Consider the following 144179-nt stretch of genomic DNA (forward strand, 5'->3'; position numbering starts at 1 on the left):
TGGAATCAAGTGGATATATCTGCTCGAGAAGGTGCTGTGCTATGTGGAGTTCTTTCTTTATTTGAAGAATTCTGCAGTGGACAGCAACATTTTCATGTTATAGATGGAGGTTTGTCGCGTACCTGTAGAAATAGACCTGTTGCACTTTCTGAAAGTGATCGATAGCGTGAAGGCAGTCCTAAAGGTACTAATAGCCACAGGGAACTCCCGTGAGGGCGGAAGCTGTTGCATAATGCAGGCTGCTCCAATGTGCTGGGCCACTAAGTGGATATGACTGACGACACCTATGACAGAGTGGCCACTGAAAGTGAATAGAAACGTCGCCGTACATATCAGGAACCAAAGGGAAGATTCAAAGGAAGTCTCTACTGAGCACTGGAACATCGACATCTGCAACTATAAATATCCAGGTGAAAACATCGTGGAAACCGAGGTCCAGTATGCAGGCCAGAGAGCCATAGACTCCGATTATCGAGTCGTTTGCTGCACAGAGCTGGGAAATTGGGCTAGACGATGTAAAAATGGTTGGTGAAGTACTGACTTCGTAGCCAGAGTCAACAAGGGAATGTTGGCCGTTGACGTGGTCGAGAACCAAAAATGAAAAGTCTGTTGTCATGATGATAGTGAGGGAGAGAGAGCCAATATCAACATTCTGGGTGTCTAGGTGGCTTAAATTTTCTACACAGTTTGGTACGTTTCATGTGCATTGAGTTTGGGAAGTCACATGGCAGGCGACGGTTGCGAGCAGAGTCACCAAATTGTGCATGTTACCAGCAGAAAAGGTTATGAGCAGGTGCAGGCATGGTGCAGTTGGCAGGTGGGTGGGGGTTTGTTGTGGCAGAGTGTAGGTGGTCACTCCAACCAGAACTGGTGTTGTCAGTGTTGGCAGACATTGGACAATATCAGCTTGGTTCATGGTAGCTGGAAGGTCAGCTATAATCCCACCGCAGTTGAAAGTAACGTCCAGTTTAATTTTTGTCAGTGTTATTAATATATTGTTGATCTTGAATGACGGAAAATATTCTGGCCATAAGTTTTTGATGTGCATCTAATTGCTCTTGCACATAGCCGACCATGGCCAGCCGAAATTTTGCAGCAGCTTGACGACCCATAATCTCTGTAGTGTAGGTGCAAATAATTTGAGGAGGTAATCGATGCTGTAGTTGTGACATCATCATAAGTCATGAATTTAGTGCTCTGCTATAGATGGAATGTAGAATTTTACATAACACCACCACAATCCAGAAAAGTAACTCATTATTCGGTACAATGTAGGTACATCTACACTGTCAGAAACCATTAACCAAACTGCCAGTCGGAGATGCTTGCATGTAGTCTCAGTCATCTACCAACAACATTCTTTCTTGTCACAGAGTTCCCAAATGCACATGTGTTCTTGAATGGCGCTTGGGTTGTTAGGTTGTGTCTTGTTTTTTTAAAAATAATTCGGCTAATCTGAACGAAGTGGCAATTTCTGCAGTGAAGTAGAACTAGAAATTTTAGACTGGAAATGAAGTTGTCTAACTCTGATATTTAATTTGTTGATTAAATCGGAAAGCAGCGTACCTGATTTCCAGGAGTCATTTGTATAAAACTCCTGACGGTCGGAAAACCATTACTTGACTGTATCGCAAGACCACTTCAGGCCTTGACATGTAAATACAAGAGGGGAAGACTGTTTCCGAAATTCGGTTTTCCTCTTCCGGAAGTTGTGTCTCATATAAATGTAGCCAGTAAATAGGTGGTGCCGACACTTTCTGTGTGGTCAAAACAGTCTGAACGAAGTCCCCTTCACACTTGCCATCAGATCACACCACAAATCATCATGTCGAAACATTCCACAATGCATTTCAAATGGCGACGTTCACACAGGCCGTCAACTGTCCGTTATGTCACGTCATGTCAAGGTTTCTCGTGAAGAAAGATTTGATGGTGTTGTCTGCTAACATCGGAAATTCACCCACTTTCGTCGCGTCAGTCAAGTTACAGTATTGGATTTTGTGCGGTTGTTTATTTGTAATCTATATTATGCTACATGGTTTGTTTTCGTTTGTGTTTGCAAATATGCCATGACAACTTGCATGTTTTTTACACTGATTGTTCCTTCACAAGCGAGGCCAGATATCTAATTTTTTAGATTTTCCCAAAATGGATCAGCGTTGATAAATAAGAGCATTAGTTGATTAAGTGATTTTCATCAAATAACATTTTAAGCTAAAAAGTCAGCTCTTATGTAGAAGGCAAATATAGTTATTTATGACGTTATTAGTTATGTAAGGAAAAACGTAATGAAAAAGTTAAACAACTTCTATTTAGTCACTTATAAATATTGTTCCATGTTTCAACATACATATTTTAAGTAGCAAATAAATGTCGATGTTTTGAAATGTTGTTTCACTTCGCAGCAATTTACCACACAAAATTGATCAAGAACGAACATTATGAAGCTTGCTTTGGCTATTCATAAACTCCATCGTGGTTAGGTACTCATTTCCAGTACTAAACTCCGGCATTTTTTTCGTGGATGGTAACTCATAACCTTACTTCCACTGTTCGGTATGAGGCTTAGTTAACTGACTTCATGTGAGGTAATGGACAGTGGTGCTGTGATGTAACGTGATGTGACAGTCGGTGTGAATTGACACTGAAGGAGAACAAGGTGGTAGACCATCTCTCTGTGAATAACTAGGAATTACAAGCATATTGGAGGCCCTGGAGCACGGTAATTAGCGTATAACAATCGAAGCAATGATGGATAAAGTTAAAAATCACTTACTTATCAGATTTCAATATCGTGCATGACATTTTGGACATGACCAAGGGTTCTGCCCTCTGGGATGCAGCACTACTCACCACTTTTGAAAAAGACCACTGAACTGATACAGGAGTGGAAATGTTAAAGTTTAGTCAGGCCAATCCAGATTATTTCTTTAGCAACTTAATCACCCTGGACGAATGATGCATGTATATTGTACGACCCCAATAAAATAGCAAAGCAAGTAGTGGAAAAATGTGGGTTCATCACTATCAAAAAACAAAAACCTAACCTTTATTGAGTAGGTGCTGTGAAGTATTCCTTGGGTTACTCATGGGGTAATGCTAACAGCTTATGATGTAAGGGGAAACTATCGCAACAGAATATTATTGACATAGCGTATCGATGTTACAGGAGGCTCTCAAGACAAAGTGTTGTGGGAAGCTGTCTAAGCAGGTGTTTTTACTCCACAATAACCCCTAGCTCATTCCGCACAGGACACAGTCACCCATGCTGCTTCTTAAGTTTACCAAATTTTAATTCTTCCTTACTTCTTCTGTCACTGAATGAAGGAACTTATATGATTTTTGAGGTTAGTGATTTCTTGAGTAGATGAAACATAGACTTCTACAACGACCCACAACTGGGCAAAGCTTATTGCACTGAAACATGAAAATGTAGACAAGGACTAACATCATCTTTACTTTATTTATTTATTCTCTCAGTTTCATCATAACAGCTTGATGTTTTTGAGGTGCTGATTAAAATGTTATGGATAACCCCCCCCCCCCCCCCCATATTGATACTAATCAAAAGACTCCTGTTTCCTTCTTTTTGTTATTATTTATCACAAACATGTAACCGTTAGTACCTCTAGTATTAGTGCTTGCCCCACAACTATAGTTTAAAGTTTTATGAGAGAAATTAGAGTAAGGGACTTCAGTATTGGTCAAGAATAGCTTTCCATTAACTTCCACAAATTTGTATGTACTGAATGTTAATTACAACGTACAGGGCATTGAAAACTGTAAGAACATTTTTTTTGTAATTGTATTCATGGCTAAGATAAGTCTCAGCTACTTCTTTCTCCCTATCTAATTAGCAGTTATTATATCCTACACTTTATTTCCATATATATATATATATCACTCCTTTGCTAGTAGTTAAAAGTTATTCAGAAAAGCATATTATTTCTACATGACACACAGATTATTTCAGCCAAATAAATAAAAAATCAGTTATACTTCAACCAATTACCATTTTTGTGTAATAGACTTACTTCAGCCTCCAGTTGCATTGTCTATGACTCAGATTTAAAATTTTCAGTTACATTTTTTCTTTTAGTAATGTTACATTGAATTATGAGTTTGCCTTAAAAAGGAACTGTCTTTGCACCAATGACAACAAGGATGTTCTCACAAATAGTACTTCCCCCCCCCCCCAAAGATTTGGCTCACTAGTATAAAAGTTATCACAAATTCTGCTAAGTAAAAACGTCCATGCACTCATCCATTTATTTGCATATTTTAGATGGCGTCTTGATTTTCCTATGTATGAAACAGCGTGCCAGCTAGACTCACTCAAAAATTCCAGGTCGAAATATTTTACTCTTCTTTGTATTGTAATAAAATTTGTATTTAAGGACATTTGTGAGTGCCATTGTAAATTTGTACAATATCTTCAATTCTTATGCAGTAAACTAAATTTATTACACTGATATCTTCATTCGAAAATAATCATTTTGTTATTTCATTGTGTTATGAAAAAGAGAAATTTATTAACATCAAATATAAATTTAAATCTTTTCTGAAATAGTTGCCTAGGTACAGCCTTGAAACAGAAATGAAATGTGGACAATTAACAGTACACAAAAGATGAGAACAGAAACTTTTGAAATATAGTGCCAAAGAAAATTGAATGAGTAGATAAGATAAAAGGCAATTCACATCAATGGAATGAAACATCAAGCAACGTCACCATGAGATGGACGATTGTTCACTATAGATAGAACATCATCACAATGTCAATTCACTTAGCCCAATACCAAACAGCGAAGATGAGGTTACAAGCTCCAGTGACACAAAGAGTATATATATAGTCTGAAGGAACAGCATTTCCATCTCTTAATAAAACGTTTTCTATGAAAACTGCTTCGTTATTTATGTTCTTATTTATGCACAGTTTAGAATTCAGCGCCATTCTGTTATTGTAAAGCATTAAACAGTTTTTGTTTTGGGTATAGTATCTAATAGAAAGAACACTCAATGGAAAAAATACCCAAGCCATAATGGAACACTTGCAGTTTGTCACGAAAACAAAGCAAAGTATTAAAATGAATACTTAGAAGGTGATGTTAGCAAGCAATGACGCTCTTCCCCCTGCCCCTCCCCCCTCGCACCACCAATGTCAATATAAGATCTTTCTTCCTGAGAAACCTTGATGGTGACATCCCAGTCCTTTCCATCCCATACTGTCCTGTTGATGGACTATATGAATACGGCCATTTAAAATGCTGTATGGAATGTTTTGACATGACGTTCCATTCCATTCTGTTCCACCGTGTGTAAATTGGCTTTAACTTAAGGAGACGCACAGACCTGAATTGCAGAAAAATACTTGTTTATGGTACAAATTGACTAAAAGAATGCTGAAACGTCAAGTAGTCATGAATTTGGTAGTGGAATGACTGATGAAAATTGTAGATGGAGACGAAGCCAGCTCAAGATGGCATTCAGTGACAATATGTCTTGTGCTAAGTACACAAAAAGATTAAAACTAAAGCCAGGTTTCAACAGGCATGATTTACTTACACCACCACTAACATAATTCAACTTACATGTTGGTAGCATCCTACTTACACACTGTCATGCCAACTTGTGTGCAAGTTACGAAAGTTGAAAGGTGCTTAACTTTCTTGCATGAAGTCGCTTCTCACACCATCATCTACGAGCTTAACCAACTTGTGCTTGGTGGATGTGCTCTCATTCTGCTTTCATTAAGGGTATACGGAACGCCCTATGCTTACAATGTTAAGTTGAGCTAAAAGTTAGGAACATTTTCTCATTTGTTATTCGGACGATACTCTTGATTTTTTCACAGAACGCAGAGATATGTTCTGCTTTTCTGCTGAATTATTAATTTTGAAAAAATAATGTATAGTTTTTCAGATATTTTATTTTTTGTAAATGTTAAAAAAAAGTTATACATTTTAACAAGTATTTTAAAATGACATCCATTAATACAAAATAATTCCACATATCTTTTAATTCAGATATATTAGATGGTCTTAAGGAACAACTACAGAAAATTTCATCTTTCTACTATAAATAGGCCCTGAGAAAATGTACCTTATACACAAAAAAATTAAAGTTACGGGAAATTAGCTTCAAAGCTTTTACTTCAGTACAAGCCTGCTCCATAGCTTGTATCATCAGAATCGTCCAACAGCCTCCTCTTGATGGCTCTGCTATGCTGTCTAGCCATCTTTGAATATACTTTTATGGCATTATCTGAAGACCTGAGCCGTTCCTTGTCCAAACAAAGCATAGCTGCGGCAGTTCGTAGTCCTACACAGAGTCCCAACTTCTGCAGAACTTTGCACTTTGTTATATTGCCCTGATTGAATGATGAAACAGCATCATAAACGCCAAAGTGAAGTGTGTTTATACCCAGAAACACAGTTTTAGGTAGTCTATTCCATATCACATGGTTCACACACTCATTTGGATTTTGAGTCCGGCCAAGAAGACATTTCTTTAATAGACTAATATCTGCGAGGTCTCGGAATATTGGTTTTATTTCATCCATTACTGCAGGTGGCAGGTGATGAGGGTGATTGTATTGCTTCTTAGTTACCTTGCCTCTGTTGTACTTTCACCAACTATCGTCTCCTTTTGGACATAGCCCATGTTGGGGATTCTCATTGTTTGAAGCTGTATGAAAAAACAGAGCCCAGACTGCTCTTCTCATTAATTCTGCATCTGCTGTATTCTGTCTTATTGCTAGACCATAGCACTTCTGAATATGATCTATTGTAGCATCTGTCAGTCCATTTTTCCCATCTAAAGTTTTTCGATCGCTCAATTTCTTGCCTTCCAAGCTAGCCTTGAGCCGTCGAAGTCTTGATCCCATCCTTTTCTGAACATGGCCAACACTCTCCAGTTTAGAAATTTTCACATCGTTACCATAGGCTCTCAGTTCCTCAATTTCTTTGAAAGCCTTTCAGTCACCATCTACAAGTTAATTTATGTATCTAACGTTGTACCATTTTACTGAGCGTTGATAAATACTTCTTACACCAGCAACTTCCATACCACCACTTGACCCATAGTAATTTGCCATGCACTTCTCTTCATGTTTATTTTTCATTTTCTCCTTGCATCTGCAATGCTTGGAAAGTATTGCCACATCAACTACCTTACCAGTGTCCACACTTGTAGCTATTACTAAACCATTCAGAGATGTGTGGCCTCTCTTCTGCCAGCTTCCATCAAAAGCTATGGACAAGTCCCTGCTATTATTATTTTCAACAACTGCTTCCTCAACAGCATTTTCATGTTTTCCTGTGCCACATTTTCTACAACAGAGCCTATTGCAATTATGTGTTTGTTAAATTTTGAAGGTGGAGGAGGGAGGTTCATCACACCACACAACATGGCACCTGCAGCCCTGCCCTTTCCTATACACCATAATCCATAAACCAGTCTAATGTTTATATCGTATGGTTTACCTGTATCTGCAGTAACATGTGAGGAATTGAAGAAAGTAACACTGTGTTTGCAATAACTGCACATCAACTCTAATTCACAAGCAAGTCCTACATGTAAGTTTGTTTTCAATGAAACACCACATTTTCCACATTGTTTGCAGCACACATTGTTCTCAAAAACGTCTGATAATAAAGAGACGTTAATTACCTAATATTTTGTAGTCCCAGCATTTAGTTTCTTGTATTCTTTTTCAATTCCAGCTAGTTTTCTTCTTGAAGCACTTTCTGGTGTAGTGGCAGCAGTATCACTTAGTGTATCACTACCAGTGTTGAGGTTAGTCGCTACTGGGACATCACATACTGATGAAGATGAATCAGACGAATTTTTAGTACACTTTACTTTCTTGCGCCAATGTACACGCTTTCTAAATACCTTCAGACTAGGTCTTGGCATGTTGAAGGAAAGAAAACTCAATGACTTCTCCATATACGACTTTCACAACAATGACATGGATGTACTCACAAAGGAAACAATACAAATGGTGCAGAATCTATTGTCAACTGTCTAGCAGTGTAGCCAACAGAAAAGATAACTCTCGCATGCTCAATTATATCTCTGGCAAGGCTGTCTATATCAGGTATATTTCGCGTCTCATATACAAGGTGCGGAACATCGTGTGTCGAAGTTATTTTAAAAAATTATTTAAAATAGTTCTATTCACGCCATCCAAATATTTTATACACGGCATTAAACGGGAGAGTCTAAATTTTTCGAAAATGCATTTACCCAAAAATCGATTTTTTCATCGAAAAACTCATTCCATATACCCTTAATTGGACAGTAGACATTTTGATTCGTTTGTTTATGTATGTGAATAGTTAGGGCCATGGAAAAATAATTCTCTTATTCTTCAACTAAATAAATATTTGTCAAGTGGCAAAATGTTCTTACACTGTGCTAACTCTAAAGGTAAAAACAAAGCAGAACTGTTGAGGGAAAAACCTTAAGACCAATTCACACTGGCCATCATGGCTCCGCCATGTTACAGCACTGTCGCGTCAAGGTGTATTCATTCTGTCTGTCACGTCACGGGACGTCAAGTCAGTTCAAGTCATGTGATCTCAGTTCACATGGCTGTCCTTCGTTTTCTTCTTCGCAGGGAATTGCCTCTTCGCAAGACGTTTTTTCAACTATTTTTTCGTGTGAAGTGCCCCTAGACAATGCCATAGATTACATGTATATGGATGCTGGAGTCCACTTTTGTGAGAAATTGACATTTATTGGACTCAAATTGTTTGCTGCTTGTAGGGTCACATGTATACTAGAGAAGAACAATACAAAAAAATAGCATGGATCCTACAAATGCTTTGAGTGGTACAGAATGGGAAACACTATACAAGGAGAACAAGTAAGAGGCATTTGTATTTTATATTTTAGAAAACTGAAGCATCAGTTTTTTTTAACTTGTTACTCCAAATTGCATCCAGACTTACTAAAAGGAACACAGTGCTACGAGCTGCCATCACGTCCTGTAGAAACTGGTTTGTTTAAAGTTAAATTTAGTTGCTAGTCCAGTGCTAATTTTGATGCAATTTTCATATTTCCATCATTACCTTTACCTTCAAGATTTATAAGTTTTCTTTCCATCTTGTATTTGGATTTTTAATAATACAAGTACCTTATTTGTACCGGGCTTAGCTATTGAAAACGCATAAATTTGTCCACCGAAGCTTACAAATGTGATTCACACACAATACAGAGAGCTACTTAACAATAAATAAGCCTGACATAAACACATCTTTAAACAACAACTCGCAGTGTCCCAAGGTTTAAGTCAAATTCTTTATGAAACATTACAAATGCATGACAACATACAAATAAATTCCACCAACTAATCAATCTGATTCTAGCCACAGAACTTTTTTGAGTTGAAGTTGCAGCAAAATTGCAGTCCAATTCATTGTAAAGATTAAATACAGTGCCAAACGTATAAAAATTCACTTTATAAATGTAGTAGAGGGTAAGTAATTTAGTACACTCATGTCATACAGTCCAGATTGCTGCCTCACTGCTTCAGTTAATCTTTCCTAATTTATTATAAATTTTAACAAAAGAAATAATGAAACGAAAAATTTATAACAAATTTATAAAAAAAATTATAACAAAAACTATAACTTCAAAACTATCTGTTCCCAATTTTTAGGGAGATCTTAATGTTGTCCATCTTATTTACATTCGTCTTAGACTTGATGCGTGACTTCATATTGTGCAGTTTTTCATAATTTGCCGGTCTGAAATTTCTTTTCCAAAACTAACCCTGTAATGGTGTTGTATCTCCTTAATACTGTCTGCCTTCTCCCTTCTTGCGGCCAAAGTCTGTGATTTGCTGATGATAGCCTGATAATCTTTAATAATATTCATGAGGCTAATTCGGTATCTTCCATTTAGGCACAAAAATAACGTGAGAAAAACTTTCGGTAACACAAGCACAGGCAAACGAAACAAACTAAGAACCAAAGTTCTCTTTGCTGAGATCTTACTCAGTAGGAGAGGTAGTGAGAAAGTACACCCGGGTCAGAGATTATACTTTGTAGTTTTTATTCATAGGAAACGGAGAACTTTCTCTGAGAGTGTGCTTTTGCACTGAGTATCTACTCTGGAGAACGTTCTCGTTTTTATTCATATGACCCAGTTGGCAGATGGGCTGTCTGGGGACAGAAAATCTTGGTGCCGATCGAGTGCGCTCGGCTGGCCCCTGATCTGCATATCGTAGCGCTTTCTGGTGGTAGTCAGCGAAAGTTTATGTAATCTGCTGTGTACTGTTCTTATGTTTTGGTTGTAATGCGTTCGTTTACGTTAATATAGCCCTCATTTGAAAAATGTAAAAATAGAGTTGCAATTTGTGCTCTGTAACATGTGGCAGTAATAAAAGCTTACATCGACAAATTGTCCATGCTACAGCCATGATAATCGAAATTTCCTTAAAAGTTAATCTTTCTACAACAAGGCAGTGTCGGATCCGACACCGCCTTGTTTTCGTTTGGAGAGGAAACGGCCCTAATGTGTGTTACATAGCGTATGTAAACCAAATGAATTTGATTTATAAGGGGAATAACAGTTTCTTTTAGCCAAGTGTTGTATATGACAAACTTTACTTTAGGAGAGTGAAACTCAGCTGAGGAGCTAAGGAATAGCTTCCTATTTAACCTGTAATCCTTACTGTAGATTAATTTAAACATCATTCCCCTTGACTTTTCATCTTGAACGCCTCAGATCTTGCTATCCCAGAACATTATGGAAAAAACGATGTTGCTGCAATGTTCTTCTACTCTCATACCAAATATTAGGCTTCTCATATGTGGAATTTTATACCAAATTTCATCAAAATCGGAACTGATGAAATAATAAATTTATTTTTTTGAACAAGCTGAAAGTTCGCACTTTTCTCGTAATTTCTTCATTCAAAACGTCTTTAGCAAGAAAATTTTCTGGGTCACTACTCCGAGTCTATGCACTATGCAGCAGTTTCACCAATTTTCAAAATATTTCTCACACAGACAAAAACTACATAAAGACTTTTATAGTATAGATCTTGCTCTAACAAATAACACATTAAACCAACTTGAGTATGTCACAATGCCTGTCAGCTGTTTCTGACTCTCCACTCAAGCGCAATACATTAATGAATACTTCTGTACCTCCATGATTGTGAAATATGATTACAACAGTCTTTGCGTTATAGGTAAATTCATTACATAAAAATACATAGCTACTCGTGAACTGCTTTAGTCAGGTACTAACTTCTCGAGAGAACTACATAAAGTTGCGTCACTTAAAGATAAAATTCAGGTTCAGGTTAATGAAGGAAACCAGTGTCAATGATATTTGATCAGCCATTGTTTATAAACACTGGATTCGAGCCAATCAATCTGCTCGTCTGTAACCAAAAATGGTTCAAATGGCTCTGAGTACTATGGGACTTAACTTCTGAGATCATCAGTCCCCTAGAACTTAGAACTACTTAAACTTAACTAACCTAAGGACATCACACACATCCATGGCCAAGGCAGGATTCTAACCTGCGACTGTAGTGCCTAGAACAGCTCGGCCTCTGTAACCAGAAATATATAGTATTAGTCGTTTAAGATAATAAGAACTGGTACATTTTATCGCGAAAAATTACTCTTAATTTGGGGAGAACTGACCCATGTTTTTAATTGTGGGATATATTTTCGAAGTTGTTTTTGTGAAGCCATTCATTTTCGTAAACTAGATCCTAAAACAATTTAAGCTATCTACGCGGTTAACATACAGTTTTGCATTTCGTAAGGAATGAATCGAGCAGCTCCTTGTCCTTTGCGAATGTATAAGCTCTCACAGGCTGTCACCTGGAGGCGCTGTGTGCTGCAGAACAGTCAGTCGAGCTCTACAGATCGATCACGTGCTCGGCACCAAGATTTGCTGTTCCTAGACACAAGTCCCTCTGGCTAGTGCAATATCTTTCACAGCTTGGTGACAGAAACTTTGGTGGTGTATGCTAGTAGCGGGAGCTGTACCCAAGGACCGAAAGAAGTGGATGTGTGTGTGATTATTTGTGTCTTTTGTGTGTGAGTACGGATTATCCACAATGACGGTGGATTTTCTCGAATATTCGGATATTTCTTCGGAAGTAAAAGGCGCTATGGTAAGCTGTTTTAATAGACTGCTGTTTGTAATTTTTTGTGTGCTGAATGAGGATATTTTTTAATTTGAAATATGTAATTTGTAGCTCTTTAGTCGCCGCATAGCTTAAATGAGAAAGCAGGATATCCTTTAAGCATTAAAAACTACATTTCAGATAAAGCACAGCTAACACATGCCTTGAAAGACGTTTTGGTAGACGACTCATCCTGCTATTTGGTTGTATATCTTAACTGGGACTGTTAGACCAGCCTAAGTAAAAACGTCTATTAGGTTTCAGTTTTGACACCGCATGGCCACTGCAGTGAAGAGTAGGTACTTTGTAAAAAAAAAAATTGTGAAAGTGCATAACTATGCTTGATTCTGACAGTGTACTAATTACGTAAATAATAGCAGTTCTAGTTTAATGTAATTTATTCAAATATTTGACAATCGCGCGACAAGTGGTCAAGAAAGTGAATATTACATTCAAATGTTCTATGTTTTTGGTTATGGTTTCTGACATGTTCCACACCCACGAGAATCATTTCATTTTTGGGACTGTGGAACGAAAACTTAATCTAATCTGATTGCGAGTGACAATTATGTGTTCATATGATAATGTTCAAATTGCAATTGGGTCACCATTTTTGCTCGTCTGGTCAGGTGGGAAGTTGTATGTCAACGAAAGTACATCCCCATTCCTGTGCTACATATGTGGACGTCTTAGGTCATCTTTGGTAACAAGTAACGTTAAACCATGGGAAGACTGACAGATGTGCACCATAGGCTATGATAGCCCATCCTTCCTCCTCTGTAGTTTTTCATAATATGCACCAAAACATTAGCAGATTTGTCAGAAACATTTAATATTTGATGAGATGTGTAAAGTAAGACATGCTGCTGTATTGGAAGGCATGTTTATAATTCGACTTTATGATCTCAACCCTATGGAAAGCGAATATTTTATAATTTAATTTTCCTTTGTAATTAATCACATTGTGGTACAGAATGCGCATAGGGGTTTACATAGATTTTTAGAAATAGTCGCTCCTAAAATGTTGGTTTTAGTGGTAGACTGATTGGGATTACAGAAGCGGCCGATTCCACCCGTCTGCTTTAACCCAAGACGTCACCAGTATGGCGGAAACGACCATTCTCAACGTCACCAATAAGGCGCCTATGACGTCATTACATAAATATGACAACAAAGACGAAAATAAATATAAAATCAGTTCTCAACGTCACCAATAAGGCGCCTATGACGTCATTACATAAATATGACAACAAAGACGAAAATAAATATAAAATCAGTAGACACATCTCCATCCAATAACATAATCAAACTAATGTGGCCAGCACGGGAAATTGGTGGGTTTTGGGTGGGGACAAACTAAATATAAAAAAACACACACACACACACACACACACACACACACACACACACACACACAATACCAAACCACACAACACCATAAAATCTCCAAATTCCGCTACACTTCCATTATCAACGAGAAGCGGTCACTTCCTGTCGCCTACTTAGCCGCAATTTTCGATACCGAAATATGAAAGCCTAGTACTTCAAAAATTATAATCAGACCGCAACTACCGATACCACAAAACCAACAACTAAAACAACAAAAATTGGAATCGGACACTTCCCTTGAGATCAACAACTGCTCATAATACCAAAACACATATAGCTACGATGACAAATTGGTATTGGTCACTGCCCATGACCTATATAGCTCAAATACAGCTGATGATAAAAAAAACCACAAGTGCCAATACCGAAATATGAACCACCAACACATGCAGTAAATAACACCGACCCAACAACACACAAAAACACCACTGAACATCACACATACACAAAACCAAAACAAGCCTCCAACTCGCATATTTTGCTTGCGTACGTCGCATTTCACTATCTTCGCCACAAGCCCAAAATGTTGCAGATACTTAATGACAGACATGTCGCCTCCATTTCAGCCCGCAGACGCGCACTATTAAACTTATATCCATAGCTAACAAAAGAAATCGCAAATTGAATTAAACGACTTACCGCGCGACAAACAGCAAACCAATAACATCAAATGACATAAACACAAAGGAAACTTAATTCTTAACTCATTAAAACTAATTTTCATTGTTCTATAACAGTCACGACTGATAAATGTACACCTCAAGCGCCGACACCCAAATGAACCCAATACACAACAACACGCAGAGGAAATACGGAAGCGTCCGATCCCACCCGTCTGCTTTGACCCATGACGTCACAAATATGGCGCAAATGACCATAAACCACGATTCCAATATGGCGCACATAAAGTCGGTACGTACACGTTATAAGGACGAAAATACATCGGAAAACAAACACACACACTTTCCACAAAAAGCCTAATGACACTAACGGGACAAGGGCGGATAATGGGGTGTTTTTGGGTGGGGGCAAACTAAATATAAACAAATTTAGGCACCCACCCCCATACAAAACCACACAAAACGACGAAAAAACCGACTTCACAAAACTCCCCAAATACCACTAAACACAATATCATCAGGAACCGGACACTTCCCTTGAGCTATATAGCTCAACAGCAGCTCCCGATCCCATAAATTAGGATCCAACACTTCCCTTGGCCTATATAGCTCAAAAACATCTCCTGATACCAGTATCAACATACACAGCCTCACACTGGTATCGAACACTTCACTTGACCTGCGCACTGTTAATTTTATCCGTCATATCCATTCCTGAACAAAAACAACAATCGATTAATTTTACTAAAATTACCACATAATGTACAGCAAACAACACTAAATTAACATTCAGACAAAATCGTTAACTCACTTAAACGAATTCCACTACAAACACAGCCGACACTCGAACAATTCTGGATAATGAGCAAAAGCAAACTGAGCCCATTACACCACACAAACGAAAATCCTGAACATACCACCAGAAACCACAACACGTCGTCATCTACAAACACGCCACACTCACAAACCAAACTCCGCGCCGTCATGATGTCACGGGTCAAAGCCGATGCGTGGGATTGGACGCTTCTGTCGACCCCACGCAGACCATACACATACCACCAGAGGACACCACCATCCACAACAAGACGACATCTAAAAACACAACACACTCATAAACTAAACTCCATGATGACACACACACACACACACACACACACACACACACACACACACACAAACAAAAAAACACCCTTATGTCACGGGTCAAAGTCGACGGGTGGGATCGGACGCCTCCGTTGTCCTGACTGATTTGCATTGTAGTGCGAGGTTAGGATGGTGTCAATTTGTGGAATGCAAAGTATAAGTGTGATGTCAAATTGATCTGTAGCATAACCTGATGTCTACGTTCATTCCATTTTTGACATGCTTTTTGAAAAGCAGTTTATTACACAATTGACAAATCTCTGGTTGTTTACATGTTGTTTATTACTTTTTAAAAATCAAAGAGGAGTGCCTTGTAAATGTCAACCAACAATGGAAAAGGAACAAGATGTAGAAAGAAACGACATTGATAGTTGAAATGTACTTACAAGCTCTAGTGAGTACATTTTTCTTGTTTGCTGTCATTTTTGTTTCAATTAACAAGAGGGTTTATTTGAAAAGTGTTCAACCAGTGTGTCTAGATTGCATTTGTCAGTCTCTCCGATGCAAAGCTTCCAAGGCACTTGCCTATCTCAATTTTTGGAGTCTGTGAGATGAAGCGAGGAAACACTTGATATGCATTCACCAATAGCCTTTATTTTACCTACTGGCTTTCTGTCGTATCTTTACCAAAATACCCATTATTAATTATGGGAGAGTTTTATGTTTGCAGTAACCATTGCTGTTGTTTTATTCCTTGACTGTCTTTAGGCCTTCTAGTAGATTTCTGGATTATCCTACATCAAAACCTACATAAATACTCTGCTAGCCCCTGTGCAATGCTTGGTAGAAAGTACATCGAACCAAAATTGTCAGGTTGTTGTTGTTTTTTTGTCGCATTTGCTTAAGTGAGGGAAAAGTAACTGTCTGTATGCCTCTTTCACACCCTAATCTCTCTTAAATTTCTCTCATGAATCTTAAACAAGATACATGTGGCAGCATGAAGTTCCCACAGTCTTCTTCAAATTTACCGCCCCAGATTTTGTGCGAACTGTCATATCTTTGCAAGAATTTCCATGTAAGTTCCTAAAATATTTGTTGCATTTTTGTATGGCTCGCTGATGTGTTACTGTCTGAGTTTGATGTGTCATGCCTACTTAGTAAGGGCTCCAAACATGAGAGCAGTATTCTGGAATTGGTCACATTGACATGATTTGCTTTACAGGTGCACCACACTTCCCCAGAAGCCTTTCAACAAATCTGTCTTCCGGTTGCTTATTCTAATAGTATATTTACATTACAGTCTTCTTTCATATTGCTTCTTAGTATTAATCCAAAATACATGATTTGATGAGCTCAACATGTTCACCATTAATCTTGTAATTAGATACTTTCAAGTTGCAGGCTTTGTCTTACAGGTCTCCACATTTAGACAGCTGCCGTTCAGTAGATGAAGTGGAAATTTGTCTATCTGCTACTCATTACAATCGTTGACTGATACTTTCGTGTACACAGCTGCATTGGCAGTGAACAGTTGCATAGTGCTGCTGATCCTATCTGATAAAATGTTCACGTATGTTGAAGACATTCACAGAAGGTACTAGTTAACTTCTTTTGGGCACACCTGATGTTTTCATATTCAGATCACAACTCAAAATAGATTAAGGCAGTCCACCTCCAAAAAGACCACCAGTATTAAAGCAATGCAGTATCCTAAAGAATGTTTAGCTTGATGACTGGCTTACTGTAACCATCATAAGTTGCTTTGTTGTTATGACATAACATGAATAGGTAAATTTTCGATTATTATTGACAGTTTATGTATAGAAAAAAATGTTAGATGCAATTTTTACTATTAATGAAAACAGATGTAGTAGGGATTCTAAAGTGTTTACTGCTTTCTGCATTAGTCTTCATTTCTCATTTCACTCCAAGCATTATCCTTTAAATATACTTTTCATGACAAATTCCATTCCTTTGTATCCAGATATCAGTAGTATCATCTTCTTTGTGTCTGAAGTTACAGGTTTTTCTAACAGTAGGTGTTCCTCTATTCCCATCTCATTTCCATATGCTGAAGTACAGTATTCAGTAATATTTTCTTTCATATTTATACAATATCTTGTTTCTTTATTCCTATTTATTTGTGGTCTTGATATCAGAGGTGCTTGTCTGATATACTAGCCAATTTCGTGTGCTTCAAGTTTCTTCCAACCCCACTGTTCTTTTGTGAACATTGCTTCCTAAGCACTAATTGACTCTAGTTGCTCTATGTATTTTAAACTTTGTATTGATTTTTGTGTTATTAGTCCAGTTCATTAAATGGAGAATTTGAATAAATATGTCTCATGTCTAACCAAAAGAATGCAGATAGTTGTACTTAGTAATTCAAGCAGTGTAGTCAGAGAGATTCTTCTGACTGGAGGAAGTCAGTTATGTATGTGGGTCCCTGAGTTGGAATCTTAGATCCTCTTTTGTTACTCATATATGTAAACAATTCCATGCAATATAAAACAAAATTAGTTCTTTTTAAAACTGACACTAGTATTATAATAAACTCAGGCATTTATGCACTAACACAAGAAATTCTAAACAATGTTCTTTGACTGGCTTTCTGTGAATGGTCTCGTGCCAATTTCAAAAAGTCACAATGTATTCAGTTCCACACATCTAAAGGCACTACACTAATAAGCATAACATAGTGTGGGGGAGTTTTAAATACAGGAGAAAATTCAAAATTTTGTTTGTTTTGATGAGAATGTAAACCAAAAAATGCACATTTTGGATCTCTTAAATCAAGTTAGTTCAGCCACATTTGCACTTGGAATCGGTGCAGAGAGTCAAATCAATAAATTCACAAATGTTTCATATTTCCATTCAATAATGTCGTGTGGAATAATGTTATGGGGCAACTCACCTTCAAAAAAGAAAGTTCTAATTGTTCAATAATGTGCGGTAAGAATATATGTTGTGATTAACCATTATCATCTTATAGACCTCTATTTAAGGAGCTAGGCATTTTGACTACTGCTTCGCATTATATTTATTCCCTCATGAAGTTTGTTGTAAGAAATCCAACACAGTTGAAAAATAACTATAATGTGAGTAAGTAAAAACCATATAAAAATGACGTTCAATATTCTACATTAAGGTCTTTTTAGCAGAAAATTTTTTATCAGTAATCGGTCTGAGCGAAGTAAAATTTGAAAACAACATGAAAAAATAACTCCTGTTCTGTAGAAGAATTTCTATCATTGTAATGTGTAAAAGATGGTGGGTAACAATTACTAACTCACATAAAAATAAATAAATAAAGTCAGCGTTTAGCAATATTTACAAATTCACTTGTGTTGTGAATGTATACAGACTTGTTCCGCATCATTACAATTTATCGTGCAAATGATCTATGCAACATGAAACTAACTGATGTAGCAAATTTTTTTCCATTGACCGTTTTGTATGATGACTCATTATGATGAGAAACAAGTCCAAGTCATTTTACTTCCACATTCCAAATTAATTTGTAAATATGCAGAGCATTTATAAGATTGGCATTTTTCTCAATGTGAGTTAGTAAATCCTATCTGCTGCCTTTTACATATCACTATCCACCACCTTTCACACATCACGATAATAGAAATTCATCTGTGGAATAGGAGGAGTTGTCAAGGATTAACGTATTTGGTGGGCATCTTTCTCTCTTTCAGTTCTCTATAACAATGAAAACAGTCATTTATTGACAAAATAATTAATTGGATGGATAAAAAATCTACTCACCAAGTGGTGGCAGAACACACGCTTAAAAGACGGTTGTAATTGGCAAGCTTCCGGAGCCAGTGCCGCCTCCTTCAGGCAGCAGGGTTGAAGGGGAAGGAAGAGAGGCGAAGGAAAAGGACTGGAGACGTCTAGGGAAAGGGATAAATTTTGGGAAAGTCACCCAGAACTGCGAGTCAGGGGAGACTAACCACATGGGGAGAGCTAAGCTCTCAGGTTTTCAAATCACGTCCGATGCAGTCCCCAACAATCAGTCTTTTCTTCTCATCCCATGCGGTAATTTACACCTGACCCATCTGCCTTGAGGAGGAGCTACGGGCTCTGAAAGCTTGCAGGTTACAACCGTCTTTTATGTGTGTGTTCTGCCACTGGTTGGTGAGTAGATTTTTATCAATCCAATTAAATAATTAAATTATCTTTCTTCTCTGATACAAAACTTCCAAAGTACTTATATTGCTTGCATTATTCAGTAGGAGTGTTTTCTAGTTCCAGATCGTCATTGTTTCCACCAAATTTAAAATATTCTGTGTATAACAAGAATCAATTTAGTATATATCACCATTAGTTTTTGCATAATGTAGTTTGGACCTTCTTCATCGGTGACAAGCACAACATGATTGTCCACAAACAATTGTTTTGGTACCTATATTCTTACAATCATAAGAGCATCAGCTTTGTCAGTGAGAATTCATTTCATTAAGATTCTTCTGGGTGAATGAATTTGTTTCAGTTTGAGATGATGAACTTACTAATGTTTTGATTGCTGTTGCAGGGAAATGGCTCACCGTATCTAATCTTACACAGTTTGTTCATCACTTGTTAACTTTCTGAATTAGCCCCAGTTCATATAAAAAAAGTTGTAGGTTTCTATATGAGTTATATTTGTTTACAGACTATAATCACTTAAGTGGCAATATTGAACCTAGGAAAACCACCTGTCTGCTTTGAAATGCACAGGTCTGACCACATGTTCACAATCACCAATTTGATACATGCAGAAATAAAGCCATTTGTATGATCCCATGATGGAGCAGTGTGCCCCTGAGTTTTCTGTAGCTTTTGAAACATAATGTCTTCATTATTTTCTTGAAGGAAGCAGAAGTAGGCCTTCTTGCGCTCTCTTAAATAGAATAATAATAAATAAAGATTCCAAAGGCAATTTTCATATAGGTGATTTGAGACATAAGTCAGCCCAACAACATAGAACTTCGAAAATATGAAACTTAGCTTTCTGTGTGTTGAGAAGTAAATGCATGATAAACCTGAAACTTTGCATGTGATAACTTACCAACACAGGGTCTTCGAATGTAAAACTTCATTCGTGTACATCTTTCCATTAGTTTATGAACTGAAAGCAAAGTTGACAATTTTTGTAAAAATATCAAAAATGGGTGATTTCAGACAGTTTAAAAAAAAGTGTTTTATCCATACTCTTGTAAACAGTTTTCATTAGAAGGAGCATGTTCTAAACCACCCAAAAGACTAGGTTTGGTTTCACAATGTGAGAACATAAGGCTCTAAAAAATAATGAGGAAGGAAAGGTGCAGTGTAGTGCACTCATATTTCACTTGTATTCAAATTAAATCTGGCATTTTTTAATATTTAACACTTTCTGGGAGAGTTAATATAAACAGTACTGATGAGTAGGAAGTGAACTCTAATCAGAACTTGAAGATGTACAAAAAAGGGGCATTTTTGTCGCAACCCATCTTGATATGCTGCAGCCAGTTTTTCTGTTGTAATAACTACAGAATGAAACTAGCTGTAATTGTCAAATTTAACTGTGCATTACCAAGGAACCAGAGATCACAGTAGCAGAACTGTTGCAGAACAGCTATAACACAGTCTATTCTATAAACTGCTTTCAGGTTTTACAGCATTGTTACAGGTGTAAATTTTGGCGGAGTTCGTAGCAGTCTGCCTCACAGTTTTTGGGAAAGGATTCATGTTAATTCAAATTTCCAATACATCTTTTTATTTTGCAATGCTGTTGATGTGCTAGTTTAATTCTGGTGTAATTTTGTTGCTTTGCTCCATGGTGGCTTAAAAGCTGCTGGCTTCTTTTAAACTGGAGGGAGGGGAGGGGGGAGAGAGGCCGGTGTCTCCATTGCTGCGGAGCCATACTCAAAGCAGTGCAACAGATGACAGGAGTGAACTTCTTGGTGGCCACAGGCTCCCAAGTCTGATAAGGGTTTGTTTCACAGGGTCTCAAGCCTGATGCTACATTTCTACGTGTCCCACGCCACAGGTAGAAGAGGTTTCTCGACCAGTCTTTTTTTCTATTAGGCTCACTTCCTATTCATTAACACTTGTGATTGTGCTTTCCACAGAGGCTATTGAACAATTCTGAAACATAATAAATGTCAGATTTAATTTCAATGCAAGAAGAATATGTACGATTTTTCACTGTTCCTTTGCCTTGTCATTATTTTTTATAGCCTTACACTCTTGCATTGCAAAACCTAATCTGTTTTTAGGTGGTTTAGAACATGGCCTTTCTAATGAAAATGGCGTAAAACAAATTTGCAGAAAATTATTGTTAAAGTCGGCTGAAAATACCCATTTTTTAAAATTTTACAAAAATCGCCAACCTCCCAATTTGTAGCTTTTAGAAAGCATTAGGAGAAAGAAGTTTTATGTTATAATACCTTGCGTTGATTAATGATCACATGCAAAGTTTCAGTTTTATCATGCACTTACTTCCGGATATATAAATAGCTAAACTTCATTTCTTTCATATGGTTATTTTTTCCCCTGGCTTTGCTTCAAATTATCTATATGAAAATTGCTTGTGATTTTTTTTTAATTGTTAGTCCATGTAAGAGAGTGCAAAAAGTTGTACAAGATGACTTTGTTTTGTTTCATTCGAGAAAATACTGTTGGAGATATGTGTTAAAAGTTGCCAAAAACTCAGAGGTGCACTGTTGAAAACTGTGCTATGTAGCCAAACAAATGACTGTATCTGTACAACTACTACACTGCTGAAATTAAAACTGAACAAATGTTCATTGGGAACATGTGCAAATGTTCAGACAAAATTACATCAAAATCTGTGATGGTCATGCAGGATCTTCTCCCAAAATTAAACCACTTGACATGCAGTGACCATGTACTGGCTTGGCATTTCAACCTAAATTTATCCATGTTATGCGGAATGTTTTGAGGACTGCAACTGTATTGTAAAATTACGTAATAATTTCTACTGCATCAGTCACTTTTTTATTAATATTTAATTAGCAAGGCACATTTTGGCAGCTTGTAATAAAATAAAAAGATCCCATAGGCAATTTTCTTATAGGCAATTTGAGGCAAAGTAAGTCAAAAAACCTAGATGCTTGGTAAACATGAAGTTTAGCTTTTTATATCTTCAGAAGTAAATGCTCATGTGCATGCTCGTGTGCATTTCAGTTACATGTAGATTACATTTATATGAAGTGTGGTTATATTCATCTGCTGTGTATGCCAGTAAGGTTACGTATCGGCATACAATCCTGTAAAGAAAGTTAAACGTATTTGCAGTGTGAACATTAAGTGTCTGCATGTTTAAATTATTTCATTAGTGCATTTATTTACATTGTTTGTTGGAAATTTGGTTGTCTTCTTAGATTTGCTGTCAATTTTTCACAGCTGAAGTCATTTTCAGCCAAGTGTATTGGTATATAAGTTCCCAAATTCTTTAGCAGCCATATTTCTCAAGCTTCATCAGTAAAATTCTTGTCTGTTGTTAATATGTTTACATTGACTGAAGAAACCACTGATATAGCTTTTAGGCTGGTAAGGTACAATACTGTTAAATTGTTTTTATGAACTTCATTTACTCCTATTGTAATAAACATTTGTTAACTTCATGCATTGTGTTTGTTGCAGTGTCTTGGTCGACTAAAGTTAACTGATCAACACATAATTTTCAAGAACAGTAAAACTGGAAAAGTTGAACAGATAAATGCCAGTGATTTGGAACTTGTAAACTGGCAGAGACTTGTTGGTTCTTGGGGCATACGACTTTTTCTGAAAAATGGCATACTTCATCGATTTGCAGGCTTTAAGGAAGCGGTAAGTTTTGTCTTGTGAGTTATGCTGTTCTTTGTACAGAGCATAATAATTCTGCCAATGATATAATTTTTCTTTTTTAATACACATCATTAGAAGTGTTCCTGATTTTGATATGCGTGCTATGATATTTGCCATTAGATGATATATTTTGTTGGATTTGCAGAGTTGACTGACACTTTATTCACTCTTATCAAATACCATTCAGGACCTTTTAGTACACCACTTTGTAGCACTTAACAGTTAGTCTCGTTTTGAACAATATCTATATGCAGCTGTCCTCATCACATAAAAAATGGCTCTGAGCACTATGGGACTTAACATCTGAGGTCATCAGTCCCCCTCATCACATAGCTCTGCTTCCCCGCCTCTGTGACTGAGGTCACTAAAGCACACTTGTGTGATGGCATTCAACCCAGGGGTAAGCTGGTTTGAATACTCGTGGTAGGAAAAATTTTCACTGCCAGTATTTGGCCAGCAAGGGGGAGGGGGGGGGGGTAGGGGGAGAGGTAGTGGTAGAGGTGTGATGTTCCTGATCATTGGTATTTACCTGGTGTAAATACCAAACATCTCCACAGTTGTATGAGGGTAAGTCCCAAGTGAGGGCATGTGGCACTGTTGATTGTGATCTGCCCATCTGGATGGGGTGTTGAAGATTGGCAGCCCCCTCGGTGCTACTCCTGAGGAGTAGGCTATGGGCTGGCACCGTATTTCACCCTCTCCCTTTTCTCTCATCCCCCCCCCCTCCCCTTCCCCCCGACACACACATGATCTTGTTGTTTTTGTTTATCGTATGACATTGTCAGTTCAGCCACGTAACTGTAAGTGTGAGAGTTGTGTTTTAAGTGTTCATGTTGAGTGTAGGTGACTGCAATGGATGTGTGTAGTATGGTTTTGTCGTATTGGTGTTGTATGAGGGTAAGAGGAGGGAGACAAGGCCAAGAAAAATTCTTGGATAAAATGTGAAATGGTGAATTAAATTGACAAAAGGAATAAATATAAAGATGCAGCAAATTAAGTGGCAAAAATGAATAACATTTTCAAAAAAGAAATGAAACAGAATGTGCAAAAATGTCAAAGATGGGATGGCTGGAGGAGAAATGTGAAGCTATAGAAACATTATGACTAAAAAGATAAATGTTGCCAACAGTAAAGTCAAAGACCTTTGGAGAAAAGAGAAGCCCTTCATGAATATATGAGCTCAAATAGCAAATGATTTATCCAAGAGGGTAGGTTGACGAAAGGCAAACCATGTTCGTAATCTTTATAGATGTAGAGAAAGCTGCTGCCTGGATTACAATATTTGAAATTTTGAAGGTAACAGAGATAAACTGCACAGAGTGAAAAGTTATTTACAGTTTGTACAGAAACCACATTGCTGTCAGAAGAGTTAACGTACATGAAAAGAAAGCCATAGTTGAGAAGAGAGAGTGATAAGGTGGTAGTAAATACAGGGAGACGAAATCAGAACTTCGAGATTTGCCTTGCCATTCACCGGCACCAGAGGACTTGGAAGAGCAGTGGAATGGAACAGATAGTGTCTTGAAAAGAGATTATAATGTGAACATCAACAAAAGTAAATCGAGGGTAATGGAATGCAGCCAAATAAAATCAGGCAATGCTGAGGGCCTGAGGTTAAGAAATGACACTGATAGTAGTAGATGTGTTTTGCTTTTTGGACAGCAGAATAATTGATGATGGCTGCAGTAGAGAGAAATTAAAAGCATACTGGCAACAGCATGAAAAGTGTTTCTGAAAAAGAATAATTCATTGTTAACACCTGATATAAATGTATGTGTTAGAATGTCTTTTTCATGAAGTATTTGAGTTGAGTGTGCCCTTGTATGGAACTGAAATGTGGACAAAAACATTCTAAACAAGACTAGGATATAAGCTTTCAAAATGTTGTGCAATAGAATAATGCAGAAGATTAGCTAGGTGGAATGAATCACATATGAAAAGACACCATCAGGTTGGTGAGAAAAGAAATTTATGACGCAACTTGACCAAAAGAAGAGATGGATTGATAGGACACATTCTGAGGCATTAAGGAATTATCATCTTGCCAATGGAAGTTAGTGTGGTGTAAAAATTGTAGGAGGAGAACATATTAAGTGGTTTCAAATGGATGTAGGTTATGTAAGTCATGCAGAGATGAAGAGGTTTTGCACCGGATAGACTAGCATAGAGTGCTTCATTAAATCAGTCTGAAGATGACGATGATGACACCGACAATAACAAATGTAGAAGTGGCAACATTTTAACAAAAATTTCATTGTAAGTTTTCATTTTTATCAGAAGAAACCTTGGAAATGCTGATTTGATGCACTGCAACAAAGGTTGTTAATGGGAGGGGAATATAATAGCTTTTAGCAGGACTTAACCATGACAAGCAGTATTGAATAGCACATTGGACAGTGTTGCTGCTGCCAATCTGTTGCAGTATTATGGGACATGTTTTATGCTCAAAAAGTATGAACTACTTGGAGAGTGAAAATTCTTCTGTATAAAACTCAGTGAGGATTCTGCAGATAAAGCTCTCCAGAACTTTGTAAGTCCCAAGGTGCCATAGACCTCCTTCACCATTATAATCAAATTTGGACTTTTCCCAGAAGATGGCGGGAAGCTATTGTCGTCCCTGTTCTGAAACCTGGAAAGGACAAACATCTCCCATCTAGTTATCGCCCCATTTCTCTCAAGAGTACTGTTTGTGAGGTTTTGGAGTATATGGTGAATTGCCGTTTAGCCTGGTGGCTGGAGTCCCGAAGCCTATTAACACCTGCCCAATGCAGTTTCCGAAAGCATGGTTCTGCAGTTGACCATCTTGTTGCTCTCTCCACTTATATCATGAACAATTTTCTTAGGAAACACCAAACAGTAGCAATATTTGTTGATCTGGAGAGAGCATACGATACCTGTTGGAGGACAGGCATCCTCCACACACTGTTCTCTTGGGGCTTTCAAGGTTGGCTGCCCCTTTTTATTCATGAATTTATGGCAGACCGCACATTTAAAGTGCGGGTGAACACTACTCCCTCCCAAGAAAACGGGATACCCCAGGGCTCCGTGCTAAGTGTTGTACTGTTCGGCATTGCCATAAATCCAGTTGAGGATTGTCTCCTTCACGATGTCTTGGGCTCCCTCTTTGTGGACGATTTTGCGATCTTCTACAGCTCTCAACGGACCAGCCTTCTTGAAAGACTTCTTGAAGGCTGTCTCGATCGCCTCCACTCTTGGAACGTCGAAACCGGCTTCCGCTTTTCTCCCAGTAAGACCGTTTATGTCAATTTTTGGCATTGTACGGAGTTTCTTCCGCCTTCCCTACATCTATGCCCTGTCAACCTTCCGTTCGTGGACGTCTCAAAATTCTTGGGTCTTATGTTTGACAGAAAACTGTGCTGGTCCTCCCACGTTTCCTATCTTTCGGCTCGCTGTCTGCGATCCCTCAACACCCTCCGTGTCCTGAACGATACCTCCTGGGGAGGGGACTGAGTAGTCCTTCTCCACCTCTCGAGCACCTTAGTGCACTTGAAATTGGACTATGGAAGCATAGTTTACTCGTCTGGTCGGCCGTCTATTCTTCGGCATCTCTACTCAGTCGACCACCACTGTGGATTGTGTTTAGTGTCTGGAAGTTTTTACACCAGCCCTGTGGAAAGCCTTTATGCCGAGACTGCTGAACCTGCACTGTCCAGTAGGCGAGCTGTTCTTCTGAGTCTCTATGCTAGCCATCTGTCTTCCATGTCTGCTAATCTGGCCCATGACCTTTTTTTTTGATGCCGCCTCGGATTTAGGGTATGCAGGCCGCCCTTCCTCTCTACTACCACCACCGGGAGTCCGCTTCCGTCAACTGCTGCATTCCCTTTCATAAATCTTTCTTGACAACTGGGGGTACAGCACCACCTTGGCTCTGCCCCCGGACCTGCCTCCTCCGTGACCTTTGTCAGCTTCCCAAGGATGGCACCCCTTCTCTTGTTTATCGTCAGGCATTTGCTGCTCTATGCGCACAAATGAAGGATGCCACATTTATTTACACTGACGGCTCAAAAACATCATTTGGTGTTGGGAGTGCCTATATTGTTGGTGACACCCCAAATCGATTTTGGCCTCCCGGCCAGTGTTCGGTTTTTACTGCGGAGCTTTACACTATTCTCCAGGCTGTCCAATACATCTGTCGCCATCAGCGGATACAGTATATTATATGCTCATATTCGCTCAGCTCTCTCCTCAGTCTCCAAGCTCTCTACCCTGTCCACCCTCCGGTCCACCGGATTCAGGACTGCCTCCACTTGCTCCACTTGGGGGGCATCTGTGTGACATTCCTCTGGATCCCAGGACACGTTGGTATCCGTGGAAACGAGGCGACCGATGTAGTGGCCTAGGCTGCAGTCTCTCTTCTTCAACCTGCTGTTTGCTGGTCTACAGAGTGTTTTATGTCGTCGTGTTGCTCTTTTATGGCACACACATTGGTCTACACTTCCCAATAATACATTGCGGGATGTGAAAGCTCTTCCCTGTGCTTGAACCTCTTCCTCCCAACCTCATCGTCGGGAGGAGGTAATTTTAACTAGACTCCAGATAGGGCACTGTCTTTTTAGTCATCGACATCTTTTAAGTAGCGATCCTCCCTCACTTTGTCCCCACTGCTCTCAACTGTGGACGGTGAGACACCTTTTACTTGAGTGCCCCTATTTTACTCCATTAAGCACCTGTCTACTGCTGTCTCCTGATATATCTTCCATTTTAGCAGATGGCACACGCTCAGCTGATGGCATTCTCAAGTAGTTTTCTAAGCTATACTTCTGTTTTTTAGTTTCCCCACTTTCTGAGTTTTGCTCCCATTACTGCTGATTTCCAATTTGGTTTTTTTACCTTTTCCGAAGCTAATGACTGTAGCAGTTTTGTGCCCTAAAAAAAGCCAGTGAAATTAAGAGATAGGCCAGTAACATTGAGAGTGCAATGGGAATTTCACTGTTAAATGCAGAGGACGGAGCAGATAGGTGGGAAAAGTACCCTGTGAAGGCTTTTGTGAGGGGGGGAGGGGGGGGGGGAGTAGTTACCTGATGATGTGATGGAAGAAGAAACAGGAGGTTACAGGGAAGAGAGAGGGTATCCAATTTGACAGGGGAAAAGATAGGGGATCCAGTTCAACAGGGAAGAGGTAGGGGATCTGGTTTGACAGGATAGAGGTAGGGTTCCAGTTTGACAGGGTAGAGGTAGGGTATCCAGTATTAAATCAGAATTTTTAGAGCTTTGGATTACTTACGATCAAATAAGGTGGAAGGGTAGGTATCATTCCATTGAAATTTCTAAAGTAATTGGGGGAAGTGGCAACAAAACGATTTTTCACGTTGGTGTAATAGACTGTATGAGACTGGTGGTGTCCCACCTGACATGGATAAACATCATCCACACGTTTCCGAAGATTGCAAGAAAAGACAACTCCAAGAATTATTGCACAATCAGCTTAATAGCTCACGCATCCAAGATGCTGACAAGAATAATATACAGAAGATAGGAAAAGAAAATCAAAGATGTGTTAGATGATGATCATTTTGGCTTTAGGAAAGCCAAGGAACCAGAAAGGCGGTTCTGATCTTGCAGCTGGTAATTGAAGCAAGGCTGAAGAAAAATGAAGACACGCTCATAGGATTTGTTGACCTAGAAAAATTGTTCGACAGTGTAAAATGGTGCAAGATGTTTGAAAATCTGAGAAAAATAGGGGTAAATTATGGAGAAAGACAGATAATATAAACTTTATACAACAATCAGAAGAGAACAAAAGACCAAGAACGAAGCGCTCGGACGAAACACAGTGTAAGGCGGAAATGTAGCCTTTTCCCTCCACTGTTCAATCTGTACCTCGTAGGAACAGTGATGGATATAAAAGAAAGGTTTAAGAATGGAATTAAAATTCAATGTGAAAGGATATCAATGTCAAGATTTTCAGATGACGTAGCTGTCTTTGGTGAACGTGAGGAAGTATTACAGGATGTGTTGAATATAACGAACAGTATAATTAGTACACAATATGAGTGTAAGTTGAAGAAAGACTAAAGTAATGAGGAGTAGCAGAAATGAGAACAGTGAGAAACTTAATGTCAGAATTGAGAATCAAGATGTAGGCGAAGTCAAGGAATTCTGCTACTTGGGCAGAAAATAACCAGTGATGAACAGAGCAAGGAGGATATAAAAAGCAGATAGCACTGGCTGGAAGGGCACTCCTGACCCAGAAAAGTCAAGTAGTTTCAAACATAAGCCTTAATTTGAGAAAGAAATTTCTGAAAATTTATGTTTGGAGTACTGCAGTATGTGGTAGTGAAACATGGACTGTGGGTAAACGAGAACAGAACATAATCGAGGCATGTGAAATGCAGTGCTACAGACAAATGTTGCAAATTAGGTTGACTGATAAGGAATGAGGAAGTTCGCTGCAGAATCAGCAAGGAAAACACTGAGAAGGAAACGGGATAGATTAGTAGGACCTCTGTTAAAACACGATACTAGAAGGAGCTATAGTGGGTAAAAACTGTAGAGGAAGACAGAGATTGGAAAAAAATCCAGCATATAATTGAGGATGTAGGATGCAAATGCAACTCGGAGACAAATAGAATTGGCACAGGAGGAAAACTCTTGGTGGGCTGCATCAACCCTTACACAAGACTGATGACTCAAAACACTCATACACTCTCAATCCTCCAACCAACCCCAAGAATCAGCTAAAAAGGAATGCCACCTTTGTTGCTCAGTATCACTCTGGATTGGAACAACTGAACCATATCCTTTGCCAGGGCTTTGATTACCTCTCATCCTTCCCTGAAGTGAGGGCATTCTACCTGAAATCTTTCTCACCCCTCCTAAAGTGCTGTTCTGTTGCTCACCCAACCTATAGAATATCCTAGTCCTTTTTATGCAACTCCCACTCCCAGCCCCTTGCCACAGGAACCATAGGGGAGACCAAGGTGCAAGCCTTGGCAAATTCACCCACCCAGTTCCTCCTACTGTATACATGCACTGGCAAAACATTGCTCTTGACAGTTCTCATTACTTCAAGTTGCAACAGCAGCCTCTTACACATAGCAGACAATATGGTTTTCTGTTCCATTTGGTAAATGTAAGCTATTGCACAATAATAGTATACATACGAATTAGGTTTTCACTTGCTACCACAATGACAGAAAATAAACAAACACACAATAATGTATATATAATCACAATAAAGCAAATGTTTTCGATAACAGACCAAAGAAATTCAGAAAATAAGCATTTGATGGTGCCTGATATTTTGAAAACGATATGGTACGTGGTTTACAAGATAAGTAGTGACCAAGATTGTAACTTTTCGCTCTTATAATGACAATGATGCAACAAATGATCGATAGTCATATCTTTCCACTCACCATTTTAAGGGGACTGTGTGCAATTCCATCCAGCTTCTTTTTAAGGGGACTGTGTGCAATTCCATTCAGCTTCCTATTGTCACTGGAATCAGCGTCAAAATTGTCTTCATGTTCATCTTACAAACACAAAACGAATGAATGTCTTTCCCATAGTTTTATGCAAGATTATGCTTTGAGCCATAACAATATGCATGTTTTCTAACTGGGCTTTGCATTTTTAATGCTTTGTAATGGAAATACGTGCTTTTTGCACAATTTTTAGTGACGTTGGAACCCCTGAAAAGTTCACTTTCTTTTAACGTTACTACTAACTTTGCTACTGTAGGAAAGTCTTTCCTGATGTAGTAAGCATAAATATGCTTGTGGTTGTACCAGTTTTGAAAAAATCCAATTCTGTGACAGGGTGAGGTTGTTTTTTCTTTTTTCCAGGTGTCACTAAAAATATATTATCCGAACCAGATGGCTCAGAAGTGTTAAGACTTGTGTCTACACCTTTCGACTTCTGCAGTAACAATCCCTTCCTTACTATTGTTTTTGCAGTAGTTCAAGAACTTTTGATGTTCGTATCATAACTTTATCAACAGGAACTGATGGCTGTCCATGAGTACTTGCGTGTCCTTTCTCCTGCTCATAAAACTCAAGAGTTCTTTGTAGTAACTTCAGTGCCTTACTGTCTAGTGACATGCCTTGATGCAAAGGATTGCCACTAGGCGAATGAAGTTTTTTGGAGTATCAGAATGTTCTAAACCACAGCAAACCAAAGTGCAGCACAATGCCAGGACACAGTAGAAATGATCACAATGCACGTTGCTTATTTTCACACCAAACGAAGCCGGCAGTGTGGGAGCTCTGACATCATGACCGGCAGCGAATACCACGCTGGAATTGATTCACATCTAGCTCTTCTTGCTTCTCGTTCTTTATTTACTTGTTAACCTGTTCTGCTCCCAACTTGAAATGACAATGCAAAGTTCAGCGGCTTGGGTATAGTCCTGTCACAGGCTTATCCTGTCCCATCAGAGGCTAGGCCAACTGTGAAAGCAGCCATGCCATGTACCAGCTCTGCAGCTAACACTGTACGGCTTTTTATGTTCGTATTACTACCAACCAGGATGAAAGGTCACCATCAAATTGTTGTCAAGAACAAAGTTGACCTTCTGGTGGCACAACATGTAGTTGCATAACACACTCAATTTCTATGGCTGCTTCATAATCCGAGCCATATTGATCCCTTCCTCCACCGCCAGCTTCTCAACTATGCAGATGGTAGCTATCCTTAAGAAACATTCTCCACTCCTGGAATTGTCCTGGCCTCAGTCTATCCAGCACCCTCCACCCAACAGTATCCCTTTCCTCTGTCCTATTAAACCCTCTCAATTGACGTCCCCACATTGCCTCCAGCATGCCACTTCTCAGGTGTAGTTGGAACCTCCACGAGAGTATCTGCAGGCGATGCTGTTCTCTGTAGAAATATTGCAATATGAGACGAGTGTAGTGAAATGAAGATCAGCAGATGATTGACAGTAATGCAGAGACTGGCTTTTGAATCTGAACATAAATAAATGTCACTGTGCCTTCGGCCTGAAGAGTATTTTGATACAGCATTACACACTAGACTATCCAGTGCAGGCCTCTTCACTTGGTGTATTCATTGCAGCCTTTGAATGAGGTGGCACAGTTGCTAACATACCAGACTTGCAGTTGGCACGACGACAGATCATATGCCCGTGTGACCTAGTTTTTCAGTGGTCCCACTAAGTCATTCCATGCAAATGCCAAAATGGTTCCTGTGGCCTGCTGCCATCCCTATTCTTTCGTAATGGTGTGTCCAGTTTATTTGATTATCAGTTGTAAGTGATTACAAAATGGACACAGCACCTATTATGCAAGGATATCTATTTAGGTTCTGTAGATGTTCTGCTGTTCAGCTGGATCAGTAATTGTATGGATTCCTATTTTGATGTGTAACATATGATCAAATTTATATCAAAAAACAAAGATGATGTGACTTACCAAACGAAAGCGCTGGCAGGTCGAAAGACACACAAACAAACACAAACATACACACAAAATTCAAGCTTTCGCAACAAACTGTTGCCTCATCAGGAAAGAGGGAAGGAGAGGGAAAGACGAAAGGATGTGCGTTTTAAGGGAGAGGGTAAGGAGTCATTCCAATCCCGGGAGCGGAAAGACTTACCTTAGGGGGAAAAAGTACGGGTATACACTCGCACGCGCGCGCACACACACACATATCCATCCACACATATACAGACACAAGCAGACATGAAATATCGCGAAAGCATTTAGGAGATGATAGATAAACTCCAGTGGAAGACTCTGCAGGAGAGACGCTCAGTAGCTCGGTACGGGCTTTTGTTGAAGTTTCGAGAACATACCTTAATTGAGGAGTCAAGCAGTATATTGCTCCCTCCTACGTATATCTCGCAAAGAGACCGTAAGGATAAAATCAGAGAGATTAGAGCCCACACAGAGGCATACCGACAATTCTCTTTTCCATGAACAATACGAGACTGGAATAGAAGGGAGGTACTCAAAGTACCCTCTGCCACACACCGTCAGGTGGCTTGCGGAGTATGGATGTAGATGTAGATGTAGATTACTTAGATGCCTGGTTTGCTTAGATCGAATGGCAGCATGGATATGCTACTTTTTACTCTATATATCGTCAGTGAAGAAACAATACTATGTAAGTAGCAAAATAAGAATTTTACATGAGGGATAAAAAACTGTCTAAAATGCCTAATACATTTCATAGGGGCCCTAGATTTGCATCATAGCACTACAAGAAAATATTGGATCAAATAAAAATGTGAAACAAAAAAATACACTTTAGAAAGCTTAATTACGGCACATACACGGAATTGTCTCGGTATTTATGCCATGATCTGTTACTTACGCGGTATTTGTTTGTCAGTCTCCTGGCCCGACACATTTATGTTGGTATTTGGTGCTGAGAAAGCTAGTAAGAACACATTTTGGAGAGTTAATCATTTTTTATTGAAAGATTTCATAGAAACATTTTAAATAAATCTACTGTTTACATAGTTCCGATAATGTCTGCACATTTCTTCAAGAAAAATCCTAAACATCACTCAAAGCAGCAAAAGAGAATTACACTGCACTGATACTCATCACACAGTCACCTGCACCATAATTTTCATTCATGAGGAATGTTGTCATAATAACTATGACAATCTTTAGGAAGAACAGATTTAAGTTGTTGTAAATGATCCCATTTGGATTTCTTGATTTTCATTCTTTCCTCATATAGTTTCGGGACGCAAACATCTCCAAGAACTTTCCTTGGACGTCTCGGTAATTCTTGCCACACCTCGTTGGAAGAGCACTTGTAGCAAAAATAATACCATTTGGGCGGTACTGTAGTGCCCTCAGATCGGTAACTGCAGGGTTATTTTTTACAGCTCTTCCAGGCCTAACTGAGTCGTACAGCCACAAACTTTTCTCTGCGTAGTTGATGAAAAAGGAATTATTTAGGTAATGGACTTTGTATGGCTGTGGTTGTTTTCTCGCTTCTTTGATATGGTAGCGTATTGGCTAAGAAGTGTAACTTCATGTCCTTTAAGCTTGCACTCAATGGAACTGTGAACCAAGTCACATTCCATGTGAGTATGGCCTTTCTCCAAAAACTTTTGTGGAATCAATACTCCAGTATAAATTGCCAATCTTAAAAGAACATTTGATAATATCACATTTCTGTTCTGATATGTGCTGCCATCTGAATACAGAACGACTTGAACAGGATTTTCCTTAATCGTTCTGGATAGGGTGTCCAGAATGCATGAGGCAAAACATGATGCAACCAAACCACCTTGTGTTTCATCGAACCAGTAACATACTACAATACGACTTTCTAAATTATACATTGTAAAGTTATGAACAGCCAACTTTGTTTTATAATAAACTGCACTTGCACTTAAAAATAGAGCTACTTTCATGGCCTATAAGTCCATGGTGTACACTGAGCAGAGCTTCTTTCTTGTCAGCATCTTTTTGCATCCTTGCCTGCTCTTTCTGGTCTGTGTGTTGCTTCCACACGTCGTCACTCAAGTTACCAAGCATGTAACTACAAGAGAAGTAGCATTGGTCTTTCCTGGGGGAAAATAAACTAACATCTTCTAAAATCAAGTTAAAGGTAGCCCGACTAAATGGTGAAACCTTCTCTGCATGACATTTTTCCACATAGTCCATACAGCTGTTGTTTGGATTGTAGAATAGGCTCAAGGTACAACTTCGAGGAGGATTTCCTGCAGTAATGCGACAGAAGTTTCGGAAGCAAGTCCAGGAATTTTTTCATGGAGGTTCTCTCATCTTTCTTCTTCGTGTGTTTGATTCGAAATGGTGACGATTCTGTATCAGGACTCGACCCACGTGTGGAATTACCTAACCTATATTGGACAGTCCATTCTTTAATCCCAAGAGTATTGAGAAACATCTTTTTGCATACTTTTGTTTCCTCAGCTCATTTTTCAAATGATAAATGAGCATCCCTTTTCTCCTGGATTCGCCACAGTTCTTCGCTGGACATTTGGTTGGAATCATGTCCACAAGGTTGATAATGTAAACCTTCCTCTGATCCCATGACATCGTTTCCCAAAATGTGTTAAACATTGCCTGCCTATCATCAGTAGAAAACTGATGACACTTCCTTTGAACGGATTTCTGGCGCATCTTCGAAGTACATGTTGGACCTAATTTTCGTGCCTCTCTTGGAGTATCATGAGTGATTTTACCAATTTGACTTCTTTTGTATCCAATATACGCCTGTCCATGCATTCTCAGAATTTTACTGGCAATTTTTCTTCCAATCTTCAGGATGTGGTTTAGACTTGCTTTTCCTGTCAGTGCTTACTTCATCATTAAATTCTTGGCCTTCACTGTCAGCATCATTATTGCTCCCGTGATCTTCCAATAATTTATCCAGAGTGTTTGGCAAACAATGAGCACCATCACATAGCAATGAATGTAAAGTATTGTCGTCTCAAGTGGAAACTGTGACTATTGTTTCATTTTGAGCATTGTTGGATACAGCCACTGAAGTTTCTAGAATGAAAAATATTTATAAATTAATTTAAGCAGACAAAGATGAAGCTCAGATTCATGTATTAATGAAAACGACGGCATCAGTAATACTATTAACAATAATCCCAAGAAAATTTACCTGCGTCATTAGATGTAGCAGGAACAGTAACCGAGAACCCCATATACGAAATGAAGTCTTCTTTGGTAAATGTAACTTCAGCGTTACGACTTTTCTCGCCTGTTGTTTGTTCGGCATTTTTGGGAGATCCTACAAGAAAGTGGACAGTCCAGAAATCTTTGGCAGAAATAAATAAAACACAGAACGAGTGGTGGGAGCGTTCTGATTTCTATCACAGTATGACACTTGCGGTGCTAGTAATATTCAAAGGTGAATAGTAACACAATTTTCTTACCGCTGTCAGTCACTCTCGGGAACGATCCTCCACTTTCATAAGCTGATTTCAGCTGAGAAACAATTTCTTCTTCAGTAAAAAGATCGTCATCTATATCGCTGTCTATTGTCACAAATGAAGCTACAAGCATGGAACCACTTTTGAGCACTATTAAATACGTAATAAGGCAGTAACAATGTCCTGTGGCTGCGCGCGCTTTTGTATTTATGTGGTATTGTTTACAGTATCCATAGATTGTAGATACGCGAAATTTAATTCTCTACAGTTCCGCGGTATCGCCATCTATTTGCTGTGTCACATACGCGGTATTGTTTTAGATAATTTTTTCATGTTAAATAATTAAAACTTCAGCATTATGGCGTTAAGAGCAGACGTGCGTGTGGTCAACGACATCATCTGACTGAAAAACGAAAAATCGGCACTTTTGTCAGTTATGCGGTATCGTTTCTTCATCGACTATTGTTATAACTTCAAGTTGAACAAATATATTTCAAGGAAGACGCGATACATGAGTCACAGATCAAGTAAACAGAGTAAGACGTGTGTACACTTTAACAGTCAAATCATAACTGTGTCCAAGTCTAGCGGCCGCTGGCTGGCCGCTTGGGTGGCGCTGCTGCTGCTGCTGCATGGCTGGCAGACAGCGCCGCATGTAAAGGACGCGCGTAACTGAGCGGCGGCACTTTGAAAGATCAGCGAGTCACAACAACGATATAGTAGAAAAGATATGAGGCACTGAGAACCATAAGGGCCCAAAACACAAAGTTTTGAGAAAAATTGATGTTTGTGAAAATCGAATTTTGGGGCAAACCATCCGTCCCATAGTTTAAATTTGTTTTTTAACCAAGTTTCAACATCCCATATTTCCAAGGAGAAAATAGTGTACCCATTTTAAATTATGATGTTTTAATTAATATTTTTATCATCATCATTAATGTAAGTACAAAAATTTCATTTACAGGCTAGTGACAACAGTATATAAATTGAAGGGAAGGGAAGAGAAAGAAAAGAGAAGGAAGTAACTAATGATATCAGTTACATCAGGACTTTGTACAGAATCAACACTGTTGAGTGAAAATAAGTGCCGGTTCGGGACTCGGACCTGGGATCTCATGCTTACTAGGCAGTTGCATTAACCACTGCGCTACCCGGCCACAGTGTTTATTGTAAATTCATGGACTACTTTGGCACGTTCCCAGATTGCCTTACATTCCCACCTGGCACCACCTATCCACAGTCCCAATCCTTGTCCTCCACACTAATTTTAGATTCCCGCTGGTGGTCAAATGTAAATGTGCAGCCGCACTGAATATTTTGATGTCATTGCCCATCAAAGCAAATCAGTAATGTGAATGCGTGGTGTCTGTTCTTTCAGACGCGTCCGAACAGACACCACACAGTCATATACTGACAGTAGTGTATTTTTGACAGTTGAAAAGTTTGTAATTATTATGAACATAGAATCAGAACAAATGAACAAATGCTAAATGTGCAAAACATGCGCGCGCAAATCTAGTAGTATCGTTAAGTCTTTCAGTTCCAAGGTTGATATTTCATCTATATTTGCAGCGATACTTGGCAAGCCACTGTACGGTGCGTGGCATAGGCTACCCTGTACCACTACTTGTCATTTCCTTTCCTGTTCCACTCGCAAATAGAGCAAGGGAAAAATGACTGTCTATATGCCTCCATATGAGCCCAATTTCTTGTTTCTTATCTTTGTGATTGTTACGTGCAATATATGTTGGAGGCAGTAGGTCCGTTCGGTGGGTAGCTTCCAATGCTGGTTCTCATTTTCTCAATAGTGTCTTTCTAAAAGAACATTGCCTTCCTTCCAGGGATTCCAGTTTGAGTTCCCGAAGCATCTCCATAACATTTACATGTTATTCGAATGTATCGGTAACAAATCTAGCAGCCCGCCTCCGAATTGCTTCATTGTCTTCCTTCAGTCTGACCTGGTACAGATCACAAACACTTGAACAGTACTCAAGATAAGGTTGCACTAGCGTCCTACGTACGGTCTACTTTATAGGTGAACCACTCTTTTCTAAAATTCTTCCAAGAAACTGAAGTCGACCATTCACCTTTCCTATGGCTTTTACTTGCTCGTTCTACCTCATATCCCTTTGCAACATTATGCCCAGATGTTTAAACAACTTGACTGTGTCAAGCAGGACAGTAGTAATACCGTATCCAAACATCACAGATTTGATCTTCCTACTCATCCGCGTTAACTTACATTTTTCCACATTTAGGGCTAGCTGCCATTCATCACCCCAACTGGATATTTTCTCTAAGTCGTCTTGTATCTTCCTACAGTCACTCAACTTCGGCACCTTACTGAACACCATGACATCATCAGTAAACAACCACAGATTGCTGCACACCCTGTCTGCGAAATCATTTTGTATATAGAGAACAACAGCGGTTCTATCACAGTTCCTTGGGGCACACTTGACGATACACTAGTCTCCGATGAACACTCACCATCGAGGACAACATACTGGGTTCTACCGGGTGGTTATAATTAAACTTTCCCTATTTAACACATTATAATACAGGAACTAATTACTGTACAAGCACCGAACTTGGTAGAATTAATGTCAAGGACAAGGGGAAGAGAAATAATGCAGGACCAATTCAATTGAAACGCTTTTAATGCGCTGCTATGACACATCTTACGATTACATACTGGTACCATTACTGCCACAAAAGGGGCTCAATATGGTGCCCATCAGTGTGCAGATTTCATCCTGCACAGCAAAGCATGTCCGTAGGTATGCTGGCAAACTCTCACGGATATGGAGCACTTCAGATATGTGAATGTTTCCTTGGTAAACATAGTCCTTCAGGTAGCCCCACTATCAGAAACCACAGGGAGTGTGGCCAGGTGATCATGCCGGCCAAGCAGTTGGATAAGATCAGCTGATAATTTGATAATTTCCAAATGTGTTTTGGAGAAGCAGATGAACTTCATGACCAATGTGCAGTTGGCCCCCAATCGTGTATGAAAACTGTTGAATTCAGTGCGTCTCTCTCCTGTAGGGCGGGTATGACATGCTGGCAAAGCATATTGCAGTAACGCTGGCCAGTCACGCTGCATGTCTGTGGTCCTTCGTGCCAACCTGTTCAAAAAAGAATGGGGCAGTGACGAACATAGCCATGAAGCCACACCATACACTGACACATTCACCATACAGAGGAACTTCATGCACAATCATTGTAGGTGAAGATCCCCACACTCGGCAATACTGTGTGTTCACCTCACCCGTCAGATAAAAACGAGCTTCATATGTCCGTTGTATGGTCCAAGGCCACCTCTCGTCTATTTCAGTCCGTGCGAGAAAGTGGAGAGCAAAGTCAACACATTGTTCTGCATCTGGATCTTGTACGGATATCATTTGAGAATGGTTCGAAGCACCTTCCGTGCAGTGGACCATGGGGTGTTCAACTGTCGTGATACAGCACGCACACTGCCTGTTGATAGGGAATTGTGTGCAGTGTTGTCTGCCATAGGAATGTTGACTTCTTCAACCAGTTATGGTGCAACCAGTCGTCAGCGTCTTCCTGGAATGATGCCCAGTTCTCCAGTTCATTTGAACTTCATCATCATGCTCCGCACAGCAGGCGGAGAAAGAGGACCCTTCCACAATCCTTTCAGCCAGTGATATTCTCAAAGTGCAGCTGCAACATTCGTGTTATTTCTATAATAGGGCTTCACCACTAATGCCCTACTCCTTTAGTCCAAGCTCATTTTGACACGTCAACAAGTGCACTGCGACTGATCAGGTGTGTGAGACTATGACTCACAATGACAGATCACGGCACCTGGTGGCCATAGTTGGAACTGGACGGTGGTGCTGTGACGAATTGAAATTATGCACACCACACTCTGGGCATTAATGCTACCAAGTTTGGTACTCATACGGTAATTAGTTTCCGTGTTATGAAGTGTTAAATAGGGAAAGTTTAATTATAACCACTCGGTATTATGTAAGAAGTCTTCGAGCCACTCACATATCCGTGAACTTATTCCATGTGCTCATACCTTTGTTAACAGCGTGCGACAGTGTCAGGTGCTTTTTGGAAATCTAGAAATATGCCCTTCATCCATAGTTCTCAGTATACAAAGTGAGAAAAGGTCAAGCTGAGTTTCACACCAGTGTGGCTTTCTAAAGCCATCCTGATTCATGGACGTCAACTTTTCAGACTCGAGAGAGTTTATTAAATTCGAACTGAGAATATGTTCAAGTATTCTGCTGCAAAAATATGTTAGGGATATTGGTCTGCAATTTTGCAGGTCCATTTTTTACCCTTTGTATATACTGGAATCACCTGTGATTTTTTTCCATTCACGATAATTTCAAGTTAGGTAAGGGATCAATGATGTAGAGTAAAATTGACCTGGGATTCCATCTGGACCTGGTGATTTATTTGCTTTCAAGCCTTTCAGTTGTTTCTCTACGCCAGATATGCTTATCACTATGTCTTCCATATGGGAGTCTGTCCGATGGTCAAGTGATGGTATGTTTGTATGATTCTCTGTGTGAATGGTTTCTTGAGTGTGAAATTTAAAACTTCAGCTTTCGTTTTGCTATCTTCAGCTGCCACATGAGACTGGCCAACAAGGGACTGAATGGAAGCCTTAGACCTGCTTAGCGATTTTACATAATAGCAGAATTTTCTTGGTTCTCTACCAGATCTTTTGCTAAGGTGTGATGGTGGTAGTTTGTTGTATGTTTTGCACATAGATTTTTTCACAGGCGTCCGAATCTCTACTAACCTTTGCTTGTTGTCATTTGTGCATCCCCTTTTGAACCAAGAGTGCATCTTCGGACCACAATTTACAATCTGTGTAAACTCTGCCTATAATTCTGTACATCCATCTTACTGGAACTAATGATGACAGTTCCCTGTCCAAATGAGATGCTCATAACAGCTTATCTGCTCTAGCTAGTGGAAATGCTCACGTACCTTTGTTGACTGGTTTATTAACTTCTGTAATTATAGTTGCTATAGTAACATCGTGATTGCTAATCCTTGTTTCTGTATGGACAATGTCGATAAGTTCTGGCCTGTTTGTAGCTACGAGGTATAAGATATTTCCGTTGCATGTGGGCATGTGGGCTGCTGAGCTAGCTGCTCGAGACAATTTTCAGAAAATGGGTTCAGAAGTATTTTGCATGACTGACTTTCTGGACCCTGTTCTCCCCCTCCCCAAATAATGAATCCGTACATACACCAGTCTGCACTCAACAGATTAAGGTCGCCTCCAAGTAGTATTGCATGCTCTGGTTATTTAAGTGCTATTGACCATAGACTCTATCTGAATCACTCTATAACTGTCACACAGAATCGGTTGGCCTGTAAAAACCTCCAACAATTAATTTGGTTTCACCTACATCTGTTATACACAATCAGATGACTTCATTGTCACACTCAGCTTTGACCTCAATAGAGACAATACTTCTGTCAAATGCAATGAACACTCTCCCTCTTGTGGTTTTTAATCTTCTCTCCGATATACGGTCCACAACTCATTAAATATCTCAGAGCTTTTCACTTCGGGTTTCAGCCAGCTATCAGTGCCAAGAATAATTTGAGTGTGAGAACGGAACTTTATTACAGATTATTAGACAGTTTACTGATAAAATTGTGATAGTCAAAGTGTCTTTATTCTGAATGCCGTTTAGTCCTAAGCTGCATATCAACTGCCAAGTGTCCATCAGAGCACTTGAAACTACCACCTAGCATAAAAACCCTCACGTTCACTCCACAAGTATTCTACTACCCAATAGCTGATTTTTTTTGTGTAGTGCAACTCTGACCTATCAAGGGTATTCCTAAAAATCCCCACACAATAACACAGGTCTAGAAATCTGCAGCAAAGACCATCACAGACTCGATGAAGAACCCAATCCACTGTGAGAACCATGCTGCAGCTTATGAGCTCTGCTTGCATCCTGCGCATGACACCAGCAGTCTTCTTCACCTCTGCCAACAACTGTATGAAATGAGGATCACCTCAGAATGACAGGCATCATTGGTGCTGGTGTGAGTCACAAACTCCAGATGACTGCACCCTGCACGCTCGATATCCACAAGCAAGGCCTCCTCCACATTTCGGATGAGGCCGCTGGCAGACATACTGAGTGTACATCGGCCTTCTTTCTCGCCCTGAATGCTATCTGCCTAAGGGGTTCCATAACACGCCTAACATAGGAGCTCCCCTCGTGTGCCTGCTGGGACCCTGTTGAAGGAGCGGCCATCTGTCCACTCACAGGGTGAGTAGCTGAGGCCAGGCAGCAAGTCACCACATTGGCCCTCTGCCTTAAGCAATGCGAACGTGTTACCACTCGCCACTCGCCCCGCTGTGAGGGCAGATCCAACGCATCAGATGCTCTAGGAGGTGCCTTGGAAGCAGAGCCCGTAGACGAAACAAGCGACACCTGAGGTGTCCCATGCGGTGCGCCAGATTCTGTGCCACTTCTACACACAAGGCAGCAGCCTGAAGGTGATTGACCGTAGCCAAAAATGCTTTTAGCTGTTCTCGAACTGTGGTCAGCTCCTCCAGTATCTGCACACAGCACACACACATCCTAGCCATACTAGCAAGACTGAGTGAAGAAGTCAACCATAAAAGCAGACAATTGTAGATATGCAATTTGCTGCCCTCCTGATGTGTCACCAATGGATGCTGATGTGTTAATGAGTTACGTAGCTGGCTGTTCAATGAGCAACTGTTGTGTTACAGACTGAATGAATCTACACTTACAAAAATGCGAGATTAAACCTCTTAAACAGAGAAACACACACAAAATTTAATAAATATATTACAAAGAAAGCGTAGAAAGAGATGAAAACTTAACTTGCCACTCTGTAGTTGTACTCTTATATCAGTGAAGGTCGGAGCCTTCCAAGTATGTATTTTGGCACTGGATTTTGTAAGATGTCTATGTACTCTGGGAAATGACAAACTGTGGTTTTCCTCAATGTGACATGCAGAAAATGGTGGCCTCCCAAGACAACAATGAAGAATGTTACTTTCAACAACAGTTCCTGGCAACCTGTTGATAACTTCATCAAAGTAAAATTTTTGAAATGTATGTTGTTACAATGTACATCAACTTTTGGTTTTGTGTAGACTTCATTAACACTTTATAGGTTCTGAAATCATCAGTGTCCATTTTGCAGACTATGAAAGGTTTCATTCGCTAGCCTTGATTTCTTTACGACTTTGCACCGCTATGTCTCCAATCACAAAGTGCTACTACATATGTGGTGTAGATGCTACACTCTGTTGGCAATCCTAGGCAACAATTGATCAGCACAGGGCAACAAAATTATGTTTTATGCCCACTTGGAGGTGAATATCGGAGAAATTGGTGAGATGAGTTTCACGTATGTTCATTTATCTAATGCGAGCTTAGCGAACTGACAAAGCTGGTACACTGTAAGATGAACAGATACCAGGAGGGAGCATTCATGCTAAAATTTCAAAATTGACAATGGTGTGCCTTAGGCCCTTGTGAATCTCAGCACTTCATGTATAATAAATTATAAAATAATTTAAGACAAGAAAGAATTTCTAGTTATCATTGGCCCACATATTTTGCAATGTGTGGAAGAGTCAAATTGATATTGTCTGGTGCTTGCTAACAGGCACAAGAAAGTTCTTAATCATTTTTATAGCAGTTTGACTTAAGTTTATAACAGTAAGTTTCAAGACCTTTTTTTGTCTGTTCCGCAACTCCTAAAGGTTTGTAATTCATATGAAGTCTTCCTCTCTTAAAGGAAGAAATGGTATATTGCTTCTTGAGAGGGATGTAAATTTAAATGGTGAAATTGTCCAACACATTAATACACACAAAAGCTTTTCTGACTGCACATAATAAATTCTTATTGTAAACTATTGTCTTGTTACAGGAGCAAGAGAAAGTGGCAAAATTCTTCTCTAGTAACTACAAGAAAGATATGTTAGAAAAAGAATTGAGTTTGAAAGGATGGAACTGGGGTACAGCAAAATTTTCTGGTGCAGTATTAAGCTTTGATGTGGGAAGTAACACTGCATTTGAGATACCGCTGAACAATGTATCCCAATGTACGACTGGTAAAAACGAAGTCACTCTAGAATTTCATCAGGTATTTCTATCGCACTTTTATTATTGGTGATCTAAATATCATGAAATTATTATGCTTTATAAAAATAATGAAATCAAGATACAAGTCATTTTCACATTGTTATTTTAGACAATATTTCACCAATGCCTAAAAGTTTTCATTATAATTTTCACTTATGGTTTTGGATAATTATGTTGAAATTCCACATTAGTTTTGTTACAGGTCAAGTATTTTTAATATCATGCAACAATTTTAGTACTGTGTTTGTGATTATATCACTGTTGTAAGTCCCTCACAACCTTTGTTCTGAAAATTCACCAATGTTAATTTGGGACATGTGCAAGACTTTACATAAAATTGCAATGAAATTGGTGATGGCCGAACAGGAAAATGTTTCAAAATTAGGCTATTTGACATTGAGTGACCAATACTTATCTAGATAGATTAAAAATGATTTGGATAGATTAAAAAATCTACTCATCAAGGAGCAGTTGAAGAAAGCCTGTAAAAGGTATGGAACCACAGAAGCTTTTGTAGCCAATGGCTCCTTCTGGCAGAACTGAAGGAAAAAGAAGATGGATTAAGGAAAAGGACTCATGAGGTTTAGAAAATGGGAAGAGTTATGAAAAAGTCACCCAAAATTGTAGGTTAGAGGAGACTTCCTGGATGGTATGAGGAGAGATTGATTGGTATCTGCACTTAATGAGATCTGAAAACCAGAAAGCTTAAATGTGGAACAGAGAATATTAGGCAAGACTGAGATTACTGGAAAAATGTTGTGAATGGGTCATAAGACAGGAAAACTAATGGCATTATACATAATAGACAGGTAACAAGGTGGGAAGAAATAGAGGGGGTGGAAAATAAACAATAAAAAGATAAAGGGAGCAAAGAAAAGGAATGCTCATGAGCCTAAATTTACACATATATTTCTGTGGTCTCAGTGTTAATTTTTAGTAACTATTTCTTTTCTTTGCTCCCTTTTAATATTGTTTTTTACTATTTTATTACCTATCTATTTTTTACCTCCTCCCCTCCCCCCTCTCCCCTATTTTCCATGCATAATGCACTTAGTGTTCTGTTCTTATTACTCTTTCACAATTTTTTTAGGTAGTCTCTGTCTTGCTTATTACATTGTCTTTCACCTTTAAATTCTTTGTTTTTAAAATCTCATCCGGTGTAGATACAAAGAGCTAAAGATTTTTCCTCTCTTTCTCATCCTGCCCATTATGTCTCATCTGATCTAGGATTTTGCAATTCTTTCCTATAACTTTCCCATTTCCTAAACCTCACTAGTCCTTTTCCTTTATCCTTCTTTCTTTATCTTCAACCCCTCTGCTAGGAGGAGGAGCCACTGGCACCAAGAGCTTATGCATTTCTACATATTGTATGTATTTTCTCCTGCTGCCACTTGAAAAGTAGAATTTTTTATCTATCTGTATTATACTTTACCTTTGATTTAATGATCTGAGCTTTGTTTTCCTGAATGTTTCATTGTCTTTTTGCTTTGCAGAATGATGATGCTCCTGTAAGTCTGATGGAAATGAGATTCCACATTCCATCCAGTGAGATGGCTGGTGATATTGATCCTGTAGAAGCCTTCCATCAAAATGTGGGTGCATTTAAATATATGTTTTGTTTTTAATCACATTCTATCAAATTAAATATGTACTAGATTTCAGTGTCACTTTTTTAAAAACTGAAATGTGACATTTAGTGTTTTGGGTTATGAGAACCCTATAATTTGTAACAGTTTCTTTTCCACATGAATCACAGAGATTATTGTTATTCATTAAGGTTGATTTTGGTTGTCTCTGAGAATCATCATCAGATCTAGTGGTCTGTGCATAATGTATAGTAAAACTGTGAAAGTTCTTAACTGCACATGATACTAGAGTTATAAGCTCTCATGGTGGTTTTCAGTGGGAAACAAACCTAGTCATAATTAATACTTACTAAGTGAGATGTTTCTGTACCTTGCATCACCACATTAACTTTGGCCATAAAACACTTTTAAGTGATCTGCTAATGTTGATCACAGTTCCTGTTTTTTGTTGTTACTAACTTAACAGAAGTGTACTGAAAACACATCTCATTAAAAAAAAATCTGTTGAATGTTAATCTCTGAAACATTATTTGCTGTTCACTTTCAGGTGATGAAACAAGCTAGTGTGATTAGTTTATCTGGAGATGCAATAACGACATTTAAGGAGATTCAGTGCTTAACTCCAAGGTTTGTTTTCTCTGATCCCCTCAAGAGATTATTTTTTCTTCTTCTAAAAAGTTTTCAGTTTATTGAAGTAGTAATATTTCGTTGCATATGTAAAAATTTCATTTCATAACAGTAAATTAGCAACATCTAAGCTGTGTTTTATGAATGTGTAAATTGATTTTATTTATCCTTTTTCAGAGGTCGATATGATATCAAGATTTTTCAGTCATTCTTCCAACTCCATGGTAAAACATTTGATTACAAGATACCTATGTCTACTGTACTACGTCTTTTTGTGCTGCCTCATAAAGATAGTAGACAGATGTTCTTCGTGGTAAGTAATTACTGCATATTTCGTTTTAACTTTTTTGAAGGGACTGCAGAGACTAAGTGAGGTGGCGCCATGGTTAGCACACTGGACTCACGTTTGGGAGGATGACGGTTCAGATTGTGTCTGGCCAACCTGATTTAGGTTTTCCATGATTTACCTAAATTGCTTCAGGCAAATGTCGGGATAATTCCTTTGAAAGAGCGTGGCTGACTTCCTTCCATCCTTCCCTAATCCGTTGGGATCGATGACCTCACTGTTTGGTCCCCTTCCCCAAATCAGCCAACCAAACCAAAGACTACAGTAGAGTGTGAGGGAGCATGTAGATTCACGTAAGATTTTTTGGTCATATGTCATTTTTTATAAAATAAAGAAACTTAAGAGCAATTTCTATTTAAGAATGAAACATTGTTTTGAAGCATAGCTAAAGAATTTTTTTTGGGGAGGGAGATATTTTGGTGAATAATTACTCTAATTAAGTGGTATTGAATGGGCCCTGGGAGCAATAGATGACTGCTGATACTGTATGGAAGATTTGAATGATATGGAGGATTCTGTAAGTGCAGGAGGGAGAGAGAGAGAGAGAGACAGCAAGGAATCACTTAAGAAATGTGATGCATACAGTGAATTGGAGGACAGGGTGCCCAGCCCCTCTTCTCCTATTCATTTTTGCTCTGACAGTCATCGCCACCATTTAAAATTATTCAGTGAGATTATGGTATATTTTTTCTCTTAGATTCAGAAAAGACAAGATTGTGTAAACAAGGTTACAGAAACAACACAGAAAACATTATTGTAGATCCCTGTATTAGCAGAAAATGGTGGAAACAGGAAAAGGAAACAGGAGGTTCATGTTCAAGCCTCTATGCAGAGAACATGAGAGTTTTCGAGAATATTAACTCTTTATTGAAACATTCTTTGAACAAGGCAGCACAAGCAAAATGTGAAAAAATACTAGATGTGCAGTGATGTGTAAAAAAAATGATGTATAGTGAACAACATGCAAAAAGTTTGAAATTGTGCTGAATTTGTTAAATGAAAATGTCATTAAACATCAGCACTCTCTCATTATTTAATAATGTAAAAACTCACATGTTGTTCAGTAGCAGTTGAAATCTAACTGCCAACAGTGGTTTAGTCAAAATATCTACCAGCTGTTCCTCTTCGATCCACTCTTGTGGTACACTGGTTTCACCAGTAGTGGCACTTCAAGAACAGAACTGTGTTATTTGATTGTATTTTGTTCTGAGCAAGTCAAATAACAGTTCCAATTTTGGCTTTTAAACTTATAAACTGAACCAGCAGCATTCATCTTTATTTTGTAAACCCATTTACTGGGAATAGCTCTTCATCTTCTTCTATCATAGCACCTTGAAATGTTTGTGGCTCTTCAGTCTGTTAAAGCAGCAGCAGCAGCAGCAGCAGCAGCTTCATAATATTCATATCTTATTGCGAAAGTTAATAGGAGCAGAAAGCTAAGTGCATTAATATGTAGTAGACAGGCAAGGAGCTCTGAGAAACTGGAGTTGGGGGAGAATTCACATGGCTTGTGTGGTGAAGTAGGCACAACTGTAATGTTCCAGAGCATGCTCTGCAACAGGATATTGTGTGTTGTCAATATACACCATTGTTTTATGCCCATTCATCTTCAGTGATAACTTGCTGGTAGTCATACCAGTGTAGAAGCGTTTCACAGGTGATCTCTCTTTGATATTGTATGTTTTACCAGTTATATGGTGGGATAGGTGGTGGTAGGAAGGTGGATGGGGCAAGTCTTAGAATGAGGTTGGTCACAGGAGTATACATGGCTTAGGACGGTAATGGGTGCAAAGGAACCAGGATACGTGGTGGGGGGAAGCTCCAGAGAAGACGAAAGTGAGAATGGTTGTGTATTGCTGTAAACAGTATGCATCTGAATATGTTTGCCTTTAATGCCAAGGCTGTGTGGAGAGAACATTTGACATGGAAGTGATGGTAACTATCAAAATATAAGTACTGTTGTTTGTTAGCTGGTTTAATGTGATCAGAAGTGTGTAGCTGGTCATTACTCCTTGTTAACCCTAGTCTGTTCTCACAATTTTCATGCAAATTTTTCCATATTTTCCAAACCAATCTTTTTCCTTACTCGTTGCTCTTTTTTTTCCTTCTTTTTTTTCCATCCCCCCCCCCCCCCCCCCACCCTCTCCCGATTATTCTAATACTCCAAACCCTAATCTTTTGTCATGATGAATCCAGTCACATAGTGTCAGAACTAAGGTCCCATATTCTGTCTCTTGAAACCTGCTTGTCCGTGGGAGCCACACCAAAGGCTTGACAAGTCCCTGTTTATGGATTTAATCCCACTCTACATAAGCCTCTTTTGTAGTTTTAAACACAGCTATCTGTTGCACTTACTTGGATAACTGTGACCTATATACCTCATCTGTCAGAGTCCACTGTATCAGACTTCATCAAAATCCTGTACCTATCTGCCCCCTCTTGTTTCCCTGGATGTTACATCTACAAAACCAACTTCAAACTGTAACAATGGGCTGGACATCATATCAAAAAGATATCCTACCGTTTAAACTACTTCAACATTGGTGTTCCCATTCCTGTTTCACTTCATCTCCTTAAACACCCACACTATCAACCACCCTCCTCTCCCACTAACTGAACTTGGCCAACCTTCTTAACAGCCCCCAACCTTCACCACTGCCTCCAAGAGCAATGGTAACTCACGATCACAAGAACCAGCCACACCAATACAGTGTTCTCAGCCTCTCATTTAAGGCCCTCTCCCCTCTTGAACTATCTGTATTAGCCAAGGATCTCACTTTCAGCCCTAAACCTACATTTAATCATGCTGCTTTGGTTAATGACTACTTTCCTTCACTATAATGTCAGCTGGGAATATCACTTTGCAACCCAATCTCAAAACACTTTCTAACAGCAAACCTGACATTGAACGCCGACTTGAGCAATTCCGACCATAACATACATTATTGCCTTACAACTGTTTCTCAGTATCCTACAACATGACTGTAACTTGCCCACTGCAGAACTCCAGACTCTTCATTCCCTAACACCTAATGACTATCGTCACCCTCTTAGCAGACAAGGAATCCTAGCACCATGGTATTTGACAATGGGAGTCTGTAAGAGAGAGTCTATGCCAGCTTTCTGGCACTACTACATAAAGCATCTGCATCAAGATCGCATCCCTGTGATTCAAACTGACTCACAGTTTCACCTTAAAACCTCAGGCCCCTCAGGGACTAACACCTCAATCCACAGCTCTTCTTCTTACCCACCAAGATCAGGCACTCTCACCTTTTTCCTTCTTCCTAAGATCCACAAACCCAATCACACTCTGAGTGTCCCACAGCTGCTGGTTTCCAAGCATTTGCTGAACGTACATCCGCCTTAGTTGACAAACACCTGCAACCTGTAGCATATTGTAGTACAAAGACTCCCCTCCTATATTTCCTAGATAATCTGAAATATGTACCTGTCCTACAACACATCTTACTTGTCACCTCCCGCCATATGGCAACAAACCAAAATTTTTTTGATTAATTATTAATTGTTCATTTACAGAGACATGGAAACATAATCTTGCTTTCATTAAGCATCATTTGACATATCTTAAAAATCTAACACTCTAATTCACTCTTGCATCTGCTTTTGCGTGTGGTTACATACACTCAATCTTCGAGAACGATTAACAGTTTTCAACTATTTCTGCTAAGATAACGGTGCTAAACAAAGGCTAGCTCGGTGCAGCCAGACTGTGTGTGTTATCAGATGACAACATCATGTATGAATAATTGGTTTCCTTAGCATTATATGTAAATTTATGGTTTGTTGCCGAAGAGCAACACCATGCAATAGAGGGCTAATCAAATTTATATGTATGAACAACTACTTTCATCTTTGAGAGGCAGACAAATGTATCGTAGGCATGGCCATGGGAACCAGGATTGATCCTTCATGTGCCAAACGTCTCATGTTGCTTGGAGGTGGCTTTTGTGGAATCCATAAGCCTTTTGCTCCTGGTTTGGTTTAAATACAGTGGTGATATATGTTACATGGTCTCATGATGAGGCTGACCTGTCAAAGTTTTTGGACACTCTAAATATCTTCTCCCAATTAAATTTCGTGTGATCCTGTTTGAAATCCCATACCACTTTCCGTGATGTTGACCTTATTCTCACCCCACCCCCCACCCCCCGCCCCCATCCCCCAAGGGCTCAGCATTCGTTCGCTGGGTACAGGCTTGGTGACCCCAAATTCCTGAGCTGGGAACTGGTAAAATCACCAAATCTCTGTTACCATAAGCTCTGGGCAGGCTTCAGTGACCACCGTGTGGCGCGGTGGTGGAATGTTATGTGTTTTGGAGAACTGGACCCTTCACTTCACTGCATGGACCATGATGAAGGTACACACCTCAAAAAAATACGCAACGACAAAGTGTACAACTTGCTGATGAAGGGAATGGCTGCTGAGGTTAAACAGTCTCTAGCAGGCAATGTCTGTGGCACTTGCTGCCCCTAGTTGTATAAGGTTTGCTCAGGTATGCAGGGCTGTGCCTGGTTCAACATTTGTTTCCCTAGCATCTTGTGGGATCCCTTTGAATGGTCTCATCAGACTACTACTACTACTACTACTACTACTACTACTACTGATGAGATGGTTGTACCATCAGACTATACCTGCACCCACTCATCAAAGAGTGCTCGGTTGGTCAGTCTGCCAGAGTAGTAGTCTCAGAATCATAGTAACATATCATTAGTGTGCCATAACACTTTCATTGTAAAAACTGGGCAAACCTTTGAGACAGTTTATTCTTTCTATGTTCACTAGTGTATTGCTGGGTCCCTAAAAAATATCAAATGACTTTGTAATGGAACACTTCTAGTTGAAACCAGTAGTTCAAACCAAGTATCTAAGATTCTGAGATGTAAGGCCTTAGGTGACTATCCAGTTGAGGCTGAATTGCATAACACCCTGTTACCTGTTCCCTGTTCCAATATAATGAGGCTGGAACCTGTGGAGTTAGGTGAAGATTAAAAAAAAAAAATTGGGAGTCATGGAAGTGCAGAACTATATGACAAGATTCAGTGGAACATAAATCTGCAACATTTATTCTAAAATTTAGTACTCCAGAATTACCTGAACACATCCTTGCACGTTACGTCTGTCTTAAAGTTCACCTGTTTCCTTCTAAACCAATGCAATGCTTCAGATGTCAGATTTGGTCATACCACTATGGGATGTAATGGGAAGGCTACCTGTGGAAATTGTGGAGGTTCAGCTCATGAATCAGGCAATAGTGCATTTCCTCCTAAATGTATGAACAGCTCTGGGGATCACTCAGATAGAGCAGAAAGTGTGAGGTTTACAACAAGGAAAGGAAAATGCAGAAGGTGAAAGTCGCGAGACGCATACCTTAAGGTGAAGCTAAGAAGGCTCTGAAAGCTATGCAATCTCTGGTTTTTGCTACTTCTTTTGCCTCAGCCCTTGAGAAGCCAGTTGCCAAGTGTGATGCCTCCACACAAACTTGGACCACAGATTCAAGTATGAGCACATGTGACTGTCGATGCACCTCTGGGGGAAATGCTACACTTAAACCAGAAATCATTCGGAAACCATCAGCCATATACAGCTGCCCACCATCAGAAGCCTACTAGCCTGTCCCCTCCCCCCTGCAGTGTCAGGTGCTAGAATAGTTCAGTGGCCCTTCCTTGCCTGTTGTAAGAAGTGCCTAATAGGAGCCTTTTTTATTGGGTCAAGTTTTTTTACTTTGGTCTTGTGACTGTCCTTTGGGCTTTTGAAGGTTTTTGCTCTTCTCACTTTCTTTAAATGCTTTTTCTCTCACAATTTTCGGCTTTTTAATGCTGGTCCTCTTTTTGGGTTTGACCTTCACTTTCCATATTTTACTGAGGTGCAGGCCGTTTGGGAAAGTACGCCGTACTGTGATTCATTTCCTCTCCACTGTGTGCTGTTATCGTTTGCACCTGCCAATCAAGTGGATCTAACTGTGCACCAAAAATCAAGTGTGATAGCTGGTCTGTCATGGTGGGATTGTCATGTACCTTCTTGGTGGTATCCCCCTGACAACCCAAGGATCACACTGCTGATGCCTGTCCACTTCGGGGTACGGGGATCCCAGGCAATGAACGGCTACTGTGCCAGGTGGTTTTTGCCTTGGCAGAGTGGTGCCCGTGGGGAGAGTATCTGATCGGAGTGGGTGGCATCGGTGCGGATGATCCAGGATGAAATGGATCAAACTTTTAATGGTGGCTGTGCTAATATGGCCATCTTATCAGTCAGGAACAGTGATTTTAATGCAGAAGTTTGCAATCCTACGGCATTTCCGTCATTGACCATGTCTCAACATGAGAGCCAGGGAAGGAGAAATAGAAGTGGACAGTTTGCCAAGTTCTTGGTTTGTTCCTGCTCTGGCAGCATCTCTTTCACTTCAATGAAGTCGGTGTTTTTCGTTGAAAATATCGAAAATTGGGTTGGGGAAGATGGCAGTAGAGAAGATGAGAAATGTATCTTAGCTGATCAAAACATCACATAAACCAATCATGGGCACTTCATGCCTGTATCAAGGTAAGAGGTATACCAGTCACCATTTCTCCTCATAACAAGCTCAATAGCATTCAAGGTGTTATCTTCCATTAGGACGTAATGCTACAAACTGATGAAGAATTGCATGCTAATTTGCCGCGGCATGGAGTCCATTTTGTTCACTGGATCCAGGAGGGTGCCAAGCACAATAGAGTGGACACTGGAACTTTTATTCTAGCCTTTGATGCTAACATTTTACTTGGGAAGGTTAAGGTCATGGTTTAAAGGTGTGATGTCAGGCCTTACTTTCCACCTCCAATGATGTGTTAAGTGCCAAAGATTAGGATACATATCCTCCCGCTATTCTAATGAGACCATATGCAGGGTAAGTTGATGGGCATCCCATGAGGGCAGCCTGTGTCAGTTGTTCAGAACTGCACCCTCCTTGTTCACTGCAATGCTTGGGGTTCTAGAGAGAGAAGAAAATTCAAGAGTATAAAATGCTTGACCACCCGTATTACCAAGATGCAAGGAAAAAATTGGAAAGACTTCATCCGACTAATATAGCCTCCAATTTTTCAACTGCCATGTCCACACCTTGCATGATGACAAGGTCTCGCATGACATCTCCAGGCTCTGGTCGTATTCCAAGATCTGCCCCATTGTTGGCAGAGGGAATGTCAGCTTCCTCATCCACTACACCAACAGCACCAGCAGTTTCCACACCATCGTGCAGCCAGAGATGCTTAGTCATCCTAGAGATGCCTAGTTATCCTCTGGTGTCAGGGTTGAGGACACCTGTCAAGTTGGCCCCTTCTCAAGACAAGAAACAGCAGCCACAAGCTGTGGCTCGAAGAAAAGTACAGTCCTCTTCTCTCCTGGAAGATAAAATGGGGAAATCTTCACAAAAATCAGTCTCAGAAAGACAAGCTACTTTCTGAGGCTTCGGATGCTCTGCTCCCCAGCCCTGCAGTGGTTGAGCCTGTACACATGACAATGGATCATGCAGTCAGGTGGACAATGACCTTGTAACGAAGTAATCACATCTATCTTTTTCATTTGCCACTTTCTCAGACCTGACTCCAATGCTCTTTCAATGAAACTGTAATGGCTATTGTTGCCATTTGACAGAACTTGTCAGGAACTTGTCATTTAATGGCATTTTGCTCGGTAATTGGCATAATACTTTAGGAATCACGATCTATGGCAACACACCTCTGTGCTCCGAAAAACTACCGACTGTACTGTACCAATCATGGTAATGATGAGAGAGCGTCTGGTGGGATCTGTACCTTCATACACTCTGATATTTTCAGTGAGCAGATGCCTCTTACCACTGCATTAGAGGCTGTGGCCATTAGTGCTATCTGTCAGTTCGGGTGACAATATGTAATGTTTATTTACCCTAGATGGATCTTTCCATTACCATGAGCAGTTAGTGGCACAGGTCCCTGCCACCTTCTTTTGTTATTGGAGGACTTTAATCTCACAATCCTCTGTGAGGTGGTGACACTATGTATCACAGAGACTGAGTTCTAGAACACCTTGTTTCAGAATTGGACTTCTGCCTATTCAACACTGGAGCTGCAACACATTTCAGTGTGGCCCACAGATCGTTTTCAGCTATTGATCTCGCAGTTTGCAGCCTGAGTATCTTACCCCTGATTCAGTGGCACATCCATGGTGATCTTTGTGACGGTGAACTTTTCCTATCATTCTCTCCCTCTCCACCCACAGACATCTAGAACATTCTCCATGTTGGTCACTTCAGAAAGCTGATTGGCAGGCTTTCTCCTCTGCAGCCACTTTTGCAGCCAGTTGTGTGATGGATATTGACAAATTGATACAAGGTATTATTGATACTATTGTCCATGCTGCTGCTGCTGCTGCTGATACCCTACTCCTTCGGCCCATCCCGATTACTGTCTGTGCTTGGTTGTTTGAACATATAGCCACAGCTATCAGGGAATGTCGCAAGGTACTTCAATGGCACAAGTGCTATTCCTCTATCGATAATTTAATACCATTCAAGAGACTCCTGGCAAAAGTGAAGTTTTTAATAAAGAAAAGGAAGCAGGAGTGCTGGAGCAGTATGTCTCAACTATGTTATCCCACACCCCATCATCCTAAGTATGGACTAAACTCTGCCACATTTGTGGCCATCATCCACTTACGGTGGGTCCTGGCATCCTTCTCAAACGTAACATCTGCACTGATTCTATGGTACTTGGCAAAAGTTTTGCGGCAAACTTCACTGAAGTGTCTGCTTGTAATAATTATCATCCTCATTTCCTGACCCGGAATCACCTTACTGAGTGACGCACATTATCTTTCCACTCATACGGCTTTGTATCATATAATGCCCATTTTAGTGAATGGGAGCTTTGCAGCACTTTCGCAGTGTGTTGTGATACAGTCCCTGGACCCAACAAAATGCACAACCAAATGCTCAAACATCTTCGTGCCAACAGCATGAAACATATCCTTGGACATTTTAACCGCATTTGGCGGGAGGAATATTTCCCTCTCAATGACAGGAAGGTGGTGGTATTCCTGCCCTAAAACAAGGAAAAGACTCACATATTTTAACTAACTACCAGCAAATCTGACGAATGAGCTACGTAGTTAATTTGAATGAATGATCAACCTCCATCTTTGTTGGTGCCTTGAAGTCTGAGGGCATATATCAAGATGCCAAAACAGCTTTTTGGCTTTCCGGTCCACCATAGATCACCTGGTTCGTTTGGAATCCGTAGTGCACAATACGTCTGTGCATTGCCAACAGCTGATTGCTGTATTCTTTGATCTACCAAAGGCATACAATGCCACCTGGCAACATCACATCCTATCTACACTGCATGAGTGGGGTTTTCGGAGCAGTTTGCCAATTTTTATCCAGTATTTCCCATCTCTCTGATTTTTTCGGGTCCGATAGCTTCGACTCTCGGCAACCAATATGTACAGGAAACTGGAGTCCCTCAGGGATCAGTTCTGAGTGTAACGCTGTTTGCTGTTGCCATCACTGGTATTGTAAATGCAGTGGGCATCACAGTCTGTCCGTCATGTTATGTGGATGACTTTTATCTGAACTATGCCTCTGCATCACAGTGTGCCAACTTCAGGGGGCTGTCTGGAGAGTATGATTGAGTCCTTAATCACTATCAATTTTCTCTTGCGAAATCATGAGTTGTGCACTTTTGTCAATTCTCGACTGTGCACCTACTCCCAGAGATTTATCTTGGTGACCAGTTACTTGAAGCCATTGAAACTTTCCAGTTATTAAGTATTTTATTTGGCCAAAAGCTAACTTGGCTGATGCATGTCTGCTGGCTCAAGGCAACTTGCAGGAAGAATCTGAATGCTCTTTATTTTCTTACTCACTCTTCGTTCTGGGATTTTAAAAGTGCTGATTTTATCCCGCTTGGACTGTGAATGTGTTGCCTATGGGTCAGCATCACCATCCTTACTGAGCCTGCTGAACCCTGTTCATCACACTGATATGCAGTTGGCAGCAGGGGCCTTCCATACGAGTCCTGTTGACGGCCTCCTGGCAGACCGCAGTGTCTCACTGCTGTGGTTAAGATGAAAGCAGCTTCTGGCAAGTTACTTAGTCACAATGTCATAGGCCTACCCATGCATGTCACTGAACTCTGTTCCACAACCAGCAGTGCATACGGTTTGCGCATCGCCAAAAACTGGGAAGACCATCTCGGATCTGACTCGATATTCTACTGAAGGACCTCGAACAGGCTCCATTAGTCTGTGTACCTAGTGCTCTCTTTCGACACCTCCAGTGGGCTGTATCGTGTCCTGTGATACGGATGGACATTTTTTGTGGCCCCAAGAATGGTCCTGATCATACCCGTCTCCGCACTTGTTCCTTTCAATCCTCTTCAATTATTCTAATTCAGTATACATCTACACTGGTGGATCGAAAGTCAGTGACAGGGTTGATTACACTGCACATGCAAGAGAACACAGAAAGCACTCTCTGTCAAGTGCCATCTCTCAGGTTTTGCTGTGTGTTAAATCCCAGCTACAACAAACTTTCTTATCTGTAGCAATTCCACGAGTTGCTTAAAAGTCATAACCCTGTGCTTGTTCCAAAACTCTTTTAGTCACCAACATCCAGGACCTACTGGCTGACCTCTACAGTTATTGAAAGACAATGACCTTCATCTGGACACTGAGTCACATAAGCATTCCAGGAAATGAACTTGTTGACCGTCTAACTAAAGTTGCAACTACAGGAGATCAACTTGACATCTGGATACTGGGCACAAACTTAAGATTACAAATTTGATGCAATATTTTGAGGCTATGGATATTGGAATGGCAGGCTACTACAAAACAAGTTCAGAATGATTAGAGGGTTCACTAAGATGTGGCATATCCTCCTCACTGCAGCTGCGGTAGTCCATTGACAGTAGCGCATGTTCTAGTTGAGTCGCCCTGCTGGCCAATCTACGGCATGCCATCAGCTTGCGTACCTCTTACCTTAGATCCTTGCAATGACATGACAGCCACTACCAAAGAGTTGCATTTTCTGAGGGAGAGTGGATTTTATTATAGCCTATAACAGTCTTCCAATTCCAGTGTCAGAGGTGGTTGTGGGGGTGAGAGCCTCCCGTTGTGGCAGGTACCCACCAAGTGACCACAGGCTACTTTCTTCCCCTCTAACCTTGATGTGTCTTCAGCTCCTCTTGTGCAACTTGCTGCCTGGGTTATCTCTATTTTCTGTTATCTGTCTTGTTATAACTACTGTCACGCCATTTTAAGCTCTTTGACTTGCTTATGTAGTTTGAGCAGCAAAGTCTCCATTTTCTTCACTTTTTACATTTTTCTCTCCTGATAAGGAGGGACTGATGACCCAGTAGTGTAGTCGCTTTAACATATAATCACCTTCTTCAAGCAGTGGTTAATGGTAGACCATGAAGATGGATGATTCTGAGAGAAAATTGGTTGCAGTACAGTTAACTGGCTGTTTTTGAACAAAAGGATTGTGTACAGGAGATGGTGATCCACATCGGTTGCAGTACAGTTAACTGGCTGTTTTTGAACAAAAGGATTGTGTACAGGAGATGGTGATCCACATCACTTGTGAGATACAATGGGCTGCTGCAGGGTCTATCCTCTGGTCTAGTAATTGCCTCAGACGATGGACTGTATCTTGGTGGAATGACAACTGTCACTTGGCAGAGCCAGAGAAACAGGTCTGCGGAACTTCAAACATCATACAACTACAGAAAACCTTAATGCTTTCAGATCTATGAGAGCACATGCTAGGTGAATGATAAAAGAATGGAAGAAAGATACTTGGAAGGAATTCATGACTTCTATTAAGTAAACCACTTCCATTGTGCAGGTTTAAGAATCAATAAGGTGGATAATCAAAAAGATTTTGGGCTTGCAGCCGGTCATCGTCAGCTTCCATCCACGATATTTCGACTGGACAACTGCCAGCCATCCTCAAGTGAGCTGACGAAGACGCCCTCTGTTCCATAATATATAGCGTGCAGCGAGTATTCCGCACATGTGTCAAAATCATATGGAGAGACGAACCACACCGCCCGCCAGCAGCGCCCTCGCTGGTGGAACTGCAAAACTCAGCTGTCTTCGGCATTGTCAATTGCCGCGGCCATGGGAGTACTCTGATGTCTTCGTCTGGAGCAGATCTTAGATGACGGGGTTCCACGCATTATCTAGCTGGTAGCCATTGTCACGGTTGATAAGATTGTCTGTCTTATGAATTTCCACTGATTCTTTTATGACGGAGTCTCAAAAGGATGTTGCTGTGGCCAAAATTGTCTTGTCATACTCCATTGAGTGTCCAGTGGAAATGCGGTGCTCAGCAATTGCAGACTTGCTAGGTTGCAAAAGGTGAGTACAGCGCTGATGTTCAGTGCAACGTTCTTCTACTGTTCGCAATGTTTGTCCTATATATGACATGCCACACTGACAAGGTATTTTATAAATTCCTGCCTTCCGCAATACCAGATCGTCTTTCGCTGATCCCAGCAGGTTGGAAATCTTCGATGGTGGACGGAAAATTACTTTCACTTCGAAACTGTGGAGGATTCTTGCAATTTTGAAGGAAATGTTGCCAACAAAGGGAAGAAAATCTAAAGATTTAGTAGATGTGCTCTCTTCTCTCTCCACTCCCTGTTTCTCTGGCTTAATTGCAAGTGCCTTGCTAATTTGTCGGGTAGAATATCCATTCTCTTTGAAAACCCGCTTCAGATGGGCAAGCTCTTGAGGCAAACTATCTGCATCTGACACAACATGAACTTGGTGTACAAGTGTTTTAAGTACACTCATTGTTTGCGATGGGTGATGGCAGCTGGACAAATTTAAATACAAATCAGTATGTGTGGGCTTACGATAAACCGTTTCTCTAATTCCATGGTAAACCGAATGTTCTCATGAATGGAGTTGAGGTGATCTAAATACTCCATTAATTTTTCTTCTCCATGAGACCACACTACGAAAGTGTCATCCACGTACCTCCAAAAAACAGTTGGTTTGAGGGCTGCTGATTCAAGTGCTCTCTCCTCAAAATCCTCCATAAAAAGGTTGGCCACCAAGGGAGACAAGGGGCTACCCATGGCGACGCCGTCAATCTGTTCAAAATATTCTTGGTTGAACATAAAATATGTTGAGGAGAGAGTGTGGCGAAACAAAGCAGTGATTCCCACCTGAAACTTAGTGCCAAGCAGTGCCAAGGAGTCTGCAATAGGTACCTTTGTAAAAAAGAGACACCACGTCAAAACTAACTAAAAGATCAGAAGTACTTAGGCGGAGAGCCCCCAGTCTGTTGATAAAATCGACCGTGTTACGTGTGTGATGTGGACATTTGCCCACAAATGGCCTCAGCAAGGATGCAAGATGCTTGGTTAAATCGTAAGTGGGGGCCCCAATATTACTCACTATTGGCCGTAAGGGTAGTCCGTCTTTATGTACCTTCGGAAGGCCATACAGTCTTGGAGGTACGCTGCCATGAGGTCTTAAGCGCTTGATCGTCTCTGGGGGCAACTAGGAAGAATTAAGGAGTGTAGATGACTTCCGTTGCACACGTCCTGTAGGATCGTTATCAATCTTCCTGTAGGCAGAATCATTTAGGAGACCATACATCTTATTCACATACAAACTGCGAGGTAACAGTACAGTTAAATTGCTTTTATCGGCCTTCAGTACTACAACGTCCGGATCTTCTCGGAGATTTCGCAGTGCAGCCCTTTCTACGGAGGTAATGTTACTGTGTTGAGGAGGTGCCTTCAGAAGAGCACGGCAAGTTTCCCTTCTTAGTTCCTCTGCAGTTTTCATAGGAAGGCGTCGTACGGCTTCTTCAACACCACTCACAAAACTTATCAAAGGTGGTGCTCTAGGTGTAGGTGCAAAATTCAAACCCTTACTTAATACCGACAGCGTCGCGTCGTCCAAATTCTTGTCCGTGAGGTTAACAACGGAACGTTGTGCAGTAATTCCCTGTGGCGACGACTGTTGTGGCACCAGACGATCAAATTCTGACATCTGCCGAGAACTTGCATCCTTGTGTACCCACTCAGATTTGGCGGAGGTTACTCCATTAATCCAGTCCCATGATACAGTAGACAGATGTGTTGCAATCTTCAGATGCAGATGGAACAATTCTTCTGAAATGGCATCCAATCTTCGTCGTGTGTGGCAAATCCTCTCTTTAACCGTAGCGTGACTGGCCTGGCCTTTTCCATTATCTTCGGTGCAGTGGCAGTCTTAATAAAATGTCACTCTGGCAAATTTTGGTATTATGGCATGGTCCCGACATCTCAATAAAAAGGTCAAAGAACACAAAAGCTTAGCTCTCTTAATCAAAAAGATTTCAGGCTTGCAGCCGGTCGTCGTTAGCTACCATCCACAATATTTCGACTGGACAACTGCCAGCCATCCTCAGGTGAGCCATCGAAGACTGACGAAGGCGCCCTCCGTTCCGTAATATATACCATGCAGCGAGTATTCCGCGCATGTGTCAAAATCATATGGAGAGACGAACCACACCGCCCGCCAGCAGCGCCCTTGCTGGTGGAACTGCAAAACTCAGCTGTCTTCGGCATTGTCAATTGCCGCGGCCATTGGAGTACTCTGACGTCTTCGTCTGGAGCATATCTTAGATGACGGGGTTCCACGCATTATCTAGCTGGTAGCCATTGTCACGGTTGATAAGATTGTCTGTCTTGCGAATTTCCACTGATTCTTTTATGACGGAGTCCCAAAAGGATGTTGCTGTGGCCAAAATTGTCTTGTCATACTCCATTCATGAGAACATTCGGTTTACCATGGAATTAGAGAAAAATGGTTGCCTCCCTTTATTGGATGTGCTAGTTAGACGGAAGAGTGATGGCTCTCTGGGGCATTCGGTTTATCGCAAGCCCACACATACTGATTTGTATTTAAATAAATATCTTGTCAGTGTGGCATGTCATACATAGGACAAACATTGCGAACAGTAGAACAACGTTGCACTGAACATCAGAGCTGTACCCGCCTTTTGCAACCTAGCAAGTCTGCAATTGCTGAGCACTGCATTTCCACTGGACATTCAATGGAGTATGACAAGACATGAAAGGAGGACATAAGATGAACATCAACAAAAGCAAAACAAGGATAATGGAATGTAGTCTAATTAAGTCGGGTGATGCTGAGGGAATTAGATTAGGAAATGAGGCACTTAAAGTAGTAAAGGAGTTTTGCTATTTGGGGAGCAAAATAACTGATGATGGTAGAAGTAGAGAGGATATAAAATGTAGGCTGGCAATGGCAAGGAAAGTGTTTCTGAAGAAGAGAAATTTGTTAAGTTCCAGTATTGATTTAAGTGTCAGAAAGTCATTTCTGAAAGTATTCGTATGGAGTGTAGCCATGTATGGAAGTGAAACATGGACGATAAATAGTTTGGACAAGAAGAGAATAGAAGCTTTCGAAATGTGGTGCTACAGAAGAATGCTGAAGATTAGATGGGTAGATCACATAACTAATGAGGAAGTATTGAATAGGATTGGGGAGAAGAGAAGTTTGTGGCACAACTTGACCAGAAGAAGGGATCGGTTGGTAGGACATGTTCTGAGGCATCAAGGGATCACCAATTTAGTATTGGAGGGCAGCGTGGAGGGTAAAAATCGTAGGGGGAGACCAAGAGATGAATACACTAAGCAGATTCAGAAGGATGTAGGTTGCAGTAGGTACTGGGAGATGAAAAAGCTTGCACAGGATAGAGTAGCATGGAGAGCTGCATCAAACCAGTCTCAGGACTGAAGACCACAACAACAAACAACAACAATGACAAGACAACAATTTTGGCCACAGCAACATTCTTTTGGGACTCCGTCATAAAAGAATCAGTGGAAATTCACATGACAGACAATCTTATCAACCGTGACAATGGCTACCAGCTAGATAATGCGTGGAACCCCGTCATCTCTAAGATCTGCTCCAGATGAACACATCAGAGTACTCCTATGGCCGCGGCAATTGACAATGCCAAAGACAGCTGAGTTTTGCAGTTCCACCAGCGAGGGTGCTGATGGCGGACGGTGTGGTTCGTCTCTCCATATGATTTTGACGCATGTGTGGAATACTCGCTGCACGCTATATATTTGGAACAGAGGGCGTCTTCATTAGTCTTCGATGGCTCACCTGACGATGGCTGGCAGTTGTCCAGTCAAAATATCATGGATGGAAGCTAATGACGATCGGCTGCAAGCCCGAAATCTTGTTGATTATTCAGTTCGCCGGGAAAATTTTAAATTGCACAATAAGGTGGATTTCAGACAAGGGCAGTATACTCCCCTTACGGCCTTGTCAAGAAATGGGGTCTTGGTGGATGCTCCGGAGGACATGGCTCAGGTTTTAGCTTAATACTTTTTACTGTCACTATGTCATCCAGGCTAGCTCATGTGTTTCAGGAGTTCTGTAGGACTGCGGAGATGAGGAAGCTCCATTTCTTCTCACATAATGAGGAAGTTTATAACCTTCCAGCCTCCATGTGGAAACTGGAATCGGCTCTGTCCATGGTCAGAGGCACTGATAGAGGACGTGATGAGATTCATTATGTCTTGTTTAGTCATCTGTGCCCTGAAGTGAAAGGACAGCTCCTCTCTTGTTCCAATCAGATCTGGTTTGAGTGACAGTACCCCCCAAGACTCTGAAGGAGGCGATATTAAATCCATTGTGAAAACCAGGCAAGGACCGTAGAGCCCCTAACAGTTGATGGAATGTAGCCCTTACTAGTTATATGGGTAAAACTCTTAAATGAATGGTCAACTGCCATCTTGTCTGGCTGCTCAAATCCCGAGGTCACCTGAGCTGCTCCCAGTGCGATTTTAGGCACTACCGATCCACACTTGGCAACTAATTCTACAGGAGATGGCAATAAAGGAGTCCTCCTCGTGCCGAAAAAGTACACACACTACTTGGAGGTACAACATCCTTCGCCAACTTCATGAATGGGGACTCCGTGGACGTTCGCCGCTTCTTATCCAATCCTTTCTCGAAGACCAGCGTTTTCGATATTGCGTTGGTGATGCCTTGTCTGACTGCTATATTCAAGAGAATGGGTTGCTCCAAGGCAGTGTACTCAGTGTCACAATGTTTGCCATTGCTATCAATGGCATTTCCTCTGCAGTCAGGAGCCCTCTCAAATGATCTTTGTTTGCCTATGGCTTGGCAATATTCTTCTCTTCCTTTGCTCTTAAAATGACGGAGCAGCTACAGCTGAACGTTACGAGGTGGAAACCTACAGTTTTGTAAGGCATTTGTTCGGTTGCTTTGAGATTATGGCTGCTTGGTCTGTGGATCAGCCAGTATTTCCTACTTCAAGATACTAGATGCTGTCCACCAGGAGCGCATTCAGATATTTACTGAAGCCTTTTGGACCAGCCCAGTTTGGAATCTGTGTACAGAGGCTGGTTGAACCATCACTCTGGATTCGGGGACATATCCTTTTGGCTCGACAGGCACTGAAAATTTCAGCGTCGTCTCAGTCATTGACATTTAGTACAGTGGTCCAACCCAACTTTGACCAGCTGTTCAGGAATTGGTCCTGTGCAACCAAATCATTTGGGATACGTGCTACTGACTGCCTCCAGGATATGGATCTATAGACCTCCAAATACATATCAACAGATGGAACACGTTGCCACCTTGGTGCCTTCAGAGACCCAAAGTGATTTTAAGCTTGACATGGAACAAGAAAACTTGTACTTCAGATTACATATTTACTACTTTGTTTTCTTCCATTTTAAGCATGTACCACAGTTTTATCGCTGTTTATTCGTATGGATTCCAGCAAGAGAATGTCTTTGGTTGTTCTGCTGTTCCCCTGTTGGAGTTGTCAAAGTGTGTCTTCCAGAACAATTTACAAATTACGACACGTAGTTATATGGCACTATGAATGCGCTGGCGGGGATTCATTGACATCACCATACAAGGTTTCTTGTCTGCCAAGGAAGCGCGTTGGGATGGTTTTGTTCACTTGGCGCACTACAAGCACTTCACCAAATGTATCCAGTAGACCAGTTGATTCAGCTCATCAATGATTCCTTACAGTGGCTCCAACATTGTGGCAAGGTGGTGATCTTTTGCTGGGTACCTGGCCATATCGGGATACAGGGAAGTGATACGGCCAATAAAGCAGCCAAGGAAGCGCGTTGGAATTGAGTGGCCCAGCCCGTTGCACACATTGTCTCATTTTGGGTGCATCATGTGTCAGTGGGAGACTGAATGATAGAAGATGATAGAAAACAAACTGTGGTCGCTCAGACGGACCACACAGACATGGTGGACTTCGTGTCAGCCTCATCCTGGAAAGAAGTTCTGTTTACCAGGCTATGCATCAGACATAGCCCTTTATCACGTGGCTTCCGTCTCCTCCAGTGGGAGGCTTCCTAAATTGGTTGGGAAGGGAGCCAGACTTCAATGCATTATCAGCTGCTCCGCATGTTAGGACAGCCTTTGTCCCCACCCATGAGATTGGCATGCTGTATTTTCATCAGGGCACTGGTGACCATGCTGTTGAGCACCCCACATCTCAAATAGTAATAAATCATTCTCACGAAGGTCAGCTAGATCAGCTACTCATTTCTGTTCACATTAAACCTGCTAACACGCAACAGTCCTTACATTTTGATAGTTGCCATCCTTCCCATATCAAATGTTCTCCCACTTGTAGCCTTGGCATTCAAGGCAAACATATTTGTTCAGATGCACACTGTTTACAGCAATACATCACTATTCTAACCTTGGCATTCATTGGTGTAATTACACCACGAGCTTAGTTCAAAAGCAGATTTCCTGTGCCATCACATCCAATCCTGATACTGCTGATCGCTCTAAAAAACAACCAGGACTACACTTCCTGTCAGTCAGTACTGTTCCAGTCCTGACTGTGTTTATCAGCTATTTTGATAAGGCTACAGCTTCCTAAAATCATGCCCTTAAATGAGATCCATTCTGCATGACATTCTGCACACCACACATAGAGTTGCTTTTCGTCCCCTCCCTCCCCTTCCCCCCCCCCCCCCCCCCCCCCCCCCACCAATCTCTGCAACATCCTGGTCAGACCCTGTGTACCTCTGCACCCATTTCCCTACCCTATGGCTTGTCCCTGCTGTATGACTTGCCCTGTGCCCTTCATCAGTAATTACCTATCTTCATTTTGAATATATGGTTACTGAAGTAGACATGTCTTACTTCTGAAGTAATGTCTTTTGTGGTAAAGATGACATCGTAAGACCTGATTATCATGTCTTCACCAAATATAATAACTTTCCATTGCATCATAACCAATCAAAATTCCTTGTACAGCAATCTGATACATCTTATTTGCTTTAGAACAGAAGTGTGGTAAACATTTCCTGTTATATGCAAATGCTTTGTTCTAGGTTTGATGCCATACCGAAGATGCCATACCAAAATTCATAAAAAGACACTCCAGATACAGCGGAGGTTGTATTTGATTTAAAATGTCTGAAGCTGAATTTATCATTTTGACCCAAAGACACTAGAACATTACTGCAAACACACATTGTGGTTCAGGCTGTTCCCTCAATGATAGGATTCTCTCTTCAGTGCAGCCATTTTGCTGTGAAGTGTAGGGCATTGTCAGACATTGAACTGTGCTATCTTTATGTAGAATTTCTCTAAACTCTCCTTCATTATCACTTAAAAGAAGGCTAGCACAATGCCTGGGGAAGCTTTGCTTCAGCTGTAAAATGCCTCAGTTATGAACATCCTCATATTTACTTATGATGAACTAGATATCTCAAAATTTTGTATAATCATCTTCAAAAAGTATAACAGTGTTCAGACGCTGTACCTTGAAACAGATGACACTCACTTGCATGAATCAAAACTCTTGATTTGAGTGCTGTTTCTCTCCTGGCTAAAGCAAGTTTGCTAACTTTTCTGTAAACACGAACTTTACATAATTCAAGAATCCAGACCCACATTGACCCTTCAACTCTTTGTGGATAATTTCCTTCATATGACGTTTATTCAGGTACCCAAATCTTTCAGGATAGAAGTGAAATAAATTTTTCTTGATTGAGTGCATTTACTACAAAAGGAAACTGGTTTAAAAATTCTCAGGTGTAATTTGAATAAAATTCCAAAATGACCTTGTACCCACTAGTACAATATTTGAATAAATTTTAGGACTTCATTTTTATACTAGCTGTACAAATTCACTATCTGTATTTTTATCCTGTTCGGCAAGAACAGAAAATGAATAATTTCAAATTTTTGGTACGTATCATACATCTCCCATTTCCGGTTTCTGCCAATTTCATTCTACTGTTCCTCCAATGTCCATAGATGCTCTCCTATTCACTTCAGCAATAGGCCCACCTGCAGTGGTAAGAGTATGTGCTGACAGAAATGCTTCAGATTGTGTGAAGTTATTTTTGTAATTTAATCGGTTATTTTTTAAACCCTGTATGCTACATAATGTAAACGTGTGAGAAAAAGACAAAAAACTAATTGCTGGATAAACTAGTAACTTTTTGTAAACTGCTTTGCCTCTGAGGATTAATGCTTATGAAACATCATGATATGATATGCACTTAAGCTGCTTATTAAATTTTTGTGTAGCTACCTTAACAACTCTGTGACTTAACAGGTTTTTAAGAATAAAAAATCAAAATTTTATTATTGTCATGTTTGTTGTTGTTGTTGTTGTTGTTGTTGTTGTTGCAGTCTTCAGTCCAGAGACTGGTTTGATGCAACTCTCTATGCTACTCCATCCTGTGCAAGCCTCTTCATTTCCAAGTACCTATTGCAACCTACATCCTTCTGAATCTGCTTAGTGTATTCATCTCTTGGTCTCCCTCTACAATTCTTACCCTTCTACGCTGCCCTCGAATACTAATTTGGTGATCCCTTGATGCCTCAGAACATGTCCTACAAACTGATCCCTCCTTCTAGTAAAGTTGTGCCACAAATTCCTCTCTTCCCAGTTCTATTCAGTACCTCTTCATTAGTTACATGATCTACCCATCTAGTCTTCAGCATTCTTGTGTAATACGAAATTTAGAAAGTTTCTATTCCCTTGTTGTCTAAAGTAGTTTTCGTCCCTGTTTCACTTCCACACATGGCTACACTCCATAAAGTACTTCCTCACACTTAAATTTATACTCGGTGTTAACAAATTTCTCTTCTTCAGAAAAACCTTCCTTGCCATTGCCAGTCTGCAATTTATATCCTCTCTACTTCAACTATCATCAGTTATTATGCTCCCCAAACAGCAAAACTCATCTGCTACTTTAACTGTCTCATTTCTGATCTAAGTCCCTTAGCACCACCTGATTTAATTTGACTACATTCAATTATCCTTGTTTTGCTTTTATTGATGATCATCTTATTCCCTCCTTTAAAGACACTGTCCATTCCGTTCAACTGCTCTTCCAGGTCCTTTGCTGTCTCTGACAAAATTACAATGTCATCAGCAAACCTCCGAGTCTTTATTTCTTCTCCATGGATTTTAGTTCTTACTCCAGATTTTTCTTTTGTTTCCTTTACTGCTTGCTCAACATACAGATTGAATAACATCGGGGATAGACTATAACCCTGTCTCACTCCCTTCCCAACCACAGCTTACCTTTCATGCCTACCGACTCTTATAACTGCCATCTGGTTTCTGTACAAATTGTAAATAGCCCTTCACTCCGTGTATTTTACCTGTGCCACCTTCAGAATTTGAAAGGGTGTACGCCAGTCAACATTGCCAAAAGCTTTCTATAAGTCTACAAATGCTAGAAACTTAGGTTTGCCTTTCCTTAATCTATCTCCTAAGATAAGTCATAGGGTCAGTATTGCCTCCTACCAGTTTTCCATTCGTCTGTAAAGAATTCGTGTTAGTAATTTGTGACCGTGACTTACTACACTGATAGTTCGGTAATTTTCACACCTGTCAACACCTGCTTTCTTTGGGATTGGAATTACTGCATTCTTCTTGAGGTCTGAGGGTATTTCACCTGTCTCATACTTCTTACTTACCAGATGGTAGAGTTTTGTTATGGCTAGCTCACCCAAGGCTATCAGTAGTTCTGATGCAGTGTTGTCTACTCCCGGGGCCTTGTTTCGACGCAGTTCATTCTGTGCTCCATCAAGCTCTTCACACGTCATCGTATCCCCCATTTGATCTTCATCTACTACGTAATCTTCCATTTCCGCAATATTAACCTCAAGTACATCACTCTTGTATAGACCCTCTATATACTAATCCATTTTTCTGCCTTCTCTTCTTTGCTTAGAACTGGTTTTCAATCTGAACTCTTGATATTCTTAAATGTGGTTCTCTTTTTTCCAAAGGTATCTTTAATTTTCCTGTAGGCAGTATATATCTTACCCCTAGTGATATATGCCTCTACATCCTTAGATCTGTCCTCTAGCCATCCTTGCTTAGCCATTTTGCACTTCCTGTTGATCTCATTTCTGAGATGTTTGTCTTCCTTTTTGCCTGCTTCCTTTGTCTTATAGAAAGAAAACAAAATTGGACCTTTTTAGTTTTCACAACATGTCCTGGAATTGCATGTGAGGGCCTCCCTAAACATCTTTCATCAACAGGAGATTTCCCATCATGCAAAAGACTACAGAAAGAGTGAACTCAATCTTCATTAATCCCATGTAAGATACAAAACACTTTCTTACAATCAATATGCCTCCAATTTTTGGTTGTTATACCATAAATGAAAGGTTTCTTCCCTACAGTTGTTGGATTTTTTAGAAGGGGCCGCCTTTCTTTGTATGGCAACAAGTGTGATGAGAGACTGTAAATAAGCAACATGTTGGTTGTTTGTGGAAAACTGTGTAATCCTCCTATGAATCCATTCTTGGTATAACTAAACTTAATTACATCATAGATTACATTGAATATGAAAGAGGTTATCTTTCACAAATTCCAACATTTCAAACAAAAAGGTTGGAGTAAGTTAATACTTATTTCCAATAAAATCGCATATCATTAATAAGAAAGTAATAGGCCAAGTAGAAAACTTGCTTGCAAGGAACATTACAATTTTGTGGATGCAATTCTTTATTATTGTAACCTGCTTACAGAGTTTGCTTCATGCTTGCATTTTTTATTATGTTGCACATTTGTTGTTTCTAATTCCCCCCCCCCCCCCCCCCTTTTTTTTTTTGCGCTAACATCATTATTGTCTGAAGAAGAAATGCTTGCGCAGCATAAACAATCAGAAATCTCTCTTGACAAACTAAAAGCAATGTGCTTCCCACAATTTTTGAAATTTGTGTTACCAGCTGCTGATACTGACAGTACACTCTTGTGTTAAAACACTGTTATGGTGAGAAACCCTGCAAGTTAGGGATTTACGAAGTTTCAAAACCAAAGCAAATACACTCCAAGACAAAAGAAAAACAACACGCCACAAAGGAATTATCCAAATTGGATGGAAATTCAAAGAATGATGTACATGCAAAGACAAACAAATGATTACAATTCCACAAAAATTGGATGATTAATTCAAGAGAAAGAGCATTACAAACTGAGCGAGTCAGTAATGTGTTGCTTTACCTCTGGCCCTTATGCAAGCAATTATTCAGGTTGGCATTGATCGATAGAGTTGTTGGGCATCATTCTGAGGGACATAGGGCCAAATTCTGTCCAGTTGCCATATTAGATTGTCAGAACCCCCAGATGCTGGAGGACCCCTCCCAAAATGCTCCAAATCTTCTGAATTGGGGAAAGATCCATTGACCTTGCTGTCAAATGAAGGGTTTTGGCAAGCATGAAGACAAGCAATAGAAACTCTTGCCATGTGTGGATGGGCATTATCTTGCTGCAATATAATTCTAGAGTAAGGGCAACAAAGCTGGGCATAGAATACCATTGATGTACTGCTATTCTGTAAGGGTGCCACAAATGACAACCATAGGGTTCCTGCTAAGAAAAGGAATGGCATTCAGGACCATTTCTCCTGATTGTTGGGTCATATGGTGGGTTGCAGACAGGTTGGTGTCCCACTGCTGTCCATGACATCTCCAGATACGTCTTTGCTGGTCATCGGGGCTCAGTTGAAAGTGGGATTCATCACTGAGGACAAGTATACTCCAGTCAATTGTATTACAGACTGCAGATGTGGCTGGAGATGTCCTGGACAGCAGTGGGATAACAACCTGACTGTCGTTTGCCATACAGCCTGACAACCAGGAATGATGGTATAGGGTGCGATTTCTTTCCATAGCAGGGCCTCTTTGGTTGTCATCTGGTGCACCCTCGCAGCACAACAGTATGTTGACAGTATTCTATGCCCCATTTTGTTGCCCTTCGTTCTGAGCTTATATTTCAGCAATACAATCCCCAACTACAAACAGCAAGAGTTTCTGCTTCATGTCTTTGTGCTTGCCAAACTCTACCTAGGCCAGCAAGTCACCAGATCTCTCCCTAATTCAGAATGTTTGGGGCATTTTAAGCAGTGCCCTCCATCTGTCTGGGAATTTTGATGATCTAATGCACCTATTGGACAAAATTTGGCACAATAGCCCTCAGAAGGGCATCTAAAAACTCTGTCAATCAGTGCCAACCCAAATAACTGCTTGCATAAGAGCTAGTGGTTGACCAATGCATTCCTGACATGCTGATTTTGTGAAGTTCTTTCTTTTGAATAAACCATCCAGTTTTTTCTGAAATTATAATCGTCTGTTTGTACATGTACAGCCTATCTACCGATTCCTGTCTCATTTGGATCATTCCTTCATGTTACATATCTTTTTTAGAATATATTAACAGCCCCCTCATGGCCGCAGTGTACAGCACACTTACTGGTTTTTAGCACATAATGACATCTCTACCCTTCAAATTTAATTATGCCACATAATAAAATGAATTTGTCAGGAGAGTGACTAAAGAGGTTTTAAAACTGAGCATTTCAATTGGTAACATGGCTTGTTGCACCATTATCCCACATACATAGGCTTTTATTGGAGTCAAGACTAAAACACATCTGATATCGTAGCAAACTCTATTTCTTATCTGAATCTTTGTCCGCTTGAGAATTACAGCTTGCCTGTGATTTTGGTAGCTTTCCATCTGCTATCTACTATCTACTTTTGACATTGTTTGATCAGATGATTTGATTTTTTTTTTGCGGTAATGGCAGATTGTTTTTGTCTTTCATTTGAAGCATGTATAATATTTCTTCCCTTCTTTTGAACCTAAAGTGAGTGTGTCTTGATTTGTATTTTGTTTTTCTTTATTTGATAAAAACTTTTTACCAGCACACAGTTGTGCAGTCAAGTAATCAGCTGTTCTATCACTTTCAGACGTAATCGTCCAGGCATTGTTGTTTATTTCATGCTTCAAATCATTCCATAAAGTTTTCAGTTTAGACATGTTGATCAACAGTATCATTACTTTAAATTTTTCCTAAAATGAAAGAATTGCAAACTAAGATCATATGCTTTATCATCAGAAATACCATCAAGTAATCTATAAAATTCCGTGGAAACTTCCTGAAGAGAAGCAAATCACATCACCTTTTTTGAATTTTATTTGCAGTCAGAACTAATAATGTGTTGCTGTTATCTAGGGGAGACATTTCTAAACCTACTTTATATGCCTTCTTTTTTTTCATCTTTTTTTCCCCCTACATGTGAATTTTCTGCAACTGGATTTGGTTTCACTAATCTACCTTCAGCAACATCCAGTGCTCTTGAAATACCTTTCTTTTGTCATCGATCTTTTGACAGGTGTTGATGTGGTATGCTACGAATTCCTCTCCTGTGCCTGCCTTGCAACCTACGTCCTCAATTACTTGCTGAATGTATTCCAATCTCTGTCTTCCTCTACAGTTTTTGCCTTCTACAACTTCCTCTAATACCATGGAAGTCATTCGGTTATGTCTTGACAGACATCCCATCATCCTGCCCCTTCTCCTCGTCAGTGTTTTCTCCATATTTCTTTCCTCTCCAATTCTGTGCAGAACCGCCTCATTCCTTACCTAATCAGGCCACCTAATTTTCAGCATTCATCTGTAGCACCACATCTGAAATGCTTCTAATCTCTTCAGTTATGCTTTCCCCACAGTCCATGTTTGAGTACCATACAATGCTGTGCTCCAAATGTACGTTTGCAGAAATTTCTTCCTCAAGTTAAGGCCTATGTTTGATGCTAGTAGATTTCTCTTGGCCAGGAATGCCCTTTTTGCAGTGATAGCCTGTTTTGATGTCCTCTTTGCTCTGTCCGTCGGTGATTATTGTGCTCCCTAGGTAGTAGAATTTGTTAACTTCATCTGCCTCGTGACCATCAGTCCTGATGTTAAGTTTCTCGCTGTTCTAATTTTTGCTATTTGTCATCACTTCCAACTGTCTTCAATTTACTCTCAATCCATATTCTGTACTTATTAGATTGTTCTTTACACTCAGAACATCCTGTAATTATTCTTCGCTTTCACTCAGAATAGCAGTGCCATCAGTGAATCGTATCATTGATATTGTTTCATCTTAAATTTTAATTTCACTTCTGAACCTTTGTTTTATTTCCATAATTGCTTCTTCGATGTACAGATGAACAGTAGGGGCGAATGATTAAATCCCTGTCTTACGCCCATTTTAGTCCGAGCTCTTGGTTCTTGGTCGTCCACTCTTATTATTCCCTTTTGGCTCTTGTACGTTTTGTATATTACCTGTCCCTTCCTACAGCTTACCCCCATTTTTCTCAGAATTTCAAACATCTTACACGAATTTACATTGTCGAACGTTTTTTCCAGGTCAACAAATCATATGAAAGTGTCTTGATACTTCTTTAGTCTTGCTTCCATTATCAACCGCGTCAGACTTGCATGTCTGGGGTCTTCACCTTTTCTAAAGCCAAACTGATCATTGTCTAACATATCCTCAATTTTCTTTTCCATTCTTCAGTATATTGATCTTGTCAGCAACTTAGATGCTTGAGCTGTTAAGCTGATTGTGCGATAATTCTCACACTTGTCAGCTCTTGCCGTCTTTGGAATTGTGTGGATGATGCTTTTCCGAAAGTCAGATGGTATGTCGCCAGACTCATATCTTCTACACACGAACGTGAATAGTCGTTTTGTTGCCACTTCCCCCAATGATTTTAGAAATTCTAATGGAATGTTATCTATCCCTTCTGCCTTATTTGATCTTAAGTCCTCCAAAGCTCTTTTAAATTCTGATTCTAATACCGGGTCCCCAATCTCTTCTAAATCAACTCTTGTTTCTTCTTCTATCATATCAGACACATCTTCCCCCTCATATAGGCCTTCAATGTACTCTTCCCAACTATTCGCTGACTCCTCTGGCTTTAACAGCGGAACTCCCATAGCACTCTTAATGTTACCATCCTAGCTTTCAGTTTTATCCTAGTGTGTTTTGACTTTCCTATAAGTTGAGTCAGTCCTTCCGACAATCGTTTCTTATTAGATTTCTGCACATTTTTCATGGAGCCATTTTGTCTTAGCTTTCCTGCGCTTCCTATTTACTTCATACCTCAGCAACTTGTATTTCCGTAATCCCGAATTTCCTTGAATAAATTTGTACTTCCTTCTTTCATCAACCAGCTGAAGTATCTCTTCTGTCACCCTTGGTTTCTTTCCACTTACCTTCTTTGTACTGGTGGTTTTCTTTCCAACTTCTGTGGTAGGCCTTTCTAGAGATGTCCATTCCTCTCCAACTGTACTGCCTACTGAGGAATTCCTCATTGCTGTATCTTTAGTCTGCAAGCATATCTCATCATTCCTCAGTACTCCTGTATGCCACTTCTTTGCATATTGATCCATCCTACTCTTCATCATTACTACAGTGTGGTAGAAGTATATTTGCTCCTGGGCACACCTTACAATCCAGTATCTGTGTGTGGCCCTCATGTAATCTAACCGAAATCTTCCCATATGACCCGGCCTTTTCCAAGTATACTCCCTCCTCTTGATTCTTGAACAGAGTATTCTTTATTAAAAAGCTTAAGTTGTTACAGAACTCAATTAGTCTTTCTCCTCTCTCATTCCTTGTTCCAAGCCCATATTCTCCTGAACTACTTCTTCTACTCCTTCCCCTACAACTGCATTCCAGTCCCCCCATGACTGTTAGATTTTCATCTCCCTTTACATACTGCATTACCCTTTCAGTATCCTCATATATTTTCTCTATCTCTTCATCTTTAGCTTGTGATGTCAGCATGTATACCTGAAATATCGTTCACTGTGTTGGTTTGCTGTCGATTCTGATAAGAACAACCCTATCGCTGAACTGTTCACAGTTACGCAATCTCTGCTCTACGTTCCTATTCGTAGTGAATTGTACTCCCTTTATACCATTTTTTGCTGCTGTTGATTGGGTGAGAACTTATCCTTTCATTGATTATTGAATCTTTTCTCGTGGTCACCTCCCCCTTGGCAGTTTAAGCAGCAGCGGTGGTGGTGGCGGAGGATTACTTCTGTGGTGCATAGTGTACATTTTTTGCAAGTGGAATGGATTGTAAAAACTATTTGGTTGAAGTCTTCCAGCAATTATTTGGTTGCATCCTTTATGAAATTCACTATTTCTGAATGAACTGGGATCATCTCCATTAACATTGGTAATCAACTGCCATTTCTCTTCTTTTAAATGGTTTAAATTTTGTTTTGCTTGAGTGTGTGTGGTGTGTGTGTGTGTGTGTGTGTGTGTGTGTGTGTGTGTGTGTTCTTTGTCTTAATAACAGATATTCCAGTTACACACATTCCATTTGAGAGAAGCAGTGTTCAGTCCATCACTAGGCCATGTGGTAAGTTTTTTAGGTTTTCCATAAATGACTTCAGTCACATATTTGTGTATCTCAAAGTAGGCTGCTGAATATTAAACCATAAAAAAGACCATATTTGTGAGAATGATACTATGCAAGATCAGTAGATGGATATTCATTATTGTTGAGATATAATGAATTGCTATGTACTTAAAAGTAGATAAATTTGCTTTACATTTTCTGGTTTCATTTTAAAACAGGTCAGTTTGGATCCTCCAATAAAGCAGGGTCAGACAAGGTACCACTACCTTGTTTTTCAATTTGGTCAAGAAGAGGACATTACTGTTGAACTACCTATATCAGAGTAAGTTTTGCATGTGCTGCTCTTGTAACTTTGCACTACATTATAAAAGCAGTAGTGTTTTTGTACGTCATGTCCAGTCAATTTGTTATTTTATGTGACAATTCCCAAATCCTGACACTGTTGTTGGGCAGGAAAAAACAGGGAATTTAAAGTGCCAGAACAAAATTCACTAAGAAAAATGGTTTTTAAAAAAATGTATGAGATCATACCAAAGAAAATAAAACAAAATTGTTGGAGACAATTGCTAAAAGTGGAAAAGAAATGAGGAAAGTGGATCAATTTTTAAATTAAGAAAAAAAAAGTCAAATTGGCAAAAGGAGTAAGAAAAAACTGTAGCATCTCACTGAGAATTATGAAAGAACCCATTTACAAATTTGACAAGTATATTATGCACTATATCAAAAACATAGTTTAAAGTAGCTATAAAGGATCAGAACTTTGAGTGCATCCGTTTAGAAAGATCTATTAGCCAAAGAGAGTTGAAGCTTTAAGTGAAAGTGAATACAGTTGTAAAACTGCCATAACAACACAGCCACACATTGCAACTGTATCACATTTTTGTGTGATGGCTGTTCAATAAAGAATGATCATAAGTTTTTTAAGGTTGTAATTAGAGGCAACTGTTTGTAATGAAAATTTTTGCCTGGTTTCATCATTTTTAAAAAGCTGTATCAGTGTATTTTTAACTTTTTGTATATTATTTTGTCAATTTTGCTAAATTTTATTCCCAGTTTCAACAATAAAAGCTAAAGCAAAAATCATTGATAGCATATTTGCAGTGAAACATCTTTTATTTGTACATAAATTCAAAAGCATGAAAATTATAAATCTGATGAAAACACATACATCAAAGCGTGAATGTTTGGAAAACATTTATTTATTTATTTATTTATTTTATCCATCTTTCAGCACCTACATGCAATCGACGTCGTCAGAAGAGTTACAGCTATTTGTACATTATGTTTTACATACCAAAATATTACATAGTAAAAATATAGCAATGTTGTAAACTATTAGCTCACAACAGCCTCTACACCTAGATCCATACATAACAGTAAGCCATAATTTATCAGCATTAACATGCAATCAATGTTGTCAGAAGTATTATAGCTATTTGTTCATTATGTTTCATATAACAAAAATATTACATGGAAAAAAAAGATAGTGTTGTACCCTATTAGCTTATAGCTAGCTGCCTCTACATCCATAACTATACTGTAAGCCTTAGTTTATCAATAAATTAGATCATCTTTACAACTATTCTGAAATTCTTCTACACTGTAGAAAGTATTTTTCTTCATCCACACTTTGGTTTTAGTTTTGAAAATACCCATTGAAACCAATTGAGCCTGTACGGGTAAAGTGTTGAATAATTTTATGCCTATGTATTAATAGCTAGATTGGGTTTTCTTAAGCCTGGTTGTGGGTATGTCAATCATATTTGTTTGTCGAGTATTGTGTTGATGAACTGATTTCCATATAGTGTAGTGGTTTAAGTTTTCTTTTATGTTTAATAGGCAACAATATATGTAAAGAGATGGGACTGTGAGAATTTTTAAGTCTCTAAAATAAGGTCTACATGAGGTCTTGTTGTCAGTGATTCTGTACAAACGTCTAATTGCTTTCTTCTGCCAAGTGAAAATTTTTTTGGCTCCTGGAGAGTTACCCCCTAAAAGAATGCCATATTGTAGATGGCAATGAAAGAAGGCATAGTATGACTGAAGCAATAAATCTTGTGTAACACATGTGTGTAGTTTGGCTAGTAGGTAGATAACTCGTGATAGCTTTCGACATACATAATCTGTATGTGTGTCCCAAGTTAATTTTGAGTCAATGTGCATTCCTAGTAGTTTAACAGATGATAACTCCATGTTACTGTTTGATAAACTGAAGATTATCTTGACAGTCTTTTCATGGTTCATAGATAAGTCATTAGCTTTAAACCAGATATTAGATGAAACTTCCTGGCAGATTAAAACTGTGTGCCCGACCGAGACTCGAACTCAGGACCTTTGCCTTTCGCGGGCAAGTGCTCTACCAACTGAGCTACCGAAGCACGACTCACGCCCGGTACTCACAGCTTTACTTCTGCCAGTACCTCGTCTCCTACCTTCCAAACTTTACAGAAGCTCTCCTGCGAACCTTGCAGAACTAGCACTCCTGAAAGAAAGGATATTGCGGAGACATGGCTTAGCCACAGCCTGGGGGATGTTTCCAGAGGCTGCGAAAGGCAAAGGTCCCGAGTTCGAGTCTCGGTCGGGCACAAAGTTTTAATCTGCCAGGAAGTTTCATATCAGCGCCCACTCCGCTGCAGAGTTAAAATCTCATTCTGGAGATATTAGATATTTTGAGACACTCTTCACTTTCCTCCTTCAATATGTTTATATCCTTTCCAGAATTAGCTAATGTTGTGTCATCAGCATAGAGGATAGATTTACAGGGTAAGTTGTTCGGAAAGTCATTTACAAACAATATAAATAGTAGAGGGCCAAGCACTGAGCCCTGAGGAACACCTCGTTTTATACTTAAAGTCTATGATTGTTGGTCATTATGCTTTACTATTTGTTTTCTATTGCTGAGGTATGATTCAATTAGTGAGAGTTCCAAGTGTTTGATTCCATAGCAACACAGTTTATCTAATAATAATTTGTGGTTAACTGAGTTGAAAGCCTTACTCAAGTCAATTAGAATGGCTTCAGCAGATAATTCTGACTCAAATGCGCTTAGTACAAAAGAGATAAGGTTTTCAACTGCTTTGACTGTTGATAAGTTTGACCTGAATCCATACTGAGAATCATTTAATATATTATTGTCTGATAGGTGTATGCATATTTGCTGCATTATGCAATGTTCTATTATTTTTGAGAGAATCGGCAGAATTGAAATTGGTCTATAATTATTGATACAGGACTTGTCATCCTTTTTGTATAATGGTATGACAACTGTTTTTTTGAGACATTCTGGAAAGTGTCCACTCGAGAGCATCCAGTTTATCAGTATGCAAAGAGGGTATGTTATGAGATCTACAACTTTTTTAATTACATAGTTTGACAGGCCATACACATCTTCAGATCTAGAGTATCCTAATTTAGAGGTTGCTTTAATTATATCAGTTACTTGTACTTCTCTCCATTTACAAGATGACACTATGTTTGTAATGTTTTGTTGAAAATTTCTGCCAGATATGGGGCGAGAAATAGGTGTATGTGTTGAATTGGAATTCTGGTTGCTATGGGTTGGAAGGCTAAGATTGGCAGAGTTGACAAAAAGTGATTGAAATCATCAGCAGTGATGTTAGCAGCATTTGTGTTGTCTTTGTAGTTTATATCCATACCTAGCTCTGCTTTTATTACTTTCCATGCAGCCTTGCATTTATTGTGTGATTTTTTAATGAAATCACCATTTGCCTTACACTTTGCTGTTTTAATTTCAGATCTATATTTTCTTTTCAGGTTTTTGTAAGTTTCTTTATCTACTGCTCCCTTTTTGACCTTATCGTGACAAGTAATTACCAATAGTCTCAGTTTTTGTAATTGGGGTGAAAACCACTTCTGTAAAGTTGAGTGGCTAGGTTTCCTAACTTTTTTGTTTTTTTGTTTTTTAACCAGTGGACAGCATGTGTGGAAGATTTCAGAAATGATTTTGAGAAATGTGCTGAAGGCTTCATCAACATTTCTAGAGGAATGTATCACAGTATTCCAATCTATAGACTTCAGTTCTTCTCTATACTTGCTAATATTTGTATCTGTAGATAGTCTGACACACTGAGTTTGTTCCTCGTCTTCTTTTGGTTTTTTAGTAATTAGTTTCACCCATATACCTCTATGGTCTGACAGGTAATCGACATTAAGTAAGCCTAGCTCAAAATCACATTTGTATACATTTGTTATTAGATTGTCAAGACAGGAGGAGTGCCTTGTAGGACTTTCATTAGCACAAAAGAGATTATAGGATCTTAACATGTTTACTAAATTAACATTTCTGGCTGTCATTTTCCTAATGTCTATGTTTAGATCCCCAAAGATTAAAATTTTGTATTTAGTATATTTTTGTATACTGATCACAAGTTTTTCTAAACGTTCTATAAATTGTTCTACATTACTTTCAGGAGTGTGATATAAAGACACAGTTATGAGCTGTATACTAGGTATAATAAAAGCAGCTGCCTCAAAAACACCTTTAGTGCATAGGTCACTAACTTCAAGAACAGAAAACTTTAGGTCTAGATCATTGCTAATATATATATGGATGAACCCCCACAGGATTCACTGGGTCTGCAGAAGTATGTAGCTAATCTAAAACCTGATGGTACATACTGTTTTATATCCTCTTCCTTTAACCAATGTTCGTTTATACATAAAATCATGCTTTTGTTACTTTTTAATAGTATACCAAGCTCATCAGCTTTATTTTTCAGAGACCTGACATTTAAGTGCAGAAATAAGATAGAGTTACTGTCACAGGAGGGGAGGAGTACAGTATTATGGGGCAATGGAGAACATTTAATTGATTTTTCAGCCCTGGAATCTATGTTAGGTGGCGGTTGGACTTCCTTGGGATAAACCATAAAAAATCTTCATTTCTCTTAGGTAATTTTTTGGGTCTGTTTGAAACATGGTTGGAAGTTTGTTTCACTTTACTGTCCACAAGTTTTATAGGAACATGTTTTCCCAAATCATTTGGTATCACTTCATCGTGAGACAAAGATGATACTTTACTTACTGTGACTGGTCTATTCTTTTCTGCTACTCTTGAAGGTGAAGGTGATGGAGGAGGAGCTGGTACTGTTTCTGCTGTTGGTGAAGTTGGTTTAGTTGCTGCTGGTGGAGGAGTTGTTTCTGCTATTACTGGTAAAGGAGTTGGTTCTGCTACTGCTGGTGTGGGAGATGGTGCTGCTGCTATAGGAACTGGTTCTACTGCTGGAGGAGTTGCTTCTGCTGTTGCTGATGGTGTTTCTTCTGCTATTTCTGGTGAAGTAGTTTGTGCTGTTACTGCTGGTGAGGGAGATGGTGTTACTGCTGTAGGAGCTCGTTCTAATGCTGGAGGAGTTACTTCTGCTGTTACTGAACGTGGTTCTTCTGACGCTGCTGTTGATTCTACTTCTGTTAGTATTGCTTCTTTAGGTACTTCTGCTGCATTTTCTGTTACTGTATCTGATTCTGCATTAGTCACTCCTAGAGATACTGTCTGTGATGATACAGGTACCACAGATGATGTTGTTGGTAAGTATTGCAGTCTCTGAATAATTTCCATTAGCTTTAATGTAACAAGTTGCTTTCCAAGGCCATTTAAGTGCAGCCCGTGAGCAGTGCGGAATCTCCGTCCAATGGTATTAATATTAACAACAGAAACATTTCTATATTGTTTGCATATACTGGAAAAAAGTTCATTGGCGGCACTAATTTCCTTGTTTACACACAACCAGGACATCAAGTCGTACCTTTGTGGTGTATTTACGAGGATAACGTTTGTATGACTTAGTTCAGATAAACACTTGTTTAATTCGCAACAGGCTTTAGATGTATCATTTTGATAAATGTCATTAGATCCACCAAAGAGGACAACAAAATCTTTCGAAGATAGCTTTTTTATTTCTTCAGAAAAAACTAGTTTTCTTATTTCTGAGAGGGGCGCCCCAGGCTTTACAAAGCTCATCGATTTCACATTTGAAGCTTTATTTATGCATGAGACAATACCGCGGCTGTGGCTATCGCCTAAAATGTAAAGTTTTGGAACATGGACGGGAGTTTTAGACTGATGTTTTCTTTCGCACTCGCAACAGGTTACACCACTGTTTGTGTTTTTCCCGCACTTTCTACAAACATAAACAACAGAACTGTTATTAACAAAAGTTACAGTATCTTGAGGTAAAACGCTAAGCCTCTTTGCTTCTTTTTCATACTGTTCATGTTCGTGATGTTTTATAACTGAAAACTCTTCCAGTAGAGCACTGATAACTTTGTCTTTGGTGTTTCTCATATTAGGTTTTTGGCCTAAGTCGCCTTTGAAACAGCTATTGCAGAACCATAGTTTCCTTTTAGGACTGACATTAGCACACGAATAATGAAAAACCGTTTTACAATTTAAGCACATTATACCTTATACAACACGTTTCTTGCTATGGCATGTTGTATCAGAGTTCACCATTTCCCACGAATGAGTCGAAGTACTTGCTGGATGAGATGCCTGATTATAACATTTTCCTGTTACCAGGTTTTTTTTGGCGTCTACTTTTGCGATAATATAACATGGCATACATGTACTGTCATAATACACACAGAATTTGTTGCATATCGAACACTTTTCCTCGTTATTTTTTGACTTTTGTACGGAACTAACATGCTCCCGATCTACACTAGGCGTCATCTTTATTTCATGACATGTATACTGCCACTGTACATAATCTGCAAATTAGTCTGAGAAAGACGCGATACCATATCTTCCATATCACTGGGAGTCAGAGCTGTTCTCCTGTCAGACAGTAGATTGCAATATGTTGAAAATGACCTCTCACCATCAACATATTATGACTGGAATCCACAAAGTCTTAACTGCAGCTCCCACAAAGTGCTCATACTCTGATTTCCAGGAAGGAAGAATAGCACTTGCATCAACATCTTTACCTTTTCTACCAGAACAAGCAACTAAATCTCTTAATGTTGTCTATGTTACAAGACATTCTGATGTTGAAAGTTCTTGTAGAATGGGAATTTACATCATTAGCTGAGAACTGTCTAATAACCTTTCATTATGTTTCTTGAATCAAACAGTTTACTGATAGAAGAAATGACAGTCTTTCCTGTGTCACACTCCATTAAGAGGTTCAGTTTCATTAGGCTTGCTCTGTCTGCAGATTAGAACAGGGATGTTAAATTTACTTGCGTTTGCTTCAGCAGTTTGACGTTTATCCGAGGTTGTGTTGGGGATGGGAATGCTTCCTCTATAATTTTTAATCTCTTGAATGGTCACTAAGCTTAGATTGTAGACCATGAATTAATGGTATCTTGGAGCTCTCTAATGTCAGCAGCAAATTGCAAAATTTTGAGCACTGCTCAACAATAAAAACAGCTAGGCTTTCAATAGACTTCAAGGCTGTAAAATAGTTCACAACAACACACATCTTCAACAGTTTCAACAAATTCTCCATGGTGCTTGACACTTTCACCAACTGTTGAAGACAGGACTTGTTTAAATATTTCCCCTTTGCAAGAACAATAAACACAAATTACATAAAACCATTAGCGGCACATACACTGACAAATCAAAACATTTGGATCATTACCGCCCTTGAGATTGAATGCCACACAGTGGCATTGTGTGTATCTGATGTAGTAAACGAAAGTTTATAAGTGGAGAAGAGGTAAAGGGGGAGAAATTGTAATGGTGATATGAGCTACAAATAAGGAAAGCACTAATGTAAGCAATTATGACAGATGACAGATTGTTATGGCAAGGTACCTGGGACCAAGCGCCTCGGGTATGGCCAAACTGGCTGACAGTCATATGCTACTGTTGTGCGCATCTTTATGGTGATGGCATCTTCCAGCAGGATAAAAGTTTGTCACAAAGCCAGAGTCATGTTACAGTGGGTTAAAAAGCATGATAATGAACTAATGTTGCTATCTCGCACACCAAATTTGCATAGTACGAAAGTGATGGACTCCATCTGGGACTCTACCAGATGCCAGTCCCATGCTCACAGACCACCAATATGTAATTTATAGGCATTGCATGACCTGTGTATAGATATCTGGTGTCTCATAGCTCCAAAACCTACCTAGGAGTTGTCGAATTTGTGCCATACAGAATCATTCATGTATATGGAGTTGCAAAGGTGGCCCAGTATGCTATTAAGCAGGTGGTCAAAAAGTTTTGGTGTGCACGTGTCTTTTATTCTGTTTTCTAAGAAAATAAATTCTTTTTCAAATTTTGTTACAGAGAGGAACTGCAAGAAAAATATGAAGGAAAATTAAGTAAGGAAATGACTGGCCCAACATATGAAATTTTGGGAAAAGTTATGAAAGCCATTGTAAACAGAAAAATTACAACACCAGGAAATTTTGTTGGGTAAGTTGCAAAATTTGCACTATGAACTTGTTTTAATATCTTCTTATGTTAACAGTTACTTTGAAGTATAAAATGTGTAGAAATATTGTGATACGTTGTTGCTGTGCGTTAAATACTTCAAAAATATAATTTTGTTTGCAGGCACTCTGGTACACCAGCTATATCTTGTTCATACAAGGCAGCTGCTGGATACCTCTACCCATTGGAAAGGGGATTTATTTATGTTCATAAGCCTCCTGTGCATATTAGATTTGAAGAAATTGTCAGTGTTAATTTTGCAAGAAGTGGTGGTGGCACAAGGTAAATAATATTCAGTAGATTTTCATGTATAACCCTGAACATGTTTATCATAATAGGAACTAGCAGAGGATTCTTTCTGCACCTTGTTCAGTTTTCATCCACGTATGTATGCACAGATTGTTCAGACTTCACATAGGATAGTTCTTGTTGAAGACCATGCATTTGCATTGCACCGACGTATCAAACAAGATCACTAAAGAACCTCACCTCAAATTTTTAATTCAACACTAGACTGGCAAGTTGTAATGACATACTTGCTGCATATTCTGGTACTTGATACATGTTGTTTGTCGTAACTAAGGTGTTAAAGACTGAAGGTGAATGTTTAGCAATCTAAATTGATCATCAGCATTATATCTTATGATCAAGACAAATAAACTCTATATTTGTATTCGGGGCTGTTCAAGATGATTGGATGAACAACAAAAGACAAAGTGAGGAAAAATGATGTAAGGTGCATTTGCTAACTTTAATAGAATTACGAAGATCAAGTTTTCAGTTTGCCTTAAACATGAAGTTTATGGTCAGTGAATACTAAAAGTTTTGATTTATGGACTTCACTGTGAAACCTATTTAGAAAGTGAAAGTTGTCAGTGGATAGTAGAGATATGCATTTAGGAAACTGCTAAGAGGGACAGGTAAACAAGCAATGTGGATCAAAGAATAGACTTGTGTGGAAGATGTTGTTATGGCTGTAATGAATATGAAATGGACCAAGGAAATTGAGTGGTAGATGGGCCATGGATGTTCTTTACTGGTTTCCAAGACCTGTAGAGATGCTAAGTTTTTGAAGAAGCTATTGGCAATGGGAACAAGAGAATTGTGGTGTGGGGTTTGGGGGCCCTCCACTGGAATTCTTTCAAAAACTGACAATAAAAATATCGATTTGAAACCTAAATGTAATGCTTGTATAGTAAAAACTTAGGCCTTTCACCCCTAGTAAGAAAGACAAGGAAGGGTGCTGGAAATTTAAAAATTAGATGTCCAAGCTATGTTTTTCAAAATATAAAATGCAAATGTTATTTTAAAGCAAAATATTAGTGGAGTGTAAAATAAGATCATTTTTTCAAAGGACAAAAAGTCAAAAACATTGAATGGTTGATGAGAACGATTAAAGGAACTTTGAAAGAAATAAACACTGAACTTAAATCATTACTCTTGCATTAATAACTTATATCTTCAGAACTGCTAACAACACAAAGAAATTTCAGCCTGTGTTAAAAAGTGCAACAGGCAAACCAAACAAAAGTATACAGTGACACTTCAAACACAGCCATGTTAACAAAAAAGCCAGTCATTGTGGAAGCATTCTCACATGAGAATGCAATGCAGTTCCTCGAGGGAATATTCTTTCCTCTTAATTCTGTATTTGATGACTCAGTGCTTATACTCTTTCAGTGAGTATCTTTTTTATTTACATTATACCAAAACTTTTTTACTGGCCTTTTGCATGTAATATTTGATTTTTCTGTTTTAATGGTTTAGTACCAGCTACACTAATTCACAATTGTATTTTACAGGTCATTTGATTTTGAAATTGAAACAAAATCCAGTGTTGTCCATACATTTAGTAGTATTGAAAAAGATGAATATGGAAAATTATTTGATTTTATAACAGCAAAGAAATTGCGAGTCAAGAACAGAGGAAAATCGGTAAGGCACTTCTGTCATTTTTCTTGTAAGCTGCTGTCCCTGCCGCCTTCTTTCTGTCTCGAAGAAAACCCTGGAGAGAGAGGAAAAAAAACTGTTGCCGTATTTATTCAGTTTTGATGACTGCTTTTCTCCTGCCATAAATATTCATAGCATATTAGGTTTTTATCTGTTTTATTTCCAATCATACCCTCCATCATTATAACATACATTCAGAAAAGGTTACTGTTAATAGTTCATTTAGGTTGTTGTTGTTGTTGTTGTTGTTGTTGTTGTTGTTCAGCAAGCCAGCTTGAAGCAGCAATTAGTATAAATATGCCTACTAAAGATTATTACTACTTCTTCTTCTCCTCCTCCTCCTGCTCCTCCTCTTCTTTTTTTGTGTTTTTTAGACTTCTTACTGATGTGATGGAGCACACCACTATTCCTCTCCTGTGCAGCCCTGTTGTCTCAGAGTAGCACTTACGACTGATGCTTGCAATTGTTTGTTGGATATATTGCCATCTCTGTTTTCCCCTACAGATTTTGCCCTCTATATCTCCCTTTAGTACAATGGAAGTTATTCCTTGATGCAGATTAACACTTGTCCTATCATTTTGAAATTTGGTTCCAAGGTGCATACATCCTTCCTCTGTAATGGTGCAATGTAAACGTGGCACTTTGTGACCGCACCCTTGGGCTCAGTGATGCTTTGCACAACAAGATGTTGTCACAAGCAAAAAAAAGGCCAGAGCTCAGAAATGCAAGTCAGGTGTAAAGTAGATTAATGATATCACATTGGCACCAAATTTCACCACAATTCTGCCCTATGCCACCATAGAAGTGTCACATGATGGGAAGGCTGTCACCTCACAACCCTGTAACCACATCTGACCCATTCTCTTGATGCCTATATGATAGTGTGAGAACCACAATACCCATTGTTGAAATCATGCAGTTTTCTTATGGGTGGAAAACAGGCTCAGACTCGACACAAAGAAGCCTCAGGAAGTGGCATAAAGGGCTTCAATGAAACCACCGCTTTCATTGGGGCATTCATTTGCAAACATTTTACAGTGAATTAAAAAGGGTTAACACTGTGATGGTCAACAAAACGACATTCTCGACGACCATTGACACTGCTGGCATCCCACAGATGATTTTTTCTTTAAGGAGATTATGGGACTATATCTCATTTGAACTTGGACAGGCTTCTTTGGAGTGTAGCGCTGCCACAATTTTTCCTCTGGTTGGAGTGACCAGGAAACGTTCAAAACCATTTGATGGATTTGAAAGTGAAATGTATTCCCAGTTTTGAATATAAACCACTTGTGATCTGAAGCAGCAAATAGTATGTATGGTTTTTCACACCTGCTGTCCTGCACTCTCCTGTAGTGTGATCACGGGAAGGTGCGACATTGACATGTAAGACGGAGGGTTCCTGTAAGACCCTCCCACCCCCAGTTTGCCAACACCCTCTGTGCCACACCTCCATATTCGTTGAGCACTTTAAAAAATACAACAGTACAGAGAGAACCCTTGACTGATTCCTAAGCACCTGCAAGAATGAAACTCCTTCAAAACTCTCATATTCTGCATGTCCCCTAGTAGGCGCTAGAGCTGCAGTGTAGCACCACTCAGGTGTAGGGAGTTGAAGGGGTTGCCTGCTCTCAGGTGCCCAGGAATTGTCAAGGGTTCTCTCTGTAGAGGTACATATTTAAAGTGCTCACCAAAGGTGCATGGGTGGCACCGAGGTTGTTGCTGAGCTGGGGGTTCTTAGAGAGACTTTGTGCCATGCATATGTCAGTGTTGCACCCTCTGTGATTATGCTGCAGCAGGGCTGAAAAAGCATGAACACCCCTTTCGCTTTGGATCAAATTTGTCGAAAGGTTTTGAATGATACCTAGAGGTTCCATCATGTGTACCAAGAGTAAAAATTTGTGAATACACTACACCCCAAAGAAGTCAGATCATGTTCAAAATGGGTTGCAGCCCCATAGTGTCCTTAAGTACCTTTGGCCAAATTTCACTCTACAGTGCAACAATGAGGCAGATGACAGGGCTTAAAAAACCCCTTCTTTTGTGCAGTGTAATAATTACCAAATTGATTCTATCAGAGAGGAGGAAATTGCCTTTTTTCCCTTGTGGCTTTGCCATGGGCTTGAGAGTTTATCTATTGCCATTAACCTTTAGCCATATGTAAATACAAAGAAAAATGTACATTTTGAAATTAGTATTTTCATGTATAATACTGCAGCTTTGGTGGTCAGAAATACCACAACCCTTTATTGGATCTACATTTAAGGTAAATTTATTAATACCACATTGTTATTCCATTTATACAAGTTACAAATGGTAAATGACAAAGAGACTTCTGCCACTGTTTTGTTACTAGTCCTCCAAGTAGGCGCTGTTGCAAGACACTGGATGCAGGTTTTGGAGGGGAGCAGTTCAGATTCCCTGGGCCATCCAGATTTAGGTCTTTCATGGCCCTTAAACTGCTTAAAGCAAATGCCAGGATGGTCCCTTCAAAAAGGCACATCTAATTTCCTTCCCTTATCTAAGACAGTCTGTAATGACCTCCTCATTGACAGGATGACATACTCCTGTGTGAAAACGGTGGCATATTTGGTGAATTTAATACTGAATACCACTATCATGCTTCACGGTCCTTGTTATAACAATATTAAATACATGTATGTGGCAGAACATTATGACCACTGACCTACTGTTACATAAACCCGTCCTGCTGATAGCGATGTCACCATTACATAAACCCGTCCTGCTGATAGCGATGTCACCAGATGAGGAATGGCTAGTAGTCACATGCATGCTGTCTGTGTGTAGAATGGGGAAAGTGTGCAATCCACTTGAATTTTATTGAGGGTGAATTGAGATGGTCTGAAGACATGGCAAGAGCACTTTGAAACTTAATGACTTGTCAGGTGTCCAAGGAGAGCTGTGGTGTCTTTCAACACGTGGCAAAATCAAGGTGAAACTATGTCCAGGTGTCATGGGGTGGGGTGGCGACCCATCATTACAGATGTTGGACATTATAAGCCGGACAGGCAGCGAATTGTGGCAGAACTAACTTCAGACTTTAATGCTGTGCAACATAAAAATGTTTCTGAATACATAGTGCACCAAACACTCCTAGAGATGGGCCTCCGCAACCAATGATCCATGAATGTTGCCATGACATCGGCAACTACAACTGAAACAGGCATGTGACCATCAGCATTGGATGCTCACACAGTGGCAGAGCATTGTGTGGTCTGATTAATCCCGATACCTTCTCCATCATGCCAATGGGAGGGTGCGAATCCATCATCTTCCAGGGGAACAGCTTCTTGACACCTGCACTGTGGGATGGAGACAAACTGGTGACAGCTCCATTACGCTCTGGGGAATATTTACATGGGAATCCATGGGTCCAGTGGAGCTCTTGCAAGGCACTATGACAGAAAGGAGTATCATAAACTGGGTGCAGACCATGTACACCCCTTCATGACAGTCGTGTTCCCTGATGGCAGTGGCATTTTTCAACAAGATAATGCGCCGTGCCACAAGATGAGGAGTGTGATGGAGCAGTTCAAGAAACACAGAGGCGAGTTCCAAATGATGTGCTGGCTGCCCGACTTGCCAGATGTGAACCCAGTTGAATACACCTGGGATGTAACTCAACTTCACGGCAGAGCTTATTATCCCCCTGGAATTTAACGGCATTAGGCGAGTTGTGTGTGCAGATTTGGTGTTGTCTCCCTCCAGTGACCTACCAAGGCCTGATTATTTCCATGCTATGCCATGTCACCACTGTTATCCATGCCAAAGGTGGACTACTGGCTATTAGGTGGTCATAATGTTCTGGTGTGGAAGCAGTGTATACAGATTATGATTACCTACCTAATAGCCGGTATGTACGCCGTTGGCACAGATAACAGTGGCAATGCACCATGGCAATGAAGCAATAAGGATTTGGTAAGTCGCTGGAGGTAGTTGGCACCACATCTGCACATACAAGTAACTTAACGTCCATAAATGCCAGGGAGGGGGAGGGGGGCGATGAGTTCTGATGCCACATTCAGTCACATACCCGATGTGTTCTATTGGGTTCAGATCTGGCAGCTAGGGGGGCCAGCACATCAATTGGAACTTGCCACTGTGTTCCTCAAACCACTCCATCACACTTCTGACCTTGTGACTGCCTTTGGGAGACGTGATTGTCAAGAATGGGTGTACATGGTCTACAACCAGTGTATGATACTCCTTGTCCCATGGTGCTTTGCACTAGCTCCACTTGACCCATGGATGCCATATGGATGTTCCCCAGAACATAATGGAGTGACTGCCAGTTTGTCTCTGTCCAGTAGTACAGGTGTCAAGGGGCTGTTCCCTTGGAAGGTGATAGATTCACACTCTCCCAGGGCACAGTGAAGAAGGTATGAAGATTAACCAGGACTGTCAACATCCAGTGCCCATTTGTTGTTGTGGCTGATGTCGTATTGTTAACATTGCCACATGCATGGCTCTTCTGCTGTGGAGGCCCATTGTTAGGAGTGTTTAGTACACTGTATGTTCAGATACACTTGTACTCTGCCCAGCATTAAAGTCTGATGTTATTTCTGCCACAGTTTGCCGCCTGCCCTGTATTACCAGTCTGCCCAGACTGTGGCATCCAACATCTGTAATGAGGGATGGCCGCCCAACCCCACAACGTCTGGACATGATTTCACCTTGGTTTTACCATGTGTGGAAGACACTCACCATTACACTCTTCGAACATCTGACAAGTCATGTAGTTACCAAAATGCTCATGCTGAGTCTCCAGGCCATCACAATCTGCCCTCAGTCAAACTGAAATTACATCCCTTCCCCATTCTACACATGAACAACATCCTCTTTGATACTACATGCACCATGCAAGTGTATGACTAATAGTCATTCTTCACCCAGTGATGCTTCTATTGCTTGGATAGGTTTATAATGATAGTAGGTCAGCGGCTGATCAGTGTTGATGTTTTGGTAACAGGCATTATTGTCAATTGTTTTGAAGACAGAATTGTTGGTCAGTACCTATACCAGAAAGCAAAATATTTAGTGTTGCTGGGACATGCAAATAAAAGTACGTACACTATCCTATCTTTTGAATCTGTAAGTTGTTTCGTCTGAGAGTAAAGAGATGGATAGGTTGGGGAAGTTTAAAAAGGAAGAGCAGGTCACACAGACTCCAGGACACATGAACAACATACCTGGCATGTGTTAAAGCTGAAGCTGAGGAACGAGATGATGAGGGAGGTGGCGAGTCAGATGAATCTTCAACAGATGAAGATTTTAAGCCAAATGAAGTTGAAAGTGATGTTGCAGAAGCGTAAGCCACCTTTTTTTAAATTATGGTTTTCTTGCCGAACTTGGAACAGTACCTAAATTTAGTGATTGCATTACTGCAGCTCTGACTGACCTGTTGTAAGAATGAGGGGCAGTCAGTTATTGTTGTTCTCTTCTGGCTGGCCCTACTGGGTCCTTGTAGAACAAAGAGCATTTCAGATTTTAAAGTTATTCCTCGTGATGATATTATTTGCTTTCTCTCAGGATGGGCTCATTTTCTGTTGTTAGACTAAGTTGTTTTCCCAATCCAGTCAAGAATATTTCCCTCAAAGTTTTTGTGTAACGCATCCTGTTGTGTTACTGCTGGTTCTTTCAGATTTTCTTTCACTGCATCAATCCATTTTACTAATTAAATGTTAATATTAGTGCAACTGTTACAGAATTCCACAATCTGTGTGGTTAATCTGGTTGGCTCCATTATTACCTTTTTGTTCAGATTTCTTCAGTATCTCTCTTTCTCTTAAAAGTGAGTGTCACCGTTTGGTATACTATGAGACAGTCATGTAAATTTCAATCTAATTTTAAATGCATTGCAGGACAAACTTTCATATGCAGAAGACTTTGGTGATTCAGATCAGGAAGATGAACCAGATGCATACCTGGCACGTGTTAAAGCTGAAGCTGAGGAACGAGATGATGAGGGAGGTGGCGAGTCAGATGAATCTTCAACAGATGAAGATTTTAAGCCAAATGAAGTTGAAAGTGATGTTGCAGAAGAGTAAGCCACCTTTTTTTTAAATTATGGTTTTCTTGCCGAATTTGGAACAGTACCTAAATTTAGTGATTGCATTACTGTAGCTCATAATTATTTTGTTTTCTTACTGTAGTAAAGTTGTCGAGGCAAACACTTTTTGTACCGTCTAATGTACTAGGGCATACTGCAGTATATTTCAAATGAATTTGTTGGCAACTGATGGACTTAGGGAGAAACTGTTAAAGGTCAGCAGTGTGAAGTTGTACATATTTTTTAGAATAAACTAGACCTTACACAGTTGTCATGGTGTGACATATGCTGACAGTAAAAAAATTAAGTTGTTTTAAGCAGAATATGAACATTTCCTGGGAAATTACCTTTCTTGACTTGCATGCTTTTTCAATAAACTTTAATTTACACATCAATTTATATCTTTCTGTGTTGATGCACAGTTTCATTCAGGTAGTTCCATATCTTCACCAATTTCTTTCCTTAAACTGCTGCCGTACTTATCCTTGCCAATTAACTAAACTGAATAGCTTCTAAATCGATTTATGGCTTTTTCTTGTGAATGACGATAGCGTCTGTCCTTGTTTCGGATAAGAGATGTTACCATACCCTAGGTTTCTCTTTTTGTGCTTTGGGAACAAGCAAGGGTTTCTGGTGTGTGAAAGCAGTATCCTATTATAATATTGTGGCCTTTATTAAATCATCAAATTGTGTTGCTCTAACTTTTGACAACTACGTAAACATTTTGTAGAATATTTTCAGCCACTCAGCTTTTCAACTAGTATACTGTAGATGAAAGCTTTAATTAATAAATTATGCAGTGTCAAAAGGGGTTGGAAGGGTTGTAGGAAAGTGCATTGTATCTGTAAGGGAACACACACAAAAGATGATAAAGATACTAATTCCAGAGTATTTCTCCAGCACTTGGAGTTCCTGTCAAGTATTAATGACTGCATACATTGAAGTGAGTTCATTGACATTCCCCATAACAGGTTGGTACACACAGAACAAAAGTGTAACAGATATGCTTAGGGGATTTAGATGTACTGGCAGTAAGTTTTTATATCCATGAACATGTATGTGCTGTTCAGCTGTTTCTGCAGTATTAAATTCTTGCTGTAATGTTTATAAACAGGAAATGTTGACTGTCCTCAAATGAAACTGCACTGTAATTGTTTATGAATTTGTAAATGATATGTTAACATTCTAAAAATGTTTGTACGGAAATAAGCTGAAATTTGTTTCACAGGTATGATAGTAATCCTAGCCCATCTGATTCAGAAGAGGACTCTGATGAAGGTGGTTCAGACAAGGAGAAAAAGAAGGAGAAAAAGGAAGAAAAAGAAAAGAAGGAAAAGCCTCCCAAGAAAGCAAAGACTGTTGTACGTCTTTCTTTCTTTATCTTTTTATATGTGTGACACAGTTGTTATTCTTAGAGCAATTTTTTACAGATATATTAATAATGTTTGAATGATGCCAACTTTTTGATTGTTGCAGTCTGAAAAACCAAGAAAGAAAAGAGAAAAGAAAGAGAAAGATGAAAATAAGCCCAAGCGTCCTGCAACTGCATTCATGATGTGGTTAAATGCTTCACGTGAGAAGATTAAGGCCGACAATCCGGGTATTGCAGTGACAGAAATTGCAAAGAAAGGTGGAGAAATGTGGAGGGAGTTAAAGGATAAATCAGTAAGTATGAAAGACAGCAGACTTGGGCTGATTGTATGAAGCAGTTTGCCTAAGATTAACGCAGTAAATGACCTCAGATCAGACTGAACATGGAAATCTGTATTGTACAAACTCTGATCGCAGATTATATCAACTTGAATTAGGATCATTTTTGACCGAAGAAATTTCATGAACAGGGTAAAGTTCAGCTACAATCGTCAGTTCACATCCAAATGATATTCCAAAACAAAACCATCGTTTTGTGCAGATACAAGTAATAAAGAAGTTATTATCACAAAAATTATTAAGTAATTATGTGAACACACCACACTCTCACATCTGAAGCTTGGATTGCCCCCCCTCCCCATTAAGGTTAGATAATCATCAGCTATGTAAGTAATGAGTGCAGATATTATTTTTGATTTAGAAAATTGCATGTCACTGTTTTTGTACAGAGAAATAAATTGTGAAGTTCATGACATGAATTACACCTGGTACTTGTTAACACAGGAGAAAAGAAACTGAAGCAGAGTATCAGATGCCTCCATGTAAAACCTATTGCAGTAGTTCTGCTGGAGAGACTAGCTGGCTAGCTGATATTACTTGTAACTGTGATGCATTCTAAAGGTTGTAAATAAGCAAAAGATCTCGGTGGAAACAGAAATAATTAAAACATTTTCTTGCACTGCAGTTACATGTTGTGACCTAACACAAAACAGGTTTTGATTAAAGCTGATTATCCTATGTAGGATATTGTAAATATTAATGTTGGTCAATGCTACAATATTCTTTTTTGACTAAATATTAAATGCTGTAAAGAAATTACATTTCTCCAGGGAAAAAATTATAGCTATGTCAATAGCTCAACAGATCAAAATGTTTTGAGCGTTAATCACATAAAAATATATGTGCCTTTTTGCATGCTACCATTTGAAAAACACCTTGTTTAGATATTTTGAACTGTTTGTGAAGTATGAGGGTGTTGTGACCACATGATTCATGTTTTGCTTGGAAATAACACTGGATGCAACTCCCTCAACCCTCCTGTGGATATAAAAACCAGTGTCTTGAGAACAATGATATATATAGCTCTGTTCTCAACTTTAAATACAATTTCAATATGTTAGCCATATTTCATACAGTGCAATCAGTGATGTAAAATGAACCATGTGGAAAGTCTAGCAATGTGTTTTTTTTCTCTGCAAAAATCTTAAATTATTTTGAAATGCTTTATTTCGTTGGATGCAGCACAGTAACTGAGACAAAGTAATGAAAGGAAATTCAGTCATTTATTGAGCGAAAACATGAAACTGTAAAATGTGAACGAATCAAATTTTGTTGTCAAATAGTTTTCTTAAAATCAGATGATAAATATTTCATTAGTGGCCCGTATGTCCAGTCAGCTGCGTCACTAACATTTTGTGAATAGAATGAACAAACGTGGAAAATATATAAAATTTGTTTTGCCACATGAGTGAGGACAAACAAAGCCGCAGTTCTTTGAAAGGGCCTTTGTTTTGCTGTAAGATGATTGCACTATTGAAAAGCAGCAGTATCATTTTCCCGCCGGTGAACTGAATGTGTCACCGATTTAATGGTTTCTAGACGTTATTTGCCTTTTCCCGCCCAATTCAGTGATTACAAAATCTGCTGACTTTTAATTTCTATCTTTCATAGGAATTCATAGCCGTTTGACCTACGCTTGATAACGCTACAGGTAGAACTGACAAAGCACTTAGCATAGAAATAGAACTGAACATACAGCAACTATATTTTAATGGTAGGGAAAGAATTTCAGTGCAGTCAAAAAAAGTTACATTTTGTTTTCCAATCACTATAGAACAGAGTTTGGGCACTTTAGGCTATAGTAGCCGAAGGCCATGAGTGTAAACAAACTATAACTTTGATCACCAGTGGGGAGAGGAGTGGCGAAGACAAACAAGCCCCGCCCCTCTACCCCAGGACAGCAGCCTACAGCAGTACTGACACATTGTCAGAGGGATCACTGATATCTTCTGGTGTTGTAAGCGTCATAATCAAAATCCAGGGTGGACCAGGATTACTCGCTTCACTTATCTTCAAAATAAGAAAATAAAACAATTGGCAATGCGCAACACACAGCATTAACGGGCAGCTACCACACAATTATTGCTTGTTGAGGTTAGCAGGGTATTGTTCAGGCCTGACCTGTACTGGTATTCGATGCAAACACAGTTCAAAACATCCGTCACCTAAATTCCCACCTTAAAAGTGTCCACATTACACCAGCTTTTGAGCTTTAGCTGACAAACGAGCATAGGTGTTTCTTTGTTATAAAATGCTAGGTCCTTCACATGGCGTTTTTTTTAGACAAACTATGTAATCGTCCACAATTTGCATGAAATGTAATTATTGAGTGCATTGATGCGACATTACATTCATACACTTTTTATTTTGCAAACAGGTTCTTATGCACTTTACCTTACCCAACTGGGCTTCACCAGATGATGTACAATACCATTAACTGGAAATTGGTTAAGTTTCTAATATTATAAGCAGATAATAAAGCTGTTTTGAATTCTCTCTGATAAAATAGTTCCTCTGGATACAGTTCACTGTAAAATAGCATCTGTTAAGTAATTTTGCATATTGGGGTAGAATTCACATTTATTCCAAAATGCTAATTTTTCTGGTCTCTATTTATGAATATATGTAAGACAGCAGGTTTATGGAAAAGTAACCATGAAAGAGCACAATATTACTGAGATTAATCGAAATTGACACTTCACCTTCATCATAGCCCGCTAATATCCAACTCAAAATTCCAGTACAGATGTAATCCTTAGGCTTAAAACAACATTGACATACCTGTGTGCTCATCTATGCAGTGATTGATTTCTCGAGCATTTTTAAAGTGAAAAACTTAAGTTGTTAGAGTAACTGTATTTACAGTAGACTATTTATTATCCAACATGTTACTATCCAGCCCTCCATAGTAATTGGCCTATGTAATTAATATAATAATACTACTTCCTTGTAAAATCAGAATTAATTTATTGCCTGTGCTGTACTTTTCCAAAGCTTTAGAAAGTGGGGACCATCTGGAATGCTGTGTACTCTTTCAAAACATTTTATGCATCTTCTGTGCTTCTAGCACATTTGGAGTCACAATTATGAAGCACATACCGTGTTGTCAGTATTGAATAAATTACTGATCCACTCTTCAACAAATTATACTCAGAAGCACACTTCCAATGATCAGCAGAATGGAGCTGGGTCAGGTAGCAGGACCAGTTCACAGGTAGAGTGGCTGGAAGGTGGTCTCCCAGCGTGGGGAGGAGTAAAGAGGTGAAGAAAAAGCCGTCCCGTGTACGGATTGCAGCTAGCACATTTGTAACAGAGGGCTAAGCTCAAATAACAGTAACTACACAACTCATAAATGTTGTACTGTAAAACAAGTGTGTAAACCGCTATGATAACCACTCACACATGATGAACAGAAGTAGCATATGTACAAGATCTGTTCAAAAAAATTCCGGAAATTTGTATAATTTTTCTACATTTACCTTTTACTTATTGTACATGATCACCTTCGAAATACTCTCTTCCACAATTGATACACCACTCACAATGCCGTTTACGCTTCTGGAAGCAGCTTTGGTACGTATCTTACTGGATCATGTGAAGCACAGTCTGTGAATTTTCTTTTGTCTCGTCTATTGTTGTAAATGTCCATCCTTTCAACAGGGTTTTCAACTTCAGAAATAAATTAAAAAAAAGTCCGCAGGGACCAGATCTGGAGGCCATGGAGGATGAGGCAGCACAATGATTTCATTTTTTGTGCAGTAGTCACACACCAACGGGGATGAATCTGTGGATGTGTTGTTATAATGCAAGAGCCATGAAATGTCTCACCACATTTCAGGCCGCTTCCTTCTCACATTTTCTCGTAGGTGTCACAAAACGTCCCAATAGTACCATTGATTAACAGTTTGTCCTTGTGGCACAAATTCATGATAAACTAATCCTTCAAAAGTCAGAAAAAAGAAAACTATTAGAATGACTTTGACATTTGACCTGACTTGATGAGCTTTGTTTTGTCTTGGAGAACATTTCCTGGCCCATTGTGAATACTGAACCTTGGTCTCTTCATCATAACTGTAAACTCACTTCTCATCACCAGTTATGATTCTCTTAAGGAACATTTCGGCTCATTTGTGCAATCCAAAACTCTTCACAGATTGGGAGGCAAAGATCTTTCTGGTCTTGACTCGTGACCCATGGGGCAAAAAGGCAAAATTGGCGGCAACACGATGCATTCCAAAAAACTGTGTCAGGATTTTGTTGCATGATCCAACTGAAATATTATATTCTACTGCAATCTCTTGGGCAGTCATTCTTTGACAGGCACACACAATTTCGTTGACATTCCTGACAAGCATTGTTGGTAGACAACGAAGGGCATCCTGAGTGAGGGTCATGTGTAACTTCTGTGTAACCATTTTTAAACCATGTGAACCATTTGTGACACAGAGTATGGCTTAAATACTCATCACTGTAGGCTTCCTGCGTCTTTTGGTTTCTCTCTATACAGATTTTCTTGAGTTTCACGAAAAATCTAAAGCAGACGTGTCACTCCTCTAACTCTGCCACCTCGAAATTTGCAGACTGTGCGAGACAATGCTATACGCAATACAGCACTGAACAAAAACTAACAGATAAGCAACAATGAAACTTCTGGCAGTTACACATTAAACACAGGCGTGTGCAGGGATTCCAACCTCATTTCGCTCCAACGCACAATTGCCACAAAATTACGAATGTCTTGGAATTTTTTGAACAGACCTAAGTTAGTAACTGTCAGAATGTGGCTCAGTAGTTGTGTCCTGGAATAGTCAGGTTCAATCTCTAGTCAGTTCTTGGATCCCCCCTCCCCCATTTGCCACTTTTTTCACCTCTGGTAGTGTTTGTTAATGTGGAAAATGCTGAGTTGTTTAAATTTAGGAGTGTTCAAAAAAATTGTGCAGCAGCTTTGATAGCTGCAGAATTTTGCTTGCACAGTACAATATAGCTATCAGTGCCTTAGATGAAGGGCCTGAAATATGTGACACTGTGTTCATCTACAAAAAAATTCCAGTGCCATCAGATAATTAAGCTAGCAGGAGTCATGATGCAGTTAGTGCAGAATTTATTAACGAAGTATTTACGTACAAAAACTGCTACAAAAGTGGAATAGATTTACCAGTTGAGAGTTTGAAAGCCTGATTTTCTTTTAGCCCCAGTTCTTTAATTTCTTTGACTACTTTTAATGTTGCCATTCTTAATACATGTTCTGCAAGCATGCTGTGTACTTTTACGTTCACACTTGAGGCACTCCAACCTTTTTTTTTTTTTTTTAACTGATATTTTCAGATCAGACTGCCCCCATTTTCTTGTTTCTTGGGATGCAGTAAAGACACTGAAGATTTTATTTACAGAATCCTGGCTTGTGTGTTGTAGTTAGAAGTTATTTTTATTTCAAAATAACAGTGTTGTGCTGCTATAGTTAACTTGCATTATCATTCTTACCAGCTCAACGTAAATAAATTCCCCTTATTTCCATTGTCATCAACAAGGATAAAATTAAGTTTATTTGTATTATCTCATTTACTGATGTTGCAAGGAGCAACTACATTTAGTGTCGTTTAAATCTCTGTCAAAACAAGAAATGAACAAGATCATAACTTATAATATTATAAGGCACTTTTCAGGCAGCATATTTGCTTTAAAAATTTTTGTCAGAACATACTACAGTGGATACAGATGACCGCTTATAACTTCACAATAAAATCTGTACAGTTATTGTAGGAGTTGGAAATAAGAATAAATTATGACTTTAGAACAGCAGTTAGCTTCTGTCCGTCTGTAACAGTAGGTCTGATAAAATCACTGCCCCCAGTTTTATGCATTCAACCTTGAAAGGTTCTGACAACATTTGTGCTCCAGTTTGCACACCATGTGCAGTTACATAAAGATGAAATGTAACAATTGTAAAGGCATGAATGCTTTCTTGGTCCTTTTCTTAATATTGTTATAACACATTTTTAAACTCATCCAATCACCATTTTTCTCTATGTAAATCAAAGTCAACAGCTACTTTTTTCCATGTCTTTTCTTTATTGGTCACAGTAACTTTGGGTTTTTTGACCTCTGTTGTGTCTTTATGCTGAAACAATACAATTTCAAGCAATAAATCTTTTTCAACTGGGGAGAAGTTTGAAGGTCGCAGCTTTTCCTGCTTACTTTCCTCCATCACAACACTTTTGATAATAAATACATTGTGTACCAAAAAGAATCACCATATTGGGCACATCTATATTTCTGAAACTAATCAACATACACAATGATTTTTTTTTTTTTTTTTTTTTTTTTTAAATATGGGAAACTCAAAAAGTTTTTTTAATATCTTTTCATAGGTGTTCAGTACTACCCCCCCCCCCCCCCCCCCCATTGAGATGCACGGCATATGTCAATGCGGTATTCAAATTGTTCCCACACAGCAGCGAGCATGTCTTGAGTTACAGCTTCCACCTTCCACAGCAGTTCATTCATTGTCGTTGGTAATGGAGGTACATTAATAGTCTTTTGTAAACCCCCACAAGAATCACACAGAGTCAGGTCTGGTGACCTTAGAGGCCAGTAATGTAAGGCTGAATCATTTGGTCCATTGCAACCAATCCATCGTTCACTAATCCTTTGATTTAAAAATTCCCTCACTTCCAGATGCACCAATTTGCTACCTACCGGTAACCATGTAAAACTTCGATGCTCTTCCCAACAGTACATCATTCGCGCGCATGTCTCAAATAATGTAATAGTTACAATTTTTTAAAAATTGGATGATTCTTTTTGATACACCCTGTATTATGTATCTATGCTGCATGATTAGGATCTGTGGTCAAAGAATGGAAATCGTGTCAACAGCTGATTATTTTTTTTTTTTTGCGTTGTTAAGTTTATTTCGTGCTAATTTAGATCAGCACCGACTTTCATTCAGTTGATCAAAGTTTAGTGTTACACAGTACAGTGTGATCAAAGGTATCTGGACATCCTCAAAATACATATGTTTTTTACATTAGTTGCATTGTGCTGCCACCTACTGCCAGGTACTCGATATCAGCGATGTCAGTAGATATTAGACATCGTGAGAGAGCAGAATTGAGCGCTCTGTGGAATTCAGACTTCGATCGTGGTCAGGTGAATGGGTGCCATACATCTGTACGTGAGATTTTCACACTCCTAAACATCCCTAGGTCCGCTGTTTCCGATGTGATAGTGAAGTGGAAACATGAAGGGACACGTATAGCACAAAACCGTACAGGTCAACCTCGTCTGTTGACTGACAGAGACCGCTGACAGTTGAAGAGGGTTGTAATGTGTAACAGGCAGACATCTATCCAGACCATTACACAGGAATTCCAAACTGTGTCAGGCTCCACTGCAAATACTCTGTCAGTTAGGTGGGAGGTGAGAAAACTCGGATTTCATGGTCAAGTGGCTGCTCATTAGCCAAACATCACCGCCAGTAAATGCCAAACAGCGCCTCACTTGGTGTAAAAAGTGTAAACATTGGACAATTGAACAGTGGAAAGAGTGACAAATCACGGTACACAATGTGCCGATCTGATGTCAGCATGTGGGTATGGCGAATGCCCGGTGAACGTCATCGGTCAGCGTGTGTAGTGCCAACAGTAAAATCCAGAGGCGGTGGTGTTATGGTGTGGTTGTATTTTCTACGGAGGGGTCTTGTGCCCCTTGTTACTGCTTGTTGTTTTGCGTGGTACTATTGCAGCACAGGCCTACATTGATGTTTTAAGCACCTTCTTGCTTCCCACTGTTGAAGAGCAATCCGGGGATGGCAATTGCATCTTTCAACACTGTCGAGCACCTGTTCATAATGCTTGGCCTGTGGCAAAGTGGTTACACAACTATAACATCCCTGTAATGGACTGGCCTGCACAGAGTCGTGACCTGAATCCTATAGACCACATTTGGGATGTATTGGAATGCTGACTGTGTGGCAGGCCTCACCAACTGACGTCAATACCTCTCCTCAGTGCAGCACTCCATGAAGAATGGGCTCCCATTCCCCAAGAAACCTTCCGGCACCTGATTGTATATATGCCTGCGAGAGTGGAAGCTGTCATCAAGGCTAAGGGTGGGTCAACACCATATTGAATTCCGGCATTAACGATTGAGTGCACCACGAACTTGGAAGTCATTTTTAGTCAGGTGTCCGGATACTTTCGATCACATAGTTTATTTATACCATTGGCCCTTACCAGGATATATGCTCTGTTTAGCCATCTAAAGCACGTTTACATTGTGTAATTAAGTCTATGGAGAAAATAGATAAACGTATACTTACAGAATTAAAAACTCAATGTCACAATGTTTTCCCCAATAAATTTTTTAACAAATAACTTGATTCGTATATTAACATTTGTGTGTTATCAGTTCACAATGTTTCTTAAAACTGTGTTGTATATAGTCGAAGATGACCTGAAAAGTGTGTGTGTGTGTGTGTGTGTGTGTGTGTTAGGCGGAAAGAACTGCCAGTAACATACTTCTTTCCTATAAATTTTTTATATCCTAATTAGTATAGTAGTAATATAAACTACAAATGTTAGAGAACTCCATACAAACAGTGATGCAGATATAAATGTGGCAGTCAAATTATAGGAAAAAAAATATTAATACCTTTAGCTTTATCTTTTAGCATACTGACTTTCTTTTGCAGTGAAGTGTATTTTGCTTTTTGCATAAGCTGACAGAGGAAAACTAAGCCTTAATGTAAGAGCAATGACACTGTCCTGTGTTACAAAGATTATCATATTGTACAGCAGCCAGAAATGTCACACATCCGTTGTACATTTTACTTGCAATATAGAACATGGAATATAAGAAAAGAAAATGTGGTCTTGCTAAACATTATTCAACTGGTTTCATACTTTAAATGTTTACTAGGAGTGGGAAGCAAAAGCAGCAAAGGCAAAAGAAGAATACAATAAGGCAATGAAGGAGTACAAGCCACCACCTGCTGATGAGAAGAAAAAAGAAAAGAAAGAACCAAAGAAACGTGAATCCAAACCTTCACCAGTTAAAGCGGGCGCCTATAAGAGTAAAGAATACATAAGTGATGACAGTAGTGATAGTGATGATGAGAAGAAAACTGCTTCTAAGAAGGTGAGTACCTGTCCTTCCATTGTCAGCTGTCCACATTTTGACTTTCTTGTTACATTTCATGACTAATCTTTTTTTTTTTTTAATGTTTCTCCCCACTTCTAAATTTTTACCAAGAAGGCTGATAGTGTTCCAAAGGAAAAGAAACCTGAAGTTAAGAAAGAAATAAAGGAAGAAAAGGCGTCTGATGAAGAAGAAGATGATGATGATTTTGAAGAACCAATTGAGAAGACACCACCCACCAGTGAGGATGAAGACTCTGCCTCTGGATCAGAAAGTGACTAACTGGTATTTTTGTGAAAAGTGTTTGAACTTCATTCCAGTCACTGTGAATCTCGTGTAAGACAAAACGTAAATGTGTAGTTACTGATGCACATCTCATACCTGAGAATTTTACTGGTGACTTACATAATATCAAGCTGTATATATTTACTTTTTTGTATTTGTTGCTAAGACTTTTTAAAAAATACAATAATTCTGTAAAAGCCATTTGTCAGTTATCTCAACTGTGTGATATACCGTCATACCATCATCATACAAATAACTTACTGCATGTGAAAACTGCCTGGAATGGATGGGCAACAGCCAAAATAATCTTAAAAGTAACTAAATTGGAATCCATTGGTGCACAGTGACTGTCAAATATTAAAGTGTAATGGAGGACAGCAGTCAGTCACAGAATCTGTAGTTCATTGCAGATCCATATTTCAACTATAACATAGTCATCGTCAGTGCTAAAATGCAAAAGCATAATGAACCAGGAACAGGTACAAAGTACATATATATCACAGTTATACGAATTCATATTAGTGGGGACATAGTGATAACATCCCATTACCAGAAGAGTCAACAGGAATAAACATGTCTGAGCAAAAACATGTGACAGTTAATGTTAGCATTTACATGGCAGAAAGACAACTGAAGCCTTTGCTTCACTTTTTTAAAAATAAACAGCTCCAAGTTTTAACTTCACATAGCAATCACTTCACTTGTCCACTTGTATTTGATTGCTCATCTGTTGCTGAAGATGTTGAACACTTCAGTTACACAACAATCAAATAGAACATTTTGGTTTAATAACAACCTACCTGTAGAACTAAGGTACTGTAAATTTCCGTGGTACAACCAACTGATCCCTTATTTAATTCCTCAAATGCCACACTCAAAACACTTCAGTACTACAAAAGCAAAATAGAGGCAATTGTCAATGATAAAATTGCTCCCTTATTATAGAGGAACACTAATGAGGTCCTTGCACAGGGAAGAACTTGGTGCTAGGATCTGCAATAAATAGGTTGTAAATAATCTGATAACTGCCATCAGAATGTGCGACCATGCTTAGACAGTGCTAAGGGTTTCAGCTGTGTGCTATACCATATTTGCCCAAACTTATTATGGAGATTCAGTTAGTTGCTATCCCCACACTTTCACAACCTAGAGTGACAATGTAGCTCATTTATTTGCCATGGCAATAACCAACAGACAATGGGTTTCCCACTGACCTCAAAGTGAAATGTGTTTATCCTGCTCTGTGAAATCTGTGAATATTGTGTACTATGGAGCTAAACATTAATTGGATTGAGTTTCAAGAGTGTAATGATGGCTGAGCAGTTATTCTCAGTACTGGATAAAACGAGTATTTCAACACTGTACAGAGTGCAGAGTCATCCTCCAGATTAAGCATCTCATTCTGCTCCGCCACCTGATACTGATGAATGAGAAGTTTGCAATGATCTTCAGTCCACTAATAACTTTTCACCTGGAGCAGTCTACAAGTGAAATGGTGAAGACAAAGGGTTAATAAATAGGGGACTACTACAGTTGAATGCTATGTCAAAACAGTTCATGGGAATGGCTGTGTCATGCACATAAGATTCACCAAGCAGTTTTATCATCTGTTCCAACATCTTAAAATGGTGTTACAAGCCAGCCTATCCCTTGAAAGAACAATGAGTTGTAAGTGCTTAGTCATTTTTGTCCTGGCATTTGTCGTGCAGCGGTTCTAAAAGTTAATGAAGTTAGATGTCCACTGAAGTGACAAAAGTTGTGGGTTACCTCATAATATCATTGGACCTCATTTTGCCTGGCATATGCAGCAACTTGATGTGGCATGGGTGTGATAAATTGTCAGAAGTCTCCTGCAGAAATACTGAGCCGTGCAGCCGCTATAGCTGCCCATAATTTTGAAAGTTTTGCCAGCGCAGGATGTTGTACACGAAGTGACCTCTCAATTATGTTCCATAAATGTTACATGGGTGCCCAAACCAATCACTCGAACTATCCAGAATGATCTTCAAACAATTGTGTCCTGGGAACATGGCAAACTGTCATCCATAAAAATTCCATCATTGTTTGCAACATGAAGTCCATGAATGACTACATACAGTCTCCAAGTAATCGAATATAACTACTTTGTCAGTGATCAGTACATTTGGACCAGAGGACCTCATCCATTAAAAGTAAACACAGTTCACACCATTATGGAGCTACCACTAGCTTGCACAGTGCCTTGTTGCCAATTTGGGTCCATGGTTTCTTAGGGTCTGCACCAGACTTGAATCCAACCCCCGTCTCTTGTCAACTGAAATCAGGACTCATCTGACCAGGCCACGATTTTCCAGTTGTCTAGGGTTCAATTGATGTGGTCATGAGCCCAAGAGACGAGCTGCAGGCGATGATGTGCTGTTAGCAAAGGCGCTCGCTTCGGTAATCTGCTGCCACGGTCATCTGCTGCCATAGTCCATTAATGCCACATTTTGCATCACTGTCGTTATGGATATGTTCATCGTACATCCCACATTGATTTCTGTGGTTATTTCATGCTGTGTTGCTTGCCTGTTAGCGCTGACGTCATGCAAACATCTCTGCTCTCTGTAATTGAGCGAAGGCTTTCGGCCATTGCGATGTCTGTAGTGAGAGATAATGCCTGAAATTCAGCATTCTCAGCACATTCTTGACACTGTGGCTGTCAGAATAATGAATTACCTAATGATTTACAAAATGGAATGTCCCATGCTTCTTGCTCCAACTACCATCCCGTGTTCAGATTCTGTTAATTCGCTTTGTGAGGTCACAATCATCTCGAAAACTTTTCACATGAATCACCTAAGTACAAATGACAGCTCCACCGGTGCACTGTCCTTTTATACCTCGTGTACGTGATACTGCTGCAATTGGTATATATGCATATTGCTGTCCCATGGCTTTTGTCACCTCAGTGTATATGCCGTAAGTGTTACTGTGAGACCTTTTGTTATCAGAGTGGTGTGTGACTGCGCCCCTGGCAGAACTGCCAAAGTTGCACTACCTGCCTGCCCTCTCCCCCTTTAAAAATACCTTTCTGCTACTTTTTACACAAAGATTGACTGTATGGAGTGGCAAGTAAATTACATATCCCTTCCCATCTTTTGTTTGCTTCGTTCACCATCACACCTTGCCCCAGTTTTGAGTCGACAAAAATCAGAATCCTTCAGGTAAATAACATGTTTGCTACTTTTTTATTTTACCCACTTGCTGACCTTCAAGGTCATATGACACCATATGAACTCCATTGTTAAGCCCAGATCAGCAGGGTAGTCAGCAGCTATGTAAAACAAGTATACTGTTGTACCAGAAACCATGTTTGTGATAGAACTCTGTTAACTAGTAGTTGTTTCTTTATTATGCTACTTGGCAAAATTTCACTGAGGCAGCAGCATGTGTTTAGAGTTGGAGGGTGAGGGAAATGCTTTTTGTTACAGGCAGAAAATAGGAACATGAGAGGTCCTACAAACCCCAGCTTCTACATCTCTGTGACTCTAGCTATAGTGTTGAGAGAGGAAGTGTACATTGAAGAGTTACTGACCAGCTGCTCCACAACTTTGTGGTGTTTTCATCATCAACAGAATCTGCAGTTACACATGCAGCAAATGCTTCTTAACCCAAGTATTTAAGAAGATACATGACACTGATTTGCAATTCCAGCTCTGATCACTATGCATAGCCAAGAATTTTTAACGTTAAAATTTACTATATCCTCTCTTTTACAGAATAGAGTGAACTGGTTTTATTTTCTGATTTAAATGGTAGCTGATTATGGATCAGGATGTTTCCCCGACACTTCGTCTCTCATGAAACAACAAAAAAATCCATCACCACAAACATGTGGACAACAATAATACACAGTACTAGATAGGTAAACAATGATACATAGTACTAGGTAGGTGTGACTTAATTCAGTTGCTTATCAGTGTACATATGTGTGTAATAGTTAGTCTCACAAGTTTTAATCAGTTGTACTTTTTGGCTGTTGGTCTTATGGGCTCTTAGCTTCAGATCCTTGTCAAAAAGTTAAAAGTTTATTATAATTCTTGTTATAAGCTAATACAACTTAATGATAATTTTGTACTTTTCACAAACCCGCAGATGGCTTTTGAGACTTCTGAAACAAAAATTCTTTCATGATTACAAATAATTATGCAGTACATAACTGATGATAAAACTACAAATATAACAGTAAACCAGTTCTCCTTTGTGTACTTTAGATAGTCCAGATGTGTATATAAAGATACTTCATGAATTATTTGCATGTAAAAAAAATTTAAAAATAAAATTGGAGATCAAAAAGGCTATACTAATGTCTTAATAGTTGGTTCCATCCACGAATGAGGCTAGAGCAGGGTGCCGCAACCAATCCGTCTTCTCAATAAATCGATATAATGTGAGTGAAAGACCAGGAAATGCTGCCACAAAGAACTGCTGCAGTCGCGTTGTTGTCTGGATGTCCATGTTTTGCATACTGTTTAGACAATCCCTCATAAAATTCAGTAACCCAACTGGTGTATTACTGTAACTAACAACTGATGGTGCTATTTCTGGCAGGAAAGTGCGCACCACAGACACCTGCAATATTAGAAAAAGAAAAACATTAAAGGAAAGAACAGGTATACATATTAGTGAAATAATACATATATTTTAAAATCAACCAATTTTTTCTGTAACTCTTCTGATTTGTTTGAAAATATTCTGCAATGCCTGCCATGTGAGTATTATTTGGAAGGTGAAGAAAGGATCAGTATCAAAATATGAAAAACTTTAAAACCCAATGACAGTTTAAGTGTAAGGCAGTTGAGACAGCATCTGAGTTGTCCTGTTATTGAAGTATGCTTTGCTGGAAGACGATTATAATAATTCTCAATGAAATATCATTAGCTGGAAACCAAAGAACTTTACATTAGTTCAGTGTGCCAGGAGAGAGACGAAACAAACCAATCTACTTTTGCGGGATAGAAACTTTTGCAAGTAAACTATGCAGTGAATCAGAGCAGGAGAGAAGTTTCATAGTGGCAAAATATGTCACATTCTCCATTGTCCTCAAGAACACATCCAACCCTGCATCATAGATGGATACCACAGATTTAATCAAGAAGCTCAGGCTGGAATATTTTGGACTTTCATACTTCTCATTCCAGCAGCTTGAAGAGTGGGGTGTCAGCTAATTTTGTTGTATACTTCCATATCCTATTTTCTTATAGAATTATCATTTGGGGTTATATAACTAAAATAAATACTGTAATGTGCCTATTCAGCAAAAGCCAGCAATAGGACTACTGTATAAAGTAGGTAATCAGGTTAAATCTACATCTCAGTAAATTTACTCCGCAGCTGTTTTTGTTACTAATAATAAAAGTCAATACCTGTTACACAATCACAATACAAATGGTTCAAATGGCTCTGAGCACTATGGGACTCAACTGCTGTGGTCATAAGTCCCCTAGAACTTAGAACTACTTAATCCTAACTAACCTAAGGACATCACACACATCCATGCCTGAGTCAGGATTCGAACCTGCGACCCTAGCAGTTGTGCGGTTCCAGACTGTAGTGCCTTTAACCGCTCGGCCACTCCGGCCGGCAATCACAATACAAGAAACAATAGTAATTTCCATGTAAACTTCACTGAGCGAGATGGCGCAGTGGTTAGCACACTAGACTCGCATTCGGGAGGACTATGGTTCAATCCTGTCTCCGACCATCCTGATTTAGGTTTTCCGTGATTTCCCTAAATCGTTTCAGGCAAATGCCGGGATGGTTCCTTTGAAAGGGCACGGCCGATTTCCTTCCCAATCCTTCCCTAACCCGAGCTTGCGCTCCATCTCTAATGACCTCGTTGTCGACGGGACGTTAAACACTAACCACCACCACCACCACCACCACCACCACCATGTAAACTTCCTTTCTTTTGTAAGGTTTCAAATTGGGGTTTTGTGTTGTGGTGAGGATATCTTTACCAACTCCCATTAGATGTAAAACAATAGATTGGGAAACCTTATAAATTCAAAAGAACACTAAAATTGTACCTTATTGAACACTCATTCTGCGAGCTATCTTCAAGGACTTAATGGGAATCTTAAATGCTTGATATATAGCGATGTTTCTTGTATACAGATCTTTGTTGTTATAGATATATATAAACATGAGTCATGTAAATATTTTACTAACATTAGGAGATAATCGTGTCTATGAAGGTAAGTAATTAAATATTGGAAATTTTATCATTACTTATTTTGTAGTTTAGTAACCTTGCTTTGCAATGTGTGGGCCTTGTGTCATTGTGTTTCAGAACCCCACCCCCTCAAAATGGAACAAAAGCTGTTTGGCAGGGCTCATAACACTGTATACGCTTTTGCTTTGATTGACTGCAGACTTCTGCACGACTCATCTCCTCTTCCAGCTCCTTGGAGGAATAAAGAAAATCTCATGAATAATGGTTAAAGTGTTCCTGCACTGTCTGCTGCGGAAACTTGAGATCATTTAGACAGATATGCACTGATCAGCTAAACACTTTTCTATTTTAGAGTTCACCTTGGATGGTACTGTACGCAGGTTCATGATTAATAATGAAGTCTACAGCAATTTCATCATCAATGTTAAGATGTCAGAGGTGTGGCTTTCGCATGCTCTGCATAATGTGCTCTGCAGTGTGTGCTTTTATGTGCACAACAAAATATACAAGCACCTCAAATTAAATGGATAGCACAGAATAAGTTATTTTGTTTGCATTATCTGACAGAGGATGTAATAGGTTGGAAATAGAGGGTTTGATAGCCAAAATTAACAATTTGGCAAACTTTCTAGAACCACTCGTTTTAACAGCTAGGAGTGAGATGTTGGAAGCAGCTATGAATGGAATACAAAACTCCACTCTGAAAACCAGTTTTGATATCATTCTCATTTTTTACATCTTGAAATATTTGTGAATTTTTTGTTTTTCTTACTAAATATTTTAGTGTAAGTACTAGAAATACTTAATGAGACAGTAGAAAACCTGGAATGGAATAACAATATACATACATTGATCCACTGCTGCTACTCTGGTTGTGTCACTGGCATCTCCTACCTGAGTAAAGACAAGGCCAGATGTGAAAGCAGACAGCCGGCCGAAGTGGCCGAGCGGTTAAAGGCGCTGCAGTCTGGAACCGCAAGACCGCTACGGTCGCAGGTTCGAATCCTGCCTCGGGCATGGATGTTTGTGATGTCCTTAGGTTAGTTAGGTTTAAGTAGTTCTAAGTTCTAGGGGACTAATGACCTCAGCAGTTGAGTCCCATAGTGCTCAGAGCCATTTGAACCATTTTGAAAGCAGACATGTGATCTACCAACTTAGCTGCAACCTTTGTACCATATTCTGTGTTGGCACGACCACTAACAACTTGGCATGAATGACCACTACCAAACTGTGGCCAGGAGAGAGCTGGACCACCCAGCTGCTGATCGTGTCACCAAACACAATGTGCTTGACAGTACTGGGAACTCTCCTGACAATATATCCATTCCTGTAATCTCCCCCAGCCTCAACCTTTGCTAGTCCCTTCTCCCACTCCAGCCCTATGCATACCTGCTTTCATCCTCACCCCCCACCCCCTTCGTGCACTTGCGTATTTCTTTCCCCTTCTTTACTTCTCTTTTCTCTCCTTGTAATACAAATCTGTATTACATCATATTTCAAAATACTATCAGTCGGTTTTCCTCTCTTTTTATTGTTCCTCAGTACCCCTCACTTTTTGCTTCATTTATCCTGAACCAGTAATCCATGCTAAGACAGTTCTGTCTAATCTAAAAGTCTTAGCATTGACATCCGTTCCTCAGTACCGTTACACCTGTTTTGAGTATCCTCAGTAGTTGTTCATACTGTTTTGGGGATCCAAATGGTTAAGAAAACACCTCTGCTCTCCACATTGCACAATGTTTTTCTATCACTTCCAGCAGTGATTGCTAAAAAAAGTAAAAGCCAGTCCACAAGTTGCAAATGTATGGTTTGCAAAATCAGAACTAAACCAGGCCTGAGTGGACTCCCTGCTGTGGACACAAAAATTCAGTAATTTTGTACTGGTTCTATGTTAGATTAATATGTTACTTATTTAGTATTTTTAGAACTATTTTGAAAGATTTTTTTAATACTATTGCAGGTGACGATGTGGCCTTCAGTCTGAAGACTGATTTGACAGAAGTCCCTATGCTATTCTACCCGGTGCAAGTCTCATCATCTCTGAATAACCATTGCGACTTGATTAATTTGGGTCTGCGTACTGTATTCATGCTTAGATCTACCACTAAATTTTTTAACCCCCCCACCCCCCCCCAAACACACTTCCCTTCATTACCAAATTGACTACTTCATGCCTTAGATGTGTTCTATCACTGATTTCTTTTCTTTACTCAAATCATAAATTTCTTTTTCAATTTAATACTTCTTCATTATTTATTTGAACTACCTAACTATTCCTTGAATGATAAAATCATTTTAAATATCCACCTAGGTTCTCAATGGCACAGCCTAGGCTGATATTTAAAATGGTTTTATCATTCAGATGTTATGTCAAGGATATAGATCCACAAATGAAGACACTAATACCCAACTAGTCTTCGGCATTATTCTACACTCTGGACAAATGCCTTCAGGAGACTTAAATTTATATTAGTTTGTAACAAATTGTTCTTTTTAGAAATGCTTTCCTTGTTATTGCCAGCCTACATTTCATGTCCTCTCTACTTCAGCCACTGTCTGTTATTTTGCTGCCCAAATAGCAAAACTTATCTACTTTTGGTATCTCATATCCTAATGTAATTCCTCCAACGTCGCCTGATTTGACTACATTTCGTTACCTTTACCATTACCATCTTTTACCTGTTGATATTCATCATATAACCTATTTTAAATACACTTTGCATGCTTTTTAGCTGCTCATCCAAGTCCTTTCCCATCTCTGACAGAATTCAGAATTTTGAAATCCTGTAACTTAATGAAATTATCAGGTAGAAACCTAAGAGTGACTAAATTTGCCAAAAACACACATTCTGCTTTGAATATGCTTAAAAGTGTGAAAATTTTGTGTGAAATTTTTTTTGGGTGTCATCAATGCCCAGTAACAAAAAATTGGCATATAAAATGAACAAATTTGAGAAGCAAATTACTCCACTGTCGATCCAAATGGTACACCATCAAAGTGACTGAGGATACAACTTAATTGGCACTTACCCCGCTGATTTTTTATGTTGCCATACAATGAGAGTAAATTTATAACAATTTAAACATCAGAGTGTAAAGCTTTCTAATGAAAGAAGTCTTATACATTACTGCAGGCTGAATTCAATGTGCAAAACATTAGATATATAATGGGTACTAGATGCTCCCTGGCTGTTTTCTTATTCATAACTTTTTAGATGACACTTAAGTAACTGCCATGAGTTACCACATCATGGTAAACCAGTACTCAACAAGAGTGAGCTATCTACATAACTTCATCAATGTATATAAGATTTAAAATTACAAGGACACAGAATGGCTGGCCAGCACTTATCTTCAGGACCCAACGTTCGAAATATCTACAACTGTGCCCTGCAAACCAATGTGAAATGCATGGCAGAGGGTGCCTCCCATTGTTCCATACATCAGGGTTTTGTTCGATTCCATTTGCAAATGGAGCAGGAAGAGAAATGGGGGGGAGAGGTGAATGCTCGGTGGACGTCATCTGCCAACGAGTGTAGTTCCAACAATGAAATTCAAAGGCAGTGGTGTTATGGTGTGGTCGTGTGTTTCATGGATGGGGCTCGCACCCCTTGTTGTTTTGCGTGGCACTATCATAGCACAGGCCTACATTGATGTTTTAAGCACCTTCTTGTTTCCTACAGTTGATGAGCAATTCGGGAATGGCGATTGCATCTCTCAACACGATTGAGCACCTGTTTATAATGCACGTTCTGTGGTGAAGTGGTTACACAACAATAACATCCCTATAATGGACTGGCCTGCACAGAGTCCTGATCTGAACCCTATAGACCACCTTTGGGATGTTTTGGAATGCTGACTTTGTGCCCGGCCTCGCCGACTGACGTCGATACATCTCCTCAGTGCAGCACTCCATGAAGAATGGGCTGCAATTCCCCAAGAAACCTTCTAGCACCTGACTGAGCGCGTGCCTGCAAGAGTGGAAGCTGCCATCAAGACTAAGGGTGGGGCAACATGTTGAATTCCAGAATTACCGATGGAGGGTGCCATGAACTTGTAAGTCATTTTCAGCCAGGTGTCCAGATACTTTTGATCACATAGTGTACTTTCTCTAGCTGCTCCTGGAACTTCCATGAAGCGTAAATCCCATTTTTCTGCTCGCAGTAGTTCAGGTGATCTGTTAGTGATCTGTTAGATAATATTAACAACCAAACCCCAAAGAGACCACATGTGACTAGTCCACCTGAAATGTCTGGTAATATAGGTGACAGCAGCATAGGAACGAGCCATATCTGGTGGTAAATAATGTGCTTATTGTTAAATGTGTCAAAGGTTCATTTGAAAATTCACCACCTTCTTAAATCCATAAAACTGTAGAGGGATTTGCAGATCAACTTAAAGAGGCTGTAAAGTGGTACACAGCTGAGACGCATGCATGAGTTCTATATATGTAAATATGTTATTAAATGCCAAACTACTTCAATAATATGCTATCAGCAGTAAGCTGCACACTGGACTAAATTGTTGTAAAGAAGTTGTAACGTGCTGGGACATTATGGGTGTAGATATCACAGAACTACAACAGGAATTCGAATGGAAAAGGTCACTGAAGTTCAGAATTTCATAAAAAGGCTTGATTGTGAGCTAAAGAAGTCAGCATATTTTATTTTGACACTTGATTTACCCAAGTTGCCTGAATATATTGCAGCAGGTTTTCTTTGCTTTGATGTTATGGTCTAAGAACCTAATCAAAAGTCATCACTTTGGTCATGCCACCATGGGTTGCAATAGTCAGGCTACATGTGAGAGCCATGACTCCACTGCTCACAAACTTTGTATTCAATCTGTAGCCCCACCCAGCTGTGCCCATCCCATTTGAGGGGAAGAATGTCCTGTCTTTGCAGAAGAGGATAAAATACAGGAGATCAAAGTGACACAAGGCATCTCATACTCTGGCACAAAGAAAACATTTAAGATCTTGCAGCCACCCACTTCTATGCAGTCATTTGCACCAGCTCTGGAGAATCCTGCAAACCTGCACAGCAAGTCAAACAACCAAGCATTCCCGCATCCGAAATAATAGTTGCAGCAGTGCCTCATGTTGGAAAGAATAACAGACCCTCTTGACAGACAGAAGAGGAGAACCAAAAACATATTTCTGTTTAAATGTTCTTACCACCATCCCCAAAATCCAGCTGGTGACAAAAACCAACAGGCCAAAATGAGAGTGTCAAAGCCATCAGACCATGCGACCCTGGTCCTGTCTGATGGATAAGATGATGACCATAGTGTTGATGGAATGGATGCCGACATCTGCTAGAGAAAATCAGCGGGTCCCTCTCATAACTCTCCCTCTGTATACAATCTGCCCACCATGGAGGAATGACAGGAAGAAAGAAACAGGAAAACTTTACTGTTAAGAAGCTTCTGTACTTCAGTGGAACTTGAATGGGTTTAAGACACATTTGGAGGAACCATGCCTATCAGCTCAGTGTAGAGCAATGTGTATCTTTCCTCAAGGGACACATTTTAAATTCTCTGAAATCCATGAGCTATGTGGCTTATGTCCACAGGAAGGACAACCTTAGTGGAGTGAGGGCTAAAGGAATGGAAACTATTTTCATGAACAACACTTGCCAGTCCCAGGTTGACAATATGTCCGCTCTACCTGCCCCCATGTGCGGTACTACAAGAAGAGGCACTCAGTGAACTCCATTCTCAGCTCCCGCAACCCTTCTCCCTCTGTGTGGTTCTATCACACACAATGTGCTTTTGGGCTTTGCAGCACCTGTTGCAGGGATAGAGCAATTGAGATACCTTTCATGTCCTCAGGTGCATTTTTGTTGATCATGGGGTATAGCACACACTTCAGCACTGCAACAGGGTCCTTTACTTCTATCAGTATCTTGGAATACTCTCTGACCCTTGTACACAGTCCTCAATCAGAAGTGATTGGTGACATGCACTTTGAGTGCTACAGATTCAAAGATTTGGGTTGAATGTACCGCATCCTGGAGTGAGTGGAAGGACAGAACCACAGGGGAAAATGTTAGGCTATTTATGTGGATACTCACCACAGTAACTACAGAAAACTGGGAGAACAATGAGACATCGTCACAGTCTTGGTCTTTGGCCTATTTAGCACTATAGGACGACGTGAGCCCTTAAGGATAGCGATGCACTGTTCGCTCAGCAGTTGGATGTGATATTGTCTGGTCATTGATGGAGGTTGGGATGGACTTCAGTGCCTGGGCAATAAAAAATGAGGTTGGTGGATGACACCTTTGAGAAGCTGCAGCTCATGGTTCAGGACATGTAGGTGTAAATGTCATCCAAGCAGAATGTCAGTTTTGATGGTCCACCTTGAAAGGTGCCTCTTACGTGAGGAAGACAATTTTACCAGTTTTAATAAATTATTGTCTCTTATTGATGTATTCACGATAGTTAGGAAGTGCTGTAGTCCATGGCCGGCCATGAATCGGAGCGCATTTCCCACGCTGGCTGGCTATATGATGAAACGACCATATGTCGCACATAGTGTGGTGGGGTTTGGTGCTGGACCGTAGCAACAAGTCTTAGCCTGGGAAATATACATGACGGGAAGTACCGCCATCTTGGCGCCAAAGTCACCAATTTTGTTTATATTTAACAATTGAAGTCATTTGTGACAACGTGAATACTAGGAGGAGCTTGTGGATGTTTAAAACTATATATCATGATTTTACCTCGTTAAAATTCACACCCGTTCATTAACAAATGCATATCTTAGTAAGTACGAACTTGATCAGAAATCCATGAACTGTGACGAAACTAGTAAGAGATACGGACTGCGCATCAAAGTCGGCAGTCGGCGTTAAGAGCTCTTCCTGTCTTTTTCAATGGTAGCCATGCTCTCGGTTACGAGTAGTTTGTGACATGAGTGTTTCATTATTGATCTAATAGGAGTAAAAGTGATATTACGGCATTCTGAATGTTAATTTTGAATAAATAGATACCCCAAAGTTGATCGCCAGCAGTTTCAGATAATTAGCTTCCACCGACAGAGACATCCAATGCGCCAACGAAGAATCTGTACGGGATGACATTTACGAGAGCTGCACCGCGCACAGGTAGGAGGAAATCCGACAACACGACCCTCCAAGGCAGATCAAGGAAGGTCCGACTTACCCTCACAAATTCCGGGTGGAAATACTGACCAGTAATACTGTACGTCACATATACGATCCTTTATGGACTCGCGGCTAAGCTGAGTAATAACAGTATCAATTTAGAAGCAAGGGGATCTTGCAACCTTCAAATGTCTTCAAGCAAGATCAGACTGCAGAACTTGTACTGTGAGTCCAGCGTCAGCAGAAGAAAGGTTGGATAGATGCAGATGGATGGAGTCTGAAAACAGTCTTTGGTACAGTTGGTGCAAAGGACCTGGAAAAAGTGTGCTCTGTTTTGAGACACATACAGACCAAAGCAGAGAATAATCAGGACACAATTGAACTTAACACAACACAGTTAGCAAGCCTTGAGAGAGACATAGTAAATAATACTCGGCATCTTCGTATTTTGTTTGTCCTGTTAATGTCTCGCTCTAGGAGGCAAGAATAATAGTATACCAAGATGGGCATTTTTAGGATCTGCATGGATGTAATTGGCACTAAGCTTGTCACTGTGAGACTTTTTCAGACTCGTACAGATAGTACCACTTACTTGTGCATTGAGGCTACCGAGTTGCAGGAAGCATTCAACCACACTAACAGTGGACACCTGACATCAGCAATTTTATCCCCAAGATAGTTTCTCGAAGAACTACAGAGGGTTCAGGAAGAGTTACAGCCACACCTGGAATTGTTATAGATACTGTTAATACCCTTGTGTTACTGCATGGTCAGTGCTAATGTCACCCAAGATGGGACACTATTACATGTTCTTAATGTAAGGAGGGTGTCAGTTTTAGTGCTAGGTCATCAACTTCTATCAAGTAGCATGGGGGACTCTGAAGAAGTTTGTGCAGATGAAGGTGCATGACATACTCCTAGTCACATCTGATAGGAAGTTCCACGTCATACTTTCAGTGTTGGAATTGCTACAGTGTCAGGCTGAATGAGTCACAATATGCTCTACAAAGCTCATACGTACAGTCCCAGGGTTTTGCAAGCCCAACCTCTTCCATGTGAAGAAGTTTGCAGTGGGTAATGATCGCTGTGTCCATCGTATTTTTGATAAAGCCGTAAGTGCCATCTGGTATCTTCTCTTAAGGATTCAAAAGGGAAAGGTAACGTTTGGAGCTGGTCAAGCTGGAACACAATGGTTCTGATGTGGTAAGCAGTTGAGCCCAGTAGCTGAACATTTTTTGATTTACTTAGTTTACATAGATATGCAGAAAAATTCATATTGTCTTTTTCTTAAAACATTAAAATCAATAATCAATAAAACATTAATATTCATTTTTTTAAGAATGTTGAATCTCTCAAAATATTTAAAGGTAATACTGAGATTCTAAATTATCCAAAATTTCCTTTCCTTTTATCATTGGAACCAATAATCTACAAAAAATTTGTGATCCAAGGTATTAAGAATAATCACTGACGTTCTAGATTGCCCAAGTCTCCTTTTTCTTTGAACATTAGAATCAATTGTACAAGGTATTATTTGTCAACCAAATAAGCTTATATTTAGAAACAGTTTCACATTAATGGACCGTAACTTGTCATAGGGACAATGACATGCAAATGACTTGACGCCAGTTCAGCCAATCTGAGTGTGAGAAAACCAATGTTACGGTAGTTACAGAAGAAGCAATAACAAAATTTAATTACAATTCACTAAAGCATGACACACACTAATGCGGCTGCATACAAATTAACTTTTCATCAGTATCAGATACATCAATACATATCCCACTTTACTACAGTCCCAGGCTATGGACAAACTCTGTAAATGAAAATTATCATTACCGGTCTTCAAGAAGAATATAATAATTCCAATCCCAAAGAAAGCATGTGTTGATAGATGTAAAAATTACCGAACTATCAGTTTAATAAGTCACAGATGCAAAAATACTAACGCGAATTCTTTACAGACGAATGGAAAAACTGGTAGAAGCCGACCTCGGGGAAGATCAGTTTGGATTCCGCAGAAATGTTGGAACACGTGAGGCAATACTGACCCTACAACTTATCTTAGAAAATAGACTAAGGAAAGGCAAACCTACGTTTCTAGCATTTGTAGACTTAGAGAAAGCTTTCGACAATGTTGACTGGAATACTCTCTTTCAAATTCTAAAGGTGGCAGGGGTAAAATACAGGGAGCGAAAGGCTATTTACAATTTGTACAGAAAGCAGATGACAGTTATAAGAGTCGAGGGGCATGAAAGGGAAGCAGTGGTTGGGAAGGGAGTGAGACAGGGTTGTAGCCTGTCCCCAATGTTATTCAATCTGTATATTGAGCAAGCAGTAAAGGAAACAAAAGAAAAATTTGGAGTAGGTATTAAAATCCGTGGAGAAGAAATAAAAACTTTGAGGTTCGCTGATGACATTGTAATTCTGTCAGAGACAGCAAAGGACTTGGAAGAGCAGTTGAACGGAATGGATAGTGTCTTGAAAGGAGGATGTAAGATGAACATCAACAAAAGCAAAACGATGATAATGGAATGTAGTCGAATTAAGTCGGGTGATGCTGAGGGAATTAGATTAGGAAATGAGACACTTAAAGTGGTAAAGGAGTTTTGCTATTTGGGGAGCAAAATAACTGATGATGGTCGAATTAGAGAGGATATAAAATGTAGGCTGGCAATGGCAAGGAAAGCGTTTCTGAAGAAGAGAAATTTGTTAACATCGACTACAGATTTAAGTGTCACGAAGTCGTTTCTGAAAGTATTTGTATGGAGTGTAGCCATTTATGGAAGTGAAACATGGACAATGAGTAGTTTGGACAAGAAGAGAATAGAAGCTTTCAAAATGTGGTGCTACAGAAGAATGCTGAAGATTAGATGGGTAGATCACATAACTAATGGGGAGGTATTCAATAGAATTGGGGAGAAGAGAAGTTTGTGGCGCAACTTGACAAGAAGAAGGGACCGGTTAGTAGGACATGTTCTGAGGCATGAAGGGATCACAAATTTAGCATTGGAGGGCAGCGTGGAGGGTAAAAATCATAGAGGGAGACCAAGAGATGAATACACTCAGCAGATTCAGAAGGATGTAGGTTGCAGTAAGTACTGGGAGATGAAGAAGCTTGCACAGGATAGAGTAGCATCAAGAGCTGCATCAAACCAGTCTCAGGACTGAAGACAACAACAACAGTCTTAATCAACTTTACATCCACACTGCCCGTTGAACGTGGCGCAATATGGAACAATACAGTTAAACCTTGATAAGATTGATTGACAGCTTTGTAATCACAGAAATTAATTACCGTATTTACTCGAATCTAAGCCGCACCCGAAAAATGAGACTCTAAATCAAGGAAAACAATTTTTCCCGAATCTTAAGCCGCTCCCGAAATTTGAGACTCGAAATTCAAGGTGAGAGAAAAGTTTTAGACCGCCCCTCCAAATCGAAAAACAGTTGGTCCATTGTAACGTGAAACACAATTGAGGTCGAATGGATGAAGATACAGCTACAGTAGTTTGGTTCGAGTCGTAAGCTTAACAGTTAAGCTTTACCAGGTAGCCATTGCTATGTCAGGCGCTCCGTCCGTATTTATACGAGTACCCTTCCTTTTTCGTGTGCTTCGTCTGGTTTGAATCGATTGCTTATTTTGCTTTGATCTGATAAGTGCCGTTCTCTTTGTTATAGGTGTTTATGTCACTCTAAGCTGAAAATGCAGTATTGTACTGTGTCATGCATTGTTTGTTACATTCTGATAATGCGTGTTTACGAACTGTCGCCGCTCGCGGCAAGGCTTGCTTTTGTGCGCGCTACCGCGGCTTACAATTAAAAAAAAAGAGAGGAATTGTCTCATAAGCGAAACAATGGCGGGAGTCTGCTATTTGTTGTTACTTAAACTGCTGCTTTCTTTGATGATGATCAACAAGAACCAAATAACAGACTGCGTATGATAGAAAATGTTCTGAACGAGAGTTTAGCGAAAAATTTTCTCTGTTTGAAAATCTTTGCAGACGACTTCTTTAGTGCATTACATTCTGCACAGAAATTAGAGTCATCTTAGATTTAAAAATCTAGTCAGTTGCCGTGCTTAGTTTCTGACTGTATCACTATTCAGCATAAGAATAATACGAATATAAACATAACATGATATGTATATTCTTCCGCTTTTGCTGTTCTAGTTTCGTAGTTTATTAGGCAGACAGGATTTAAATGAAATAGCAGCAAACACGAAAGAATACATTGCATAATGTTTACATTCTTCTACCTTTTAATTTAGTTACTGACGCAGAGGTTTTGGCGCCAGTATTTATCTTTGTGCCGGCAAAGCATACCTGTCTAGCGCGACATATATTTCACGGCAGAAGTTAGTTGTGGCGACACCTACCATTATTTTTCAGAACTTCCGCATACTTTGCGCTCGATTCTAAGCCGCAGGCAGTTTTTTGGATTACAAAAACTGGAAAAAAAGTGCGGCTTAGATTCGAGTAAATACGGTAACTCCCTTACATACAAATTTTTAGCCAGTGGAACTTGAGAACATGTGTCCATAATTATGAAGTGCCTGGAGCTGACATCACTTCTCTAGACTATGTTTGGATTACCGGGATTCGGATTAGTGGGACTACGTTGTAATTGCAAATGCCAAAGAGAGTCTTATGATGTTGCCAAAGAAACAACCTACATGAAATGTGTCACAAATGCTGGCAGGCTGTGGAGCCAACACATCAATTTATAAACTGCACTAATTTCTAAAATATTGCAAGAGAACCTTAAATAAAACCATACAGAAGTGAAATAAGAGTAGCTAGCATAATAAATATGCTCTATGCATGCATTTCGTCTATGATAGGTAGTAAGAATAAAATCACAGCAAAAAAAAAAAAAATGATTTACATAAAAATTCCACAGATAAAAAAATAAGTACTAGACAAAAGCACACTTTAGTGTAGAAGAGAGAATAAACAAAAGTTATTCTGTTCAAATCTGAAAGTAAGCAATATCATCTTATAATGGGCACAATTACAACATCAGAAGGCTGGTTTTTACTAACCAGATGATCACTGTCATCCTTTCTTTATTATGATGTGAGTGTTTAATGATCTCCATCTCTTCTAACTAATTCACCTTCTTTCCTTTGCAAGCAGTATGGAGCACGCTCATATTGATTAACACTGGAGGCTGATGGTCGCATGATTTTAGGTACTCAGCAAAGGTTGAGTGACGCTTAACTTGTCCTGTCTTATTTAGTTCTAAACATTTTGCCAGTTTGCCATATATAAGATGCATTGCACTCACTGCTACACCAGAGCCTGTGTATTGGTTGTTCATTATGCATATTCAGCACTTCAGAACTTTGTTAACCAATGAAGAAACAACTTCCATGCCCCGCTTCTTAAATAGCTTAGCTAGGCAATATAAGTTGCCTACAAACTGGATCTTCACAAATTTCATGTTTGAGACTGTCAAGCCTAATGGGATTTTGGGTTCATTTTGTGAAGATTTTGTTTGTACAAAACATCAACTATCACTGGTTTGTAATCCAAGTGTTAGATTGCCTAACTCCTTCTCTACAGATGACTGGCTTAGTAGAAATTCGATGATTCAATGTCACATTGATTTGAAGGAACTGACCTCTCAAACTGGTAAGGGTGACAAGAGGAAGCACATATAATTGAATCACTTATGGTAGGTTTACAAAATATATCAAAATTATATATGTGAAGACAGTAACTGTACTCGAAAGAACAGAATACTGTTGATGACCGTGCAGCTTTTCCCTGGAATAAATGATGACTAACTGAAACCCTCAGCTGCCGACAGGTGTTGTTGTTATACCTCGATATGGACAGTTGAAAATGTGTGCCCCGACCGGGACTCGAACCCGGGATCTCCTGCTTACATGGCAGACACTCTATCCATCTGAGCCACCAAGGACACAGATGAATAGCGTGACTGCAGGAACTTATCCCTTGCACGCTTCCCGTGAGACTCACATTCCCAACTGTCCACAATTCTACATATGTACGGTAATGAGCCTTATAGACATTTGCCCATCCACTCATTACTCGCGCACGCTTTGGCGATTCCTGTAAGAGTTTGGGTAACCTGTGCGCATTTGCACAGATGAAGGTCAATGGCTGGGTAGCCTTTAACTATATATGTGAAGACAGTAACTGTTGGGCAAATGTCTATAAGGTACATTACATATGTAGAATTGTGGACAGTTGGGAATGTGAGTCTCACGGGAAGCGTGCAAAGGGATAAGTTCCTGCAGTCGCGCTATTCATCTGTGTCCTCGGTGGCTCAGATGGATAGAGTGTCTGCCATGTAAGCAGGAGATCCCGGGTTCGAGTCCCGGTCGGGGCACACATTTTCAACTGTCCGTATCGAGGTATATCAACAACACCTGTCGGCAGCTGAGGGTTTCAGTTAGTCATCATTTATATCGAAATTTACTGTCTCCTCCCCCACCCCTCCCCCCTCTAAATCTGGAATTGTAGGTTCAATTCATTAAGAATTTTTTTTATCATCCATTAATTCATGAGTGAAAGTCATGTTTGGGTATAATGAGTTGAAGTCATCCACCAACAATGGGACGTTGACTACAGGCCTGTAAGCAACAATGAAATTGAGCGTCTGCATAATGCTGATAAAAAAAGGATCTGCTTTGATCTGTTCAAGTTTTGTCTAGTGTAACTGTGTTCTAAGTGGTTGACCAAGGCATCAGCAACAGAACCTGTCAAACCAGTGCCCGTGGCTAGGCCATCATTTTCTGTTAAAGACCGAGTGTATTGAATTACGTAGCTTATGTGTCTTAATCTGAGCAGGAAGGGTTAGGGTCTTCGGGATCATAACTTTCATCTTAGTAGCACGGTCTGTGCTTAAAATGTTAGGGCAATCTTCAAGAACTTCTCCTCGAAGTCTTCCATAAATAAATCGGCCACCAGAAGGGATAAGGGACTACCCATGACGACTCCATCCATCTGTTCAAAAAGTTTGTTGTTAAATAAGAAGTATGTAGAGGCCAGAACATGTTTGAATAAAACTGAAATCTCTTTGTCAAAACTTCTTTCAATAAGTTGTAGAGATTTTGGAAGGGGAACCTTTGTAAATAAAGGCACTACATCAAAACTAACTAATATATCAGTGAATGTGACCTTTCTTACATTGGACAAACAACTCATAGTGTCCAAGAAAGATGTACGGAACACCGGGGTACACACGACTTTTACAACCTAACGAGTCGGCAATGGCAGAGCACTGTATTGACACTGCTCACAGTATATTGTATGACAACGCTGAAATTTTGGGAAACTACATCATCTTTTTGGGACTTGATAGTGAAGGAGGCAATTGAGATTCACTTGACGATGAATTTACATCTGGCACTTGGTGTGATAAACTCACAAAAACGTCATCACAGTGCAGCTCACAATGATATATCGACATGCCAACACAGATCAACTGCCGAGTCATAGATGTAACTCGTGCTTTGTGCACATCTCTGCCACTGACCAACGTCTCTGGCACATTTGCATATGTGGCCACATGCGCAGTTGCACGGTACATGAGTATAAAGGAACAAAGCAAGCAGTGGAGCAGCAGTCTTGCGGCTCACTCTGAAGAAGGCTGAACGTTATACAGCTGAAATATTAGAAGAAGAAGGAGAAATCTTGTGGCTGCACATCCGAAACTTAATGGGACCCTTCTAATTCTTATCTATTGCCCATCCGTGGAAACTGATGGATGAAGGTTATCCCATTACATTTTTATGTGATTTTATGCATATATTACTGTCCCCTGTATGCATGGGTGCACAGCTTAGAACCATACCTCATTCTGTTTATCATTTTGTCATATTAATTTTTATTCTATTGTCTCCAGACACTCAGATGTTGCAGTACAAGGCTGAAATACATAGTTGGTAGTAATAAAAACAATTTTGCCACCAAGGCTGCTTTCACCCCCCACCCCCTCCAAAAAAAGGAGATATTTTTGACAGTATGGATGTCAGTGTCTACATGAGGCAACTACAACGTCTCTCACGTTACTCCCCCACCCCCACCCTGCCCCCCACTAGTGCCCTCTCACCAACAAAAGGGGAAAGACAGAGGAAAACCTCATCATTAAGATGGCTTCCATACTGCAATGGAACTTAAATGGTTTCAAGACACTTGGGGGGGAACTATGTCTATTACCTCAGGGTAAACAAGTGTGTTGTCTTCAAGAGATGCATTTTAAATTCTGTGACACTCTGAGTTACGTGGCTATGCACTCCACGAAAAGGATGATCTTAGTGGAGAGAGAGCTAAAGGAGGAGTGGCTATTTTCATAAATAATGCCTACCACTCCTGACTTGTCTTCCTCACAAACAGCCCACAAGCAGTCACTGCATCACTACATGTGTGTCATCATTTGAGGGTATGTTCACTCTACCAGCCCTCCATCTTCCCCCTTACCCCCACCGGTATGAAGAGCTGGATGAAGAGCCTCTGCATGATCTCCTTACTCAGATCCCCCACCCCTTCATTCTTTGTGGTGATTTTAATGCACATGACGTGCTTGGGGCTGTGCAACCACCTATCCAGGGATAGAGCAATTGAGAGCCTTCTCATGTCCTCACATGCATGTGTGTTGAACATGAGGCAGAGCACACATTTCAGCACTGAAACAGCATCATGCACTGCTGTCAATCTCTCAGTACTCTCTCCAGCCTTCACACACACACCACTCAACTGTAAGTGTTCGATGTCTTGACTCAAGTGTTCACTTCCCAGTCTGGTTTCACTTGCCAGACAGTGCAGTACCTGAAAGTCATCACAATGGATGCTCATTATTGCGGACTGGTTGCCTTGCAGCCAACTTGCTGTGTTTGAACTCCATGACAGTGTCCAGAAACGGGTGGATCATATTACCCAAGTAATCTGCCACATCAGTGTAACATCCACTCAGCAGCCTCCAGGCTAGCTGAAAACGCAACTTTTCCCTTGATGGAGTAACAAATGCCACTCTGCCATCAGGACCAGGTAGGTGGCTCTACATAGGATAAAGTGCTGGCAGCTGCAGAGAACCTCACCTACCTTTTGGTAGCAAGGGTGAAATTTCGATGAATTATTAGAGAGGGTGAGAAGAACACATGGCAATGGTTCCTGACCACTAAAGGTACAGTTGTATGGGAGACCATCAGAACTATTTCTGGGTGAGGAGGGAGGTGCTCTGTGGCTATTGTGTTAGGCAATGGAAGTCTCCAGGCCAACCTGCAAAACACGTTCCGGACTATGGTGGCCCATTTTGCCACAGTTACCACGTCTGCCAGTCAGGATTCAGCTTTCTGGCACCATAGAGTGGCTGCTGAGATGGGCGGTAGGGACTTCAGTTACATAACTAATGAAGACTACAAGTACCTCTTCTCCATGTGGGAGTTGGATTCCCTGTTAACTAAAGTTTGTGACACATCACCTGGTCATGATAAGAGTCCATTATAGTATGTTATGGCACCTCATGGGATGGAGCAAAGAAATCCTCCTCACCCTTTTTAATCTCAATTGGGTATCAGGTCACTTCCATGGCTCATAGTGAGAGGCCATTTTAAACATTTAGGGGAAGGAAGTAATTATCATAGTATTGCCCTCATTAGCTGTGTGGGAAAGACCTTGAACTGGATGGTCATCTGTTGTCTTTCAGTCTGGGTTCAGGCGGTGTCACTCTGCCTTCAACACATTGGAGCCGACGGACGTATGTCATACGTTCTTCACTTCTGACTTATTTATTTGTGATTTAAACACGTGTTTTACATTTGTAAGTGGCAAGACTAATTGTTTGGCATGTTGTAAGTGCATTGTTGGTGCCTAGCATGTGCCAGTGTCTCATGAATGGTACCAGTGTTACGTGAGCTGCGTGCATGCTCAGAATATTGATGAAGGTTGTTTTGTTCTATGTCGGCTGCCTTATTGTGCTATTGTGTGCATCCTCCCCATGTGTAAAAACATATAACTGGTGAATATGGCTAACAGACATTGCTTGTCAAACTTAGAGATTGAAGTACTCTTGAACAATGGCTCAGAACTTGACGATCTTTTGGATGACATTGCCAATTTTTCAGAAGACAATGATGACTCACATGAGCTGGAGAGTGAAACCTGTGCTACTGATAGAAACGATGGTAGTGAGTATGAAGAAGCTAATGCACAAGTTTCTATTAGTTAGGTTTGTCATTCAGTTCAGCAGCCTGCCCTTCAGAATGAATGGTGTCTCTTTGATGCACTCCCTGAATTACATTTATTTGGAGAAACGAGTGGAATTCAGGTTCCTGTTGATACATTATCAACAGAACTAGACTGTTGCAGTTTTTTTTATCACAGAATGTTTCTAAAAGTAAAATCAGAGACAAATATATTGCTACTGATACTATTTCTGAACTTCGCTGTCAGAACAGACTCAAACCAAGATCTTTATGGAAGAAATGGAGAGCAGTGAGGATACATGAAGTGTGTCAAATTTTGCAATCATTTTGCACATGTGTGTTGTAAGGAAACCTTAAGTTAGGGATTATTGGTCTAAAGACCCTGTGCTTGTTTCATCATTTGTTTCTCAGCTAATGTCATGAGACGGATTTTTTGCTACATTCAGGATGCTGCGTGTGAACAATAATGCACTATGGACACCTCAAGTGGAACCAGGCCATGACCCTCTGCATAAAATAAGACGTGTTTGGGACTTTTTCACAGAAAGATGCAGAAAAGTCTTTTATCCATCATGAAATCTGACTGTGGATGAAGCAATATGTCCTTTTTGAGGAAAACTTGGATTCCCTGTTTATATGAAAGACGAACCAGAGAAATATGGGATAAAACTGTATGTTGTAAGTGATTCTCAAACAGGTTACATGTGCGGTGCTGAAGTTTATACTGGAGGAAAAAGCAATGTTGACAATTCAGTCAAATTACTGCTGCTTCCTCTTTATTGGGAAAGGGACATGTGGTATATATGGACAGATTTTATACAAGTCCTGCAGTCCTTGAAGAACTATGGGAAAGAAATACATTGGGAGTTGGAACTGTGATGAAGAAAAACACATTCACCATCTGGAATTGCAAGTGCAGACAGACTCACAGCACATCGTTTTCCTGAGAAACTGCCACCATCAGAAAAGAAAACAAACCCAGCTAGAAGATCAAGGTCTGTTGGGAACAAGGGAAAGCTGCAGGAAAGGTAGTGACGAAGGGGACCAGATATGGTGTGGTCTCAGCTCTCTGAGACTGCAGACGTGTGTGCAAGTTGCGTTTATGTGAGTGTGTGTGTGTGTGTGTGTGTGTGTGTGTGTGTGTGTGTGTGTGTGTGTGTGTGTGTGTGTCTACTCCTGACAAAGGCCTTAATGGCAGAAAGCTTTAATTGTGTGAATCTTTTTGTTGTGCCTATCATGACTCAGCATCTCCGCTATATGGCGAGTAGCAACTTTCCTTTTCTGGTATTGTTACCTTCCATCCTGGATTTTCCATTGTTTGATTTGGACCAGATATTACTATTGGCCATGTAACGCAGGCCTTTGTGTTCCTGAGTGTTTTGAAAGATTTCATGCCCGAGTGAATTTCTCTAATTTGTAAAAATGAGAAAAAAAAACATTTCACACTAAAACACTTTACCCATAAAATGAAGCATTTAGTATTTCCTGCTGACAAGTGATTTTAAGTCAATAGCCTACCATTCCCTACGACTTATGAAAAAATTGTCCACTTTGGGGGAAAATAAAAATGCTGAACAACAGCATCTTTAGAGTAATATCTACAAATCCCTGTATAATTTATTTGTGCTAAACATATACATATTCATAAAGAGGAAGGATAGAAGGTTAAGCTGATATACTGCCTAAAGAGGTAAATTGATTAGTAAATTTATTAAAAAATTGTAAATTGTAGCAAATTTCCTCAGGACCTGGGTATTAACTGGATTGCTGACCCATTAGGCTCCAATGTCTTAATAACCTGGCCCTTCTGGAAATGGCTACACAACAGGCATTCCTGTGCCATCATCACCTTCTGGGTATATTTTTTGACATCAAGAATGCCTGTGATATTATTTTTGGGCAGCTCCATGCACGAGGTTATTAAGGATGTCATGCTGTCTTCATACAGTCCTTCCACTCATTCCACTATTTTTTTAGATAGTAAGTTGGTGACATCCTTTTTGATCACTGTGAGCAGGAAAAGGATGTCCCTCAAGACAGTGTTTTAAGTGTGACTGTTTTGCCATAGCTATTAGTAGTATGATGTCTGTTGTTAAATGTCCCATCCGGTGTTCTCACATTGTACTCAAAAGTTACATGGTTGCCACACCTTAGGGACCTGAAAAGACAGTCCCTAAAAGCACCCAGTATTTTAAAATGTCTTGGGCCACAATTCATGGAGAGGAGACTGGACTTGTCTTCTCCAGTTTTGTAGTGTATATATATCTGTACAACCCTCTTATTTAAAGATTTCAGGTGTTGTGCACCTTGAAGTATTTATGCTGGCCACTGGGGCCTTTAGAAACAACCCCATACCAAGCCACTGTGTTGAGGATGGTGAGCTGCTGCTTCACATCAGGTGATGACTCCTCATGGTGTGACTGACCTGTAATCACTGTCCACACCATACACAACTGGAAACAATACCATTGAATGATGACCAGTGGAAACATGTTTTCATACTTGAAACTGAGCAGCGTGGCCCTATGGAATTCGCATGATGGATTGTCTTTTAGAGATGGTTGTGGCTGGATCAGATCTCTGCCTTGGCTCCTTCAGAGGCCCAGAATTATTTTAGACTTGGCGAATTTTAAGAAAGATTTGACTCCCTATTTTACATTTCAGTCTCTGTTTTATAACATTTTAGATAGGGATCACTGTTTTACAGTTGTGTGCACCAACAGGTTACAACAAGACGACTCTCTTGGCTGTTTCATCATATTCCCCGACCATGTCTCCAGGATTCTTCTTTCCCATACCTATACAGTGTTCTCTGCAGAGCTCCATGCAATCCTAAAGGTACTGAAGCAGATTAGGCATCTCAGGGCAAATAGTTTGTCACTGCTCTGATTTCCTCAGTGCCGTACATAGTTACAACTAGTGTACCCAGCAGAGAAAATGGTACAGCTCATAAATGGCAAACTGGTACTTCCTACAGTAGTGAAGGAAGACAGCTTCATCCTGCTGGCTACCAGGCCACATGGGAATTTGTGGAAATGAATAGGCAGGCAAAGCCACCAAGGAGGCCTGCAAGGAGCATAATGTTACAGAATGTACCATTCCACCATTCCCCTGCAGACTATCATTTCACTGCTGGGTTACAGATCCATGCAGTTGTGGGGGGAGGAGTGACTGGCAGTGACAGATGGTAAGTTGTGGTCAGTGAAGCAAGCTATCCAGCTGTGGCATCCCTCATGCCAGTCACTCAGGCCAGATGAAATGGCCATGACCTGTCTCTATGTTGGGCACTGTCCCCTAAAACATGGCATTCTATTCCTGTGAGAGACCCCTAATGTGTGTGATACCTACAGCTTGCAAGTCAGTATCTACCACATTTTAATCGAGTGAATTGTATTTTATAATAAGCACATAGAAGCAAATTTAGCTCGGAATCTGCTCTCTATTTTATCTGATGACAAGGTGAGTGTGGTCAAGCTTTAAAAATTTTGTGATATGTCTGGACTCTGGCCTAAGTTTTTAGGATGGAGATTTTAGTGTGTTGCAGTGATCAGTCAGCTGAAGCTATCTGCTGTCTTCTTTTAATTTTTTCTACTGATTCTTCCCTTTTTAGCATGTGATAGATCTGCCGATATGCTTTTAGTTGTTTGTGTGTGTGTGTGTGTGTGTGTGTGTGTGTGTGTGTGTGTGTGTGTGGGCGTGGGCGGGCACGTGCACAAGTTTTCAGGAGTTTCTTCACATTTGTATTCACAGTTCCCATTTTAACACTTTTATGATCTTCCTCCACATTACATTTTAGTTTGGGCGGTAATGAACTTTCTATCATGTGCCCATGAAACCCCATTGTATTCATTTCATCATCATCATCAAGTAGCCTGTGTATGTGTGTTCTTGGGAAGTGATTACAAGTAAAACTGAATACTTCCAAAGGGGAGGATCATATCAGCTCTTCTCAGTGTCTGATCCAGTAACTGCCATCTGCACATGTTATCACTGGGGAAGCTTGAGTAACACACAACTTTTAGAGGTGTAAGGACAAGGCCTGATAATTAGTGACACCTATTGTGACATATCTGGTCCCTCTTTCTGGAGAGAGCCTGATCCACCTACAAGCCACCCTGAACTCAACATTTATTGCCTCTCTGGGCCAAATGCTAGCCGCTCAGAACTGTCAGATTTCAATAGAGCAACTATTTAGGCATATTAGGCTGTACCATAAGTACCGGCATATACGCATCACATAGGTAATCTCCATGTCAGCCGTACTCTCAGTCTTGTTAGTAATATCTCCCATCTACTGCTGTTTTAAGTGTTTAATTGGATAGATAAAAAATCTTCTGAAAGGGTGGTGCCAGAACACACACACAAAAGAGGGTTGTACTTGGCTAGCTTTTGGAGCCAGTGGCTCTTTCTTCAAGCAGAAGGGTTGAAGGGGAAGGAAGAGGGGTGAAGGAAAAGGACTGGAGAGGTGTAGGAACTGGGGTAGATTTCAGGTAAGTCACCTGAACCACAGGTCAGGGGAGACTTACTGTATGGAATGAGAAGGAGAGACTGATTGTTAGGGACTGCATTAGATGAGATTTGACAACATGAGAGCTTAAAAGTGGAAGACAGGGTTGTATGCAGAAAGAGATTGCTGCTTAAACATCATGCATGAGTTAATAAGAGTGAAAAGCTAAGTGCATTGTACATAACAGAGGTGGGAGAGGGTCGGTGAAAAATAATTGGGAAAGACAACGAAAAATGTAGTTAACTAAAACAGATTGAAGCAAAGAGTAGTTACAGTGAAGAAGCACTGAGACTGAAGAAATTAACGGAAGTTAAGCCCAGATGGGTGGCAAAACCAAGGACATGTTGTGGTGCTAGTTCCCACCTGTGGAGTTCTGACAAACTGGTGTCTACAGGAAGAATTCAGATGGCACATGCGGTGAAACATGCACCAATGTCATGTATGTCATGTTGAAGAGCATACTCTGCAAAGGATATTGCTAGTTGCCAGTATACACCCTCTGCCTATGTCCATTCATCTTAATTGATAATTTGGTGGTAGTCATGGCAATGTAGAAGGTGTAACAGTGTTTACATAACAGCTGGTATATGAGGTGTAGTTTTGTATGTGGCTCTCCCTTTGACAGTGTATGTTTTCCAGTTACAGGGCTGTTATAGGTGATGGTAGGGGGGTGCATAGGGCAAGTCTTGCAGCAGGGGTGGTCACAGGGATATGGTCAGTAGGGTAGGGAGATGGGTGCAAAAGGAGCATAGGGACTGACAAGAATATTGCAGAGATTTGGAGGGTGACACAAAGCTATTCTAGATGTGGTGGGAAAAATTTCAGATAGAATGGATTTAATTTCAAGGCATGATTTTAGAAAGTCATGGCACTATTGAAATACCTGATTAACACATTCCAGACCATAGTAATACTGTCACCAATGGGATACTCCAAAGTTGTTTTATGGAGGGATCAGCAGTAGCATGATTGGATGTGATGGCCCAGGAAATCTGCTTTTTAACTAGGCTGGTGGGTTAATGACATGCAGTGAAGGCTGAGGTGAGAATGGTGGTGTGTTGCTGTAAAGAGTCTGCACCTGAACATATATGTTTCCCTCAGATGCCAAGGCTGTATGGGAGGGAACGTTTGACATGGAAAGGATGGCAACTGCCAAAATGTAAGTACTGTTGTTAGTTGTTTGTTGGCAGTTATAATGTGGACGGAAGTGTGTAGCTTGCCTTTGGTGAGAATGAGATCAACATCAGTAAAAAGATATGGAATTCAGCATAGGACCATGAGAAATTTAATTTGGAGTAGGTATTCAGAGATTCCAGGAATTTTAGCAGGTCAGCATCACCATGAGTCCATATGGCAAAGATGTCATGAATGTATCCAAACCAAACCAGGGGCTGAAGATTTATATGTCCCAGGAATTCCCCCCTCCAAGCAACCCATGAAAAGATTGACATAGGAAGGAGTCATCCTGGTTCCCATGGCTGTACCCCTCATCTGTCTGTATGTCTGCGCCCGCAATGGTGAAGTAGTTGTTAGTAAGTATGAAGTTGATTAATGTGAGTAGGAAGGATGTCATATGTTTGCAATCCTGCTTCTGCTACTGCTGATCCCTCAATAAAACAACTTTGGAGCATCCCGTTGGTGACAGTATTACCATGGTCTGGGATGTGTTAATCAGCTATTTCAACAGGGCCATGATTTTCTAAAATCATGCTCTGAAATTAGATTAATTCTGTCTGAAATTTTGCCCACTACATCTAGAATAGCTTAGCGTCATCCTCCCAATCTCTGCAATATTCTTGTCAGTCCCTATGCTCCTTTTGCACCCATCTCTGTACCCTACTGACCATATCCCTGTGACCATCCCTGCTGCAAGACTTGCCCTATGCTCCCCCCTACCATCACCTATAACAGCCCTGTAACTGGAAAACATACACTATCAAAGGGAGAGCCACATACAAAACTACACATGTCATATACCAGCTGTTATGTAAACACTGTTACACCTTCTACATTGCCATTACTACCACCAAACTATCAATTATGATGAATGGGCATAGGCAGAGGGTGTATACTGGCAACTAGCAATATCCTGTTGCAGAGCACACTCTTCAACATGACTTTCATGACCTTGGTGCCTGTTTCCCCACATGCGCCATCTGAATTCTTCCTGCAGACACCAGTTTGTCAAAACTCCACAGGTGGGAACTAGCACCACAACATGTCCTTGGTTTTGCTACCCACCTGGCCTTAATTTACGTTAATTTCTTCAGTTACACTGTTTCTTTGCTTTAATCTGTTTTAGTTTACTACATCTTTCATTGTCTTTCCCAACTATTTTTCACTACTCCTCACCTGTTGCTGAGAGAACCTCTCATTGTTTGAGATACCCCTTCCAATTTGTATCTAATACTGCATTTTGCATTTTGCCTACCCATGAACCATGGACCTTGCCGTTGGTGGGGAGGCTTGCGTGCCTCAGCGATACAGATGGCCGTACCGTAGGTGCAGCCACAACGGAGGGGTATCTGTTGAGAGGCCAGACAAACATGTGGTTCCTGAAGAGGGGCAGCAGCCTTTTCAGTAGTTGCAGGGGCAACAGTCTGGATGATTGACTGATCTGGCCTTGTAACATTAACCAAAACGGCCTTGCTGTGCTGGTACTGCGAACGGCTGAAAGCAAGGGGAAACTACAGCCGTAATTTTTCCCGAGGACATGCAGCTTTACTGTATGATTAAATGATGATGGCGTCCTCTTGGGTAAAATATTCCGGAGGTAAAATAGTCCCCCATTCGGATCTCCGGGCGGAGACTACTCAAGAGGGCGTCGTTATCAGGAGAAAGGAAACTGGCATTCTACGGATCGGAGCGTGGAATGTCAGATCCCTTAATTGGGCAGGTAGGTTAGAAAATTTAAAAAGGGAAATGGATAGGTTACAGTTAGATATAGTGGGAATTAGTGAAGTTCGGTGGCAGGAGGAACAAGACTTTTGGTCTGGTGATTACAGGGTTATAAATACAAACTCAAATAGGGGTAATGGAGGAGTAGGTTTAATAATGAATAAAAAAATAGGAGTGCGGGTTAGCTACTACAAACAGCATAGTGAACGCATTATTGTGGCCAAGATAGACACAAAGCCCATGCCTACTACAGTAGTACAAGTTTATATGCCAACTAGCTCTGCAGATGATGAAGAAATTGATGAAATGTATGACGAGATAAAAGAAATTATTCAGGTAGTGAAGGGAGTCGAAAATTTAATAGTCATGGGTGACTGGAATTCGTCAGTAGGAAAAGGGAGAGAAGGAAACATAGTAGGTCAATATGGATTGGGGGGAAGAAATGAAAGAGGAAGCCGCCTTGTAGAATTTTGCACAGAGCATAACTTAATCATAGCTAACACTTGGTTCAAGAATCATGAAAGAAGGTTGTATAACTGGAAGAATCCTGGAGATACTAAAATGTATCAGATAGATTACATAATGGTAAGACAGAGATTTAGGAACCAGGTATCAAATTGTAAGACATTTCCAGGGGCAGATGTGGATTCTGACCACAATATATTGGTTATGAACTGCAGATTGAAACTGAAGAAACTGCAAAAAGGCGGGAATTTAAGGAGATGGGACCTGGATAAACTGAAAGAACCAGAGGTTGTACAGAGTTTCAGGGAAAGCATAAGGGAACAATTGACAGGAATGGGGGAAAGAAATACAGTAGAAGAAGAATGGGTAGCTCTGAGGGATGAAGTAGTGAAGGCAGCAGAGGATCAAGTAGGTAAAAAAACGAGGGCTAATAGAAATCCTTGGGTAACAGAAGAAATATTGAATTTAATTGATGAAAGGAGAAAATATAAAAATGCAGTAAATGAAGCAGGCAAAAAGGAATACAAACGTCTCAAAAATGAGATCGTCAGGAAGTGAAAAATGGCTAAGCAGGGATGGCTAGAGGACAAATGTAAGGATATAGAGGCTTGTCTCACCAGGGGTAAGATAGATACTGCCTACAGGAAAATTAAAGAGACCTTTGGAGAGAAGAGAACCACTTGTATGAATATCAAGAGCTCAGATGGCAACCCAGTTCTAAGCAAAGAAAGGAAGGCAGAAAGGTGGAAGGAGTATATAGAGGGTTTATACAAGGGCGATGTACTTGAGGACAATATTATGGAAATGGAAGAGGATGTAGATGAAGATGAAATGGGAGATAAGATACTGCGTGAAGAGTTTGACAGAGCACTGAAAGACCTGAGTCGAAACAAGGCCCCGGGAGTAGACAACATTCCATTAGAACTACTGATGGCCTTGGGAGAGCCAGTCATGACAAAACTCTACCATCTGGTGAGCAAGATGTATGAGACAGGCGAAATACCCACAGACTTCAAGAATATAATAATTCCAATCCCAAAGAAAGCAGGTGTTGACAGATGTGAAAATTACCGAACTATCAGTTTAATAAGTCACAGCTGCAAAATACTAACGCGAATTCTTTACAGACGAATGGACAAACTGGTAGAAGCGGACCTCGGGGAAGATCAGTTTGGATTCCGTAGAAATGTTGGAACACGTGAGGCAATACTAACCTTACGACTTATCTTAGAAGAAAGATTAAGAAAAGGCAAACCTACGTTTCTAGCATTTGTAGAGTTAGAGAAAGCTTTTGACAACGTAAACTGGAATACTCTCTTTCAAATTCTGAAGGTGGCAGGGGTAAAATACAGGGAGCGAATGGCTATTTACAATTTGTACAGAAACCGGATGGCAGTTATAAGAGTCGAGGGGCATGAAAGGGAAGCAGTGGTTGGGAAAGGAGTGAGACAGGGTTGTAGCCTCTCCCCGATGTTATTCAATCTGTATATTGAGCAAGCAGTAAAGGAAACAAAAGAAAAATTCGGAGTAGGTATTAAAATCCATGAAGAAGAAATAAAAACTTTGAGGTTCGTCAATGACATTGTAATTCTGTCAGAGACAGCAAAGGACTTGGAAGAGCGGTTGAACGGAATGGACAGTGTCTTGAAAGGGGGTATAAGATGAACATCAACAAAAGCAAAACGAGGATAATGGAATGTAGTCAAATTAATTCGGGTGATGCTGAGGGGATTAGATTAGAAAATGAGACACTTAAAGTAGTAAACGAGTTTTGCTATTTAGGGAGTAAAATAACTGATGATGGACGAAGTAGAGAGGATATAAAATGTAGACTGGCAATGGCAAGGAAATCGTTTCTGAAGAAGAGAAATTTGTTAACATTGAGTATAGATTTAAGTGTCAGGAAGTCATTTCTGAAAGTATTTGTATGGAGTGTAGCCATGTATGGAAGTGAAACATGGACGATAACCAGTTTGGACAGGAAGAGAATAGAAGCTTTCGAAATGTGGTGCTACAGAAGAATGCTGAAGATAAGGTGGGTAGATCACATAACTAATGAGGAGGTATTGAATAGGATTGGGGAGAAGAGAAGTTTGTGGCACAACTTGACTAGAAGAAGGGATCGGTTGGTAGGACATGTTTTGAGGCATCGAGGGATCTCAAATTTAGCATTGGAGGGCAGCGTGGAGGGTAAAAATCATAGAGGGAGACCAAGAGAACAATACACTAAGCAGATTCAGAAGGATAGAGGTTGCAGTAGGTACTGGGAGATGAAGAAGCTTGCTCAGGATAGAGTAGCATGGAGAGCTGCATCAAACCAGTCTCAGGACTGAAGACCACAACAACAACAACAACAACAACTGCATTTTGCTGTATCCCTTTTCTATTCTGAGTTAATCCCTAAGAGAACTAAAGGATATTTCCTTACATGACCTTCACTGAGCCTTGCTGTGACTTTGAAATATGTATCATTTTATACGGCCACTCTTTCCAAATCTTAAGTCAAATATTAAAATGCTTTGCTGTATCACACCTCTATCCTGAGTTATTCCCCACTAAGGATTAAAATGGTCCACACTACATATACATTGTGAAAAGTGATGGTTTTAAACACTTGTTTGCAGTATGTCTGAAATTGCATTTTTGTATTAAGTTATCTCTCTGTTGAGAATGACACGCTGTGTTCTGTTTGCTAGAAACCCTTCAATCCAACCACACAGCAGGTCTGACATTTTGTATGCTCATATTTTGTTCATGCCTTTCAGCCGTCAGGGAACATGTCACACATCTGCGACGTGGTATGTATTGTTTTCTCAATCTAATGGAAGAACTGGGCAAGCAGAGTTTCACAAGATTTTTGTTTTCAGTATCGATGTTAATTTCTACAGAGGGGAGTTCAGAACTGCAGAAATGTTGTAATATGTAAGCATAAATATGTTTCAAGATTCTACTACAGAGTGACATCAGAGGTACTGGCCTATAGTTTTGTCCATCTGTTTGACAACCCTTCGTGAAAACAGGAATCACCTGTGCTTCTTCCCAAACACTAGGAATGCTTTGCTCCTACAGTGATCTAAGGGACACTACTGCCAGAAGATGAGCAGCAGGTTCTTTAGCAGGCTCTACATAGAAATGTATTGGTATTCTGTCAGGCCCATTGGCCTTTCCTGTGTTGAGAAATTTCAAACACTTTTCTGTCCTGTGGTCACTTATTTTAACGTTTGTCATTTTGATGTTTGTGCACCAGTTTAAAGGAGGAACCACAGTACAATCCTCCTCAATGAAATAGTAGAAAGATGTTCAGTATTTCGTTCTCTTTTCTGTAATCCTCAATTTCGAAGCCATTATGGACATAGAGTGGACAAATGACTTCGACCCATTTACTGATTTAACATCAGAACAAAACTTAGGATTTTCTGTGAAGTCAGTAGATAGGATCTAATTTTCATTGCTCCCATTATGCTAATTTTGGATTTGTTCAGGTTTTGTTTGTCTCTGAGGTTTGGGCTTCATTTAAATCTGCAGTGAAGCTCTCTTTGCTTTTGTAGCAGCTTTTTAACATGGCTGTCGAACTACAGTGGGTCTTTTCCATCTGTCATAACTCTGCTCGGCACATACCTGTCTAAGGCATATTGCACAATACTCTTGTACTTCGTCCATTGGTGCTGTAAAGGGACACCCTCCTCTAACATTACCTTTATTCAACAGAAGTTATTGAACCCAAAAATACTTTCTGCCTTTTAAACAGGATAGTATTATCTCAACTGTTTTTCTAAAAGAATTTCATATGATTTTGTATACAATGTGGTATATTTCAGGCTTAATCTATAAAAAGAAATTAATTTATTTTCGAAATTACAATCGATATGTACTAACTCTGTATGTACAGTTAAAATTACTTTTCTTTTAGAAACATTTGAAATTATGAAACATTCGGCACACTTAAAATTCCTATTATTAACTATGCAATCTCATGCTAATTATTACATTTATTTCTTGATTCATTTATAAAATAATGACATAAATTGGTGGATATTCTTCTGTCAATGAAGTTTGTAAACTCTTTGGAATATTGTTAGTGCTGCAGAGTGAGGTAGTAGTGGACATGCCTCGGATGTGATCAGATATGACTTTAATTTTGGCAATAACAATGTAATTTTTGATGTAAAAGTGGATATTGTAAAGATAGTATGATATTGAAAAACGTGGAAAAATAAAAATTAAGATAAAAACAGGTAACTCTTCAGTAGTTATCACGTCATTTGGAACCTACAATGTTAAAAATTTTAATCTCAAGAATCAACCCCTAGACATGATGAACTGGAGCCAACTACAAGAAAAGAAGATATGTAAAATAGTTTATTTGTAAATCATACTCCTCTCGAAGCCTGTTTAAAGAATCTGTTATGAAATGATTGAAAATCAACAGGTGATGTGAGGGAGAGTAAGATTACAATTGGTAGTATCATCTGGGATCAATTGACTGATAATGAAGTTGTGTCTGTTGCAGAAGAAGGGACAGTGATTTGTGTCATTTGCAGTTTATATACAAATGAATTTCCGATCATGCGGAGAAAGAAGACCGAGAGCTGCCGAGTGAAGTCGTATCAACAGTGATGAGACACTACCAACAATAACAGACCAGATTAGTTGAAAGAGTACTTTACAACTACAATCTAGGACATCAAAAAGGAAAGATAAGTACAAACTATTTGTGAAATTAATTTGTGGACTCATGTGATTGTTAACAAAATGAATAGAGACAAGGGTAGTAGTGATGTAGAAGTGAAAGCTGTAGGATCCTGTCAGGACATATGTGAGCCAAGTGAAAGCATAGTCAGCAAATAAACAGTAAAAACTGATATTCTGCAATTAATTTTGCAGAAAAAATGGAACAGAACTTTAGTAGTTTAGATCAAAAAAGTTTAAATGTTGAAAACAAAATGCAGACTAATTTAAAAGTTTTAGATCAAAATATTTCAGTAGTTCAGGAAAATTATATTTACAAAAATCTATATTCAAACAATGGTATTGCGTGGTCCAACACTCTGTAGATGGTATGTTGGACAAGGATGGAAGCTCTCAGGATCTGCCGTATTAAAACTTGTCTGAGTTTCTTAAGTGATTTATTATTTCCATCTACAGTGCCCCCATTTCTCTCGGTCTGCGTCACTAGGTCCCGCAGTGCTGAGGACACCACTTTGCTGTCTGCAAAATGGCTTGGTGCAGAATGGCTACCTCAGCAACCCGTGCAACACCCTGCTGAGTGTCGCTTTGTACGGCCGCGAAGTTGTGACGACATCAGGGTGCACTGGCAGTCGACTCAGCGGTCTCCGTCCCTGCTGCCTCAGCACCGCCCCTGGGACCTGCAAGTGCCCACAATCCGGCATCCAAATCTGCGGCCCTTGCCTCAGGATGCCTCCTGCATGTCAGAATTTGCAATTTCTATCGAAAGTTCATGAAGGGTTTTGCAGATTTAGCACAGCCATTGACGCAATTGTTACAGAAGGGTGTGAAATTTGAGTGGACAGAAGAGTGTCAGAAAGCATTTGACAAACTGAAAGAAGTGTTAACATCAAGTTTGGTTCTTGTGTTTCCAGATTTTGAAAAGGAATTTATTCTAGCATGTGATGCATCAAATCAAGCATTAGGGTGAGTCCTTAGTGAGTAAATTGATGTGAAAGAACATCCTGTAGCCTTTGAGTCTAGGCAGTTGAATGCAGCAGAGATGAATTACTCAACAACAGAGAGGGAGATGCTTAGCTTAATCTATGGAATCACATATTTTAAATGTTATTTATATGGGAGAAGATTTCGGGTAGTGACAGATCATGCTGCATTGAAGTGGTTGTTGGGGTTGAAGAATCTGTCCAGTAGACTCACTAGGTGGGCTGTGAGGCTTAGTGAATTCAACTACGAGGTGGTGCACAAGCCTGGGAAGAAGCACGGTAATGTGGATGCGCTGAGTAGAAGGGTGGCAAAAGTAGAATTCATAGGTTGTGACCTAGCAGTATGGCAAGAATTACAGGTCGCTGACAACGATTGTAAATTGTATCGAACACGGCCACAATTTAATATGTACAACGGTCTTCTGTACAGGGAAATGAAGTGAGAGCCAAGGGTAGTAGTGCCAACGAAACTGAGAGATGAGATTTTAAAGGAAGCACATGATCACATGTTATCTGGTCATGGTGAGTGTAGAGCGATGAATAGGAGAGTGGCGGAGAGGTGTTGGTGGAGAGGTAGGAAAGTGGATGTGGATCAGTGTGTCAAGAGAGCAGAGAACAGATTTGAGTCAGAAACAGATACAGCTGCAATGACTGCTGCAAGGGAAATATCCGTTTTCTATGTTGGAAAGTGATGTACTAGGACCTTTCATTCGAACAACATTGGGGAACAGATTTGTTCCGACAATAATAGACCATTTTTTGAGGTATGTGGATATGGTGGCTATGCCAAATCAACAGGCAGCATTGGTCGTGCAAGCATTAGTAAATAATTCGATTTTGAAGTTTGGTGTACCAGAGAAAATAATTACTGACCAACTACATGTCAGATTTAATGAAGGAACCATGTAAATTGTTGAACGTAAAGAAGTTGAGGATGAGCATGTTGCATCCACAGGTGAACGGAAGGACAGAATGGGTACACAGAACAATCAGGAAGATGCTGAGTTTTTATGTGGATTCTTATCACCATCAGTGGGACAAGTATTTGAAGCACATTGTATGTGCATACAATGCAAAAGTCCATACCAATACCAGTTTATCTCTGTATGCGGTAGTGTACGGACAAAGAATTCCATCACCGATTGATTTAGTGAAGCTACAGAAAGGAAGGACTGGTGAATCTGTACATCAATTCGCGAGAACAATTCAAGATGTTTGGAAATGGGTACAAAAGGCGAATACAAAGGCTTTGGAAAGACAGGAAGACGCAGTGAAGTGGAAAGGAAGTTTACTGCAGTGTAGAGTAGGGCAATTGGTAATACTATCCAGTCCCTACACGCCAAAAGAGAAAACGAAGACGTTCATCACGATGTATCAAGGGCCATACCAAGTAGTTGAAACCACATCCCCCGTTAATGTTAAGCTTCAGTTGCCAACTAGAACAACAATAGTACATATTGGGTGGTTCTGGCCATTTAAGGGTTGCTTGGATGTGATTCCAGGAATGTCACAGGAAGGGAAGAGGAAGAAAGAGAGAGTGAAGAGAGGTGCTAAGTGCAGAGAAAACCAGGAAGATAGAGTACAGCATGATGTACCATACACTTTGCGTACCAGAAAGTAGTGGAGTATTTGTTGTTTCTTTTTTTTGTTTTCTTGTTATGAATCATTGGGTTTGTGTAGATTAATTAGGCATTGTATTGTCATATGTTGTATGTATTTTCGAGTATTGTGAGCCTGCTAGGGACAGCAGTCTTTTTGAAGAGGGAGGAAGTGTGGTGGTGATCCATGTCCTCAGGTCACTGAAAAGGGGAGCATTGAACAAGCTGGTAGAAGTAAAGAACTGAGGAGGTATTGCTGATCTTGGCAGTTAACAGCCAGTACACCGAGATAACAAGGGAGGAATAATGGAGCTGCCATAGAGGAAAGGTAACAGTATGTCTAGCCAGGGTGATAAGCACCAATCTGGACACGTGCATGGTGCAGTTATTTTTAGTCAGGAGGAAAGAAATAGACTGTCCAAGGGACATCGAGGAGCCAAAATTAAGCTTGCAACATGTCGGGATGCATGAAAATTTGATAGTAGTATCAAGTTGTTTGAGCAGGTAGTATTTGCCGAAGCAAAACATATAGAGCTCTATGGGAGTGGAATTTTAATCAGTGGAACTAAGTGTAACATAATAGGACCAACCTTCCATCTGCCAGTGTCAATTTCAGGAGTCTTGCAATTGAATGTTACACAGCCTCAGCTGTACTGGCCAGAAGCAACTTTAGAGTTTTTGCCAAGGCAGAATGTGATCTTGTTAAATCAAACTCTGGAGTCAAAAATCCGTTACAGCCTGTACCAACCTCGGATCTGTTCACACTCTACCCTTACTGATGATATGACCTAAATATTTCACTTCTTCCAATGCAAAATGACACTTTTCCAGGCTCATTGTTAAACAAGCTGCTCTTAACCTCATAAAGACTTCCCTTAACCTCTGTCTATGCTGCTTCATACTACTTGAAAACACTAAATGTCATCCAAATAGATAAGACACTGTCGTGGTTTCAAACCCCTCAACACATTGTCTAGCAACCTCTGAAAAGTTGCTGGAGCATTTTTCAAACCAAATGGCATTCTGATGTACTGGTAATGGCCTCCAGGAGTAGGGAAAGCAGTTTTTGGATGATGCTCTGGAGCCACCTCTAATTGATGATAACCACTTGTCAAATCCATTGTGGAAAAGTATTGGCACTGTCCTAAGTGATCCAAAGTCTCTGATATGTTTGGAATGGGGTATGTGTCCATTATTGTCTTATTATTAAGGTATCAGTAGTCACAACAGAACCCGTATATCTTAGTTCCATCCATAGATTTTTTAGACACAATGACAATGCCTACTCCCCAGTAACTATTACTATGCTCTATAATACAGTCCGCAAGCTGCCGGTCAATGAAATCCTCCACAATTGGCTGCAAATACCTCAGTATTCTGTATTGTTTACGGTAAACAGGTACTTAATTCCCTGCTGGTATCTTATGTTGAACTAATGGAGTTGCTGGTAACAGCCCTCATGGAAAAACAAATCCTTAAATTCCCACAACAATTCTTCCATGTGCTCTGTTTCTTCTCCTTTCAAATACTTAACTTTGTTGCGCAATGCAGTTCTATCAGCAGTTAGTGGTTGATCACTATGCCTACCTCTTGAACACCAGTCTTTGTCATCTGGTACATCCAAATTTGCTACTAAAACTCCTTTTCCCAAATTCGAGTCTACAGCGTTAAAATTATCCACATTTATGGGGACTACTCGCCCGTCATTTCCCTCTTCTATATGTGCAATACTATGTTTCACAAAACAATCTAATGGTTCAATAACACATTCTGTACCCACAGGTAGATATGACTTGACACTTACCCAAAGCGTCTTCCCGGTGCCACTAGATGCACACTCATGCGAATTAACCCTTAATGCTAATATATGCAGTTCAATTGGTTTGTTTATTATGTTGAATGCTCCTCACGACAGTTCTGTATTGACAACAGTTTCCCCTAGCTGAAATAACATTCCACCAAGTTCAACAGTTTGTTGTCCAAGGTCAATTTTGGCATGACGTTGATGCAAGAAATCTACTCCTAGGATCATGTCATAGCCCTTGCTTACCCATGGTACTACCTCCATGCATGCATCAAATTGGACTTTCCCTATGTGAAAGTCAACTTTCACTGACCCCAAACGTGTGACCTCCTTATCCCCCACTCCATGCAACCTATAACGTGGTGGGTCTAACTTCCTTCATCTCATTAAACTGTTAGTAGCCACTGACACTTGCGCCCCTGTGTCCAACAAAATCTTAAATGTTTTAGTTCCTATGGATTCTACCACTGAACATTCCACCTCTGCATATGTATTTGTAGCGTTGAAATTAAATGGGAGCTTCCTTAGGTGGGTCTTGGGCCCCCTCTGCCATTTAACGACTGTCCACCTCTACTAACTCCACTTCTCCATCCTCCATGCTGCTGATTTCCACCCCTTCCTCTATTCCTCGGTGATTGGGTACATTGTCTCTGCACGTGTCCCATACGACCACACCTACAACATTTTATACCTGTTGTAAACACTGCTTGTCTATCACGTACCCCCATTGCCACGTCTGTTTCCTCACATTGAATTGCCAGCTGAATGG

General features: G+C 39.9%; 1 protein-coding gene and 1 non-coding gene across 3 annotated transcripts; both read left to right on the plus strand.

Moving 5' to 3' along the window:
- Window positions 1–11967: 11967 nt before the first annotated feature.
- On the plus strand, window positions 11968–103188 carry LOC124603563 (FACT complex subunit Ssrp1). Of its 2 annotated transcripts, none has more exons than XM_047136406.1 (15): window positions 11968–12148; window positions 22891–23076; window positions 43874–44089; window positions 45582–45680; window positions 46222–46301; window positions 46479–46614; window positions 75646–75749; window positions 83688–83816; window positions 83958–84116; window positions 85637–85769; window positions 91667–91848; window positions 93083–93215; window positions 93331–93519; window positions 102484–102702; window positions 102817–103188. In XM_047136406.1, exons 1-15 carry the CDS (start codon window positions 12092–12094, stop codon window positions 102982–102984), a joined length of 2190 nt encoding a protein of 729 aa, XP_046992362.1. In that variant the 5' UTR covers window positions 11968–12091; the 3' UTR covers window positions 102985–103188. The 2 variants fall into 2 exon arrangements, with proteins under 2 accessions (XP_046992362.1, XP_046992363.1); XM_047136407.1 differs by having other exon boundaries at window positions 11969–12148; window positions 102820–103188.
- A 19390-nt stretch (window positions 103189–122578) lies between these two features.
- Window positions 122579–122652, plus strand: Trnat-ugu. The gene has a single exon. It is a non-coding gene; the product is annotated as a tRNA-Thr (tRNA).
- Window positions 122653–144179: the final 21527 nt, after the last annotated feature.

This window comes from Schistocerca americana, chromosome 1, assembly GCF_021461395.2.
Source record: "Schistocerca americana isolate TAMUIC-IGC-003095 chromosome 1, iqSchAmer2.1, whole genome shotgun sequence".
NCBI classification, from domain to species: Eukaryota; Metazoa; Arthropoda; class Insecta; order Orthoptera; family Acrididae; genus Schistocerca; species Schistocerca americana.

Excerpts from the sequence above, each read along its gene's own strand:
- LOC124603563 (XM_047136406.1), top strand. The coding sequence starts at position 12,092 with ATGACGGTGGATTTTCTCGAATATTCGGATATTTCTTCGGAAGTAAAA. Across the intron at positions 46,302-46,478 it reads ATTCAGTGCTTAACTCCAAG|AGGTCGATATGATATCAAGA; the intron begins GTTTGTTTTCTC and ends ATCCTTTTTCAG. Across the intron at positions 91,849-93,082 it reads GAAAGTGATGTTGCAGAAGA|GTATGATAGTAATCCTAGCC; the intron begins GTAAGCCACCTT and ends TTTGTTTCACAG.